Here is a 144179-nt window from a genome sequence, read left to right as displayed (position 1 = left end):
CTGGAAGTAGCGGAAGCGGATGTCGATTTAAAGGATTTAGACCGACTTCAGGCTTCAATTAGAGAGCATATAATTACTTTCTTTTCGCCATTTGCTGCACTCCAAAAAGCCCAATCGGTTTTGATGGCGAACATTGCTAGCTCGTTAGCAGAATTAAATTTGTCCAGAAGCGCGATTGCGAGACCGAAGAAGAATAAAGCACCCTGTAAGAAGAAGAATAAGAAATTAGAAACGGAACCTGAAAATACGGATAACGAAAGTGTCGTAGATCGAGAAACTGAAATGGATAGTTCGGAGGAAGAAGGAGCGATTGGTTTTAGCCTCGGGGGCGAAAAATCGTCTGCTCCACCGCGAATTTTAAAATCCGTTAGTAATCAGCCGCGAATTCCAAAACCCGTCAGAAACTCGTCGCGGAAACGGATGTCGGATTCTGAGGAAAACGAACGATTCGTTAATCGAGTATCACTTAGGACCAAAACCAAACACCTACCTTCTCTTCTCGACAGTTCAGATTTTCGCGACTCGAATTCAGAATCTGATGCTGATTCTAGACCGGTACAAGCTCGACGACGCGAAGATAGGTCACCGCAGCAGTTTTACCGTTCGCGTAGAGGCCGGCCAGTTTCCGATTGGAACCTCTGGTACGACGGCAAGGATAACGGCCAAGGTTTGATGGTTTTCTTGCGCGAAGTAGAGTTTACCGCGGATTCCGAGAACGTTTCTCGTCAAGAACTTTTTCGCTCAGCTATCAACCTCTTTCGTGGCCCCGCAAAAACGTGGTTTATGTCCGGGATCGAAAATGAAGAGTTTACTTCTTGGAAGCAATTGGTCCGCGAAATCAAAAACGAGTTCCTTTCTCCCGATCATGATCACGCGAGTGAAATGCGCGCAATTGCTAGAAAGCAAGGTCCGAAAGAAAAATTTCAGAACTACCTTACCGAAATGCTCAAAATTTTCAACGGATTTACGAAACGTCTTACCGAGAAACGGAAATTCCAAATAATATTTCGAAACATGCGATCCGACTATCGAGGGTATGCTATCGCGTCCAAGATTGACAATCTTGCTGATCTCAAAACGTTCGGTCGACAGTTAGACGCGACATTTTGGTATAAATTTCAAACCGGCGAGGAAAATCTGCGAACGCGAAATCAGGTTAACGAAATTTGTACCGGTACAAAACCTAAAACGCGAATCGATTCGGATAAATACCAAAAACCTCGATATTTTTACGGTAATTCAAAATTTGATTCCGGAAATGAAGATAGAAAGCACAAAAAAGGTTATAAAGATTCAATCAAGCCATCTCAAGAACACTCCTCGAAGAAAGTTGCCACCCCTGATGGTCTGGAACTACTGCTTTCTCAATATTCACCCCTACCTGAGGGTATCTGCTACAATTGTAGGCTCAAGGGCCATCACCATAAGAATTGTAACAGACCTTCTCACGTCTTTTGCCACCGATGTGGTTTTATGAACTTCGAAACAGATAATTGCCCATTTTGTACAAAAAATTTTCACAAAACTGCTTGAAAGGGCAAGCAGTTTCTCAAAATCCACAAAAACCCTTAGAAACCCCCGACCACTCAATTGATTTGGTTCAATTGGGATACCAAATGGTCGATCCAACCGATTATGTCCACTCAAACGAAGCAGAAGTCAACGAATTGCTTTTAAATCTTAAGAAAGATGGTCGCCCTTTTGCCAAATTGTCAATACTTGGCTTGCCTATTATCGGACTCCTCGATAGTGGAGCTAACAGAAGCGTGCTAGGCTTAGGAGCGGAAAAAGTTCTCAAAAAATGTCGTCTTCAAGTCCACAAGACCTCCCTAGACGTTGCTACGGCAAACGGACAATGCTTAGAAGTCTCAGGCTATGTGAATGCTCCTGTGACATTCAACGGTTTAACTAAGATGGTGAGCTTGTTGGTCATTCCCTCGTTGAAACAAAATTTGGTGCTTGGTTCCGATTTTTGGGACATATTTGGGATTGTACCCTCACTGCTCACCACCTCAGTTGAAGAAGTTGATTGTTCACAGGGCGCACCACAGTTGTCCCGAGACCAACAAGCAGAATTGGAACAGGTGAAACAACTTTTTAAAATTGCCGTTGACGACAAACTCGAAGCCACCCCCTTGATTTGTCATAGAATCGAACTGACTGAAGAAGCAAAAAAGAAACCACCGGTGAGAATTAATCCATTTCCGGTATCCCCAAAGCGACAAACGCAGATCGATGCTGAGTTAAACAGGATGTTGGATTGCGGGATCATTGAAAAGTCTTACAGTGACTGGGCTTTAAGACTCGTCCCAGTTGACAAAGCTGACGGCACTGTAAGGCTCTGCATTGATGCCCGTAAACTCAACGAAGTAACAGTTAGGGATTCGTACCCACTACCGCATGCCGACAGAATCTTAAGTCGCTTAGGTCCTTGCGAGTTTATCTCGACAATCGACTTATCAAAAGCTTTTTTGCAAGTCCCTTTACATCCCAAATCAAAAAAATACACAGCTTTTTCCGTTTTAGGTCGCGGTTTCTTCCAATTTAGACGGATGCCGTACGGCTTAGTTAACAGCCCAGCGACGTTGGCTCGCTTAATGGACAGGATACTTGGTGGCAGTGAGTTGGAACCGTTTGTGTTCGTTTACCTCGATGACATCATCGTGGTAAGCAACACATTCGAGGAACATTTGGCTCGACTCCGCGAAGTAGCCTCGAGATTAAACGTAGCCAACTTGTCCATCAATATTACCAAGTCTAAGTTTTGTGTTTCCGAAGTTAGTTACTTGGGTTACATTCTTAGTAACCATGGATTGCGACCAAATCCTGATAGGGTCGAATCCATCGTTAACTACGAAAGACCCAAGTCACTTCGAGCTGTGAGAAGATTTTTAGGGATGTGCAACTATTACCGTAGATTCATTGCGAACTTCAGTGCAGTTGTACAGCCCCTAACAGATCTTCTCAAAGGGAAACCAAAACTCATCCAATGGAACGATCTGGCTGAGAAAGCGTTCGTTACTATAAAGGAGCTATTAATTAGTACCCCTATTTTAACGAACCCTGACTTTCACAGACCTTTTTGTATCCATTGTGATGCTAGTGACTTGGCAATAGCTGGAATGTTAACTCAGCTGTACGACGAAGGAGAAAAACCTATAGCGTTCTTTTCTCAAAAGTTAGGAACTACCCAGCAACGGTACTGCGCCACTGAAAAAGAGGCCCTTGCAGTACTTAAGTCTATTGAAAAATTTAGATGTTATGTCGAGGGATCGAAATTTACCGTTTACACGGACGCATCTGCACTCACCTACATTCTCAGAAGCAGTTGGAGGACCTCTTCGAGACTGTGCAGATGGAGCATCGAACTGCAGCGGTACGATTTGGAAATCAAGCACCGCCGTGGTTCCGACAACGTGGTGCCTGATGCTCTATCTCGTGCTATTGAAGAGCTCAATGCTTCACCTGGCCTGTCTAATTGGTACCTCACAATGGCTGCTAAAGTCGGAAAAGATCCTGAGAATAACAAAGACTACAGATTAGAAAACGGCATCTTGAAAAGACTCATATCTTCTCCAGAACCCCACACAGACTATCAATTTTCTTGGAAAATTTGTGTTCCACCCGACATGCAAGAACAGATCCTAGTAGAACACCACGACGATGCTCTACATTTGGGTAGTGATAAAACTCTCGCCAGAATTAGAAAACTTTACTATTGGCCTAAAATGGCACAATACGTGAAATCCTACATTGCTAAATGTTCTATTTGCAAGGAATGCAAACCCCCTAATCGTTCACAACAAGCCCCAATGGGGAACCAAAGGGTTGCTTATAAGCCTTTTCAAATTGTAGCCATAGATTTTATTCAATCCCTTCCGAGAAGCAAACTAGGTAATTCGCATCTGTTTGTTATTATGGATATTTTCTCCAAATTGTGTCTCCTTTTTCCCGTAAAAAAGATAGCCACTTCTCAGGTGTGCAAGTTGCTTGAGGAAAATTGGTTTCTTCGATATTCCACCCCCGAATGTTTAATCTCTGATAATGCATCAACGTTTCTATCTAGGGACTTCAAAAGCTTCCTCGACAGGTATAAGATTCGTCACTGGACGAATCCGCGTCATCATAGTCAATCCAACCCGGTGGAAAGACTCAACCGCACTATTAACGCGTGTATCAGAACCTACGTGAGGTCTGATCAAACGCAATGGGACACGCGAATGTCTCAAATAGAACATGCGTTGAACAGCACTCCGCACAGTGCCACAGGATTCTCTCCGTTTAGAATCATATTCGGTCATGAAATTGTAAACTCAGGGGAAGAACATCGTATCGATAGAGACGTTAAAGGAATTTCGGATGTCGAAAGACAAGATCAGCAATTGCGTACTAATCAATTTATTCGCGATTTAGTAACGAAAAATATCAAAAGGAACTACGAAAAGAATAGGAAAATTTATAACTTACGATCCAAAACTACTGCTCCGGTTTACGAGGTTGGCCAACAGGTCTATAAGCGAAACTTTCGTCAATCCTCCTTTCCTGCCAGGTATAACGCGAAGCTGGGTCCAGTTTACCTTCCCTGCACGGTGTTAGCAAGAGTAGGAACCAACTCCTACGAGTTGGCTGATTCAGCTGGAAAATCCATCGGTGTTTTCTCCACAAACGACTTGAAGCCTAGTAACTGAAAAGAAAAAGAAAACAACAACAAAGTAACTGCCAACTAATTTATTCGATACATAAAACTTACCTGAAACAATTTCCTGTGCTGATTCCCTTCCATTCTAGGCACCGCGGGCCCTCGAGATGTGAAGATCGGAAAAAGCCACATGAATTAATTAACACTCGCGATAACCTGCTGTTTCGAACCGTTTCGGATGTGTAGAAAAACTCTGGACATAATGAACGTTGCTCACGTTCTTGTTGAGAAGTTTCGGGCCTTTCCCGGACTTATCCTCCTGCAGTTTTAGCTGAAAACAGAAAAGAGATAGATTAACATTGATATTTACCTAAAATCTGCCAATAATTAGCGCTTTGAGGACTTGTACCGTGAATAATTACCGAAACCTTTTCCATGAACTGATCCGCCTCTGCTCCAGTGTTTACATTTTGATAATTTTACTCTTCTTGGATTCGTGTTCTCGAGTTGACGTTTGTCGTGAGTGACTGAAAAAAATCTCAAACATTTGACGTTCGTCATGAGTGACCGTCAGAAATAATTGCAACAACAGTAATGCACTGAAATAAACGATGCTATTCTAATCATGTGATGATTATTAAATAGGCAGCTCGTTAAAATTGCAACAATAGAACAAAAATCTTATTTTGTTTCAAGCAAAATAAAAGAAAAACAATTAGGCTGTTATATTCATCTCCCTCATTACAAAATGAATGAAATTTCATTCATTTTGAGAAGGGACGATGGGGTAATGTAACCGCATGTTACATATTTTTGTGCGTGGCTCCGCCACAAAATCCAGTCATCCCTGTCCTTTAGGAAAAATACCACAACAGTAGCTCAGTAATAGAACGGCTAACATCCCACCTATCTGTCATCTCACAGCCACTCTCTTTCTGGGTTATCCATAGGCGTCGTGCTCAACCACTGGCGTGACGGGGAAGTGTTACCACCCGGAGAGCGGCGCCCTTTTCTCAATTCTCGCAATCTTTGCCGACGTCTTGATACATATCGGCATTGCAGAGTTGGTTCTTTCTGTTCGTGACCGTTTTAGATGTCGGAAGTGCGCGCGTTTTAGAGTACGTTAATTTTGGTGAAAACATGTGGTGTAAAAGTTTCAATTTATTATTTCTACTATTTACAGGCTAGTTAGCATAATCAACAAAGCTAGTTGAACAGAAACATAATAAAAGTTAAAAGTGTGCGATTTGTAAAATAAAAATAAATATAGTACGGTTAGTATAGTACAAAAAGTAAAACATGTGAATATTGTTAAAACTTATTCTATTTATAAATAACAGCTAAAACAGTGGTTAAAATTACAAACACAATTATAAGAAATAAGCCGATACAAACAAAAACTGTAAAAAAAGGTAAAATTTAATGGAAAAATGTAAATGTTAAAAACCACGTGCAAATCCTATGACGTCACAAGTATTATAACCTCTTGCGCAGGTCCAAGAGGGCCTTTTTTTTGTATGTTTGTTTTACAACACAGCTCTCGACGCGCCTAACCTAAAAACGGACAGAAAGGGTTAATCGGACCACCAAAACTTCCGATTTAACCACGATTTGGAACACATCAACATCCGATCAACATCGAATCGGAACACAACAACATCCGATCGACACCGGATCGGAACCCCAAAAACATCCGATCGAACGACGAGGTTTACCGACGCAGTATCCACCGTTGGCAACCGGACGACGAGGTTGGAGACCGACATTCGCTGGTCGTGGGCTCTTCCGGGACGCCGGAATTGAGCCTGTGACACTCCAGAAGCTCATCGAGTCGTCCCTCGTGTCATCGTTCGTCGCATCACCACACCCCGAACATTAAAAACAACGGAATGTCCATCTGCCTGTTAAGTGCCCGTAGCAAATCGCAAGTATAAACAAACCATGTGACGTCTTCAGGGAAATATTTGTCAATAAACCCCAAAAATGTACAAATTGAATCCATTGGTACCCTTAATGTAGCTAGTAGAATAATCTCGATCCTTTTACACTACTTTTGCTCGTGATTCCGTTTGTGGCTGAAAGCCCCCCTTTACTCTTCTCTCTAAATCGGTCCGTTCTGGGAATTATCGACTCCGCCCACTTTGATCCTAAAATTCAGTTGCAACGGTTGGTGACATGAGAGGTACCCACCCGTCTACGCCTTTGGTTGTCTTGGCCCCGAGGGTTTCCCTAAGGTGAGTTCCTCCGAAGGAGAGTGCTGTGTTATCCCGACCCTGAGTTCCCTTGTTTACCTCTAATTACATCCACCCACCCACCAAACCACCCACCCACCAAACCACCCACTGAGCTTTCTCCGAGTTATACCAGGATCCATCGGAGAACTAATAGTCTTAGCTTCTTCCATCCCAAACTTCACTATCATCTGGTCGATATACGGTAGCAAACGAATTTTGAAAGTTTTCTTCTCTTGTTGCACTTCCATGCCTAGAAAATGTCTAACTTTTCCCAAGCATGTCAACTCAAATTCGTCCTTGAGTTTGTCCAAGACACTTATCACTTCACGATCGTTTGCTGATGCTACAAGCATATCGTCAACGTACACTAGTAGTACCACTTTGCTACTCTTATTCTGTTTCACAAACAAACACTGATCTGCGTTGCACCGAACGAAACCCAACTTCGAGAGTACTTCGTTCAACTTCTTACTCCAACACCTCGCCGACTGTCGCAGGCCATAAATACTGCGCCGCAAGCGGCACACCAGCTCCTCCTTTCCCGGTGCTGCGTAGCCAGGAGGTTGCTGCATGAAGAGCTCTTCGTCTAGGTCCCCATTCAAATAGGCCGTCTTGACGTCGACGTGTCGAACGGTGAGACCTTGCTTCGCAGCCACTGCTAGAAATGCACGGAAGGTTGCCTGCTGAGATACTGGAGCAAACACTTGGTCAAAGTCAACTCCGAGCTGCTGGGTAAAACCCTGCGCCACTACTCTGGCCTTACACTTCACTACATGGCCTAGCTCGTTCTTTTTAACTTTATACACCCACTTTGACCCAATCACTTTTCTTCCTTCCGGCAGTGGAACCAGGTCCCACGTCCCGTTCCGTTGATGCGATTGGAGCTCCTCCTCCATTGCGTCGCACCATTCCTTCTTCCGTCGCGCTTCGTGAACATCAGTGGGCTCCTCTACAGCACATGCCGCAACACCAGCAGCGAAATCCAAAACAAAATCATCAAGACGTTTTGGAGCTACACCCTGAGTTCTACGAAACGAACGACGTGGTTGCACTGTTTCATTCTCACTTGCTGATTCATAGTCAGCTTCACTTGTATTGTTTTCGCTGTCTTCAGCAGCCAATGGATCACTTTCACTCACTAAATCGTCTTCTTCTTCTTTCTTTTGTACACTCACTTTTTCAATTTGACGATTTTCTGCTTCCACTGGAACCTCCTCCACGGACGACGATCCATTCTCGAGCTCGATAAACCGAGCGTCTCGGCTAACCGTGATGTATCCCGTTGCTCGATCCACAAACCGGTACGCCTTGTGCTCCATCGAGTATCCGACGAGCGTCAACTTCTTGGCCTTGCTCTCCATCTTGCTTCTCTTGGAGGCCGGCACGTGAACATAGGCTTCACTGCCAAACACCCGCAGGTGTCCCAAATCCGGTTTTCGCTCCCACCAGAGCTCGTATGGGGTTTTCTCTAGCGATCTCGATGGCAAACGGTTTTGAAGATACGTTGCCGTTAACGTCGCTTCGCCCCAGTACCGCTTTTCCATTCTTGCGTCGAGCAACATACACGTAGCCATTTCGATAATTGAACGGTTTTTCCGTTCCGCTACACCGTTCGATTGCGGGGAATAAGGCGTCGTAAACTGTGGCTTAATTCCTTGCTCCTTGTAGAATTTTCGCAACTCGGTATTATCAAATTCGCCGCCACCGTCGGAACGCACGACGGCGGGCTTCCGTCCGAAAATATTGTGGACCCACCGCACATAATCCTTGAGGCACTCGGCAGCCTCGGATTTCAACTTGAGCAAGTACGTTACAGTAAAGCGACTGTAATCATCGATTATGTGCATAATATACCGATTGCCACTAGGAGTTGCCACGCTCATTGGGCCGCACAAATCTGTGTGCACAATATCGAGAACTCTGGATGACTTCCGATCGAGTACAGGGGGAAACGGGGCACGGGCAGACTTGCCCTCTAAACAACATTCGCAAACAATTTTCAACCCACATGAACTCACCTTCATCCCAGTTGCAAGGTTCTCCTTCTCGATACGCTCCAATGCCTTCCAATCGCGGTGGCCTAGACGCCTGTGCCACTGGTGCTGGCAGTTCTCCAGATGCTGTCCGATCGTCGCTCTCATTGATGGATATCCTTGTCGCAGCTCGTACAATCCACCATTGCGACAGCCCGTTGCCAGTACGGTTCCATCACGATCGATAATTTTACAGCCATCACTGCCAAAATTCACTTTCAAATTCATCATGGCTAATCGTCCAACCGAAACAAGATTGGTAGCCAAACCAGGCACAAATTTCACTCCGCTTACATCGATTCGAATAACTTTTTCTTTGCCGTTAACACAATACAAAACACCGCTACCTTCACCCTGGATTTTGATCTTGTTGCCATCGGCAAGGGTAATAAATCCACCCTCACTCTCCACCAATGACGTAAAAAACGACCGATCGTTGGTCATATGTGCAGTTGCACCACTATCAATGATCCAGGAGGATCCACTACAACCCGTGACGAAAGCAGAAGCTCTCTCATCACTGCTAGCCACTTTGGCATTTACACTTTTCTTCGGATCAAACTCTTCTTCTTTGGTAGCATATTTCTTCACTCGGCAATTTCGAATCAGATGGCCATTTTTGCCACATCGGAAACACTTTTTCGAACTTGACTTGCTCTCAGAAGAGCGCATAGCATTTTCCTGCTTTCCACTTGCACCATCACGCTCGAGCCGTCGATTGTGCTCATCCATGAGCTTCGACTTTACCACATCCATGGTAACTTCCTCTTCCGACCGACTATCCAGGGCCGAAACGAGGGCATCATACGACGGAGGCAGGCTTCTTAACAACAAACACACTTTTGTGTCAGCCCTCAACTCCGTACCCGCTGCTTCGAGGCGATCGAAAAGTTCGTCAACTTCACTCAGGTGCCTCTCAAGTTCACCGTGTTCCGGAAGATTCTTCGCGCACAGTTTCTTCAATAAAGAAACGCGCACCGATCGACTGCTCTTCTGGTGATAATCCTTCAAGGCATTAAAGGCATCACTCGCAAAAACACTTCGCTTTACTAGCGGTAACTGGCTATCTTCCAGCAACAGAATGAGCGTAGCTTTAGCTCTCCTGTCATCAGCCAACCAATCGGCAGAACGATCTTTTTCTTCTGGCAGGGGATTTTCGATTGTATGCCACAAATCTTCCCGGCATAACAATGCCTCCAGACGCAATTTCCACGTCTGCCAGTTTTGCCCATTCAATTTCGGAATGGCAAACTTCCCCTCTGCCATTTTCACACACTTTCCGTTTGTCCAAACACTCGAAAACGGACAGTTCTTTTCTTCGCTATCTCCCGAAAGCGGAACACGCAAACCACGCGGAAAACTTAACCTCAATCGGTTACTCCCGGACACTTTCCGAGAACGAAACAACTTTTCACGAGTCTATCTGCTGGGCCCATAACCTGATGGGCGGAACGACTAGCAGAGCGCACGCACATCAACTATCAGCGGGATAAGTTGGTGAAAAAGGATATTCCGGATTAATACGGGGAAAACACTCGCGTTAGTTTAATATAAAAGAACTTTATTATAAAGACGCAAAACGATGGCGACTTGTCGTGTGAAAAACGCGGTAAGAAAAGATACACACTAGGTGTGTTCAACGAAACTCAATCGAAATCAATTGAAATGGATTGACAGTTGATCAGCTGTTTTTCCAATTGACTTCGATCGATTTCTATCAGGCTGTTGAATGAACAGCCACCCACTAATACTAACGCACTGTGTTTGTTGTCATTTTTTGTTCAGATGTGCACTTTTCATAATCATAATCGTAGCAAGGTGAAGTTTACCTGAATTGAGCTCAATGAAAGGTACATTCATGGTGCGGTTTTTTTTCTTTACTTCAGTTGCCTACGTTGCAAGCAAGATTTGATCTGCAGCTGGAATTGTGGTCAGCACGGATACTTTTGGTCACTTCCATTATAATTTTTCCGGAGGATGTAACCGAGACCAAGAGGAAATACGGTATTATCGAGACGCATCGTCAAAAGGAAATTTGACCAGAGATAGAATGATCCGATAGAAATTCCAGCGAAAAAAACGGTGATCATCCAGCTGCATCATAACGAAAAGTTTCCCTTGCCCTGGGAAAGGAAGGTTGCGCTTAAAATCGGGTTCATGTTTTGGAAGTCTTCGCTGTTGCTGCGAGGATACTATTTATTTTCTTTTGAGGTAAGTTATTCAAATTAATATTCTGAAATGATTCCTACACGTCGTAGTTTCCTACCCAGGATTGCCTTCGGCTAATTTTTTTGTAGAAGCTTGAGGCATACTGCTCGTCATTCAAATATTTTTAAAGCGCGGACATAATTTTAACTTTGGTTGTGAATAGCGTAGCTTGTTTCTAAACATTTTTTTTCTTCTACTTCTAGACTTAAAAGTGACAGAATTGATTTGAGCCAGGCATGGTTGGAGCGGGCTGATTTTGATATTTGGATGAGAAAACGGCAATGATTAAGGATGGTGACAGCAGCTCGGAGATAAGAAGATGTTATGTAACAACAACAGAAGGGAGGCATTGGCAAATTTGACTCGGACGATCTCGAAATGAAGAAACTGCAGTCCAAGCTGAAGAGACAATTGTGGCCGATGAACCACATTTCAAGTGATCCGATGAGGCCGGTTCCTTCAAAAGGTTTCGTCTTTTTCGGCATCCCGGAAGCAACACATCGTATTTGACCAATTTTACTTCTTTTACTTAATTTAGCTGTTTGATGTCCAGAATTTGTACCGACAAGTTTTGATTTATGAAGCAAACTTATATAGATAAAAACAATAATAATTTCAACAATAAGCTTATTAAACTATTAAACACGATTATTTGAAGTATGAATGAATAAAAATCAGTATTTGCATGAATTAAGTATTTTTATTTATGATTTGATATTATTCCATTGATAGAACTAAGCAAACATTAAATATGTCCATTTTTACTACACGCAGAAAAATATATTTTAAAAATAATAAGATTTGGACCGAAAATAATAAAAATTTTGATTGGGAAAAAGCACAAATATATTTTTGGTAACCCTGATTACAAATATCGATTTGATTTAAATTTATCGTTTGATTGGAAATAAAATACACCCTTTTTAAAAGTGATCCATAGTTGTTTTCAAAATAATAAAAATAATTTGGGTAAAACGTAACTGAATGCTGATGGTTTCAAATTAGCAAAACTACTTTGGTCAAAAATTAAAAAAAATTATGGGTTTTATTTTAATTGGTTTATAATTTGAAAATCCTTAGTGTATTGGATTGATTTCAGATATTTTTTTTTATTTTTTAAATCGAACATACACGATTCAATAATGAATTTTACAATAAATATACTTTCAATTCTTTAAATATAAAATTATATAGATTTCTCCTAAACGGGGCAGCATTTTCAGCACCGGGAATACCATAATCTCGGACAGGCACAAAATATAATTTTGCATGATCAGTAGCCGGAATCATGATTACACGGGCCCGTATGATGTACGTGTTCGAGTTCTCGATGTTTCCAGATCGGCCGGACTCAGGCTACGTATATGGTAGTGCCTCTTGCTGTCGGGACATTTGGATTTTTCTTCCTGGAGGATTAAAAAAAATTGTTTTACAAAGTACAAATAAATTGAAACAAACTCACCATCATAGTCGCTGGCATTCGGAAACATTCTATCCTCCAGATGGCGAATACCGGTTTAGTTTCCGCTTCCTCTAGCACTTTGGCTCTTCCTGATCCAAACCGCTTGCGCATGTTAAAGGTGACAATGAAGAATTGATGGTCCTGTTCCAGTATGGCCTTCCGACTAAGATCTTCGGCCTGAGTTGAGGCCGCCTTTTCATAATAATTGCATTTGTCGCCTTTACTTCCTTCACTCCGCTGCTGCTGATCATTCCTTTGTGTTGATTTCAGACTCGTTCTCGGTGGAAATTCCAGGAAAATAGTTTAATTAGGTGGCCACATTTTGGGCCGTTTGTAGTTTAGTTTTTTTTTACTGTTGATGTTCGGATGATGCTTTTTTTCTTATTCTTCTTTTTTCATTCTTCAACTTCTCGTTTTAAAGTCACACGTTTATAAAAATACACTAGTTATAGGTTTTGAAACAAATCAAATTTTCATTTCCAGTAATAAAGGATGAGCGTGTAAAAATAACAAAATTTTGTAATTATTTCCAATCGTTATTTTCATCAAAACAAATTAAAAATAAGCATCTAAAAGACAAAATAAAATAACAAAACGTTTTGTTGAACTAACTCCCCGTCTTTTTTCTGCGTGTAGGTGAATTGAAAAAAGGTAAAATTAACTTTTTTGCTAAATAAATGAAAAAAGGTTAAATTTACCTCGAAAGAGGGGTGGAAAAAATTTACTCCAGTTACTCGGTAAATTTTACCTTTTTTATACTCCAGCACTACTGCTGGCACTGCAACACAGACTCAGCATGACTGGCACAGCACCACAGACCCAGCACCACCGACCAGCACGACTGGCACAGCACCATCGACTCAAAATACCTGGCACAGCGATACCGATTCATCATGACTGGCACAGCACCACCGACCCAGCACCACCGACCAGCACCACTGACTCCGCACGACTAGCACTGCACCACCGCCTCTGCACACGACAGAAAACACCGCACCGAATGACACCGCTTTCTAATAATTTTTTCACAAAAAACCAAATCAGCTCCCGCATAATCAAATATCATACACCTTATCGTTGATATTATTCTGTTCTGATTACATGAATGGTGACTATTCGAGTAATCGTCCTAAAATCTTATAATTTTTGACTAATTTTTCCATTTTTCATGTGTCTTCGCTTGAAATGATACAAAAATATTTTTGAAAGATACCAGTAATAATCCTTTAAACAAAATTCAAAATGTATCAGAGTGTGTCTTCACTGTCAACAAAGCAAATAAAAATGGCGCGTGTTTTGGTTTTGCTAAAGCGGACGGCGGAATCTCTGTTTTATTTAGGAAATCCCCAGCTAATATGTAAGTTTCAAGCAATATTGTTTTACATTAACTAGTTTTTAATCGTTCCAATTATTTTTTTCAGTAATACCAACCCTACAATCCTGAGGTGCACAGTTTGATGGTCCGGAAGAGGAATTTGTCGGTCGAGACGGTCGAGACATTCGTGGCAACAGCAGCACCAAATGCAGCATTAGACTTCCGCCGAAAGCTTTCCCTTGCATCACTACCCGCTTTGCGGTGGAAGGGCCATCAACATGTAACGTTTACATAGAAACAAATTAAATGCGGAATCAATCGCTTCATCCACGGGAGCTCTGAATCTTCACAGGATCCCAGAAAACGAATCACTTTTTCGACGAGAATTCCCCGACGTGTAACCCGAATCTTAAGAATCGTGTCGGATAGAACAGGCTCCGAAAGCTGTAAATAAAATTGGTAAGAGTTTCAATTTTTATATTATGATTTGTGCTTATTTTGTTTTATTTAAGGAAAAGGTGTTGCTGAATCGACGAAATATATCCGAAGCTTGCTACCGCTGCTGGAATCCGGAGATCCCATCTGGTACGGCTAATGGAGAAATCAATGATTGGCGAAAAATGGCCAGGGGAGAGGGGTGGCAATCGAAGCATTCGATAGCTACTACCACCTACTACTCCGATAGCGAGGCCCCTGGATGGTTAAAGATAGTGATCTGCTCCACTTACCGATTGCGTCAGCCGAGGCGCCCAGTGTCATACATCCTACTCCATACGTCATACATCCGGCTAAGGCCAATAACAGTCATCACCTTAAACACAAGCTGAGAAACCGGATGCAGTCGTACTGGGCAAAGGATCTGGGTAAAAATGCTTTTTGTTTAGTTATATTTTCAACTGAAAATAACGTCATTTTTGTTTTCCAGGAAACGCTCGGTGACCAAGCATATTTCTACCAGAAGCGGTGGTGTCATTGAGGATGGAAAAGACTACGGTACAATTTTCGTCGCAAGTAGCCTGCATGCGGGAGCCAAGAAGCTTTAGAATCGGAAATGTGATGAAGATTGTAGCGTTCAATCCACCGTCCTCATCGAAGGTGTCGAATCTGATTGGGTCTGTGACTCAAGATTATTTCAATTTTCTATCCAATGTCAAGAGTAGTACAACGAAGGTTAGACGTCTTGCCAGACTCTGCTGGCACCGATCTCCGGAAGCCAGCATTCGAGCATAATCCACCCGATCCACCAAAATACGGTTATCACAGCATAAAATTGCAGGGCGAAGGACAACTTCAGTTCAACACAGGGTATCGCAAAAGTTGATCTACGGTGTCGTTAAAGAATCATTCAATAAGTGAAATCTGGGACAGATAGAAGAGAATGATAAATGATGATACACAATTTTAAATTGGCATTGATTTATTTATTTGGTTTTAAGTGTAGGTACTTTAACTTTACGTTAGTTTAACACTCCGTTGTTCAAGCCGCTTGAGTAGGTCCATAACTTTATAGATCAACCAGCAAATATCAATTATTTCTTGGAACCAAGATGAAAACAAATTGGTTATTTGAACCAAAAAAAAAAACAGAATTGAACTTGTGTGTTTACAATTGTTTGCTTAGTTTTAGATCATCACTTTTTGAAGAGAACAGGATATAGATAGGGAAATATGAACACAAATAGAATTACTACAGCCAAAGATCAAAAGCTTTAAGGAAAAGTTATACAACATGTACTGCCCCTACTTTCATAACAGTCCCATATGCAAAAACGAGCAAGCGAGAAAATCAGCTTTTTCTGTTTTATAATACATTTTTAAATTGAGACCACAGCTTTCAGCATAAACAAAAATAGTTTAATAGAATATGTTCTAGGTTGTCATAATAAATCGCAGGATCTGAATTTTTCGAAATTTGGCAACTGGTAAGGTCTGGAGCATCATTTTTGTTTGTTATGGGACTGTTATGCGAGCATATTCGAGACCTTTGTCAAATCTACTCGCATAACAGTCCCATACAGAATATGGTTTGCTCACCATGCTACCTTCTAAGACTTAAATTTGATCATTTCTGAACTTGTTAATGTAGTTCGTGAATTCCACATTTTAAGTTGAATCTTATCATGGTTTTTAGTTGTTTCTGATAATTTTTCTCATAGGAAGACCATCCTTATCTTAGGCTTCTTATCTTTATCTTAGGCTGCCTTTCAAAAACTGTAGTTAAATTTTCTGTGTAGCGTGCATAATTCGACATCAAGTGAATTGATGGTTTTATTGAAGGAATCTCGATTCCTTGCCTTTTCGCAACACATATCTCGCCTTACTTCCATGAACAATAAATTACATTGTTGGATCTTCTTAAAAAAAAAATTAAGAAAAAAAAACATCCCCACAGTTTGAGAGAAGATGGAATTTCAGCGTGTTTGTTTTTGCTTGTTGGTAAAATGACTTAAAGCAATAAATCAAAAACCATTTCACCGAAAAAACCTTGTAAGGTAACTACATCCGTGGTATTTCACATATGGGACTGTTATGCGAGTATATATACTATTTCAGTAATATATTTCAGTAGTAGTTCAGTAGGGGCAGTGTAGTCCAAGTCCATCACAGCTAACACATCTCTCACTAGAATATTATATTTATTTTATGTAAAACTTATCGAACACATATTATGTTCAATAATCATTTACAAATCTTGTAATCAAATCTGTAATGCAATAATATAATAATCGAATGTCATACATTAGGAAATAAAATTATCTAAAATAAATTATTACACATTTTCTTTTATTTTGAGAATCGTAAAAAGATCTTTTAAAGATACGTAGTATCGTCATAAAAACATTAAAAAATGATAAGATAACGATTACATCTATCGTTCAGGTGCTCTCAGCTTAAATTCAATTTAGAAAAAAGCAAAAAAAAATGAATGGTTACTCTACTTAACGACCCGTTTGCTGTATCGTAAAGTGCGTCCAAACGATTCCATTCCATGAAAAAAAGATTAGTTTAATCGTACTTTAATAATCCAAAACTATAAAGATAATCTTTCGTGTGTCTTGGGAAGAAGATAATGGAAATCGTTATTATATAATACCGATCTATGCGGGCTGTTTTTGACAGAAAACAACTGCATTTGTGTTAGTGTAATAGAAATCGATAGAAACGAATCCTGCCTCCGAGCTTGATCGTTTTCGATTGGTTTCGATCGATTTCGATTGGCTTCAATGAACGTCAATTGGATTAGTTTCGACCAAAACATTGGCTGAGTGAACAACCATTTACCAATCGAAATCGATTGAAACCGATTTCAATTGGCTATTGAACGGGCTTACTCTTAATGTATTCTAGTCACTTTACAGCGAGGGATAAACCACCAGCTGGACTAACGTATGCGAAGGGCGTAATCATTGTACTTCGACATTGGGGACTCTTACAAATAAAACCTGAATTTCATCGAATGTATATAACCGCAGACACCATATACCCAGACTGATCAGTGGCGGTTGAGCCCATACAACTACAAATCGCCCAGAACCATACGCCATCTATCGGGGCATCGTGAAACCATTGTGCTTCATCAAGAAAAAAAAATGCACTTGATAATTAACAAGCCAAATGAAAACTTGTTTGATTGAATCACCTATGAGTATTTGAAATTCTTTTTAGAATATTTTCAATTTGGTTTTTGTCTTCAATGTTGAACTGTTTACTCTAATTTACTGTATCATGATAAGAAATGAATGTTGTACACACCATGCCCGTTGATCGATTTAGATGAAAAAATACAAAACTTACGTTGTATCGGTCCTTAGTTTAGAGCCAATTATTTTGGTATTCAGCTTTGATTTAGAAATTTATCCTGCTGAGTGACAGTTTGAAATTTATAATGTCCGCATTAAATAATTCATTGAGTTCTGAATTGTTCATCTTATTCTTTTTATTTATAGTTTACTACGACAAAAAAAAAACAAACTTCATAATATGATTTATTATATCCTTGAAAAACTTGAATTCCAATCAATCTTAGCTGTTTTGGCTAATATCTAGATTGGTTTGAGGAGTGAAATACATTATCGTTGGAATGATTAGAACTTGTTTAGACAATTTGCAAAAAAAATTAAGTAGAATAATAAATATGACGAATGTATTGGCCTGCGCTTTAATCATATTTACTTTTTGTTTTTGTTTCAATTATAGTCGTTTTACAATCTTAATAGCATTCGCGACTTTATCAACGTTACAATTGGCGGATTGTTATTGAAAAACTATCCGGTACAACTGTGTTCGATGTTTACTCTTGGGCTCGAACTCGCGGACATCGGTTCAGGAGGCAACAGACTTGCCAACTGAGCTATATCACAAGCCTCAACCATATTTACTGCTGGTAGTGTTCGTGATATAATGCTGGTTGTTTCAATAAAACTTATATTTCGATTTAGAAATATAACCTCAGAAACTTTTTTAGCCTTATTTTGGACTAGGGGAAAATTAGCCTAAAAAGCCTTATTTTTTAGACAATTTTTCCATCTTTTTCCGTTCAACTTTTTCTCTAAGAAATTTTTGGAAAACAAGGTCAAATATCCACTGAATTTGAGACATTTAAAAATGTCTGTTTCAAATCCATTTCTCCTTGTTTATAAAAAACTTTCACGGTTGAAATTTAACCAAATGTTTTAATTCAAAGTTATGTTTAAATCATAGTCTTTAAGTAATTAGTATACAAAATGAATCCATTCTTCAAAAAATTATAATTTTGAATGAAGTTTATTTCATGTGAATAAGCAATAATTTCACTGTATTATTTATCGAATTCAATACTTTTCCACACAGCCGAAACGAATTTTGAATGGTAAAAGAACATTACTCTCTTGATGCAAACGAAGATGATTTTTATTTTCTTGTCGTTGCATGAAATGTCAAATAGCGTATGCCTGTGTGAGTGAATTCGTTTTATGTTTTGATTTTGATGTGACGAACTCACGTTTCTTTTTTTATACCCATTGATAGCATCGATTACACGTGCGATATTCAATAAATGGTTCGAAATTTGACCAACAAAAATAATGAAAACGGGTAAAACACTTTGTCAGTGTTATTTATCTTCGAGAAATATACCGGCCGGAAAACTCGATCGCTAAGATCCAACGATTGAAGGATAAGGCTGAGGCCAAGGCCGCTGGCAAGGAAGAACCTCCGGCAAAGAAAACCAACCCCTGCGGCAGGGCGCCAACACCGTCGTCAAACTAGTCGAGCAGAAGAAGGCTCAGCTGGTGATGATCGTTCACGATGCTGACTCCATTGAGCTGGTCATCTACCTACCGGCTCTGTGCCGAAAGATGGGTATTCAGTTCTGCATCATCAAGGACAAGTTCCGACTGGGAACGTTGGTGTTCCATCAAGATCTGCACCTGTGTTGCTCTGACCCAAGTGGACAACTCCGACCGTGCCAATCTGTCCAATTAAACCATCTATACCAATTTCAACGATCTCTACGAGGAGATCCGCAAGCACTGGGTAGGTGGTCTGCTCGGGCCGAAGAGTATAGCCTGCATCGCCAAGCGGATCAGATTATAAACACATGAAGATTATTGCACCTGTCGGTTGGTTGTCTGTACCTTTATCTAACAGCTTAGAATTTCGAAGCTTCCAATTCGATACCTTCCTTAGAATCAATTGTCGTTGAATAGTTGACCTCAAACAAATTTAAAACTTTAATAATTCATTAAGGATAAATTTAAAGAAAACTCACTAAAAATCCTTCACGATATTTAGAATTTCCCGCTTTAATTTTCTCCCTCGTTTTTGTTGTTTTTAACTAAATCAAAATTAAAGAATTGATTCATTAATTTTTGCACGAATCTGTTGTCTTTTGATTTCAAAAACAGTAAATGAATTCAATATTTGTAAATATCAACTTGATATAATTTTCTTTCATTTTGATAGAAATAAATTTAAACCAAAAAATAAGGTTTAGATAAAAAAAAACTAGAACATTGATTTAAAAAAGTATTTCTTTTGTTTCAATGACAATCGATTTCTCTGCGTGAAACAATAAAGTGTAAGCTTAATTAGTTTTATTGGTATCTTCAACTTATCAACAGAACATGAAAAGCTAAGCTATTATCACTAAACTCGGATGGGTGAGACTGTTTGTCAAGAATCATCATTTTGTCAACCAACTCACTTGATTAGAAATTGTTCTAAATTTGCGAGAAAATGTTTACAAATGCATCATCTCGAGGTCCAAAATATTGTTTCGAAAACCGCTGGGCTGTAAAAGGGCTCGTTTCGTATCCAAGTTTAAATAGATATTTGGAAAAGCAGACATTTTTCGAGTGTAACACAATTTTTTCAGAGAAAGGAAAATTTTAGAATTTATTGGAGAAAAAAAGTGAATAAAAACCTGACATCGGTTTTTTGTTGTAGATGAAGACTTGATGGTATATTTCGTTGTTGCGATTTTCATTCATTTCAAATTTTGTAAATATAGCCCCTACTTTTGTTTTATTCAGTTTTTGCAAACATCTGCATATGCGACGTTTCGGCTAGGAGAAGGTTTTAAGAAACTTTAGATTAAACAGTTTATTCATCAAAACTTTGTAGTTTAAGTTTATTATTCGAAACTACGGTAGCCTCAAAGTTACATATAATCTCGTCCATTCTTCTGATTTAAGAGTTCTAAACCAGTAACATAATTTAAAGCCATATTCAATGTACTGCCGTTTTGCAATATACAATCGGGGGAATTTTTTTACAATGTCATTTGACTTTTTTCTCAACATTTCCTAGATCGTTATATGTACCGAACTTTTTACAAATAATTGTGTCGTTCGCTACAATATCTTTATACTCGGGAAACTTGAACTTACCCTTGACGGAGGTTCCGGGGGTTAACGAAATCTTGCAGTTGAAAGTGATCTTCACAAATGAAGCTATTGTTAGACAGCTCTTCATTTCCGCAGAACTTTTTCCAGGCGATGGTATCCCTAAAAATAAAACTTATATACCTGATCCTTGAATGACTTTTTTTACATTAACTGTATTTCTTGTGAATTCACAGTGTGTGGTTTTCAACCTGGACCACAATGGATTTGTCAGAAAATGGTTGGTTTTCAACCACAACGCAATAATGCTTAATTCATTTTTTGATCTCATGGATTCTTCTTGTGAATTCACAGTGTGTGGTTTTCAACCTGGACCACAATGGAGTTGTCAGAAAATGGTTGTTTTTCAACCACAACGCAATAAGGCTTAATTCATTTTTTGATCTCATGGATTCTTCTTGTGAATTCACAGTGTGTGGTTTTCAACCTGGACCACAATGGAGTTGTCAGAAAATGGTTGTTTTTCAACCACAACGCAATAAGGCATAATTCATTTTTTGATCTCATGGATTCTTCTTGTGAATTCACAGTGTGTGGTTTTCAACCAGGACCACACTGGAGTTGTCAGAAAATGGTTGTTTTTCAACCACAACTCAATAAGGAAGTGGAGCGAAAAATCTCAAGTTTTCATTCGCTCAAAAATAAAATTGGTTTGATTAAATCATCGACTAGTAAGTCAACCAGGGACTGAAAACAGCATGAACACAGTGTTGCAGGATATGTACTGTGGTGTGTTTGAGATATGAGTTTCTTCACACATCGTTCTAAGTGAGTTTCCTAATGTCAAACATACCACCAATGTAACATAAATTATGAAAGTAATTGTAACGTTGTAACGCTAAAGTAAATAAATGTCAAATTACAAATGTTGTTGAAGTCGATGTATTTTTTATAAGCTTTATGGTTGAATTTTAACCACATTCGGTTAATGCGCTCTAATTCGAAAATGGTTTTTAGTGGTTTTTTAACCATACCGTGTTTTTTTTTTTAATCAAAAGTAGGTAATCAAAAACAACCGTGTTCATCTCTAGATTAAAAAAAACAAATAGCACAATGCAAATGTGTGCGTGATATATTAATAGCGTTTCAATATATACACAATAATAGTTATGTTTGTGTAAAAAAAAATCCTTTTGTGTAAGTGGCCGTTAGTTTCACGATAACCCGTAGATAGCGCTGCGGAAAACGCGCCAAAATCAGCCTTCAGTGGTCAGTCTGGGTATATGGTGTCTGCGCTTATACTTACACAGAATTTCACGGTGGTTCCATACACCTGGCCTTTTCGGAAGGCATTACTAGCTACCATCAGGCAATTTTGATTGGTCTGATTCCCTGTAGGAAGGTTCCTGCTTCCGAACAACTTCTGATGCTAAATGAATATGCTAAGAAAATATCCGAAATACAATCAGCTGTTTATATTTACTGTCAGCGGTACCTGCTGAGATTATCGAATGTTATGCAATGTTATATCGCAGACACCATATACCCAGACTGACCACTGAAGGCTGATTTTGGCGCGTTTTCCGCAGCGCTATCTACGGGTTATCGTGAAACTAACGGCCACTTACACAAAAGGATTTTTTTTTACACAAACATAACTATTATTGTGTATATATTGAAACGCTATTAATATATCACGCACACATTTGCATTGTGCTATTTGTTTTTTTTAATCTAGAGATGAACACGGTTGTTTTTGATTACCTACTTTTGATTAAAAAAAAAAACACGGTATGGTTAAAAAACCACTAAAAACCATTTTCGAATTAGAGCGCATTAACCGAATGTGGTTAAAATTCAACCATAAAGCTTATAAAAAATACATCGACTTCAACAACATTTGTAATTTGACATTTATTTACTTTAGCGTTACAACGTTACAATTACTTTCATAATTTATGTTACATTGGTGGTATGTTTGACATTAGGAAACTCACTTAGAACGATGTGTGAAGAAACTCATATCTCAAACACACCACAGTACATATCCTGCAACACTGTGTTCATGCTGTTTTCAGTCCCTGGTTGACTTACTAGTCGATGATTTAATCAAACCAATTTTATTTTTGAGCGAATGAAAACTTGAGATTTTTCGCTCCACTTCCTTATTGAGTTGTGGTTGAAAAACAACCATTTTCTGACAACTCCAGTGTGGTCCTGGTTGAAAACCACACACTGTGAATTCACAAGAAGAATCCATGAGATCAAAAAATGAATTATGCCTTATTGCGTTGTGGTTGAAAAACAACCATTTTCTGACAACTCCATTGTGGTCCAGGTTGAAAACCACACACTGTGAATTCACAAGAAGAATCCATGAGATCAAAAAATGAATTAAGCCTTATTGCGTTGTGGTTGAAAAACAACCATTTTCTGACAACTCCATTGTGGTCCAGGTTGAAAACCACACACTGTGAATTCACAAGAAGAATCCATGAGATCAAAAAATGAATTAAGCATTATTGCGTTGTGGTTGAAAACCAACCATTTTCTGACAAATCCATTGTGGTCCAGGTTGAAAACCACACACTGTGAATTCACAAGAAATACAGTTAATGTAAAAAAAGTCATTCAAGGATCAGGTATATAAGTTTTATTTTTAGGGATACCATCGCCTGGAAAAAGTTCTGCGGAAATGAAGAGCTGTCTAACAATAGCTTCATTTGTGAAGATCACTTTCAACTGCAAGATTTCGTTAACCCCCGGAACCTCCGTCAAGGGTAAGTTCAAGTTTCCCGAGTATAAAGATATTGTAGCGAACGACACAATTATTTGTAAAAAGTTCGGTACATATAACGATCTAGGAAATGTTGAGAAAAAAGTCAAATGACATTGTAAAAAAATTCCCCCGATTGTATATTGCAAAACGGCAGTACATTGAATATGGCTTTAAATTATGTTACTGGTTTAGAACTCTTAAATCAGAAGAATGGACGAGATTATATGTAACTTTGAGGCTACCGTAGTTTCGAATAATAAACTTAAACTACAAAGTTTTGATGAATAAACTGTTTAATCTAAAGTTTCTTAAAACCTTCTCCTAGCCGAAACGTCGCATATGCAGATGTTTGCAAAAACTGAATAAAACAAAAGTAGGGGCTATATTTACAAAATTTGAAATGAATGAAAATCGCAACAACGAAATATACCATCAAGTCTTCATCTACAACAAAAAACCGATGTCAGGTTTTTATTCACTTTTTTTCTCCAATAAATTCTAAAATTTTCCTTTCTCTGAAAAAATTGTGTTACACTCGAAAAATGTCTGCTTTTCCAAATATCTATTTAAACTTGGATACGAAACGAGCCCTTTTACAGCCCAGCGGTTTTCGAAACAATATTTTGGACCTCGAGATGATGCATTTGTAAACATTTTCTCGCAAATTTAGAACAATTTCTAATCAAGTGAGTTGGTTGACAAAATGATGATTCTTGACAAACAGTCTCACCCATCCGAGTTTAGTGATAATAGCTTAGCTTTTCATGTTCTGTTGATAAGTTGAAGATACCAATAAAACTAATTAAGCTTACACTTTATTGTTTCACGCAGAGAAATCGATTGTCATTGAAACAAAAGAAATACTTTTTTAAATCAATGTTCTAGTTTTTTTTTATCTAAACCTTATTTTTTGGTTTAAATTTATTTCTATCAAAATGAAAGAAAATTATATCAAGTTGATATTTACAAATATTGAATTCATTTACTGTTTTTGAAATCAAAAGACAACAGATTCGTGCAAAAATTAATGAATCAATTCTTTAATTTTGATTTAGTTAAAAACAACAAAAACGAGGGAGAAAATTAAAGCGGGAAATTCTAAATATCGTGAAGGATTTTTAGTGAGTTTTCTTTAAATTTATCCTTAATGAATTATTAAAGTTTTAAATTTGTTTGAGGTCAACTATTCAACGACAATTGATTCTAAGGAAGGTATCGAATTGGAAGCTTCGAAATTCTAAGCTGTTAGATAAAGGTACAGACAACCAACCGACAGGTGCAATAATCTTCATGTGTTTATAATCTGATCCGCTTGGCGATGCAGGCTATACTCTTCGGCCCGAGCAGACCACCTACCCAGTGCTTGCGGATCTCCTCGTAGAGATCGTTGAAATTGGTATAGATGGTTTAATTGGACAGATTGGCACGGTCGGAGTTGTCCACTTGGGTCAGAGCAACACAGGTGCAGATCTTGATGGAACACCAACGTTCCCAGTCGGAACTTGTCCTTGATGATGCAGAACTGAATACCCATCTTTCGGCACAGAGCCGGTAGGTAGATGACCAGCTCAATGGAGTCAGCATCGTGAACGATCATCACCAGCTGAGCCTTCTTCTGCTCGACTAGTTTGACGACGGTGTTGGCGCCCTGCCGCAGGGGTTGGTTTTCTTTGCCGGAGGTTCTTCCTTGCCAGCGGCCTTGGCCTCAGCCTTATCCTTCAATCGTTGGATCTTAGCGATCGAGTTTTCCGGCCGGTATATTTCTCGAAGATAAATAACACTGACAAAGTGTTTTACCCGTTTTCATTATTTTTGTTGGTCAAATTTCGAACCATTTATTGAATATCGCACGTGTAATCGATGCTATCAATGGGTATAAAAAAAGAAACGTGAGTTCGTCACATCAAAATCAAAACATAAAACGAATTCACTCACACAGGCATACGCTATTTGACATTTCATGCAACGACAAGAAAATAAAAATCATCTTCGTTTGCATCAAGAGAGTAATGTTCTTTTACCATTCAAAATTCGTTTCGGCTGTGTGGAAAAGTATTGAATTCGATAAATAATACAGTGAAATTATTGCTTATTCACATGAAATAAACTTCATTCAAAATTATAATTTTTTGAAGAATGGATTCATTTTGTATACTAATTACTTAAAGACTATGATTTAAACATAACTTTGAATTAAAACATTTGGTTAAATTTCAACCGTGAAAGTTTTTTATAAACAAGGAGAAATGGATTTGAAACAGACATTTTTAAATGTCTCAAATTCAGTGGATATTTGACCTTGTTTTCCAAAAATTTCTTAGAGAAAAAGTTGAACGGAAAAAGATGGAAAAATTGTCTAAAAAATAAGGCTTTTTAGGCTAATTTTCCCCTAGTCCAAAATAAGGCTAAAAAAGTTTCTGAGGTTATATTTCTAAATCGAAATATAAGTTTTATTGAAACAACCAGCATTATATCACGAACACTACCAGCAGTAAATATGGTTGAGGCTTGTGATATAGCTCAGTTGGCAAGTCTGTTGCCTCCTGAACCGATGTCCGCGAGTTCGAGCCCAAGAGTAAACATCGAACACAGTTGTACCGGATAGTTTTTCAATAACAATCCGCCAATTGTAACGTTGATAAAGTCGCGAATGCTATTAAGATTGTAAAACGACTATAATTGAAACAAAAACAAAAAGTAAATATGATTAAAGCGCAGGCCAATACATTCGTCATATTTATTATTCTACTTAATTTTTTTTGCAAATTGTCTAAACAAGTTCTAATCATTCCAACGATAATGTATTTCACTCCTCAAACCAATCTAGATATTAGCCAAAACAGCTAAGATTGATTGGAATTCAAGTTTTTCAAGGATATAATAAATCATATTATGAAGTTTGTTTTTTTTTTGTCGTAGTAAACTATAAATAAAAAGAATAAGATGAACAATTCAGAACTCAATGAATTATTTAATGCGGACATTATAAATTTCAAACTGTCACTCAGCAGGATAAATTTCTAAATCAAAGCTGAATACCAAAATAATTGGCTCTAAACTAAGGACCGATACAACGTAAGTTTTGTATTTTTTCATCTAAATCGATCAACGGGCATGGTGTGTACAACATTCATTTCTTATCATGATACAGTAAATTAGAGTAAACAGTTCAACATTGAAGACAAAAACCAAATTGAAAATATTCTAAAAAGAATTTCAAATACTCATAGGTGATTCAATCAAACAAGTTTTCATTTGGCTTGTTAATTATCAAGTGCATTTTTTTTTCTTGATGAAGCACAATGGTTTCACGATGCCCCGATAGATGGCGTATGGTTCTGGGCGATTTGTAGTTGTATGGGCTCAACCGCCACTGATCAGTCTGGGTATATGGTGTCTGCGGTATAAGGAAGCTAATTGGGAAAGATATTGTCGCACGATAGTTGAGATGGCCTGATTATAGCTAGTAATTGTTATGGTTCTTTATTGGTTTTACGTCAGCCCATCGAATATAATCCATTCTTTGGAAGATTGAATCTTTTCTTCCAAATAGAAAGCGTTAAGCATTTATAGATAGATATATCTAATTATTTTATTATGAAATCTAAAATATGTATCTTAAAAATTTATTATGAAATCTGAATCTTAAATCTAAACTATGAGTTTTGAATCAAATCGAAATATAAAATTCTAGGTTCTGAGAAAAGTGTCATTCGAAAAGCCAAATAATATTTCTGCTTTCAAGAAACAAACTTGGTTATTTGCTAACGTTTTCAATTTATTGGAATTTTTCGCGAATTTTAGATTTATCAATTCGATTAAATAAATCGTGATAGATCTCCATTTCCTTTCTCTTATATTCACAGTGATTCCTTTCAGCCAGAGGTGTTGGGGCGACCTGGTCTGAGGTTTAAATGATGGAGCTGGCCCAGAGTCCATGCTAGCGTTGATCCAGTACATGGACCCGTACATATATCCTGAACAAAAAGTACGGCAACAAAGTCATCAACTACATTATCTTTTGCTGATCTGTGCCACATGTGCTTTAATTTGTTATCATTCCTGCGGTAAGATACACGCAGCGAAAAGATTTTTTATTTCAAAGGAAAGTGCCGCAAAAACAAAGGATTTTTTCCTTTGATTTTGGGATAAATAAAAATTCCTTTGATTCAAAGGCATTTTCCTTTGTTTCAAAGAATTTTTCTTTTGAAAAATCTTTGAATCAAAATATTAATGCTTTGAAACAAAAAACAGTTTCATTTGATGCAAAGTTGTTCTCGTTTGCTACAATGTAATTTAGATTTAGATTTAAAAGGATTGGTTCATTGAACCATTTTCCTTTTATTCCAATTGGAAGAAATATTTTCTGTTGTCCCGAAGTTCCTATTAGAAATTTTGAATAATAAAAAGAAAGAATTTACATTTTAAATTCATTTTTATTCACAAAATTAACACTAACACTGGTTCACTATAATTTTGATCCTAATTTTTGCCTGAGGGCATACTTCTTGGGCCGCTCAAAGACTTCCGGAAGCAGCTCCGGTTGCTAGCTTTAGTGGTCATCCAACTGGTGATTACCGCTGAAGATCGGGCCGAAGATAATCAGACCGCTGGATTTGGGGCGGAATCTGCCGTGGTCCTGTAATGCAAGAGTTTATATAAAATCTTAAACATTCACTTTTTGATTAATGGATTAACACACACTTACCATTCTTCATCCTGAATCTTCCTAAAGCTATCTCTGATTCACTAGTTTTGATTTTTAACACAACTGGACAAACTTTATTTGAAATTCGGTTCTTGCTCAATCCAAAATATCTTCTAAGTTTAAAATTTTAATTTAAAGAAATTATTCCTTTCTGTTGAAAACAATTTTCTTTGGTTGAAAGAAAATTTACTTTGTTTTTAACGAAATGTGCAATTGAACAAATTTCTTTTGAATCAAAGAATTTGTTTAAAATCAAAGTCCAAAATTATTCAGTTCAACAAATTAATTCTTTCTTTCAAAAATTATTCATTTGAATCAGAACGATAATTCATTGATTCAAAGAAAACAGGAGTTTGATTCAAAAAACTGAATGTTTTGAATCAAAGTCAGTTTTGTTTTGTATCAAAATCCAAGTTTTCTCTGCGTGTACAAGTTATTGTTGTTGAGGATCAACTTTAATATTTTTTTTGTTTTTTTTTGCAAATTATGTTCCAGAACAACGTTAAAACCAAAATTATTGATAGCTTCCGGAACGACATTTCTAAGAACTGAAAATTACGAAAGAATGAGAACAGGGAGGTTTGGAGTACCAGAGACAGCAGCTGATACAGGAACGCCAGCATTCCATTTGGAGCAACTCAAACCGGCCGAATTATGCGCCCGGTAACAAGCTCGTCAATGTTTCTAACTGTAACAAGGACAATGGCAGAAACCCCCCGGTGGGCCAGGGCCAGGAGCCATGCACGGATTCAGTGAGTCTGATTTTTAAAGTCTTTTTATCTTTCAGATATCGTTCAAATTATAACACTCTCATCCAAATTTCTTTTAGATTCTCAACCGCAGCATGTGATGCCATCTACAGGTGGTCCACCTGGGGCTCCTAACAGCAGCACCGCTCCCAGCAGCAATGGCAATTTTTCAGCTCCCCCTACGACGATTCCATCCGAAGTTTTTATGCAAAATAACGCTGTGTCTTCGTGAGCACCTGTTCAGCCTGCACAGGTTCCTGTTCCTGGTGCAACTGCACCAATCGGTGCCACCATACTCAGCGGCAGTGGCTGGCATTCTTGGTGAACCTCCTGTACCTCAGCACGCACATCCTGTTCTCTAAAGATCACTTTTCCCCCAACCAAAGGTGCGTCCGTGACAAAACCAGGCCCAGGAATCGCACCGTTGTTCGAACCGGTTTTGACTGACGTCCCAAAATAATTACAGCAATTGGTACTGATAATTTAGACATATTTATTGCATAAATAAACGAGATTAACCACATATCAAGTTCTGCATCATTCCATTGAAAACATGTCTTAATTTTATTTTCCGAAATGAAATTTACGCATCGGCGAGAAAACAAGGAAAAACTTTCTGTTGAGTAAAATGCACTAAACTTTACGATGAGTTAAATACGCTTAACTTTAGGTTGAGTTTAATGCATTAAACTTAACGTTGAGTCCCTGCACTTTTTGTCCGAGATGCGTACAAAAAAGTGGCGGTTGAGTTTATTATTTTTTGCGTGTGGCCCGCTTAAAGTGCTCGTCCAGCCCCAAGGCGGGTAAAGCTAGGTGTGTTCTTATACCAATGCACGGAATCGTCCATCTTGTGACCCTTGTGACAGGCAATCGTAATCGTAGGCATGGTAGGCGAACAATTCGCTGTCAAAAAGCGCACCGTCTCCACCCCCCACCAATGAGAAACTTTTAGTACCCCTTGCCTACTTTTCCTCAGTATGCACCCACCCTACTGGAGGCACTCTGTCCAGCCCTTACGTCCAGGGGTGTCAGGTGTCCTGATTTATCAGGATTTGTCCTGATTTTCGAGAGACCGTCCTGATTTTTGAAAAACGCTTGAATTGTCCTGATTTTTAAAAAATTGCCCTTAAAATGTCCTGATTTGTCCTGATTTCTAAAAAATATCCAAATCATAACTAAATTTATTGTTAAAGGATCATCTCACAAATCTTAAATAAAATAGTTTAACCAGTTGAACCAATGAGATTCTTTGATTCAAATGACATTTAAATGAGGTTTTTCGATGTTAACTGCAGGCCAACCAAGGTTATTCTCGCTTCAGTTGCATAATTCGAGGCGTCTTCAGCACCTATATTTCGCCTTTAGTTATGCAATCTAAGCAGAACTGCATTTTGTTCCACCAATTCGGTGGTGTCCTGAAAAATCCTGATTTTTTCTTCGCGGTATCCTGATTTTTGACAAAACGACCTGGCACCTCTGCTTACGTCCCCTACCCCTACAAAGATAGTTTAGGGCACTCAACTTAACTCCCCAGTCAGGAAAAATCGCCCGAAATCGGCCCGATTTTTGTCCGTACATCTGCTCGATCGGTCCGAAATCGTATAAGAAATCGGGCCGAGTTTAGTAGAAAATCGTGCGAAAATGAAACACTTTTTCGGACGACGATAAGTTTTTTCAACCAGTTCGAGCAGATCAAATGTCAAAACAAGCGGACCGTTTTCCAACCGAATCTGAACGGTTTTCGAACCGTTTCTGGGCCGATTGCCATCGTCCCTCCTAAATAAAAGACCGATTTCGGACCGAATCCGAACGATTTTTCGAGCCGTTTCTGGGCCGATTGCCATAGCGTCTATCCGAAAAAAAGAACCGATTTCGGACCGAATCCGAACGATTTTTCGAACCGTTTCTGGGCCGATTGCCATAGTATCCATTCGAAAAAAGGACCGATTTCGGACCGAATCCGAACGAATTTTCGGATCGTTTCAGGGTCGATTGGCAGGGATGCCAATAATTCAGGTTTTTCTTGTTTATTTTCGAACACGAATTTTTATTTCTTTTATTTAATGCATGTAATTCGCGTACACAGTCAATTAGAAACTATCCTTAATCATAATTATACCAACATAAACAATATAATAATGGATACTAATTACTAAAAATCAATCATCCGATGAATCATAAAATTAATTATCACTATCCTAAATCATAATTGTTTCAATATAAATAATCAAATAATAAGTAACATTTACAAAAATCCACCATCGAATTTTTCTTCTGATGTTTCTTGACTTTAAGTAAGACTTAATAATATCTAATTTGTCTTGATATGTTTTTTTGTGTTGTTCCAAAATAAAGCTCCAACGCAGTTTGATAAAAAAAACCTAACTTAAACACAAACCAAATAACTAAATAACCATGACTATGGCTATTGAGTATTCATAGCTAACATAAGTTATTGAAAATTTATCTTATCTTTTAATTTACGTAGAATTATGAATAGTTTCCCTGGCAGGCACTTAAATTGCCATTTTCTACTACCTTTGATATATGAGACGAGTCTTACTTTGCGCGAATCCAAATCATTTTTCGAATAGCTTTCATGTAATATAAACTGATGTCCATAATAAGTTTAAAAAAAATACTTATGGTATTAAATATTTGCTGAAATCTAAAGTTAATGCTAACAATTTTTTTAAATGAATAAATCTTTGAGATTCCTGTTATCGTTGTGATACAATTTGTGGTTTCGGATAGTATGTTCCAGTTTTTTCGCACCTTTGGTGTCAGATACCTATCGACATTGAGGCCGAGTTCCTAATGGCTGCAATCACTGCTCTGCTGTTTGACTTCCGGTTAGGATATCATCTATTCTTTTACTCCTGTCCAGATTTAAATCCATCAGTCTTGATTCTTGATCGAACTCTGCTGCATCGCGATAAATCAGATTAGATTGTTCCGTTCGTCGTTGTTCGGAAGGAAACTTCTGTAAATCTGAAAATAATGGAAACATTGTATGAAAATTGTTTATTGAGATATAATATTCAAATTTAGATCAAAATTTAAAAAAAAAATCTTATTTTACAAATGAATGTGAAAAAATTGAAAATTTGCGATAGACATTGATTACTTATTCGAAATATTCCTTTTCCTAAAAGCTATTGATCTTCGTCTATAATTCTTTTCCTCTTTATATTTCCCTATCTATTTCCTGTTTTCTTCGAAAAGTGTCTAAACGAGTTTGGCTTTTTAAAGCTTCAAGGTATGAGCCGTTTCAGTCATAAGAATTCTACGTTACATGAGACAAACATTATTTTATTTATTAATAATTTAAGTTTATCAGTTCAATTATTCATATCGCATGGCCAGTGCCATGTTTCTAATTGTAATACCTTTCAGGTTCTTCAAACTTTCAGCAATGCTATTCAATATCAATGAAATCAATCCGCAACCCGCCTGTCATATAACCAGAATAAGGAATGGCTTTTTACCTACATACATATTCTTTCGTCAAAAAAAATTCTTTTTGATTTCTATCTCAATATTTCAATATTAAGTTGTCGAGTGGTCAGTGAGTAATCCTGATCCTATAACAAAATGAAAAAGGTATAGAGAAAATTTGTATAGTAAGAAATACGTTCGTATGACTTGGCCTTCTATTCATTTGGCCTTATTTTGATTGATTCCTCGCGGCTTCACTGTTATTTGATAACTCAACTACCTAGGATATTATAAAAACAAAAACTAAAAAAATCTCCTAATTGATCAAACAATGAACTTTAAGCTTAAATAGCTTGATTGCTATGTCAACCAAACAACAGAACCGGAAACGTGCCATACTGCTATTGGCGTTGCTGTTCACTAACTGTAATTTTAATAGAGAAACTATATCTACTATATCTACCCGATCAAATTCTACTTTCTAGCTTCTACTTCCATATATAAATTTCAGACCTAACCGAAAAATATGTAGACGAACTGAAGATAAATTCCTTAAAACTTCACAATTGCCGACAATATATTACCTAAACACTTCTTGCTTTTCCGATCTATCGGGGCCCTTCCGGTGCAAACTTGTGTGCGCCATCTATAGTAATGCCGCTCTACCATCTCTTCAACAATGATTCCGTTGTTAGGCCGTTGGGTTGGGTTGTTGGAATATTTCCTAATACAACGCTGTGTTTGATGTTTTGTGTAGGAACGGTAACGCTGTAGGTGGCTAGCCGTGGAAATGTTCGACGAAATCAGTTATTGGAATCGAATAATGAGAGAGGGCTTCTTCCGTTTCCTGGCACTGCTTCTTAAATTTATCTCCTTTATCCTCCGCTTCTACTTCTGGCCTTGATGATTTCCTCACCGGACTTGGCATACTCGGCGTGGAATGTTATTTAAAGGGAAGGGTCTGAAATGAAAATGATAAATATTAATAATGTATTATAAAGATACTGATTAATTGTAGGAGTTTATCGAATTTCCATTGCTTAGCACATACTAAAACTTAACTGCATCAGCGTTCGGGCCTAAAGTTGTGTAGGGACGATCGAACAGGCAAAGGTTCCTTCGGTAGTATCGGTCACCTCGCCCAATGATGTTCATCGATGAGCGTCTGCTCTCGGAAAACATTAAAAAAGCACCTATGGGACTCTACCGACGACTCCTGTCGATTGCAGTTAGCAAGTACTGGTAAAATGAGAAAAATAACGCTATGAAAACAAATGCTTAGAGTAAAAAAACAAAAGATAAAAAACAAAAATAAGAACTACACACTATTAAATTTTTGGTGTAAATTTATGTCAAATTGGATGCATAAAACAGAAGCATCACATTTGACATAAATTTAAAGCATAGAAATAGCAGTCGTGTAAAATTTTCAAAACAGAAACGCTTCGACATCTAAATTTCGACTCATTAGAATGTAAATTTATGTCAAATTAGATGCACAAAACTGAAGCATCACAATTAACACACCTAAAATTAAATTAGCAAGAATGTAATTTTGTGTCATATTGTATGCACAAAACCAGAGCATCCTTTCTGATAAATAATTATGTCGTTTCCAAATAACCATTCGTAAGCATGCCTCGATCTCAAATCTGGAGTTCATCATCTTTGAATACTCATTCGCAAGGTGAATTAAAACATTTTCTCAGAAAAGCCCGTGAGAATTTATTTTTCGATTTTACGATACGATTCAAATTTTTCACGGACGTTTCTGAAAAAAAAAATTCGCCTTACGAATGAAAATTCAAAAATAAACTCCATATTTGTGATCGATGCACACCTACGAGAATTTATAAAATAAAATTGTGTTACGATCTACTTTATCTACATTTTATCTTGCTTATGTTTAACACGGTTTAAGCTTTGTTAATTTGTAATGTAATGTTAACTATAAATCCATATTATAATTTATTCATAAAATTCATAATTTATTCAAATTCCTCAACATGTTGCTTATTTATTGTTTGTTATAATAATTATTTCGATTGACATGTTGCTTTTGATCTTCGTCATTTATTCGACAAGGTAAAAAGTTTTCTTCTTGTGTTTATATTCCCAACGAGTTTTTACATAATGGTTTTTGGATTTTTCAAGCATACCTTGGCTGAAGCCTTTTTTATTATTGTATTTTCTAAAACTAAAAGTTTGTAATTTATGCTGTCCGAAAACATTATTTTCTGATAGTTAAGGACTTGGTCCTTGGTGTAAATCAAACAAAAAATAAAATAGATAAAATTAACAAAGCTTAATTCGTAACACATTAGTTTTTTAAATTATTGGTTGAACAATATCTACAAGATTTTTCTTTCATACGCTATTTGTTCTGCTGGTAAAATAAATTCCAGATGCTTTGAGAAATTGAAAAAGGTGTTCCAAAAATGATCGACCAGATCCATAAAACAATGTGTGCCTACAGCAGTACAGATAATCTTTTTAGTCCTGTTCAAACACAAGGAGTTACTTAAAAATACTTAACGCATTATGTATGGATACTACCAATCCTGGAACATTCCTACATTTGTTAGATGCATTGTCCTGCACCGAGCATCGTATGATGGAACAGGCTTCCGGTAAGCTTAAATAACTCAGGGTCGAGGTCCTGATGATATCCTTCGAGAAATTTTTAGTGAACTGTCGATATCCGGGGTCCAGTCCTTTCGACGTGGGGCAGAACTATGGACATCTGCGGTAGCTCTTCGAGCACGTACTGCTTCCAGCAAGAGTTGTTTGACATCGCAAATATTGTCGGCACTAGCATGGCTGGCGATCTTCACCTAGAAAACATTCCACAACAGCTTGACTGATAACTTCCTTTCCCTAAAAATATGTAACACTTAATTAAACGTTCAATTTTAATTTTAACAAGTTTTTAGGATGAGTTTGATATTTCATTGTTCATTGGAATGTGCATTGGGAAAGAGTGAATTTCGAATGATTGAAACAAGAAATATATCTGGTGTCGATTTTTGAAAAGGGCAAATGCGTCAAATTTGATATAATGAAGTTATAAGCTGAATGAAATAGTACATTTGAAGGCCTGTTTATTTATTGTAAACTGTTATCAGAACCATATTTGTACCTATTCAAAATATTAAGATAAAAAGAATATTATGGCTTGTGGAGCTGTCAAACTTTAAAAGCGTTTTTCTCGAAACAGCGATGTTTACGTAATCGTAAATAAAATCGAAACATAGTTCAAAGTATAAGTAGCTCTGCTCTCAAGCAAAATTGTCCAAACAAAGTCGATTAAGGATGATTGAAATAAATTAAAATATATTTAAATGTTATCTTGAGTTATTCAAAGAAGTGAATAATTTAACGTAATGAATTATTCATTTTTAAAACTAGTCTAATATAGTTACCTTTAAGCATCACGTTATCAATAGCCCTGGTTTTGGAACCGAATACCCGACACAAAATCAGTTTCGAAAAAATACATCGCCGGGCCAAGAGGATGTCGTAATTTTCCGTTTAGGTTCTTCACCGGAAGAATTTTTCTGCGTGGTAGGTCCGTGGTACCAAGAAGGTATTTTGATGCTGGTTTAAGCAACTTCTACTGTATAGTGTTACGTCCGAATTGAATTTAATCGTTAAGTTGTCGCCAAGCTGATTCTGATCCACTAACGACATCGTTTTCCGTTATAAAAAAAAGCGACGAGTCAGTTTTCTCCAGCGGATGTAAGTTTGGTTGCGAGGCAGCAGCAGCAATATCAGAGAGGAATATGTCGAGTTGAACATCCAAACTGCGTCCAAATTGGATGGTTCGTTTTTCGTGAACAGATAGTGTCAGATAATAGATGGTTCTGCTGTTGAGGCAACCTGTTGGATCGAATCAATTTGACAAAAAAATACAAACAAAATAACAAAAAATACCTCTGCTTTTGTAGTGGATGTTGAGTTTGTAGAATATCATGTCGGGAAACGACCACTGAGCGGAGATTTGAAAGGTGTGAGGAACTGAGTAATCAGGTCCGGAACTGTCCGTCGTTCGGTAGCGGCTGGCTGGCCACTCGAGCCGCATACACCCGGGGCAATGAAAAACTATCCCACCTCGTTCGCTCGCTAGCCGCGCTTGCTGAAGCACAGGCACAGTTAGACGTGTAAGGTTGCTCATTTCCGCCGAAAATGTCTCGTGAGATACCGAAACCGGGGTGGAAGAAAAATCCAGTCCAGCCGACTAATCCTGACAACTCAATTATTGCGAATAAATTTTCGAGTTCTTTCACAATTACTACAAAGAACACTCGGATGTAGTGTCTGAAAATGCAAATTAGAATAAATATTTATTGCTGTAAGAAGCACTAACTTACATTCGCCACCAACATTTTGAATCCGTCACTTACTTCCGCACTTTTACAGCTTGGCTCAAATTTTCCCTGACCGACGCCAACGTTGCATAGGTCTCCGGTACTGCTGGATTAGCCGCTGGATTAGCTAAACTTCCGACTCTTCCCACTTCAGCTTACCACGAATTCGACCAGACCACTATCAGCACGATAACACATAACTGGTTCTGTTTTTGTTTACATACTATCAACATATTATATAATTATTGAGAAAAATGCACTCAGAATTCGAATTAAGAAAACTGAATTCAATTTAATTTAGTTTTATTTTTTGTGTATTTTGAATGTTGTGTAAATTTGTCTGTGAAATCGTGATTTGTGTCGTGTAATATTAATGCAGTTCAATTTCAATGCTGTTTTGTATCAAAGTCATAACATTTTAGTTCTGTTGAGAAATCAGATTTTTTCGTTAAATTACATCACATATGATGTAAATAAAAAGAAGCATTATAAAATCACGGAATTTTACAATCGTGTTCTGTGTCATGTATGGGTTTTCTTTTTCAAGCTTTTAAGGCTTCAGATTTTTGGCTGTGTAGATTGGATGAAAAAGATCAGTTAAATAAGTAAATAGTAAATAATTGTGACTATGGTACTAACCATACTTTCCACTTTGAAATATAACACCGAAAACTGATTAAAAGTAATCAAGTGAAGCCGCCACCTCTAGGCGTGTCCGGGATCCGGATCCGGATACGATGTCCTGGATGACATTCCATAGAGCCCGTACCGTGTGGACATTTCCTTGGAAACTTTGTTTGCATGGGTCGATTTTTTCTATGGGGGACGATAATGGGTTAGAAAATAATATAATAAACTTGGATTATTTAGAATTTAAGCAATCAAACATACCTTGCTTTTCATCAAATTATCGCTGGACAATGGCTTCTTCTACTTATAAAGCGCTCAAAGCATTTCTGAATTTAGGAACAGTGGAAATATACAAACTAAAATAACTGCGACAAATTCCACAACAATCACGCGCCAAAACGAAACACGCCACCGGATTGCTGCGCTGCGATTGAAAACTGCTCGTGTTTCGTTTTGTTCGTCGCAGCACTGCAAAAAATATCGTCTGTTTTCGAGCAATCGAGCAGGTAGGCGAAAATCGAACCGAAAACGGATCGAATTTTAACCGCTAGAATTCGAGTGCTGGCATCTCTGTTTTGCAATCGGCCCGATTGAGCAAACCTTCCTGACAGGGTCGCTTTAAGTTACAAAATTACATAACAAAAAAAAGATGCGTACACCGAAAAAACTTTTCACATGAACGCTACGTGAAAATGTACATGGATTTTTGCCACCATGAGAATCACGTGGAACCTACGTGAATTTCAAGTAGCAAACAGAGCTCGCACAGCAAGCAGAATTCACGTACAGCGGATGTAGAAAGGTATTCGTTCAGCTACATGCGATTCACGTAGATTTTATTGAAATATGAAGGTAGTGAGTTTCTTTTCAGTATAAAAATTTTTGTTTCGAATTAGCAGAGGCATTTTGTTATTTCGATAAATTTAAAAACATAACACACTAACTTTTTAAAAATCACACAGCACTACATTTCACTTATTTTCATTAACATCAATATCGCCGGGAGATTTCCTTTTGATGTCTCTTGTTAGCCTTGCCTTTGCGTCCAAGCTGCTCAATTCCAAATCCTGTTTAAAAATGAAAAGATGTTTAAAACAACCACACAACAAAATTTTAATTACTTACGAAAAATCAGCTTCTCCATCACCACGTAATTCCTGTAACAGCAATCACAAACGATTGGATGGAGGCAATATTGAGTACTGTATCCTTTCGCTTAGATCTACGTGAATAAGCTATTCACAGCTACGTGAACGTCACATAGAATGCACCAAACCCTTTTGTACTTGGTGGATCACTGGATTTTCACGTGAATCAAATGTGACCTTGGTTGTGACAGCAAACGGTTATGTGAATTTCACGTAAGGATCATGCGAGTTTGTATTAGCTTGTAAGTGATTCACGTAAGTCGAGCAAAAATTCACGTAATGAGCGCCTACGTGAAAATCCAAGTGAATTTAACGTTTTCTTTTTGGATGAGTGTATAAATGCGTATCACACGATCAGAGGTGTCAGGTGTCCTGATTTATCAGGATTTGTCCTGATTTTGAGAGACCGTCCTGATTTTTCAAAAACGTTCGAGTTGTCCTGATTTTTGAAAGTTTGTCCCTAAAATGTCCTGATTTGTCCTGATTTTCTTAAAAAATTCTTAAATATGATCGAATTTGTAGTTATACTATGATAAAATCCAAAAAATAGGTTATAAAATAGATAAACCCATTTAACAGATGGTAACCTTCGATTCAGATGATATTTGAATGGTGTTTTTCGATATGAACTACATGCCAGCAAACAAGCTGCATACTGTTGTTGCATAAATCAAGGCGTTTACAGCACCTGTATTGCGCCTTTGTTTATGCAATTTAAGCAGAAATCCTAATTATTTTCATGAGTCAAGAGGTGTCCTGAAAAATTCTGATTTTTAACTTCGCGTTGTCCTGATTTTTGACGAAACCACCTGGCACCCTTGCACACGATCACTCTTACGAAAGGTACTTCAAATAAGGCTTATACACGGCATGATTTTAAACTTCAAATCGAAACTTTTTTGGCAGTTTTACGTGTTTTACTCCGTTTCACCTTGCATTACTTCTACTCAAATTGCGAAACAGCAGATTAGAGTGTGTATCGAGACGAATCAGAAGAGTCAGACAGAAGCTCAGTTTTTAGCTGCTGCAGGTTAAAAATTGAATTTTCTAAGTCACCGTTTGCCAAAACTTTAAGTTTCAAATTTCTTAGTAGTTTTACCATAAAAACTATACATTTTCTAAATTTGTGCTTTGAGTGAAGTGCGATTGTGCTATTTTACCGGTTTCGCTAGAACGCGTGAAAAAAAATTCAAGATGGCTTTCAATCAGAAAAATCCTCCATGGCAGCGTAATACCGGGCAAAATATTGCAGGAATGCAGACCATAGTTAGTTTTCCGCAAGGTCAACCGGTGTTCAATCAAAATTTAGGTAAGTTGGAAATCATGCTGAAAAATTGCGTACATATAAAAAAATTGATTTCGTTTCTAGCAGAATGAAAGACTGCCGGTGTGAATGCGAATGTCGGGTAAACTTTTTTCGCGTTGAAGTTCTTTTTAGATAACCTAGCATAAGTTTCACGTTTTGTTTAACTCTGGGTTATTTGTTATTTATTTCTGATCAACGGATCACATGTTGATCCAAATGATTACTTAACATAACCATTTTTAGATTTGAAATCTCATCTCGCCCCTTTATATGTACGTCATTAAACATTTGAACTGGAAAGAAGTTCATTCCGAAGTCGGAACATCCAACACGAAATACCAGTTGAACTTAATATTTAGGTTGATGTCATACTGGGGCAGGGTTGTCAGATGGTTTTTTTTTAATCTGTATCGCCCTCATAAAAAAATCTGTATTTATCTGTATTTCAACTTCAACGACCAAAAACTTCTATTATTGTTTTCTATATAAGCTTATCGTTTAATATGCAATTTGGAAATCAGTTTTAATGGTTTTAACGTATTCATTATTCAAAAATTGACAATTTATGTAACGAACGTTTTTGTCCCGATACCATCAACAACTTAAAGCGCCACTCCCGGAACCCGAGAGGCTGTTGACGTGTGTTTTGCGTCCCGGCTAAAGACTCAAATCAGGGCGGGCTAATAGTTCCAACGTCGTATCTCATTCAACGTCCCCAACCAACTACCGGAATGCGACCCTAATCTCTAAAATAGGTATAAAGTGGAATGCACAACCCACAACTCTGCGACACAATAAAAAATCTCAACCCACGCAACCCAAATCAACAGCAAACGTCAACGCTTCCAATCATAACCCAATCAGGCGGAACATAAGTTGTGTAATTTTACAGCTGTATTCATAGTTTTTGTTCCTAACACCCTAAGTGACGTCACCCAAAATTATTCTCTTAATGTACAATACAATAGGCTTACATCTAGGCTAACCTGCGCAGCTTCGTTTCCGTTTCCAATCGGCCGAACGTACTTACGACTCATGCATGCTCAATACCAACGGTTGTATGTTGAGGTTCGTGTCTTGGCTCAGGTGCAACGGTAAATACCATTTGCAGGGTTGCACCGAGCACCACGTGACTTTACCAACTCACTCCTACAGACTCGGAGAGTGGTCCGTTTAGTTTCGACGGTCTCTGTGGAACCACCGGGAGAGCGGCGGAATTCTGTCCACCGTTTGACGGGCTCTCCAAGTACTGGCAGCAATACCTCGGTTGAAACGTGTTCCACAAAAGAAAAACCTCGCTTGTGATGCCTGATATGACAGCGGAAGCACCACACGAAACCGGCTTTCTGTCCCCAGCAAACTCCCACGTTGAACTGTGGGATTCCTGTGTTCAACGTTGCAAAACAAAAGACAAAATATGCACTCTCAGTCGACACACCTAGTACGAACAACCATCATGAATCTTACCTGCTGGTAGTTTTTAACGATCGCACCGTTCGATCGGCGAATCGTTCCTTAGTTTTCCGTAAACTATTACAGCAAGTAACTGAGCAAAAACTAACCATAGGTACTTATTAAACCTCAATTCTAATCACCATTGACGATCAGTGTTATACTCACTGGTGTATATGCCCTGGCACGTGCAAAAGTTTCTAAACGACACTCGAAACTTGCTTAATTCGTTTCACAAATCACGATATCTGTAACGACAAATAATCTATTAATCTACCAACTGTTACTTTTAGATTTCTGAAGCCCTACCTGCACGTTATTGCACTTAATAAATGTGCTTAACTTTTTCGTGATCAGATTAAGACCTTGTTCGCCGAACGTTCACTGCCAAATTGAATTGCGACAGTCATCTAAGACCTGCTATCACCAAAAATAATATATTCCAAGATACCTAGCTCTTAAAATATTTCATATAAACGCCAACGGACAATCTTTTAACAAACCTTAACACCATCTACTGACAGAAAAGGTCAACATTTCTCGATAATTGAATTTATCACTTGTGTCCCTCGTTCCGGGGGTTTCAAATGCACTCTAATATGCTTTTGTTCAAATTTGGAATACATTTGCAAAATGTACTCTGACATACTTTCGCCAATTTTTGGAGAAATGCTATGCCACTGACTCAATTTAATTGAGAACCTGACTCGTTTTTGCGCATTCAGATTCCTCAATTAAAAATAATAATCTTCAATTTAAACAGATAACTTATTTGTATTGCATATCTGGTTGAGCCGAATCATTGATTCCAAATTCCACGGAACAGTGCTGAGGATATTGCGATTAAGGGTTTTGATGACTTGACCAAGTATTTATTTTGATTGGGATCCTGATTTATGTTATAACACGATATATAATACAGATTGTTTTACCAAGGTATTAATTTAATTTAATTCATTCAGATGAAGATAAATTTTATCTAGTTTTTTTAAGATGTTTAATTCAAAATCTTAAAATTGCAAAGTTTTCCAGTTTAAGTTTAAACATTTAGTAGCCACTTGAAAGCAAGTGATAAATAACATAATTAAGAAATTTAAAATTTTACAATTATTTCATATCAGGAAATTCTATTTCGCTTTTTTTTCAAAACCACCCATTTCTATAACCAAAAAGCAGAAAGTAGTGTTTTCTTAATGTCAAATGAGATTTAGAAAAAAAAAATTCAAACCTGAACTGCAAAAAATCTACACTTCGGATTTATGTTTCCCCCACACATAAGTCTTCCGAATTGTTCTACACTTCGATTTCATATGCTTTATATGATAATCATGAGCCACACATAAAATTTACATTCAAAACATGAAATGTATATGTTATTGACACATAAATTCTATGATTTTCGTCTTTGAAAATTTTCACGCGTTCGCAATAGCCACCATGGAGTGTGCCGTTCCAGTTCCAACTAAAACACAATGATTAGGTGAGTAATACTCAATCAAGAAAATAACAATGCATTTATATAGATCTTTTCTAATCTCCCGTAGGAAGCTTACTGCTGCATGACAAGGAAATCTAAGGAGCAGATGTCGTGAGAAGAAGGTAAGATAATCAATTAATGATTTCTAGCATGCATGAAAATAGTTTTTTTTTATTTTGCAGAACCAGGAGTCTGGTGTCCGCCGAAGCTGTAATCCCGTGTTCCAGCCGAATATATTGGACATAGTGAAGCAAACGGGCCGCCTGATCTGAAAGATCTGTAGTCTTTGACGTCGTTATGATGTGGAATTAAAAATAAATATTTTCAAAATGTATCAATAACTGAAACCATTTAATTTCGTTTTTCGTCCGAAAAACTTTCGAACAAAAAAAAAATCGCCTTTGAGTAGGCAAGTACAAAAACGCCTCAAAGTAGGCAAGCGTTTGAGTAGAATGCAGGCTTATAATATTTAAGTGTGGGATTTCATAACTCTTATGTGACGCATATAAAAGTTATAAGCTTGAATTCTATATTTGTGGGCTCGTATTTTCCAAATGGAAATCACATTGCAAAAATCTATAAGGCTAACACATATTCCTGATGTGTGGATTTTTTGCAGTGTGTCCACGTGGACATCCGAGGACGGGTTTAGGGTTTGCCAAACTTCCACGCTTATCCACGCAGAGGAAGGAGGGGGTCTAAAATCGCATTTTTCTATCCACGTGGTATCTGAACGGCCCCAAGTAAAAAAAGCTTTGAATAGCGACGACTCTGATACCGAAAAATCGTGCTAATTTTGGAAAGCCAAGACCTCGTAGAGAAAGATCTCAGTGTGTTTGTTGTGCAAATGAACCTTCAAAATGCTAGTTATTTCCGACCGTGTAATATAAATTGTTTTTTTTCCTTAGCGTGTTTTACTGAATAGTTGCATTTCTGCCGCAGCATTTGATGATGGTGCTTTTGCATTTTGTCCGTCGATTTCTGCAAGAGTTCCGAATCTTGTAATGGATAATTTTTGCTATCACCCCCAAAGTTAAGTCGCGCCAAATGATGGCTAAGCCACCAGCAGTTGTGTGCGTTGCATTGCGCTTCATACTCCCTAGCTCGTGGTGCTTTGTCCACCTCTCAAGGACTGTCAAGTGATACGCATTAGATTTTTTTTTATCACAGCCTCTTTTTGCATCCCAAATAGCTAGCCGAGAAAATTAAATGAGATCACTTGTGGAACTCAAATAATCAGGGAAAGGTAGAGCCTAGCTATTGCCTCTAGCGACCGGGAGATGTCGCGTTAAGCGGTTGATAGCAACTGTCGGGTGTCGGAACTGAGTTAAGACGCAGACACCAGATACCCAGACTGATCAGTGGCGCTTGAATCCATACAACTACAAGTCGCCCAGAATCATATGCCATCTGTCGGGGCATCGTGAAACTACTGTGCTTCATCAAGAAAAAAAATTACACTTGATAATTAACAAGCCAAATGAAAACCGTCTTTATTGAATCACCTATCAGTATTTGAAATTCTATCTCAAATATTTTCATTATCGTATTTGTCTTCAATGTAATTAACATTTGATTTACTTTAATTCAGTTTACTTTAATTTACTGTATCATAATAAGAGATGAATGTTATACAAACAATGACTGTTGATCGATTGAGATGGAAAAAAAACAAACGCAACGTTATAGCGGTCCTTAGTCCAATCAATTTTTCTATTCAGTTTTGATTTCAAAATTAATTCATCTGGCTGAGTAACAGTATGAAAATTATAATGTCTGTTATAAATAATTCATTGAGTTCGGAATTGTTCGTCTTAATATAAAAAGTTGACTGCGACCAAAAAGACAAACTATACATAACTCCTTGAAAAACTTGAATTCTAATTTGTCTTAACTGTTTTTTGGCTCGTACCTAGATAGGTTTGAGGAGTCGTAGGGAAGAATGCCACGATGTGGTAAATTCCTGGCAAAAAAAGGTTTGAGGAGTGAAATAAGTTATTGACATATATTGAATAATATTTAAATGTGATGAATGTATTGATAAGATCTTTTATCCTAATTGCCGCTGAAAGTGTTCGTGATATAATGCTGGTAGTTCACCAAAATTTATAATTTTTGAAAAAATAACCCCAGAAACGACCGTGTTTGTCGACCGGGTATTTTTCCCTGCTCAAATGTGCGTGACAAATGTCAAAAAACAACTGTAATGACCATCTCGCGTGAGCTTTCTTTACGCCGTATGAAACATCTTGATAATTCACCGAAAATTGCTTCAAAAGTTATCAAAACAACATTAAAATTTGTATTTCACATATAGAATATGTTATCCAGGCTACAAATATTCTAAATGGAAAGAAGTTGCTACTAATTTAAGTCAATTTTTGTTTTTTTTTTCGTTATAAAACTGTTTGTTTACATTTTGTTTCATACGACGTAATGAAAGCTCATGCGATATTTTGTCATAATTCTGTACTGGACTGGAAAATTAACCTTAAAAGCCATCATGCTTTTAGACTTTTTTCCCCATCTTCTATTCGAAAAAAAATTGTTGAAAAACTGCATTGAATTTGGAATATTTCAAAATGTATGTTTCAAATTCATTTCTCTTTGCTTCCGAAATGTTTTCAACTTTGACATTCAACCAAATTCTTTGATTCAAAGTTTTGTTAAAACCATATTTCGAAAGTAATTAGTTTACTAAATGAAACCATTCTTCAAAAAACTATAATTTTGAATAAGGGTCATTTTAATGTTCCTTAACCGATGCCCAGTAAATAAGAAATAACTTCGCTGTAACTAAACTTAGATATCGATTTCAATGCTTTTCCACACCACCAAAACGAATTTTGAATGGTAAAAGAACAGTGCTATCTTGATGCAAACGAAAGTCATTTTTATTTTCTTGTCGTTTTATGGAATGTCAAATATCGTATGGCTGTGTGAGTGAATTCATTTAATGTTTTGATTTTTATGTGACGAGTTCACGTTTGTTTTATTTTACCCATGGATAGAATCAATTACTCGTACGATATTCAAAAAATGGTTCGAAATTTAACTAAAAACATAATAATAAAAAATAACTTAACAACAGAACAGGAAAAGCTAAGCTATTCTTACTAAATAGACTCGGATAATTGAGATTGTTTGTCAGGAATCACCATCATGTCAACCAACGCACTTTGTTAGAAATTGTACTAAATTTGCGAAAAAGGCATCATCTCGAAGCCAAAAATATTTTTTCCACAACTGCCTCTTCCAGTGGGCGGTACAAGGGCTAGTACGATATCCAAGTTTAGTTAGATATTTTGAAAAGAAGACATTTCTTGAATGTGACTAAATTTTTCATAGAAAGGGAAGTTTTAGGATTAATTGGAGAAAAAAGTAAATAAAAATCTGACACCGGTTTTTGTTGTAGCTGGTGACTTAATGGTATATTTCGTTGTTGCGATTTTCATTAAGCTTCTTCTGTTAACAAAACATTGCTTTACAAATTTTGTAAATATCACCTCTACTTTTGTTTTATTCAGTTTTTGTAAACCTCTATAAATGCGGCATTTCGGCCAGGTAAGGTTTTGTAAGAATCTCGTACATTCAACTGACTTAACAGTTCTAAACAGTAATATAATTTATAGCCACATTCAATATACTGTAGTTTTGCAATATACAAACAGTAGAATGTTTTACGATGTCATTTGTCGTTTTCTCAACAAGTCCTAGATCGTTTTATAACTATTTACAAATAATTGGGTTTGTCACTTTATTTTTCTACTCGGGAAACTTGAACTTACCCTTGACGGAAGTTTTGGGGTTAACGAAATCTTGCGGTTGAAAGTGATCTTCACAAATGAAGCCAAAGATGTCATAAAATGGCTATTTTTTCAACCACAACGCAATAAGGAAGTGGAGCAGAAAATCTCAAGTTTTCATTCAATTTTCATTTCTGTCGAAGTCGATGTATTTTTTATAAGCTTTATGGTTGAATTCTAACCACATTTGGTTAATGCGCTCCAATTCAAAAACGGTTCTTTAGTGGTTTTCGAAATATATTGTGTTATTTTTTTTTTCTATCAAAAGTAGGTAATCAAAGACGACCGTATTCATCGCTAGATGTAGAAAAACAAATAGCACAATGCAAATGTGTGGGTGATATATCGAGATTTTTCCTTTTGTGTATGTGGCCGTTAGTTTCACGATAACCCGTAGATAGCGCTGCGGAACAAGCGCCAAAATCAGCCTTCAGTGGTCAGTCTGGGTATCTGGTGTCTGCGGTTAAGAGCTTTAGCTTCTTGTTTTATGGCAAGATTTACAGGAGTGGTCTATCATTACTCGATAGGGCATAATCAAATATATTACATTTATTTCATTAATTGAATTTAATCTAGAGCAAGGGCGAGCAACCTTTTGAACCAACGGGCCAGTTTTATTTCAAAATATTCTCGGCAGGCCGCATTAATATAAAATATCACTCGTCATTTATTCGTCGAACTCTGTAGATAATAACAAAAAGATTTGCTAGGTAAAAAAAGTTATATCGTAATAATTATAAATTTTTAGCGATTTTTTTTAAAGATAAATGTTATTTATTTCAAATCTTTGAAAAAATATTTTTTCAATTAACTTTAACTTCTTCGCAAACATTCGTTCTTCCAAACATATAAATCATTTGCATCACATTTTTCCCTTGAAACGTACGATGCACAAACACGTTTAACGTGTTTCCATATAATAATCATTTTTATCTAAACTGGCGGTAGCTACTCATTACTTTCATTTAAAAGGTTTCTGGAGCTATGTATCTATATCACAGCAATAACTTAAAAACGAGAGATATATTTTTTTATTTTTGTGATTCAAATTCACTGATCTAATTTTCGGTTTTCTGTACGTATTTCCAAAAAAAAAGCACAGTTTAAATTGGCCCTACGAAGCCCTGATTTTTTTTCTGCAACTCGCGAAAAATATTTTTAATATTAACATGCAATCAAATTTGCTGAAATACTGGGAATAACAAAAGTTTCACAGATTCCCAAGCAAATTTTAGGAGAGTTTACATTCAGTATTGCTTTTTCTAACATTTTTAAACAGATTTTATAAATTAAATTTTAGTGCTACTGGGAAAGATTTAGAAGGCCTGTTTAAGAAAATATCTTTACGTTTTGAATATGAATTCTTATTTACCAAGTGGAAAGACTGAATTTATCAATGTTTGGTATAACATCAGAGAACATTTCCACAGATTTTTGAATCAAACACAAAATTATAATAAGGGGTTTTTTCTTGGACGTAAATTTTTTTTCGGCAATTTTTATGCTAAGTTTTAATTCAATCACCAACAAAATTAGCATTTTTTCCAATTTGATATAATTATGTTTTCAAAAAAAAAAAAAATGATCTGCTGAGTAAAATTTATCATACAATTTTATCTTTGACAAAAATATGGAAATCATCATTATGTGCACATCGATATCCTTCCGATTTTTTTAAATTTCGTTTTGTTGACTCTCCATTGAATTTGAAAACGTTCAAGAAAGATGAGGAAAATTTGATTTTAAATAAGAAAAAACTCCAATATTTTGTTTCTGACAATGCTATTGCACTTATCCCTTTGAAAAACACATTGAATGTTACATTTCTAAAAAAAAAGTCCCCAATATGAATGATTGAGGGATAAATCAAAACAGAAACACGTAAATTACATAGTTGAACAAGTCATCGCCATATCAACTCTTTCAGGTTTATTAGCTGGTATTTTATGATATCTAATGATCTTTCGCAAGAAAAAAAATTGAGAAAATAATTCAATTCGGGAAGGCTTCGCGGGTCGCTCATTGGAGTCTCGAGAGCCGCGAATTGCTCATCTCTGATCTAGAGTGGTGAAATGTTTGTCGCAACCATGTGTTATACCGTTTTTTCGCACTGGGTCGCGCCGCACCAACACACTCAACCACAGCGACGGTAGGTACCTCTGTATCACACCTTGTCCGCACGAAACGTCAGTGATAGCGGATAGAGAAAGAGTGAACTGAAGACTATCGACTGAGGAAACGTGTTCGCCCGAGAATTTGATAATTATTACTACTTATAATATAATAAAGCTAATAGTACGTTCTAGTTTGCAATAAGTGAAGCCTATTGCGGTTATTGTGAATCTTACATCTAATAGTACGGTGGTAATCCTTACAAACTAATAGTACGGATAGTAAGCGTAGGTTAGTAAATACATGCAATGCTTGATATATGCAATCACAGTTTAGACTAGATAAGATTAAAATTTGATATTTGTGCTACAGCTGCTGTTCTGGAAACAGAAAGAAAAGAGTGCCTTAAGCGTCTAATATAAAAAATAAGTACCAAACACACAAGAAACAGGTAACAAAGGTGAAGTACAAAAAGTGTTAACCTAAAAACTTGTTACAGTATTCCCACATCCGATCCTGTAACGATACACTGAAGGGACACTAAACGTAAGTCTATCATATCTACAGTTAAAATAATCAATATTTACAAAAAAAATTCATGTAAAAAACAACAACAATATGCACAACAAAAAATAACGAAATACTTATATCATTTTATAATTATAATTTCTCTCGATAGGAATTTTTTAACGCTAGTTGTAATACACGTTATAAAATCGGAAAACCGTCTATCTTTTCGTTGCATCTTGCAACAATGTTAGTTATAAGTTTTTTTTTTGTTAGATATGAATATTATTACTAAAGGCTAATTCACTCACACCAGATGAAAACATGCAATTTTGTTGGCCGCAACCTTACAACTTAAGTTGAACTAACAGTTGAGTAGCCGCGACGATTACGGCCCCCCTCTTACTAACCCAAAGTTAGGAAAAATACCCTCGGCACATAAAAACTTTATAAGTAAAATGCCTTAATAAAACCATTTGTAAATAATAATAATAACCTTACAACCTTAGGACCAAATTTTAAAAATTTGTCTAATTTGAGCTGCATTTTGTTGAGCATCTTTTTATTTTAATACATAAATAAAACTATTAAACTATTTTTGTAATTGTCTAAATCGGAAGGCGAAAGGAGTCAACGACAGGAAAAGGACGTGTTTTTTCCAGGTCCAAATTTTCTTCAGTGAATTTGATAGGAAACAAAAACTGATAGAAATAGAGTGCTTTTCATTGTTATTATGCCGATAATGGGATTGAAGTGGAGCAATGTGTGGAAGGATTTACAATACAGGCCACGGTCATAAGCTAGGAGTGTCAACGACGGCCAATCCGACAGGCGGTCAGCAATTGCGAGCGAGCTAATCAAGAGGCGGAAAGTTGCTCCCAAGTTAAGTATTCAAAATCTACTTTCACATCTTACCTATTGAAAAGAATTTCTTTGTTGATAAGACGTGAATTTTTTCTTAGTTAGAATTCAACTTATTTTTTAATGTTTTATTTTACAAAATGAAATGGTTTTTATTGACTGGAAAGGTTGCCTCAACATTTGTTGCAATTTTTCTTCTATGTTGAATATTCTTTTCAAAACAGAAAAATTATTATTGGAACATCAAAGATTTTGTTGAAAACTTATTTTATTCATCTTTTTGTCTAATCTTTTTTTGAGATTGTAAAATATGTTATTTTTTACTGATGAGTAAGAATAAATGATATAATTGAGGCTAGTTAGAAGTGCTACTATAAATTTTGAAAGATATATATTCGTTACAATTTTGTTTAAGTACATTTTAAAGAATCTGATTCGTAATAAATATGTATGAGAAAATAATACTTAGTTCGAAATTTTTTAAGTATATCAGGGAATAGTATATCAGGGAAAAGATTTCGATACATTTAGCGTTACATTTAGCGTTACAATTTTGTTTAAGTACATTTTAAAGAATCTGATTCGTAATAAATATGTATGAGAAAATAATACTTAGTTCGAAATTTTTTAAGTATATCAGGGAATAGTATATCAGGGAAAAGATTTCGATACATTTAGCTATTTTTCGTTTTTTTTTCTCGAAGGTTTCATCAATGTTTTCTTACTTTATATCAATTAAAATACTGATTCGTTTTACAAAATTTATCAATAATTTATATTCAATTCTCGAGATTGTTGTCAATAAGCCTCACTATCAGTCAACTCACTGCATCACTGTCAGAAAACTTTAAAAGTATAGGAGGATCAATCAGAAATGGGTCCTTTTTTAATTTTGTTTAAAAAAAGTCTTCATTTTTTATTTAATTATGTTTTCTCAAGTTTTAGCGCTGATGTGGTCTAGTTAATAGGCTGGCGCGAGTCTGGTAACCCAGGCGTACTGGGTTCGATTCCCGGTATCGGCAAAAAAATTTTTGGGTTTGAATCCCATAAGTTGCCGACAGGTAAGATGTGTTTAATTGTATAAATAACTAAATGCACTAAATATTTCAGAGGGAATGCATCTGAGGTTAATCTGAAGAGACTATTGCAAGCGGAGTGGATTGCCAACCATTGTAGGTCTCTGAAGATTGGATGCCTTCCTTCGTCGAACCATCGGCCGTGGAAGCCTGAGAAGCAATTCGAAGGCCAAGCCACACAGACATAGGCTGGACCTTGCTACCGATGGGGGAACCATACATACATACATACATACATACAATTATGTTTTCTCAAGTTTTCACCATTTTAAATTTTCAAACTTTTTGTATTGAAGCCTCATTAGAGCTAGGAGTTTTAGCAGGAAAATTTAGGAGCATAGGAGGTGTAGGACAAATTCATTACCCGTAATGCTGGCCTAGCATCTCCCAGGGTTTACCTTCCCCCCTTTCTTAAACTTCCCCACGTTTATGGGTGGATCGTAGAGATCTCTGCATCTACCGTTTAAGTAAACGTGAGTCACTTAAAGCGACTAAGATACCCTTCCCTCTCCCTTCACAGTCCGCAGGGTTCGGCCAGGGCACCTTCAACATTCTGTGGGAGCAAGTTTTTCAGTTTAAGAGATTCTACAGTCTGAGGCAACGAATTGGAAGACTTTGCTTCTTTTGAAATTACAAGTCAGGAAGTGTAACATCTTCCAGAAAAGAAGATGGTGCAATTCAATAGACTTTTATTTCATAAAACGGATAGTTGACGAGTAGCGCCAACCGAAGTTTTAGGCGACTGTTTATGCGAATGCGAATGTGAATTAGAATTTTCTGGACGATTTAATATGCATTTTTTTTTCTTACATACAAATTTCCATAAAAAATTGAAACGCGTTGCGCTTATTATGGAATCAACCAAATAAACTCAAATTTTGCACTGATACTTGGTGGCCAAAAAGACATCTAATGGTTATATTTTAACTTCACTTCCAGAAATGCATACTTACTTACTTACTTAATGATCCCGCGCCGATCCTCCGGTGCATAGGGCCGTGGTAAAAGACCTCCACTGTTGACGATCCGGAGCCAGCGTCTTCACCTGGTCCCAGTCAAGATTCTCGTCGACAGTTCGGATTTCAGCGGCTAGGCTTCGCCGCCACGAATTTCTGGGTCTGCCTCTTCTTCGATGACCTTCTGGATTCCAATCTAGCGCCTCTCTGCAAATCTCGTTTTCATCTCTTCGCAGCGTGTGCCCAATCCATCTCCACTTACGTTCCCGAATCTCGATTTCTAGCGCCTTTTGATGACACCGGCGATGTAGTTCCTCATTCGAGATCCAGTTGCCAGGCCACCAAGCGCGGATGATATTCCGCAGGCAGCGGTTTACAAATACTTGCAGTTTTCGCGTCGTTACCGCATATGTGCACCAAGTTTCGCACCCGTACAGCAATACGGATTTGACGTTTGAGTTGAAGATTCGGATTTTTGTTCGTAGAGAGATCTGGCGTGACCGCCAGATGTTTCGGAGACTCGCAAACGCAAATCGGGCCTTTCTGATCCGTGTTTCGATGTCTTTTCTGGTACCACCATCAGGCGTAATCTGGCTACCAAGATACTGGAAGCACTCCACTTTCTCAACTTGTTGCCCAGCTACCATGAAACTGGAGGGATTTCCTGTGTTGATCTCCATCGACTTGGTCTTTCCGACATTGACTTTGAGACCTGCTGCCTTGGAACTTTCGGTGAGGTCGTCGAGTTTGCTCTGCATATCTGGTTGTGTTTGGGCGAGCAAAACAATATCGTCAGCCAGGTCAAGGTCGTTCAGTTGCTCCATTGTTGAAGGATCCCACGGCAATCCTCGGTTCGGTGCACAGTCAATCGATCCAATCAGAATCTCATCCATTACGATTAGAAAAAGTAGCGGTGATAGAATACATCCTTGTCTCACTCCAGCAGTTACCGGGATTGGTTCGGACAAGACACCGTCGTGCAAGACCTTGCACGAAAATGCCTCATACTGTGCTTCGATGAGATGGACTAGTTTCTCTGGGACCCCTCGTCGCCTTAGAGCCGCCCAGATGTTTTCATGGTTAAGTCGGTCGAATGCTTTTTCGAAATCAACGAACACCAGCAGAAGAGAGTCCTGGAATTCGTTGATTTGTTCCAGTATGATTCGTAGCGTTGTGATGTGGTCCACACATGATCGTCGAGATCGGAATCCAGCTTGTTGCCGTCGGAGTGTAGCGTCTATTTTCTCCTGGATCCTGTTCAGAATCACTTTGCAGAGTACTTTGAGGGTTGTACAGATCAACGTTATGCCTCGCCAGTTACCGCACTCTGTCAGGTCTCCTTTCTTCGGGACCTTTACGAGGATACCCTGCATCCAGTCGGCCGGGAATGTTGCAGTATCCCAGATGTCAGCGAAAAGACGGTGCAACATTTGTGCTGATAGGGCAGGGTCGGCTTTCAGTATTTCAGCAGGGATGCAATCGATCCCAGGTGCTTTGTTGGATTTCATGTTTTTGATTGCCGCTTCTATTTCAGCCAGCGAGGGCGCTTCCGAGTTGACGCCATTTATGCGGCTTACTGTTGGCGCTTCAAGCTGCGGGTTCTGTTGGCCATCGCTATTCGTGACTCGGAAGAGTTGTTCGAAGTGCTCAGTCCATCGTTTGAGCTGATTTGTTCGATCGGTCAATAACTGACCTGCTCGGTCTTTTAGCGGCATTTTTGCATTAGTCCTTGCACCACTGAGGCGGCGAGAAATGTCATAAAGTAATCGGATATCTCCATTGGCGGCGGCTCTTTCTCCCTCTTCGGCTAGGGAGTTTGTCCAGGCTCTCTTGTCTCGTCTACAAGCTCGTTTAACTGCCTTTTCCAGCTCCGCATATCGTAAGCGGGCGGCTGCTTTGGCTGACCCGGTACATGCCTGCTCAATTCCGACTTTCGCCTTTCTCCGATCATCGACCATCCTCCAAGTTTCATCCGACATCCATTCACTCCTTCTTCCACAAACTTTACCGAGAGTACCATGGCTCGTCGTGATAAAGGCATTCTTGATTCCACACCACTGTTCTTCGATTGTTCCGTCTGTCGGCAGCTCCGAGGCTCGGGATTCTAGCTGTTCAACGTACGCCCTTTTCACCTCTGGATTCTCCAACCGGCGGACGTCGTATCGACACCCGACTTTCTCCTCGCGCCGTTGGACACGTGCAACTCTCAGTCGTATCTCGCCAAGGACGAGGTGATGGTCAGATGCAATGTCTGCGCTTCGCTTGTTGCGGACATCAAGAAGGCTCCTTCTCCATTTTCGGCTGATGCAGATATGGTCAATTTGATTTTCTGTTCGGCCATCTCGGGATACCCAAGTGACCTTATGTGCTGGTCGATGGGGGAAGAGCGATCCACCGATCACCATGTTGTTGTTGCCACAAAATTCTACAAACAGTTCTCCGTTTTCGCTCATCTGTCCTAGGCCATGGCGCCCCATGATGCGCTCAAGGTCCTGATTGTCGGAGCCAATCTTTGCGTTGAAGTCGCCCAGATGGATTTGAATGTCACCCTTCGGAATTCTCTCAACCACGCTGTTCAGTTGACTGTAAAACTGCTCTTTCTCCTGCAAGTCGGCAACGTCAGTTGGCGCATAACACTGGACCATTGTAAGGTTTCTAACCCGTGTTCTAAATCTGGCTACGATTATTCTTTCGTTTATCGGTTCCCATCTAATGAGGGCCGCGTAGGCCTGCGGGCTTAACAGGAAACCAACTCCTCGTTCCCGAGTAGCATGTTCTCCTCGTATGCCAGAGTAAAGCAGGACTTGCCCGGATTGTGTCTTGTGTTCTCCAGTATTAGGCCAACGGACTTCGCTCAGTCCCAGAATTTCAAGCTTGAGGCGGCTAGCCTCTCTAGTAAGTTGTTCCAGTTTGCCTTGTTGGGCAAGGGTTAAAACATTCCAAGTTCCAATTCGTGTCCGTGTTTTCATGCTAAAATTCGTCGCCAAAGTTCCAGGTCGGTCATTTCTTTCGGATTCCGTAACAATTTCAAATCGGGAGCAGTAGGTTGTTAGCCTAAAGTCCCTATCCCGCGATGGGGCTGCCATCTTGGACTTAGCTGGCGGGAGCCGCATTTCATAAATTCAGCCGCTTGCTGCAAGACAGACGCTGTTTGAGCCGCCCCTGACCTGGAGAACAGACGCTCGGTTGTTGTTGCACGCCGCCCCTAACCTGGGGAACAGACGCGTGCGGCCACCTTCTCAGTCTGCATGCGACCAAAGCATCCACCGGGGTTGGGTACCCGATCTCCGCTTAGGTTACTCGCACCCCAACCGGCACCGCGGGGAAGAAGAAATGCATCATCAAGACATAATGCTTTAAAAGTTTTGAATGTCCGATTACTAAGAAATGAGCTATCAGCATCTCATTTCTAAAAGAACTAAGCTTTAGTTTATGCAAAGAATGATCATGTTTAAAATTATCAAATTGCTTGTTCTAGAGTGGCTTTAATTACTTCAGCATTTTTTCCAAATGTGATGCAAACTTTCCACCCAACCGAACCAACACATTCCATACGCTTTACCTTGTTGGTTGGTAGGGGATAGCAGCACGAGCCACGACCGGAGGGAAAAATTGAGAGCGAAAAATGTCCTATACCTTGGCAGAATCGCAGTCCCGCTTCCATTCGTTCAAATTCTCTGTTTGCAACCTTCGGTATGAATGAGGAGCGATGGAATGAAGGACTAAAAAAATCATCTCTCGTAAAGCTGCGGCAGCGTATACCATACATGCGCGGATCTACGGGGGGGGGGGGGGGGGGGGGGGTGATGGGGGTGATCACCCCCCCCCCCCCCCCCCCCAAGCGGAAAAAAATCACCATTAAAATCATCACAAATTTATTAACTCAATCTAGATGAAAAATAACTTTTCCATGTGTCAAAATATCTTAACATAGACATTATAATTTTTACGCGTGCATAAGAATTCAATAGCTGCTTAAAAATATCCTTGAATTAATGCGTATGCGCATGTATAACTGTTGGCTTCGGGCGTGCGAAAAGGATAAAGCTTGAACCTCACTCTTTTAGGAATTTTCTTAAGCATGACAGCAGATTGGTTTTCTTTATTAACCGACTAGCTGATCCCGTACGAACTTCGTTTCTCTTTAAACTTCAAAGCTGATGAAAAAATTGCGTAAAGTACTAAAAAAGAATTTGCAAGCGACCTATTTGCTTGTCTACCAAACGGAAAATTTAAAATAATAAATTGATTGACCGTCGAAAAGAACACCTGTGTGTCGTATCCTGTCGTTCTGAGTTTCATTTTTCGTGTCGGGATATACCACTGACCACGACTGTTTTCGGCAAAAGTCGTTAATAGAATGACATCTTCTCGTACTTCGTCCAATCTTCTCAATTTCCTATAACCTATCTCTTTTCTTCTAAAGAGTTTTCTACTGTTTATAGTTCTACTCTACCTCACTGGTGGAGTTAATTAATTAAATATTAATTTGTTTTAGATGGTTTTTTGATTCACGTCTTTAAATTGATATTTTAATGGAACTTCAAGAGAAAAATATGTAAAATTATTGAATAAATACATTGACGGGTTTCAATAAGTAATGGAGCAAATACGGTTTAAAATTGGAACTCTAAAGAAAAAATATTTAGATTAAATATAATTGAAACTTGTGTAAATGGCTTTTTTACCCGAATATTGTAGTTGATTAAAAATAAATAAAACATAGTTTTAACCATACAACCAGAGATGCTCATTTGACTAAGTTGAAATCATACCAACAGATTTATTTTTGACTGAAAATAAATTAAGTACGAATTTTAAAACTAAATTGCTTATGGATTTCTAATCTAATAAAAATCAACAAATGGTCATTCCATATCCCCAACAAGATAAATAAATGTAAATTCAGCTTCATACCAGTGAAAAAAAAACATTTGTCTGCGTTTTGACTAAGACTAAGCCAGCCACAAACAGATGTACAGAATTCATTGGACTTTTTTGTTAAATTGTCATATTCACATTATTTACATGCTGCTGAATTCTCTTCATCTTTATCATCAAAATTTTTCCTGTCACAGTTTTTAGTTATTCCAATCACTCAAAAAATTTTGGCCATATTTTTTGAAAATTTATTAAATCACCCCCCCTAAGAGCAATCTCTAGATCCGCGCCTGATACCATACAAGCAGTCAAGAAACGGCAGAATGACTGCGACCGTTTCGCATTCAACTGAATGCTTCCCGGTCAATAAAAAGCATAGTAGGACCACTAGAAAGATTAGTAGGAATTCTACTTGCCGCCTACTAGCCGTCCCATTGTTTTCTAGTGGAAAATGGCCCAACCGATACAGTAGAAATGACATTCTGGGTTCAGAACGACAGCTTTCGTTGACGTTTGTTATGTTTGATTGTATTGGTATGGTAAACAAATGCGTATGTGTGGGTGCATACACGAGGATGTGTGGGTGTATGTGTGCGTTCCAAATCGAAAATGTACTCCATGGAAATTTTCGGAAAACAAATTAAATGAAAAAAAATGATTCTTTGTTTATTTTATTTACAATTCTGTTTTCTAATGCACTATATAAATTAAACAATCCGCTTCGCTTCCTTAATTAAAAAAATCACTTCATATCACTTTCATGAACTGCATGCTGCAATCGCCTCGATTCAGTCGGTCCTCTTCTATCTGACCTCAGGTGCTCATCCTGGTCGTTCTTGTGGCGTTCGGGGCACTTACAGTTGCCACGACGTGAAACCATGGTGCGATTAGAAAGCTGCAGTATAACCATTAGGTACACTCGTGTTGGCAGTCAAGGGAAAAGATTGATTGAATTCTCCTGCAATAAAACATGCAAAAAATAAGATACTGGAATGTAAAATAAATGAAAAATTATACCTGAAAAAGTTCTCCTGATGGCAGTTCTCTGTGACTAAGCTGTTTGCGGTCGATTCCTTCCACTTCTGCTTAAGTTGGATAGGCCGTGTTGCTGCGTTGCGATTTCGTTGTAATCTGACTGGCGGTGACTTGAAGCATGATGATGAACATCCTATCTCTAACACCACCATGTAAAAAGTCGTTAGATTTTAAACCAGTAATGTACTGGAGTATATGTGACATCTCATTTGTGTATAATATGCATAAAAAATATAAATTGACAATGTGTGTGTGACATTTTTCGGTTGAAGGGTTGAAAACACACCAATACTTAGAATTTTGACACTTTTAACTGTCAATCAACTGTCAGGTAACTGACAGTTACACGAATAATCAAAAACATTTATACAAGTACACTTGGAATTTCTCCAGCTACATGGATCGACAGAGATTGGGTTATTGCTTATGACTGTGAAAGTCAATCGGCGCACATTCGTTCGTTCACGCAGTCACAGGCTGATGTCATGCTGAAGCAACTAGCAACGCAACGCGTTCACACGACAAACCAGCTCTCATTTGATCTCCATCACGCAGAAAAATAAAAACTAGTTTCAAAGGAAAGTGCCGCAAAAACAAAGGATTTTTTCCTTTGATTTTGGGACAAATAAAAATGTCTTTGATTCAAATGCATTTTCTTCTGTTTCGAAGAAATGCTTTCCTTTGAATCAAAACTTTTTCTTTGTTCCAAAAAACAAAATGCTTTTGATTCAAAAACCTTTTCGTTTGATTTTATGTAATTTTCCTTTAATTCAACGGCATTTGGATTTCAATTTAAAAAAAATCGTTCTTCATTTCTATTTTTTGTTCGCAAAAATTCTAGTACTACTTATTAATTTTCGTCCTATTGGAAATAAAAAGAAATCAATTATGCTTTAAAATATTTTATTTCTCTGTAAGTTTTTTTTTCTCTGTAAGTAGATGTTCTACCTTTCACCACTTCACATAATCGATCTTCCCTTGTTTGAATTTTTGAACCGGTTCATCTGTAAATAAAGAGTAGAACATAATACAAATTATGACAAAAATGCTAAAAAGCTCACAAAAAACGACATTAAGCTAAATAATTCTAACAATTAAAAAAAAATTTTACATACATAACATGGAAATAGTACTTACTGAACGATATTTGTTGGTGGACAGTTGTTTCGACCAAAGGGTTTCGGCGCCAGCCGTCGTGTCTCCTTAGACCGGATCGGAACCGATTGCAACCGCTTAGCCGGAGGACTGGAACAGTCAGTACAGTTACCTCTTCAAATTGGTTGGATGAAAGATTGCCCTAAAAAAGTTTGTTATGTTGTTATTTAAAATTAAATTGATTTTGAAAGACCTACCTTGTGACCGTTCACTATGTTACGGCCACGCTAGCAAAGGGGCACCCTGGGGAGCTGACCAAATCATTTATTTTGTTAGGAGTATAGGGTAGTTTTAAGGAAATTTCACAGCATATATACAAATTAAAACCGTAAGTAAAAATTCTATAAATAATTAAATAAATAAAAAAAGTGAAATTTCAAGAGAGTAGCTACAAACTTAGTAGGAGAACGGCACAATTAAAAAAAAAACACAATACACTGAACAGGAATTGTTAACAGCCTTTTACAACACAACACTTACAAAACACACCCCTGAAAACTCCAGGAGTCGTCTAAAAGCAATTTAGACGAGTCGGGAGGAAAATCCAGGAGGAGGGAAAATTGCGTTGAGCAACTTCCTCTTCCACTTGGATCGAGACCTCGAGGCAGCTAAGACCCAAATATCTGAGCTGCAGTGCAAAAAGTACAACTTTTAAAAGTGTCTCGCGCGGTTAAACGGGACGTCTTTACCCGTCGCGATAATCCGAGTGTCGAGAGGCTGAAACCACGATAGCGCCAATTACTATCGGGCTCAGCCGGAAAAACTACCCAAATTGACCGAATTCGGGTTGAGTGACCTGTTCCCCGTGTTGGCTATTCCACGAGGTTGAGACTGGGACCGCGATAGCGCCAAGGTCTATCGGGTTCAGGAACGGAATCAGAAGGGACTGGAGACTAGGAACCGGGAATCCTTCTATCGGGCAGAATCGAGCTGGTAAACCGAGTCGACTGTCACAGGACCAAGGCCGTTGGAGGATCCATGAGGTGCCGTGGTTGTGGAATCGGTGCACACATATCCCTCTGAAGTCTGGAGTTTGGCACCGAGGTACCGGATTCCCCAGCAGAGTGGGTGGTCTTACCCGCGGTGACCACGGACGGTGGTACTAGACCAAGCAGCGGAGAGCCAAGGCAAGCAGCAGCGCGCATCGACGGGCCCTCACACGACACACCACACACTAAACCGTAAGTCGATTGTAATTTGAGAAGTAGGGAACTTAGGCCAGATTAGGGAATCAGGGAAAGTGCCAACAAGAGAGTTCAGGAAATAAAATGATTTGGTTCTGGCACTCTAACTCTGAGTTTTCACTTGGGCTAGTGAGCCGACCCTGGGTGTCCTATTGAAGAGTCCTTGTGACTGAGCGGGCTGTAACATAAGGGATTGTTACAACCTTGGAGTCCACTATCGTTTGCCCTTTCATAGCTGTCGAAACTTTCCTACGCCGGATCTCACCGTGCTGTCTGGGGTTGCCCGGCAGGAAGATTCCGCTGAAATAAATAGGTCTGACTGGTTGTTGCAAAAACTTTTCCGCCAAACAGAAGCTGTGTCGACTACATGACGAAAAAATACTTAGATTCAAAAAAAAAATCATCTAAATCAATGAATTTTTACATTGATACTGCGTCAAAAAATAAATTCTTTGAATTCAAATTTAATATTTTGATTTTAAAACTTGGAACTTTGCTTTAAACGAAAAATAGTTCGGTTCAATATAAAATTTACTCAAATCAAGGAAATTGGATTTTGTTTCAATGTACACAAGGTTTTTGAATCAAAGATGTGTATTTTTAATTTCAATGGTACTACTTTTCGCTGCGTGATGGAGAAAGCGCAGACCTGCACCGAAAATAATTTTCACTTAAAATATAAGTGACATCTGGAGTGAATTTTCGCCATACGTAAATTCATTTGAATTTTAAGTGACCGTTAAGTGAAAATTTTCTTAAGTGAGCGGTCAAGTGAATTGAAAGTGATCGAGCATGTGGATTGTAAGTGTAAGCTCAGGTCATCCAAATTTTTCTGTAAAAGTCATTTTTCTGTGATATTTTTTGTATTCGAGACAATAACAATGATTTTTTTTTAAAGGATGTATTTATTTAAATCAATTTTAACCAATCAGACATTCATAATTATACTTTAATTTATTTGTTTTGTCCAACAGTTCCTTAGCAGAAAAAATGTTCCGATTCCGAGAAGCAATAATCGTCGCGAAAAGCTCCTCCGGCCCCTATTTTGTATCCGAATCTGAAAAATACAAGAAAAATGAATAATAAAAGATACAACCTTGAGCTTGAGCTTGAGCTTGAGCTTGCTATCAACTACGGTCCACCTGCGGCCCCATGGCCAATGGCATAATGGTTGCACTCCGTGATTGGTTCGAGATAATCAATGTTGCACAATGAACCAAATGAAAGGTGCTGGGAACAAGCATCACAATCTCACTGCACACTTTTGAGGATCTCCTACTTTAAAATGAACCAATAACGACGCCGGCCAAGTCCATGTAGTCGATAGGAGGAAGGGAAGTGCAGCACATGTGATGATTTGTTTTGCGGAGACCGACTGTACGCCATCCCTCCACAAATCTCACGCTGAGTGTTTGGGGGTCAAGGTAATGTGGCATGGACTGTCACCTTGGTAAGCGACGTAGCCACTAAAGCCTACGCTCCTATGCTCCTCAAATTCCTAAGTTTCCTATTGAAACTCCTATTTTCTCCTATTGAGGCGAATTTTGTAAACGATGAGATTTTTATTTTCAGAGAGTGTCAGTTAATTCAATCAAATTTGGAAATCTTACTAAGGTTATTTTTTCTAACAACGAAAAATTGTGTAGCTTATCCCTATACTTATTGAAACCAACTCCAAATAGTGCTTAATTTGTAAGAGCATTTTTATTATTGGATTAAAAATTTTAATACCATGCAAACCTCCTTTTAGTAACAGATATAGGAAAGTTAAAAACGATTAATAAATACAACGTTGATAAGATAACACTTTAATGCAATTTATTTTATTGATTTGTATCAATTTAGAATCCTATGGAGCTATAATTTATCATTATAATCCACACATCTTTCTTTGGAACAATTACGGTCTAATCCATTAAATGCCACCTAATTTATAACAATAAAAAAAGGGTATTTCAAAAACCATCTTTTTTTGATCTACATCCAAGACCGAAAAAGCCAAAATTAAATTATTATAAAAAAAAACACTAAATCAGAGGAAACGAATTCAAAATTCATAAAGTTCAATATACAAAATCAATAGTCTGGTTATCTTGAAAAATGAATTTAAATGCAATGTATTCTTTCTTTTACAATTCAAGGAAAGAATAATATTTCATAAATCAATCTTAATCAGAACCATATCCAAATACTGATTCATTATTCATTTACCATGCTCAAAATAATTCATTAGTTTTACGATTATTTTATTGGAATTGGTTTGCAATATGCTGTTCTAACTAATCTTGGCCTCGTTTAAAAGAAATATCAAAAGATATTAAAATTGTCAAAAAATTTCAATGTGACGTATGATAAAAAGTGTTCCTAACAAAAAACTGAAGAGACTATAGAATGTCTATTTTTAAAAATCATTTGTAAAATTTTAATTAAAAAGATTTTTCATTAAATTACAATATTCCAAGTCGTCCTTTGGAGAAGGGCAATTTGAGCCGTGTTTTTCGGGAGAGCGATTTCGCATTTGATATCTTCATCTCTTGTAAAGCAGCAGGATGAATAAAAAAGGCTATCGGTTAGCAAGATCAATAACAAACAGTTTATTTTGTTTTAAACGTATGTGATTGTGGCAACATTTTCATGAACTAATAGAGGATTTCAACTGCTGGATCTGAAAGCCTAATCTAATTTTAGCTTAGCTTAGCTTGATTGACTACTCACATCCACCTTAAATCAAAATGCAACAATGTTCAAAAACAATTATTATTCTAAAACAAAGTAGTCAAACTTTTTTTTAAAGCTTTATACCTCAATTATGGGATTAATAACATGCATTTAAAATTCCTTGATTGCTGGCGTGGCTCAGTAGAAAGAATTCTACATCGCCAATGGTTACTACTCCGTGAATCTGAAAGCCTAATCTAATTTTATCGAATAACTACTTTTTCTTATTCTTGGACAAAATTGCCGAAATACCTTATTAACCTTTCAAGTCCAATTGAGAAATTTGCGTATAGTGTAAATAATTCTAACGATAAGCATGAATTTGAATTTTTGTAAAAAAAATAGAGGGAATTTTCGTTTCTGGTAAGTTAACTTGGTATCTGGATAGGTGTTGATTTTAAATGTTGCTTTTTTTCTCTTATTATTATTAGAGAATAATTAAAAATAGTCAAATCATTGATCACGAATTAGGCCGGAACAAATTTCAAATCCTTCTTTTGTCACTCGGATTTGGAACATTGGGGGGGGGGACGATTAAAAATAATGCGAAAAACAAATAAATTGGAATAAATTGCATGAAATCTTGTATGCAACAAAATTGAATACTATATCATTGCACAAAACCTATAAATCAAGTAATTTTTTATCGAATAACTAAAAAAATCAAAAATCCAAAAGGTGAAAAAACTTCCATTTTCAAAAAATTGTATTTTGGTCTTGTAATCTTTTGGATATCTAATTTTCTTCTCGAAATTTACATAAGAAACTTCACACTTTATTTATTCATTCCCCCCTTCAGGGTTTTTTGGAAATTTCGAAGGGGGGGTCGACAAAAGAAGAAATTGACATTTGTTTCAGCTCAATCACTTGGAACTTTCATTGTTACATGCTTTTTCACGTTTTGGATTCTTCACACATCGAAATGAAAGTCTTGTGATGTAATAAGTTTACGAAATTATCAAACGTATTATTTAAATTTCCTAAGTTTAGAAAAAGCAAAAATAAAATAAGCTTTTCACCCAGAACCAATAATTCAATTAAAAAAAAAAAATTAAAAAAAAAACCTTTCCCGGCGTAACAGTAAGAACTAGACAGCAATCAAAGTAGCCGCTGAACGATTTCGCAGAAAGCTAGCCCACACCACACATACAGGTTTTTTCATTCGAAACATAGGTACTTTCCTCCCGCTTTACGATGAAACCTACTGACAGAATCGTGCCTTAAGAATAAATAGATTATAAAGATCATAAGTTGAGAGAAAAAGTTGATATACAAAATTAACTTAGCTGTGGTGCTGTTGTTCATGGTTTTGCGGCATGCTAGTAGGCCTCCATGGTTTGCATTCAGCGTTTTTCTTGTTGAATCTCCTCCTGGAGCATATCAAACTCACATCTGGCCGCCGCTACTTATTCAATTCCACCCACACTCTTCCCCCCTCCGCCCAGCACCAAAAATGAACAAATTGAACTAACCATTCAATATAAACACTTTTTAAACTGCAGGTTGCTTAATCGATTCTAAATATCAAATTTTGATTTGCGTTACACCATAATGATCAGCAAGAATGAACAAATTTACACCCGTTCTACCAAACATCCATTTTTTCACTTTCCATTTTGCGTCCATTTTTTGCACTTTCAACTTTCCGTTTCTGCATTTCACATTATATCATATCCAACTCCATCTCCATTTAAAGGCATTTTTCACAACTTAACAATGAGCATCGTGGAAAAAATGCATATTATAGACGAACGCCGTTCTCGAGAAACCTCTTATTTCAGGAAAGGAAAAAAAATCGTGGAATAACGAAGCAAAACGCGACCGTCGAAAACAAACGCGACTGCACTCGAGCAAGGCCTACTTAGCTCCATAACCTAAGACTGTTTTTCTGAATAATAAAAGATACAACCTGTGATTAATTTATTATAATAAATACAATACACCGTTAATCGCCACATTGATTGATGATTTCTCATAAAAATTAACTTTTTTTTCTATCACCAATTCTAATTGCTTTTTTTGGTGAATCGCTGTAAGCTCCAAGCGACATTGTCAGCAAGCTCTGAAAAAAAATATTATTGCTTTGAATCCAATAAATTAGTGTGTAATGCTGAGCGCATTGGAAAGCGCGACAAACCTGATGCCAGGGTGTTTTGTAGCGCGACAAGTAGGAAATCCAATGGGAATATTGTTTTTTCTCGTTTCAAAACAGTGATTTCGGGTTTTAACCACAATAATTCGAAGATCCGTCCAAATTTGTGATAATAAACTAAATAATATCAGAATCGACAAGAAAATTTTCATAAATTCTTGGTTCCCGCAAAAAAAAACAAGGAATTTTGTTGGTTCAAATTTCGGCATTCTTGCAATCCGAGCATGATCTGATAAATTTTTGACGGTTCCCGAAAGAAAGGAGACGATTCAAAGCATTATCAGATGTAAAGAAGTGATGATTTGTAGGGAATTTTAAAGCGACATGTCGCGCCAGCATGACATCCCAATGCGATGCAACGCTTTCTTATTGGAACGCGTTGCGTTGCTAGTTGCTTCAGCATGACATCAGCCACAGTCAGAATGTGATCCCTTACCAAGCCCTGGTCACGCATTCCCCTATGCGTGATTGTCGAATGAAATTTCGTGTCATGGTACACGAGAACGATGATTTGATGGTCAAACGACCAAAATTCCCGACAGTTTATGACGTCGCCTGTCCCTTTCACGCAGCAGAAAGTATAGGCTCAATAAACGAAGGTAATCCTTTCTGTTCACTCTCTCCTGCGTAAAAAATATCCGCTGCTGAACAGGGCCGGGCGTGTTTGGATGTGTTGGTCGAACAATGTGGAATGATTGATTTGCAACGCATAGAATGATAGTCAAATGACTAACCACTACACTCCCGTTGGACGCATAATTGTCACATGTGACATTTCGACGTTTTTGACTTTTTGATGCCAATCGTGATAATTTGATATGTTTTAATGAAATTCTTTGTCGAAACATAAAGTTTGTTCTAGAAATTTCGAGAAAAATTCAAAGTCAATTTGTCACACTGGGACAAATGGACGCATAACTGTCACACTGAGACGATTGGACGCATATTTGTCACACTCTATAAATGAATGTATTATAACTTCGGAACGTCTAAAAAGATTTTCCCCAAACTTGGCATAGGGGAGATGAGGGCATAATGAGCACCCGAGGCATAATGAGAACTACGCTTTTCTACGAAAGTGCGTATTTTCTTAAATAAATTTTCATGAGGATTTGTTTCGTACTTCCTATAGTATTAATTTTTCACAAAAAAAGGAATCTCCTTATCATCTTTACAGAGATATTTAAAAAAAAACTAGCTTGGTTCTCAAGTTACGAAAATATTATAATTTTTGAGCACCACGAAATAAGCTCTTATGATCTTAAAATAACCTGGATCTATAATGTACGCACTGCAACATGATGTACACATTGTTTCTCAATTTTTACCATCATAAAATTTTTGATTTTTCACTTTTATCAATTTTAAAACACGTTTTTACTTAAATTTGTTGACTAGGGGCATATAGAGCACCATATTATCGAGGCATAATGAGCATTTTCTGCCGTAGAATCTAGCAGCGAATTAAAATTGATTTATAGCGCCACACCTTGACTAATTTTCATCCGACAATTTAGCCTATTGGTAAGGTGTCGGAGAGGTAATCAAAAGACTAGAGTTAGATTTCTGTTCGAGGTGATTTTTTTCCATTCACAATTCATGATCGATTTTTTTATTGTTACATTATACGGCTAGTAGCATCATCCTCCGAACAAAGCACTTAATGTAAGAGCGTGCGTGAATTGTTTGTATTCTACAAACAGACCTAGATTATTTTGTTATTGCTTTGTTTGATGAATCTACGACTCACCTGACTTCATCGAATTGAATTCGCTGCTAGATTCCCCGGCAAAAACGCACATCTTACTCTGATTAATGGTGCCCATACTGCCTCAGGGGGGGGTTCTCATTATGCCTCCACAGTGGCTGGTTTTCAGCTTTTGGCAAAATTTTTTAAAATGCATTTTTTAACGTTTTCATCTAGTTTTTCACGTTCCAGCCCGTTAGGGAATAGGCTTTTCAAGTGTCTGAACACGAAACAATAATGTAACCTCCATATTATAGCTATTTTCTATGGTTAAATAACCGTTTTCCTTAAGGTGGCCATTATGCCCCCATCTCCCCTACGTGTCCTTGATAGTCGCGAGGGGATCATGGAAATATAAAGAGGGGGAAGGGTCACTGTTTTCGCGACATCCCAGTATGTGCAAGAAAAACTCTGCAAACTGCTTCGGGTTCGTTGCTGGCGCTTGGAAGAGTGCATGTAAACGAAACCCACTTCACAACATTAGTCAAATATTACTCTTCCGGCGCCGTAGAACTGTAATCCAAAATTGTCCAGGATGGCCATAAGTGATTTTCGGTGGTTTTAGCAGACCATTTCTTCTTTGGTTTTGCTTTGACTTTTTATTTGGAAACATCTCGCAAAATACCGGAGATGTATGTTTTTTAATGTTTACGAAGTATGCCGCCAGAGTTACTTCATCCGGAACTTGTTCCAGGACCGTATTCACTTCAAACGGATTGATTGTTCTCTTCTGGTATCGTTACTCTCGCGGTTGCGACATTTTCAGCGCGGCAGCTTACAGTTTGTTGAAGAAATGTTGCTTCCTGTATAGTGAGTGAGCTGCCGCAAATGGCTCCCCGTGCCGTTTTATTGATCGAACGCGTTAAAAACTTCATGTTTGTCACCAAATAATGTACGCTTTCGAATAATCCGATTCAGACCTGATTTTTTTCAATTTAAGCTTCCATTTACGAATAAAACACAAGAGCCACGCACGAAATTCCAAACCAAACAACTACTGAGAAAATGTTCGTGGTGTGACAAATATGCGTCCATTTTTCGACTATTCATAGAATTTCGCGGCATAAATGTCACACAAGGGTTTTCATTGAAAAAAACAGTTCATTTTCGAAAAATTTGATCGAGGCTCATATGGTAATAGTATACTTTAGAGATCTACGGCATTGAAGTCAACCAAAGTTGCGAAACTATGCGATAACAGCAAAATGTTTTAGTGAAACTTTAATTGCGTTTTTCTCGCTTTGCCTTTTTGTGACAATTATGCTTCCAACGGCAGTACAAATATCCGAAATATCATTTGACATTTTTTGCTCTCCGATCAAACGATAGCGCATTCCATGATAATCAAGAGAGATGTGTTGTGACCGTCTCCGAAAAATTTCAAACGATGGTGACCGCTTACAAGACTCAGGGTGTCGACTACCTGGAAAAACCTGGAAAATCATGGAATTCAATTTGCATCAGGGAACATCAGGGAATTTTGCCACCAATCAGGGAAAAAATAATGATCCTGATTTTATTTGACGAAATTGAAACGTCATAGTTTATTATCTGCTTAAAAATTTACTTCAGTGTACGTTGCTCACTATATATACACTCATCCGAAAAGAAAACGTTAAATTCACCTGGATTTTCACGTAGGCGCTCATTACGTGAATTTTTGCTCGACTTACGTGAATCACTTACAAGCTAATACAAACTCGCATGATCCTTACGTGAAATTCACATAACCGTTTGCTGTCACAACCAAGGTCACATTTGATTCACGTGAAAATCCAGTGATCCACCAAGTACAAAAGGGTTTGGTGCATTCTATGTGACGTTCACGTAGCTGTGAATAGCTTATTCACGTAGATCTAAGCGAAAGGATACAGTACTCAATATGGCCTCCATCCAATCGTTTGTGATTGCTGTTACAGGAATTACGTGGTGATGGAGAAGCTGATTTTTCGTAAGTAATTAAAATTTTGTTGTGTGGTTGTTTTAAACATCTTTTCATTTTTAAACAGGATTTGGAATTGAGCAGCTTGGACGCAAAGGCAAGGCTAAGAAGAGACATCAAAAGGAAATCTCCCGGCGATATTGATGTTAATGAAAATAAGTGAAATGTAGTGCTGTGTGATTTTTAAAAAGTTAGTGTGTTATGTTTTTAAATTTATCGAAATAATAAAATGCCTCTGCTAATTCGAAACAAAAATTTTTATACTGAAAAGAAACTCACTACCTTCATATTTCAATAAAATCTACGTGAATCGCATGTAGCTGAACGAATACCTTTCTACATCCGCTGTACGTTATTTTCACATACAACTCATATGAAAATTACGTGAATTCTGCTTGCTGTGCGAGCTCTGTTTGCTACTTGAAATTCACGTAGGTTCCACGTGATTCTCATGGTGGCAAAAATCCATGTACATTTTCACGTAGCGTTCATGTGAAAAGTTTTTTCGGTGTATAGATAAACAGTATTCTAAAAATAACGTGTTTCCGTTAAAGTTTTGCGCTCACCGTTGGTTAGAGAACGTGAGCGTTGCTCAGCGAGCAATATAGTAATCACTCCACACAGAAAAAGTTTGTTGAAGGTGTTCAAAATGACAAGATAGAGTCGACATCCGATTCATATCGAGACGTTGTTGCATGCCTCAAGGATCCGCTTCTTCGGGTCAAATTGGCTTTCTGTACAATTCGTGGAGTCAAATGGTTCGAGGGATAATGGAAAGATTTATGAAGGTTGAGTAGCTGAAGAATATTAACCAGGTTCGTTTAACATATATTTTTATTTTTTCTGTAATACCGTATTCCGAGGTGAGATTTTTCTACATGTTTGACATTAAAACAAGTTTGGCCTTACCTAAACATTCAAATGGAATAGAAGCAGCATTCTAAGCATATTTTGAAAAATGTTGACCAATCTTACCTCAGTTTCCAGCGATGATGGAACAACTCAAACTTAAACTTTTTTTGTTTAATTTAAGTTTCAGTGGATGAAGTGAATGAAATAAAAAATGATCTACCATCGAAAGACATTGTTCTCGGATATGACACTAAGAATGCTATGAAAAAATGTCCTAAGCTCAGCGAAAAGCAAGTTCTGCAATTTCGTATCGAATGCAAAGGAATGCTGAAGGCAATTGTACTTGAGTTAATGAAGCGATCGCCATTAACTAATCCAGTTATCAGTTATCAGCAGCGATACCAAATTGGCCAAAAACCGATTTGAGAAGACTTTGACTATATTGATAGATACTGGACGCGTTAGTGGATCCTCGGCAGATTTAGCAGTACGGCAGTATTGCCAGAGGCGATAATTTTGATAATTATGACCGTAGCAAAAAAAAGCTGGATCATTTTTGGAGTGGAGTGCTAGCAAATGCCAAGTGTCCAGAATTCTTCAACATCGTCAAAATGATCTGCTGTCTTTCACATGGCAACGCGAATGTGGAACCTGGTTATTCAGTGAATTCCGAATGTCTCTTCGAAAATATGCGTGAAGAATCAGTGGTAGCTAAACGACAAATCTATGATGCTGTTTTTTTATGCTGGAGGAATAAAATCAGTCCAAATTTCCAACAAACTTATTCAGAGATTTCGAAATTCACATGCTCTATATTTGGAAGACAAAGATCGCCGCAAAAAGGAAGCTCTTGAATCAGATCAAACAAAGCTGATGAAGCGCCATCGAGAAGCGGAAGAAAAATCGCTTGAGGTGAAACGGAGGAAAATTTTGGGAGACGCACAGAAGAAGGCTGATATCTTGCAGGAGAAAATTGTTATGTTGAAATCATAAGAATTTCTTCAAGTGGATCCGAACTGGTTGACTTATCTTAAAATGTTTAGTATCACAAATAATACTTCCATTAAAACTAGCGTAATAAATTAGTATTCTCGTTTCAAAGCTTTCTGTGCGTTTATTTCCGGGGGAACTATATTTTTTATACTGGGCAGGTAAAAGGTTACACACAAAATTTCTTAGGCCGGAATTTAGCAAAATTTTGCTCAAATTTGACCAGCTAGAAATTCAGCAATCAATTTAGCAATTTTTTTCTACTTAAAAATTAGCAAACAAGGAAAAATTTAGCCGCCGAAATATTTCGCTAAAATTTTAGCAAAAACCGGAGAAAAAGACTGGGAAAAATGTCAATTTACAAAATTTATTATTTTTTCTCAGGAAACGCAAGGAGGTTATGAGAGGGTGGTATAAAATACACGAATTATATTTCACCTTACAAATTTTATTGCACTTTTATTTGGACTTTCACTTCATTTCAAAACACTTATACCGTATTTGTTTATGCCGAGTGTTGCACTAGTGTTGCACTGGTGCACCACTAGGTGCTGTCAAACTGTTTGTTTATTCGGACGGTGTTGCACTGGTTTTGACCTGTCGGAGTTCTGCTTACGGACGGTGGCCCACCGATAATTTTGCCAGTGTTGCGAGAGAGCGTGTGAGTGAGTGAAATAGCAATACACTGGCGACGATTTGTGTTTGTTTTTATCGGGTACGGTGGAACACTCCACGAGTGGAGAAAACAAATACAGTATTATTCTTACTTTGAATATGACAATTTTCTTCCGGCGCCTGAACTGGGATGTTCCGGATGACGGTAAATAGAATTAGTACTGCTGGTTTTCGGATGTTTCCTTTGTCGGCCAACAGAAACCATTGAAAGTTTTTATTCTGCCTAGACTTCGCATCTTCCCCGTCCATTCTCTGACATTGATGACTTTCCTCCACTTGCAGCGGAAACCTGATAAAAAGAAGAATTTAACACATCAAAATCAGAAAATGTGTCTGCTTCCACATTTGTTCTTACCTGTATGCTCCCAGTTGCAATTCTGCCAACATTTCGTCGTCCACTTGGTCCACAAAGACACGGCTGACATCAAATTTCATTCACATTGTTTTTCTTTTTTGCGGCGGCAAATTCGGCTACCGCCAAAAAAATTTGGCGGCCAACAAGCTTCGTTTTTACTAAAATTAAGCAAAATACGCTTTCTGCTATCGTGTCAGTAAAACGAGCCTAATTGCTAATCGAAAGTAACCGACTATTTTTGCTAAGTTCCGGCCCAGAAATTTTGTGTGTACCATCAAGTAGCCAAAGTCATGCGATATTGATATATTCGGAGGTGTCACTGTCATGCAACACATGTATCGTATCACCGTCACATATGATAGGATATCGCGACATTTTGAAATGAGTGACATCTGAGCCAACGTGATGGTTATAATATTATGCTCTCTTTAATCCTTTAATGTACAAAATGCTAATTTCAGAAAATAAGTGTAAATTTTTGCTCTGAATGGAAAGACGGCTAGCAAATTCTCTCGTTAACACATGGTTGGCTTCACTTGCTGCAAATTTTTCGGAGGGGAACTATCAAAAGGATGGAACTTTAACAAAAATGTACTAAGTAAGAGTTTCGGACGTGTTAATAAAACAATGACGCAAACATTTTGAATAATATATTATGGGTAAAATTTTAGAGGTCAGAAATAATAGGAATTTGGAACTTTTTTACTGGAATTGTTTGCCGACGAACTATGATGTGACCTGGAGCTGGTCAATAAACATGAATGTAGACCAGCTGCCTCATCATCACGGTAGTTATTGCCCCTCTAAATTTTAAACATAGGAGAAAAGAATAAAAATGATAATCACAACACAAGTTTCACATTTGAATTTTATTGATACAAACCTTCAAGCATATGGATACAAAATTTTACTCGGAGTTTTTAGGCACGCTCCCTTAACTGTGTTCAGTGCAAATTTCAGGCAATTGAGGTCCAGACGCTCCCGGAGAAAGCATTTTAATTTTGAGAAACCGAGCGAAAATGACACACAAAACACAAAATTACAAACAACGAAAAAAATCTGTAAAATCGCATCACATGTGATGTAAATAAAAAGAAGCATCATATATGACGGAGTTTTCAGTGCTAGTTGGAAATTACACGCCAGTGAAATGTTGCAACGTGTAAAATAAAAAATGATGTAAAATATGGCAACATGTAAAATAAAAATGATGTAAATTATAAAACCACTGAATATTGGAGGAAAAACTTTCCAATTGGAATCTGTTTTGTTTTATTTATTGGTATTTATGATTCAATAATGGAATTATCTCATGTCATAATAAAAATAAAACCTTTTTGTTATTAATTTAGCTTATTTCATTTGGTGACAATGATTTTTTTAGTCTCACAATTTTTTATATTAGGAGTCACATTCACACTTATATTTTTTCTCGAAGACCGGATCCAAAGTTGAATAACTTGGAGCTGCTTCCAACACCGCTTCCTGCTTCACGAAGATCTCTGGGAACTTTAATCGCGGGAAAACTGCTTAAAAAATACTTTTTGGTGCACGACTTTGACTTGACACTTTGTTTAAATTTGTCTGATCCTATTAAATTGAAATTCAATGTCCTCATCACATTCCATGTCGTGTAATTTTAATAAATTTCTATTTCCATTACATCACATATGATGTAACGAAAACGAAGCATCACATATGATGGGATTTTCAGTGCGAGTTGAATATTCCACGTCTGTAAACTTCAAAAGACGTGTAAAATTTAAAGACATGTAAAATATTAAAGACGTGTAATATTTAATTCGCACTGAAAATTCCGTCGTATGTGATGCTTCTTTCTATTTACATCATATGTGATGTAAATTTACATCAAATAATCGCGTTCCGTGTCAAGTAATATTTGTGTCATATGAATTCAGTGCTGTTAAGGATTCAACTTTTTTTAATTTGTAAATTTACATCAATAAATCGAGTTCCACGTCATGTAATGATACAGGTTTTCAATTTCAGTGTTGTTAAGGATTCAGATTTTTTTTCTGTGTAGCAAACGCGCAAATCAAATAATATGTATCGCGGACGAATGTCATGCAACAAAAATTTCTGTCAGCAACAGTATGACAGAAAAAATGAATGCTATGACCGTTTCGTTGGTGACAGGAGTGTAATAGAGATGAAATTGACATAGGCTACCATGTTAAAGTCAGACGATAGTGATCGATATTTATCAGCACTGTTTATAACTTTAAGTTACTTCCTCAGGTTGTTTTTCAAACCTGGAATTTTCTAGAAAAACGACTGGAAAATCAGGGAAAATCAGGGAATTTCATTACCAGATATGAGTCGACACCCTGAAGACTGTTTGCAAGTCAAGTCAAGTTCATTGTTTATAGTGTGTACTTACTGTGCTCTGTTTTTACTGTTTTTTTATCGTGAACTCTTTGGTTTTATCCGTTCCGTCCGTGTCCTGTGCAACATTCTCGTGATGGTAGTGCCGCGTATAGTGGAATATTTACCGATCTGCCCTCTCCGTGCCGTGAATCCCTCGCCGAAAGTTCGGTTTCTACACGGCAAAAATAATAAACTCAACCGTCACTTTTTTGTACGCATCTTTTTCTTCTTTTCTTTTTATGGCGAGTTCGTGTGTTTATGTTGGGCCTTTTCGCCTCTTTTATGTTACTATCCCGAAAGTTGTCAAATTTTTCAGACTTGAATTGGCAGTTGCATATTTATTTAAATTTTAGATATTTAGTGGTATGAATAAGGTTCAGCAATTGCTTCGGTAGCTTTTACTTAGCTCGAAATCAATCAAAGCAAAAGTCCAAAGCATTTGCTTAGTTTGGTATGAATAAACATTTGCTTAGCGGATGTGTACTAAAATCTTAGAACATAGCTTTTGCTTCGAAAAATAGAGCTATCCAACCAGCAGAATCTGAAGTTTTCCAAAGTAAAATGAAAGAAGACGATCAGAATTGAAAAGTACGGCTAAAGGAGCCTTGAAGTCGACGAATCGGGTGGTGGGTGTAAGAACGACCGGATTTTTTTGGTTAATTTGTGCTCGTAAGTTGATGTTTAAAGAAAAATATTTAAATATTGTCAAACAAAAAATGGCCTAACTTTAATATTTATCATAAGTTCTCCCCCACCCCCATCCCATTGTATAAAAAATAGGCAATAGGCGCGCATTTTAATTTAGATATTTTTTCTTAAATCTTAGAGTTATATAAAAATGAGAGATCTGTATAATTTTTTAAATTATTACAATTTATTGCTTACTTTGAGCCAATTGGGACTTCGTCCACTATAGCCGGATTTTTTTTTTAATTTGACATATTTACTAATTGATTTGTTTAATTTCATCTTAGACGAATGATTTTATACAACGACAAGAATATGAAAAAAGTTGGGTTATCACTTCGACTTTTCTTTATCCATGTTGAAAATGCCTTTTTGAATTGTTTTGAAGTGAAAAATTGCTAATTTGATTAATTCATAACGTTATTGAAGATTTTTTTTATTGGAAAAGTCTGCTACCGAGCATGCTTAGAAAATAGAGCAATTGCTTGGAGATTTGCCGAGCAATTGCTTTAGATTCGAGCTTTATTCATACCAAACTAGCTTGTTCTAAAAGTAAAAGCTCCTGACTGAGAAAACAGCTGTCAAAAAAACTTTATTCATAACAACCGAAGCAATTGCTTTAAGCGACTGCTCGACTGCTCGATTTAGTTTAGCAAAAGCAATTACTAGGTTTTTTTCATACCACCCATTGGATCCATATCAGATAGAGTGACTCAGAGCGAAATGTTGTTGAGCATAACAAATCTGGCTACTTCATTGTAAGTTTTCTTGTTAGCGTTGGTTAGAAGGGTAATTAGGTCGTCGTTTAGAATGAGACTGGGAAAGTTGTTTCTAGAAAGTGTATATTTGTAACACCTGAATAATATATGTTCAGTGTTTCTGTCGTGTTGCAAATTTCGCATTTGTCGGTGTCTGTTAATTTCCATAGGAAAAGCCTTTGTTTGTCTAGTGTGTGGAAAGTTCTAAGTCTTCCAATTATTGTTATTTGTTGTGTTCCCAGATCAATATTTGAAAACCAGGGTTTAAGTGTTGGAATTTGTAGTATCTTAAAATGTTGTTTGCCTTTGTTTAATGATAAATATGAGTATTCTTCTTGCCATTCTTGTAAGGTTTCGTATTTTGCTAAATTTAGCGCGTCTTTAATGGGAATTTTTGTATTTATCATTTGCTGCGAAATACATCCTTGTTTTGAAAGGTGATCCGCGATTTCATTTCCGTTAATGTTCGAGTGTCCAGGGACCCACTGAAGTTTTATAACTTTATCGGAGTTAGATAATTTATTTAGCATCTCGTCAATGATAAAATTATCTTTGATTTTTGACTTTTTTAGTGATTGTAGTCCTGATTTCGAATCCGTACATATTAAGAAATTATTACCTGATTTGTTCATTATCATATCTATAGCTATATTACCGTGACCGGCCCTAATTCTGCGCACTCCCAAACTCTGCGCATTTTTCATATTCAAACAGAAATATTTCAAGATGTGATGAACAAAATATCCATGAAACAAGCTGAAACTCTTCAGTTACTGCTTATCTTCAAAATGCTTCCAAATATTTTGAAATCTGATGAATTGTTCGCGAGAAATGGAAAAAATCAAAATAAATGTAGGAAGCAAACGTTGAAAAATGGCCGCCGTTAGCAGCCCAGCTTAAGTGTTAGGAAAACAAAAAGATCAAATGAAACAGTGTTATACAGAATTTTCTCATTGGAAATGCCTCTACGGGGAAGATAAAATCATTCTGAACATGACTACTAAAAAATTCGAGAAAAAAAAATGGTTTTTCGAATCAAAACAATGATTTTGCAGAATTTGACACCATTTGTTTTACTTATGTTTCTAATACGCAGAATGAAAAGCACCGGAGTGAACTGATGTTAAAGCTGCAAGGAATTGGATGCAGGGAGTTAGGGGACTTTCAATTACAGTTCTCTAATAAGTTTTATGAAGATTGTGTATTCGTAAAGTTGTTGGGAGTTTCTTAGGAATCCCTTCGAAACTATATCTTTTGTTGACAAAAAAAAGAAAATCTTGATTTGCGTTCTGTTGGACAGGGAGCACTTTCGGAGTGGAAAGGAGAGAAACGACTTGTTTGAAGGTCAATACTGGAATGACTTTATTTTTAACTTTAACTTCTATTTATACTAATTGGTTCCCTAGAGATTCATAGGGAACCATAGTTACAATAATTTGTTAATAATGACACCAACATGCGTGTGTTGTTATTCATCTCATCGATTACTTCGATGAGACGAATCTCAACACTCCTCCTCAACACACGCTGTTCTCAGTTATCCAACTGCAAGCTATTCGGTGGCTCCTCCTGAAGTGGCTACTCCTCCTGGACACACACCGAACCTTATCGCCTTCAGCACGACGAGGTTTCGCTTGACAACCTTCCACCGGTTTCGCCCGACGACCATTTCCTGGCTCACTCGACGACAACCTGCCTTCGGTTCGCTCGACGACAACCTCCCGTCAGCTTGACGCTCCTTGCAGTTCGTAGCCTCAAGGCTTTTCGCCTTCCCAGCGGCTCGCAACCCTCTTCGGATTCCCGGCTCGATAACCTTCCATCGGATTTCAGTATCGACACCTCCGGACAGAATTCCGGTTCGACTGTCTTTCAATTTGATACCAGGCTAAACCACCTTCCAATTTGATCCCTGGCTCGACACCTCCGACCGGCTCCAGGTTCGACGCCTCCACATGGATTCCCTGCTCGAAGCCACCACATGGATTCCCGGCTTGGTTTTCCGTTTCGACGCCACCGAAAGGATTCCCAGGTCGATCACCTCCGAACGGATTCCAGGCACGACCACCTTCCATCGGATTCCAGGCATATCACCTCCAAATGGATTCCCAGGTCGCCCTCCTGCCGCTGCCTGCCTGCCACTCCTCGACACTCCTCCTGAGGCCTGACGCCTCCCAGTGGCACCAGCCCAACGACCATCACTTTGTTTTTCGGTCCGACACCCTTCCATGGCACCGGCTTGACGACCTTCCGTAGTTCCCGGCTCGTAAGTCCACCAGAGGTTCCTGGTGCGACGACCACCACCTGGCCTATAACTCGACGACCTTTCACGGCACCGGCCCGCCAACCTTCCATGGCTTCCGGCACGACGAACCGCCAGTGATTCTGGTCCGCTCTCAATGGCTCCGAACCAACGACCCTCCAAAGCACCTGCCCGACGACCTCCCTCCCGAGTCTCCTGGCTTGCCGACCTCCAGCTGGCTTCCCGGTCCGACGACCTACCAGGCTCCTGGTCCGACAACCTCACACGGTTCTGGCTCGACGACGTTCCTTTGGATTCCCGGCGCTGGCTCGTCCTCCCATTGGCTTCTTGCTGGCTGGATACCGATTCCACTGTTGATTCCACTCCTCCTTTCCACTAGTGCTGAGCCCATAACCTGTTGGACAGGGAGCACTTTCGGAGTGGAAAGGAGAGAACAAACTTGTTTGAAGGTCAATACTGGAATGACTTTATTTTTAACTTTAACTTCTATTTATACTAATTGGTTCCCTAGAGATTCATAGGGAACCATAGTTACAATAATTTGTTAATAATAACACCAACATGCGTGTGTTGTTATTCATCTCATCGATTACTTCGATGAGACGAATCTCAACACTCCACGATTGCGGTCGTCGGGCCAGAGCAACTGGTAGGTCGTCGTACCGAAAGCCATGGAGGGTTGGCGGGCCGGTATCATGGAACGTCAAGTCAGGAACCAGGTGGTGGTCGTAGGACCAGGAGCCACTGGAGGACTTGCGAGTGGGATACCACGGAAGGATTGCCGAGCCGGTGCCATGGAAGGTGATCGGACCGTAAAGCCACGTGGAAGTCGTCGGGCTGGAACCACTGTAAGGTGCAGGCCTCAGGAAAGGTGTCGAGATGGAAGAGAAGCTTCGAGCCACATGATGAGCGCTGAGACCAGAGCCATGGAAGGTCGTCGGGCCAGAGCCATTGGGAGGTCGTCGTGCCAGATCCCGGTGGAGGTCGTCGAACTGGAGTCATGGAAGGTCATCGAGTTGCAACACGGGCGACAGCGTGTTCCGGTGCGTGCGTTGAAGAGAAGTAGCCCCATCTTCAGGAGGAGCCGCCGGATGCAGATAAAAGACTGCGAATGTGTATGTTGAGGAGGAGTGTTGAGATTTGTCCAGTCGAAGCAATCGATGGGACAAATAACAACATACACATAATGAATAAACAATTAGATATGTAACCATAGGGATGGTTTTCCTATAAATAGGATGTTAGGATAGTAAATAAAGTATTCCAGTTTCTACCCTCAAGTAGTAAAGTCTCTCCTTTCCACTGCCCAAGTGCTGCAACAACACGTTCTCTATCGTGTTCGCGTGTTAATCGTTCAGTCCCAACTGTACAGACTGTTCCGACGTATAGAAGCAGTTCCGCAAGCCACAAAATCGCCCCAGTCGGGGGAACTACGCGAAGCTTCTCTCGGTTCACCCGCTCACTCGCACTCGTTGATTAACTGATACTGAATGATATTAAACCAAATGAAGCAGCGCGTAGTTCCCCCAGCTGGGGCGATTTTGTGGCCCGCCGGAACTTCTTCTGTATGTCGGAATAGTGTGCACTGCACACCAACGAAACAAGTTAATTTGACCAGATCCGACGAAGAACGTGATCGGTCAACAAATATTGGGTAAGCGAGCTGCAGGAAAAAGCATCTGCAAGTAACATATAGCAAGTGAAGTAAGAAATAGTGAAAGAAAGTGTCACATAAGGTTCAAAGATCCAAGGCTTGAATTGGCCCATTTTCATAACTTGCAATACTTTATTAAGCGTAAAACATGTTTTTAAGACTTTTTAATTGAATTCAATGTTTGTCTTACAAGAACGGAATGGTATATTGGTTTTATTTGGGTGCGCAGAATATGGGACATATGCGCAGAATTAGGAACAAATAGAAAATAGTGCGCAGAATAAGAGCCACTTGCATTTTTTCCAAATGTTGTAAATAATCCACATTTTTGCTCCGAAATTGAGCTCTCATTATTTTTGCCGTTAAATTTGTTAGTTAACCCAACTGTACATGAAATTTTGAGGAAATTCATTGAAAGGTAAATTTTTTATAACTTAAAACATTTGAAAAATCCTTAACTGCGCAGAATAAGGGCCGTTCACGGTAATTGCGATTAATTCTATGTTCATACACTGAACAAAATCCGGCTATAAGGTTTATTGGGAATTTTAGTGTTTTCGCACTAAAGGAAAATCCAATACATTTTACCAGTAGGGGATAGATTGATTTTATAAGAATTTCCAATGATTTCTAACTCGAGCCATAATAATAAAATTTATTATTCAGGGTAGTGAAATGAATCAATGCAATGTTATATGCTCGTATTTTATTTTCTTTAGTTATTGTTTTTTTCAATTTTTCAAGTTGTTTTGTTTATAACAGCTTGTTGGCGAATGTGATAAGATCAGTGGGGCAATATAAGCTTTAAAATTAAATTTAAATTTTCTGTATTTTAAGATGCAATACAAAAACTCCTTGAAAATCGTTCGTACGTAGGGCGTAGTTTGTTTCGGTCTCGGGACTCTTTCTGCCCTAGCTTCATCACAGCTATCTATGTACATTCCCGGGGGAACAAATTCTGAGCCAGCTGTACGGTAGCTTAGGTCCAAAGGAATCCTTTTCAATCTGAAAAAGCAAAGCATTTGTGAGAACTATTTATCTAACTCTAGCCAGAAATTTCTTATTCACCTCCAGTTCCGTTTCAGCTTAAATTTTTCAATCTAGAATTGCTGGAATCGGAAGAGCTTCGATCTCTGCCTCATCTTTTTTCGAGATCGGTCGTTCGTGTGCTTTCTGTTAGGGGATGATCGATGATGTCTGAAATCATTTTTTTTCACAAAAATGCACAAGTTAATTTATTTAAAAAAATTACCTTTAGTAAATTGCAGCACAGATAAAATGGTATGAAGACTTTTTCGGACAGGATAATCCAACTGTCGCCCAAGTGTCCCAACAATAAATGATGAAGGTGGTTTTCCAAATTCTTGCACCTAGTCTCCCAGCGGGGAGCAGTTTTTTAAACAATTCTTGATGTTCCATCTGTCCAACAGAAGACGTATTATATCCTAAACATGAATTTCAAAGAATTTTAATCATTTGAATGAGGTACTAAATATTTAACTTACCGATTGAATAGCACACAAACTGAAAAATAACGACCTTATAGAACACTGAATTGATGAATATCCATCCTGTGAGATGTACTTCAAAATAGTAAAATTTATTAGACATTTTTGTATTTGATACTTATTATAACCCGCTGCTGAGATTCATTGGAATTTATTTTATTTTATACTGTATTTATCAGTAGCTCCTATTACATATTGAACTTTGAGTTATATTGGATTGACCCTTTAAATTTTATTGGCAGATTTTGTTCAGAATTTATAGGAACTTCTTGTATTAGATACTGGTTATAACAAGCTGCTGAGATTCATTGGAATTTCCTATAATTTTTAATGGATATATCAATAGCTCCTATTGCACACTGTACTTAAAGATTTATTAGGTTGACCCTTTAAACTTTATTGCCAGATTTGGTTCAGTGTAATTGAATTTTGTACGCATCTCGGACAAAAAGTGCAGGGACTCAATGTTAAGTTTAATGCATCAAACTCAACTTCAAGTTTCGGGTGTTTAACTCAACGTTAAGTTTAATGCACTTTACTCAACAGAAAGTTTTTCCTTGTTTTCTCGCCGGTGCGTAGAATCGTAAGATCCTAAAAATGAGCGATTTCAATCGAATCAAAAATGAAAAAATGGATGGGAGTTAATTTTAATTTCTTTATTTGTGGGTTCATTATAAATTTATTGCTTCCGGACCACATTATTTACTCTAGCCTGACGTTGCAAGCGGCACTGAGCACTGGCCTATTGGAGACTGTTTGGCTATATCATGACCGGCCGTCGAAATTCGAATTCTCCCACAACGCTGAACACTTCACCCAGGATGAAAAGCGCGTCTAGGTGGAGATTTTCCATGGTCGGCGATTCGTATCCGGTCAAGAATCCCTACTTTCGGGATAGCTTCAGAATTTGCTTCCGATCGTTGCGGGTGGAAACTTCGATTACCTAAAAACGGATTATGAAAACATCATTCATTATTTGTTTGGAAGGATTTTTTCAAATTGATCGTAATGATCTTAAGCCAAATTAAAATTAGTCTCAAATACAATTAATTACCTTAATTAATTCAATGAATAAAATTAACTCACCATCATATAATCGTCCATAAATGGTTTCGAGTAAAATTGCGTGGCCCGATCGATCAACATAATCTGCCCGTGCATGGTAAAGTTGGAACAGTTGGGATTCATTTGCAAGCAGCGGAAGGTTCAGCTTGGAGGACACAAAAATAATATTTTCGAGCAACTTCCATATGCTGTTCGTATGAACCATTTTTTCCGAAAATTAGAAGTTCCTGGTAAACAAAGAAAATTGTTACAATTAAATTAGTTTGAATTGTTATTACTTACCTGATCCGGAAGCGGGGTCTTTTTCTTTGATAAGCTATTTCTGGGCGGTGCAGAATTTTTCCGGCCCATTGCAAACCATCGGTGAGGAATCAGACGTACATCATAGATCATAGTCCGATTTCCCCTCTATATGCAGCACATCCTGCGGGGAAGATTAAATTTAATAGTAGTCCCTCAAATCTTTTAATCACCTTTCTACTTACTTGATATGGTTTCCTCCAGAGGTGTTCCAAAACCGTTCGGTCTGGAGAAAGAAATCGTCTTCCGGGGGAGCCGATGAATATCGAGACACGGAAATAACCAAAGTCGACCAGCGCTGACTTACTAGATCTCGTTTAAAGGGCGAAAATTCACGATATGACTTGCCGGATTGTGCTTCCGGATAAAATTATTCGCAAATCTTTACAAAACGCGGCATCAACAACGCTCTTTAAAAACAAAATGGCAATGGCAAGTGCAAAATTACTCACTTGAAAGTTTAATGGGATAAACTTTTGAGTTTCATACAAAACAACAAACGAAAACTATGCAAACAAAAGAAAATGCCAAAAAACTTTCTGTTGCGTAGAAATAACTTACTCGGTAAGTTTTTGAAAGTTTCCGTGTACACTCCGCTATTCTTGTTGTTTATTTTGTTTTGCTTTGCACTGAACAAAATCGGGCTGTTCGATAAGTTACCGTGAATAGAGTTGTTTTTGACATTTCTTACGCACACTTGCTGAGCGTGTACAGATGAGACGGGACAATTAACCTCAAAAACTCACGGTACAAAAAACGGGCAGCCGGCCGACGCACATGGTCGTTTTTGAGGTTGATTGTCCCAAAACTTAAAAGTGTTGGTGAAACAACCAGCATAATATCACGAACACTACCAGCGGCAAATAGGACTATTGGATATCATTTTCGTTTTGTTACGTCCATGTCATCAAACGAAATGGCCTGCACGCTAACTTTTGGCTACCCCTTAAAGGCGTAAAATTGACCCGTTATTGAGAACCTCCACTATCTGTCAAATGAAGGGTCATTTTAACGGATCAATATTACCCCTTATTTCGAAAAGCTCGAGTCCGCTTCAAAGGGGTAGTTCTAGATGTAACATTGAAAGCGTTATTATTTATTCGGTGAATTGTGATTGATGCGAAAGATTGTAAGTATTTTATGATATATTTATTTTGTTCCTTTTGCTCGATTTCAATTATTCATGTTATTTTTTCAGAACTGCACAGTTCCGGATGAGGGCGGTGAAAAATTTTAAGCCGATGGACGAAACCGGAACCGCAGTGGATTAACACAATGGTAAAAAAAAAATGGTGGATAAATTTTGCTATTGTCATATTTCAATAAACCAAATCAAAAATGATATTTTGTTGTCGTTAATTTCCCAGCAAACATATTTCCCATAAGCAGCTCCTGAAATTTCCACCATATGAAAGCGTCTCAAATAAGGGGTAATTTTCATCCGGTATGAGCGTTTGGAATAAAAGGTAATTTTGACCCGCTACAAGCGTTATGAAGCTGAGTACCCCTTAAGGGGTACAGCGACTGTATCCTTAAAAAGGAGTTCTCCCAGTCTTATTGAATAACGGGTCAAAAGTATTCGTTAAGGGGTAGCCAAAAGTTAGCGTGTGTGATAAGTGCGCTAAGCCAACAAGCAACACGGATAGCATCATTTGCCAAGGCCTATGCAGTTAAGCTTTCCACTTGAAATGCGCTGGGTTGCTTTCATCGCACCTAAAATCTAAGGCCGACAACAGAAATTTGCTTTAGGTCTGCGACGAGTGTTGCGAACTACTGAAGCACTCTTCCTTTCGTCGCTCTTTGGCTTGCTACGAGTTACTGATTGCAGACCTTCGAAAAAGTCAAGCTTCCTTGGTATCGGAGCTGAAATTGGAATTAGCCGCGACGAATTCAAAGCTGGATAAATGTTTGAAAGCGCAGACCAACAACAACCCTGCCCCCCGTATCTCTTCCCCTTGGCCCAGCGTTCCAACTCCAACGAATAAGAGACGACAAGTCGAGAATCTGACTCTGGCACCTTGTGTGGGTACAAAAAGGTCACCGTGAAAACTATTGCAACGGTGGCTCCTCCCGAAAAAAAATTCTGGGTTTATCTGGCGAGACTACAAAACAATGTCACAGCTAAAGACATCGAAGAGCTTGCTATGGAATGTCTTCAATGCGAATCTGCCGAGGTTCATCTCCTGGTTCGCAAGGATGTTAACGTCTCGACGCTTAGGTCCATTTCATTCAAAGTTGGTGTGGATCCTAAGGTCAAGGACGCTGCACTTTCCCCGAGGACTTGGCCAGCAGGGGTTCTATTCCGGGAATTCGAGGATATGGGAACAAAAAACTCGATAACGCTAGCTGTCACGCTGCCACTCAGATCGTCGATAAAGAACAGCACTAATATTTTCCTGTTCCGTTGATAAGTTGACAATACCAATAATGCTATTTAAGCTTACAGTTCATTGTTTGATGAGTTTAAGAGACACCTTTTCTAGATTCTGTTTTAATGGTATCCTAGTTGAGGTATCGAATAACCGTGTAGTCGCGTAGAATCAATCACTTGAATACATCTTTTACTTAGCGAATCTATGATTATTTTTAAATCAAGCTGGCAAGAATCCAAATTTATGGAAACGAGTAAGGTTAGGTGACAGGAAGGGAAAATTCAACTACGGTAAGATAGTGAACCCTTCTGACAACGATAACAAGGCGTTAGCATATGATACCATATTATTTGATACCATACTGCTATTGCTCGGTTCTATTTCCTTTCCGGGTTAGCCAGGCGCTCATAAATCCATAAACAAAAAAAATATTCAAGAACTTTTGAAATCATTTAGGGTCTCCGAAGAAATTTTTGTTTTTGAAGCTTCTGAAAAAAGTTACAAGCCTTCAAACTTGCAATAGTGTCAAAATGACACTCTAATGCGGATGAAGGTGAATAAACCCTTTTTTCTTTTATGAACAATCTTATTCGTTCAACTTTTTCGACTCGAGTGACATACACACAAAACTTTCAAGGCTCCACTTACCAAAAATACTGTGTTACTTTCGATTAGCAAAAAGAGTTGTTTTACTAACGCGATAGCAAAGTTATTATTTTGCTTGATTTTGGTAAAAAAGCAGCCTACACACAAAATTTCTCGGCCTCAACTTAGCAAAAAGTGACCATTACTTTCCGTTAGCAAAATAATTTTTTTACTGTTGAGTTAGCACTTTCCTAAATTGTCATGACTTTTGTTCAATTTGAGTAAAAACAACTCATTTCCTACTTATTTTAGTATTTAAAGTAGCATAGACTCCAACTTTAACGGCGCGTTCGTAAATTGATTTTTTTGGGTGATGCATCAGTCGATTGATTTATTTGGTAGATGTCAAATCACTTTCCATATGCTTTTGCATACGTTTGTTAGGAATTTACGAACGCCAGCATCGATAAAAAAAATCACTTCGATAGAAAAAATCAATTTACGAACACGCCGTAAGTCTATACACGAACCGCGGTGAACGTTTTGTTTTGGCAGCCATTCAATTTTGTTTTCTTTTCGGGGCGATTTGTGAATGTTTCGATTACATTTGAAATTTCTATCGAGTTAACTTTAGTTTCAGGCTTTCAGGTGTTTGCTTTCCGTTTTCGGAGAATCCCCTGTGATTAACATGATACTCCAGAACCCAAGTGCCGGTCTACGTCAATAAAGTGACCGAATCGGAATCGTCCGGCCCGGATGCATGTAAGTTGCTTCGGCAAATAATATCGCTTCGGTTGTGTTCATCTAGGCATCGAATTATACCCGCTGAGAGGTTTACCCTTCAAACGATTTTCGATGGTACTGGAGAAAGGAACTATCAAAACGTTTAATCCGATTCCCCTACTCTTTAGCAGATTGGTAAGTGAGTTTCAAGATGGAATTTGAGCTTGAAAGAAAAATAATTTGGCTATGTTTTTCAGGCTTCGTCATTTCCGGGGTCATTAAAAAAAAAGAGGACGAAAAAAATGGCAAAGGTCCTATCCAAATGGCTTGCCAACAACAAGACCCGCAGCATCTGTCGGATCTCTGTAGAGGCAAGAGGTTACTGCTTGCTACTCGGGAACAAATATCCAGTTGTCTGGGGGGAAATTTTTTGCCCAATAACCCGTATCCGGAAAACCACTGGCATCATCCGGAGCTGTCGTCTCTGACTAACACTCACCGTCTGGAAAACTTCGGATCGCCAGGAAAAAAGTGAAAATTAAATGATTTTTTTGAGGTAAGTCATCGAAACTTAGTTGATTAGAAATTGAAACCTAAGGAACGTGAAATCATCTAGTACAACACCAAACAAGAAATTCCGGAAACAAAAAATGAAGCTATACTTCAAAAATTTTACATTCAGGCATAACAATAACACAAAGGTTTCTAAACTATTTTCTTTTCAATTAGTCATCATTTTCCTTTTAGAATCATATGCCAGAACATAATATAGATTAATTATTCATTATTAAAATATGTTTGATAAGTTGATTGAAATTTAAGAATTATTATCTGATCTGATTTTTTATTTGATCTAAATTTGATATAAAATTAATATTGTTGTGCTAGATAAATGTTATCAATTGTTATTCAGTTTAGTTTCAAACACTCTCATGAATTGATGTTTCCAGTTTTTCTAAATATTATTTGGTATTTTTGTATGCTGTTCAAACTTTAAAAGTTTTGAGTTTTGATAATTTTCTCTTTATTTAAAGGTACACATAACCTGTTACGACCGGACAAGGCACCAAAGATGAGCTGGTAGAAGACTGTCAGTCCTGGCCAATTCTACACAACCGATAGCCCGTTTTTTCATCTTTGTTACAAATAATGCCGTACTGCTAATGTAAGTTTTTTTTTTGTCAACAAAAAAGTTTATTATAATAATTTTGTATTTGTGTCTTCCACAGATTCACATGGGTATTCCAAATTACATTGTTCATCAAAGAATCGTTTGTTGTACCTAACGGATTCAATGTTCCCTATTCTCGGAGATGCAAAACATTTGCACTTTAGCAGTTTCCTGAAAAAAAGACATGACAAGGAGATAGTGTTATTACATAAGAAAATGACATTAAATGTAAAAACAAAATTGGAAAATATACTATCTATTCATTTTGAACAGGTATAAAATCCATATTATTGTGAATCTCAGAATCCTAAATTTAACTAATTTAGCAGTAAAAACGAAAAAAAAAATTGCTGAAAATGCAGCAAAAAAGAATTTTTGTTTGCTGAAAAATTAGTAAAAATTTAGTCCGGACACTTTTGGGTATTTTGCTAAAATTTTAGTAAAAAAAAATTGCTAAATTGATTGCTAAGTTTTTAGCTGGTCAAATTTGAGCAAAATTTTGCTAATTTTCGGCCTCGGAAATTTTGTGTGTACACACAAAACTTTCGAGGCCGGAAATTAGCAAAATTTTGCTCAAATTTGACCAGCTAAAATCTTAGCAATTTTTTCGAACTAAAATTTTAGCAAACGAGAGAAAAATTTAGCCGCCGCTATTTTTGCTCACTTTTTTAGCAAAAACCGGAGAAAAAGATCGCCCGGACCTGAAATTTTAAAATTTATGGTTTTTCTGTGGAGATTTAGGGGGAATGTTTGATTCTTAAATACAATACTCAAATTTCATTCACTTTTAATTTATTTTTCACATTTTTCTTAAAAATTTTGACACTTTGTAGAACAGAAGTTCCGATCCTGGGGACGCACCTTCCGGCGAGCGGATTGCAATGCCATTCTTACCAACGAATGCACTAAGTTGTGTGTCGGATGGAGCTCGTTGAATTTTCAGTCTCGGCCCTTTCCATTTCCAAACTGTTGAGGATTTCTTTTTGAAGTTGTAACCTGGTAGAAAAATAATAAACAATTAAAAAGTTGGAAAATCTTTATAATTTATAATTGACCCTACCTGTACGCTTCCGGCGTCGATTAGGCTAGTATATTGTAGTTGACTTAGCCACCTTTAGGAGCGCCAGAATCAATCTTTCGGAACCGCGCTCAATCGTGTCAGTTTGTTTTTTTCCTCCCAACACGCGGCGGCTGCTGTCTGTACACAAAGCGGCTAAAAAACTTTTGTTTTACTAAAATCGAGCAAGATAAACTTTAAAATTACTAAAATCAAGTAAATTTAGCTTTTTGCTAACTCGACGGTAAAAAAATATATTTGCTAACGGAAAGTAACAGCGAAATTTTGCTAAGTGGAGCCCCGAAAGTTTTGTGTGTAGCTAGCCGCTTCGTTCAGACAGCAGCCGCCGGTTTCGAGAAAAAAATAGTTCGACGCGAATCAGTGCGGTTGAGAAAATTAGATGCTGGCAGAACCTGCGGAGACTAGGCTGACAACGACGGAATGGAAGCCAGGTCAACTTGCTGCATGTGATGGAGATGGTGAATAAATTCACACCGGGAACGGACAGGTAATAGCAGATTTGGCCAATGGAAATCCGGTTTTAAATTTCAAAAATTCTTTGTTTTTTTCTACAGGTTGCGGCTGCCGGCGACAACAGGCATCATTGCCATCAGGATGATCGACAAAAAGGAAACTGATCTGGCCGCATCGGTTTTCCGCTTGGCGGATGGTCAGTTACCGCGGACAAGTGCGGTTTTGTTTTTCAAGTGCAGGAAGTGTTAATTGAAATTTGAAAAAAAGTGTCAAATAAATTATGTGAAAAAAATTTTGTATTCTATTGTATAAGCAGATATTGCCCCCAAATTTCCTGGAAAAAGAATAAATCTAGAGTTTGTTTTGATTAGGTCGTATGAACCAATATAAACAAAACTGAGTTATTGGCTGCAAACGATTGAGAATCATGCGTTCTGTGTTTGATAAAAATTTGGCTGTGTTTGATCAATGAATAACTTTTACGAAATGATTTGAATTTAAGACGTATCCGTACTTTTTTATTTTCGAGTGCATATTGGTTTTTGCGACTTTTTGCATCACCGCTTTTAGCCGTGCATGCAAAAAGGACGCTTCGTCGAGTTGGTTTTTGCGTCGTTTGTGCACCGTCACGAAAATTGCTTTGGCAATTGATAAAACTTTACGGTTTTAAACCAAAAATTTAAAGAAAACTGCCTGCAGGAGTGATTTCAGATGTATCTCATCGGAATGGACGGCTTAATTTATTGTTGGGTATAAAGTATACAAAACTTAACTTTTGAAAGTGCAAAAAGCCATTGTTCTGTTTCCTTTCCAGATACAACCAAAACAATTTGAAGCAATGGATAACTTTCGCTTTCTTCGAACCGTCATCGGCGTTACAGGTAGTGGCCTGAAATTTCCTATAGTGAATCCCCAAACAGATAATCCTAGGAAGCAACAATTCCGGATGCCCTTTGGCAGCAACTTTCGTGCCTTAATTGAGTGGATTACAGTTACTAAGGCTCTTAGAATCAATTTTGCATTACCTAGCAAAGCATTAGGCGAATGGAATCTGTTTCGGGAATGAAAACTGTTGATCGGCAAAATGTCGTTGGCACCAAACAAGAAATGCAATAGTACGTAAGTACAATTTCACATATAAGCACTGTACTGACACTCTTTTCCAGTACATCTGAATGTTCTCTTGCAATTTTAACTATAATTTTCAAATTTCGGAACGAATTCTAGCAGAATTCATAAAATGGGAATTAAAAATGCGATTCAAAATTTTAACAGCGATTTTCTCAGAACTAGTCAAGTGGCTCATACGACCTAATCAAAACAAACTCTAGAAATATTGAATTTCAAATCCAATAGGATCTTTTCTACCGGTTTTTTGCTAAAAGAAGTGAGCAAAATCTGCGGCGGCTAAATTTTTCTCTCGTTTGCTAAAATTTTAGTTCGAAAAATTTGCTAAAATGATTGCTAAGTTTCTAGCTGGTCAAATTTGAGCAAAATTTTGCTAATTTTCGGCCTCGAAAATTTTGTGTGTACACACAAAACTTTCGAGGCCGAAATTTAGCAAAATTTTGCTCAAATTTGACCAGCTAGAAATTAAGCAATCAATTTAGCAATTTTTTTCTGCTCAAATTTTAGCAAATATGAGAAAAATGAGCCGCCGGCATGTTTTACTTAAATTTTAGCAAAAACCGGGGGAAAAAATCCCGCAGAATCTGAAATTTATTTTTTTTTTTATGTTTTCATTTGCAAATTTCGAGGGAATGTTTGATTATTAAATAGAATGCACGGATAACATCACTTTGAATTTATTTATTACTTTTTCAAAACACTTCATAAAATGCAAAGTAATAAGTTTGGATTCTGGGAACGCATCTTCCGGCTAATGACCGATCGTCATTCATGCATCGATGATTGAGCCAGACGCAGCGCATTGAAACTTTAGTTGTCCACTTCCGGACTGTTCCGAAAAACCCGTCAATACCTCCGGAAATTGTAACCTGGTAGAAAAATAAAACAAACAATTTTGCATTTCGAAAATCGGGAAACCTAAACTTCTCATGATCGCGGCCGCGGCCCTTACCTGTACGCATTGATCCGGTATTGATCTGGCCACCACAAGAACCACCAGCATCGCGCTTTGAAAACCGCACTTAATCGCGTCAGTTTGTTATTTTTCTCCCAACTGGCGGCGGCTGCTGTCTGCAAACAAAGCGGCTAGAAAACTTTCGTTTTACTAAAATTAAGTAAAACTGCCTTTTCAATTACTAAAATGAAGCAAAATTAGCTTTTTGCTATCGCGTTAGTAAAATAACCCATTTTGCTAATCGAAAGTAACAGCGAAATTTTGCTAAGTGGAGCCTCGAAAATTTTGTGTGTAGTTTTAAAAATGAAAAAAAAAATCTGCGTATAAATCTTATGATTTGTTGTTTAATCGGTAAAAAAAACTGAAAAAAACGATTGAAAGATCATTTACCACTAAAAGAAAATTTTATCGATTTTCGTTTATATGGTTTCAAAAATAAATATTCGGAATTTTAGCGCTGATGTGGTCTAGTGGATAGGCTGGCGCGAGTCTGGTAACCCAGGCGTACTGGGTTCGATTCCCGGTATCGGCAAGAAAAACTTTTGGGGTTCGAATGCCATAAGTTGCCGACAGGTGAGATGCTTGGAGAGTAAGTAGAGGCCAGTCTCGAAACCACCCTTGTCCTTCCTCCAACTGGTATCAGAAGGGGTTGGTTTATTATCTTGAACTGCATTCTGTCCATATCTAGCCGGGAATGGATATAATGAAGTGCATGATGGTCTAACCATGATGGTCTCATGATCGCTTACTATTCTACGCTGCCTACTCTAAACTTTAAAATTTGCTTCTCCATACTATCTCTAATTTTCATTTTCAGCGTCAGCTCCCCGAGCTATTTAAATGCCAAAAAAATCGGTAATTTCGTGAGAACATGCGGGAAATCAAAAATTGATTTTGAGTGGCCACCCTGTATGTGCTTTTAACGGATCCAGTCCTTAAAATTTTCCACACAATTCCAAAATTGTCTGCCTGTTCATAAGTAATTTAGCTATGTTTTTTTTTTAACAGGAATACAGCAACAGCTCTTACCTCAGATGGGCCTACAACAGCAACAAATTTATTCAACAGCGGTTCAATATCCCACCTCAAGGCAGATCAATACAATGCCTTTCCAAACGCAGCAACAGTCTGCTCAAGTCAGTGGTTCATCAAAATTTAACCCGAACCAACGAGTCTTTAGTGGAACTGGACATGTAACGAAGACTCAGAATGACTTTGGATTTATCGACGAGGAAGTTTTTTTCCACAAAAACGTATGTAAGGGTTCTTTCCCTAAGATCGGAGATCGTGTACTTGTCGAAGCTTCGTACAACCAGAACATGCCGTTTAAATGGAACGCAACCAGAGTGCAGGTGCTACAATCAGCTTCTTCGAGCTCAACAAGTAGCTCTCGTCATGTATCGAGCTACTCTTCTGGTCAAAATTCCGGTAGTCGTAATCGTTATTCTCCCTCAAGAAAGTCTCCTGAACGACATGGCCATCGCTCTTCCAATCACGATTCCCGCTCTCGTGATGATGTGTGTATTGCAACATCTATTTGTTCTGAACATTTGTAATAACTACATTTTTTTCATTTTTTCCTTGCATGCAGGATGAAGATCGACGGCGACGCCGTGATGATAGCGACCGCTATCGTGAAAAGCAAAGGGATAGAACACCAGACCGCGATCGTCGCGATAGAGAACGCAGTCCGCTTCGAAAACTATCTCCGAAGCGTAGAAAAGTTCGACCAATTCCACGATATATGGTCCAGATGCCAAAACAAATTCTTACGCAGTAATATTCTACTTTTTTTTTAAAAACATGCAATGATTAAAGTTATTTATGTTTCTAGAAAAAACGTAGACATTCTCGAGATACGGCGTCGCTATCACACAATGTATATTCCATCGGACTTTTTTACGGCTGATATCCGTTGGGTTGATGCATTTCCACCCAATGAACCCTTTACAATTCGCAAGCCATGCGCTTTCCATGTTATGCATAAGGAAGTAGAGCCTCTGCATTCAAATGATCTTGATCTAGAACCTGCCGATGCAGATTACTTGTACAGCGCTAAAGTTATGTTGATGGGTACACCGCCCATGATAGATTTTTACGACAGATGCTTCTCAACTGCAGAGGACCGCGACCGCTATGAAGATGAACGTGATTATGTACATCCAACGAGGTTGATTAATTTCCTTGTTGGAATACGTGGCAAAAACGAAACTATGGCTATCGGCGGACCGTGGTCACCGTCTCTAGATGGAGATAATCCCCATTCAAATCCAAATGTATTGATCAAAACAGCTATACGAACATGTCTTGGATTGACCGGAATCGATCTCTCGAAATGCACTCGCTGGTAAGTTGAAGTATCTCTAGAGAGGGTAATGAACAAATGTTTCTTCGTTCAAGTTTGAACCTATTATTTCTATTTATTTTTTATATTGTTTCTATTTCGAGTTCTAATGTTATGAACATATTTTTTTTATTTGTTCAGATTTCCAAAACTAGTTCATAACATTAGAAATCGTTGAAATTTTTATGTTTAAATTTTGTTTTTGTTTTCATAACCAGCGTAAGTATATAAGCTAATGATATTCATTATGGATACAGTGTCTATAAATAAATATTTTATGGCAAAACGAGGCATTAAATGGAATAATAATCTAAGAGTCGTTACGATTTTAGTTAAAAGCTGTTACCATCAATCGGATATATTCCTTTTTGATTTTTATCAAAGTTTTTAAAGCTATGACAATCTAAGAAAAAAAAATGACAACTCGACATTTTGTTATCACACTACCTCCCACTCTCATCTGTTTATAGTTGAAGTTTAATCTGAAATCAACCTACTACTATATACCGATACAGGTACCGTTTCGTGGAGCTCTATTATCGTCGTTCAGAAACCTACCACAAGGGTCGTTTGATTCCAGCGCGTATCGAAACGGTGGTTATCTTTGTGCCCGATGTACGTTCCTGTCAGCCGACAGCCGCAGAGTGGACCGATCTTCACCTTAGTTACAAAGCACACCTGGATCGCATAATCAACAGTGATCCTGAAAATTCCGATAGTTTGGTTCCAGTTGTCCCTGATGGAGCAAATTCAACGATTGGGTCGGATGAAAAAACTAAATCCCCTACGGCAGTTTGTGATCCAGCTTCACCTGAAGTCGTCGTTGTTACCGATGCTGTTGATAAGAAATGTCCATCGCCTGTTCCGGAGAAAGACATCAGTACCAGCAAGGAAGAAGCATCTTCAACTAGCAAGGACGTTCCACAAACAGCAGCTGCTGACACGAATGAAAAGGCACATTCTCATTAATTTCTTAGTCCATTCATTTTGATAGGTTTTGTTCAAGTCTCTAAAACAACTTTATCCATTAATAACAATGCGTCAGATCTTCTATACAGTTCTGTTGGCATGATTACAAAATATTTTAAGGTCACTTCCAGATTATGTATGCTTGAATGCGTGAAAGGTAGATTGTGAGAAAGCTTGATGCGTTTTTGTGTGATTTTGTGACACAAGTGATAAGCAAATCTTAGAACTGCGATATCACTCTTTGGATAGGCTTTTATCAGTTCAGCCTGACTTTGTTACTAACGGTCACTGTTATGGTTTGTTCGTTTATTGTTTGCGTTTTCAGGATAAAAAGGAAGAGGATGAAGTTATTACTATCGACAGTCCTGCTGAATCACCTGGCGTTCCAACAAATTTTGCGTTGCTTGATGTGAAAAAAATGAAGGTAGTCGATTTGAAGGCTGAATTAGAGGCCCGCAAACTTTCTACTGAAGGTATGTTCAATTTCATTTGATTTAATCCAATCAAAATGGGGAAGAATAATAGAAATGAGTATGATATATTGTTTCAGGTGTCAAAAACATCTTGATTGCGCGACTTACTAAAGCGTTAGACGAAGAAAAATCTTCAGCTGAAGCTGCAAACGTAGAAGATGAGCCGGAACCTTCAAAGCCCGAATCTATAGAAGAACATAAGCCTAAAAAAGATTTGAGCGAAAAACAAGCTGACAAAGCAGGGACAGAGGAAGAGTTCGAAACAATGGAGAATGTCGATATGTCTGAAGTAACGGTAATCGATGAGTACGACTCAACTAAATCAGAAGAAAAATCTAATGATGAACCATCTAAAAAAGTTGAGATCCCAAAATTAACAGAAAAAGAACGGCTTCTTCTGGAAAAACGATATTCACTTCCAGATCAACCGCATATTATTGTTCATCCTTCGCGAACAGCAAAATCTGGAAAATTTGACTGCGCCGTAATGTCACTGTCTGTGTTGTTAGACTACCGCCCAGAGGACTCCAAGGAACATTCATTTGAAATTTCTTTATTTGCTGAACTTTTCAACGAAATGTTGACCCGAGACTTTGGATTTAATATTTTTAAAGCCCTTCACAATTTGCCTGGTAAAAAGGATGATGATTCTAAAAAGGCATCTATTAGTAAAGACACCAAGGACGTCGAAGATGAAAAAAAGACTAATGGTGATGGGGCTACAGATAAAGACTCAGACGATGAAGTAAAGATTGTGAATGATGATAAAGATGATAAAGAAAGGGCTAAAGAACGCGAACGTAAACGTTCGCGTTTCAATGATGGAGATGAAGATGATCAGCGGCGGAAGGAGAAAGAAAAAGTCAGAACTAAATATTTTACAGCTGACCGCGATTTATTGCTTTCCTTTGTGTATTTTGACGTTAGCCATTGCGGCTATATATTCGACAAAGATGTAGAAGATTTGTTTTATACAATTGGATTGAATTTATCCAGATCACAAATCCGTAGAATGGTATCGAAAGCTGTTACCAGAGACTCATTATATTATCGTAAACTTACTGACAAACCCATTGAACAAAATATGGAAGAAACAAAAGAAGAATCGAAAACCTCAGAAGCTTCCGACAGTAATGTGAAAACTGAAAACAAAGAAATTGGAGAAGAAACTGAGATGGCTAAGAGTTTAGCTATTGGTAATTGCAATTACGTCGAGCAACTTAAAGATAATCTCGAGCTTGTCTTGAAAAAAGATTTATCAAACGAAGAGGATGCTCCAATGGCTAAGAAGATCAAATTAGAACCAGCAGAAGATAAAATTCCGGAAACACAAAGCGGTAAAACAATGGTAACCATGAAAAAAAAAAAAAAATCATACTTTTTTTTATTGATTAGGTTTGGTTGTACACAAGGGAGCTGTTATCGATATTTCCAAACTACTTGAGCAGATGCGGCAATCAGAAAAAAGTCGTGAGGACACAAGTATTTTGCTTACCGATATTCGCCGTCAAAATGCCGATCTTCAAAAGAATGCCGGACGTGCAAACGAAAAGATCAAAGATCAATCATCAGACATCAAAACTTTAACAAAAAAATTGATTGAGGCTGAACAAAATTTGAGAGATGTAACGGTAACGTATTTTTTTCTGATTGGGATGAACAAATAAACAATTTAGTTTTTACAGAAAAAATCGAATGAATACTTTTCAACTCTGTCCAATGTATACGATCGTGTTAGTGTTATTGTTCACCGCCCGGAGAGAAAGCGCTCTACATCTATATCTTCCTCTAGGCGTGGAAAGTAAGCGATTTCAAATTAACTGCTATCAAAAAATACTTAATATTGTTTTTCAGTTCACGTGATCGTAATAGTCGCAAAGATAGTAAACATGATAAGGATCAAGAGTCACAGAAAGATATTACTGTTGAAGCAACAAAATCAGAAGAATCAATATCAACCATGGACATCACTCCATCAACTGTTGTTAGCGGCGATTCCAAAGAATGCATTCCTAATAAAAATTCTGAGGAAGATTCTAATGGAAGCGAAACAGCCGTTGTGCCAGATCCCAAAAAGGTACAGGAGCAGAAGAAAGAATAAATCATTGAAACACTCAATTTAATTTTTCATCATCTTTTATGTATTATGATACATACTAATTCAAATAAATATTCTTCGTAATTCAATTCCTCATGCTTTTATAAACCAAAGAAATTCCTCAAAATCGTTGATTGTTTAGAAAATAAAATTCAACATGTTATTTAAGTAACTTAAAACATTGGTGAAAAACTCATCGCGCAATCCATAAATGAAAACGTCAAATTCATTGTTCAACAGTTCGAAGGTAAACAATTTCTGACCATCTTTTGTCGTCAGCTGACTGTCCTCTGTCTTTATACTATACTTCAAGCCCAAAGCTTTTGGAATTTGCATACATTTATCGCACGTATCCATCATTTCGTCAAAAGCAATTCGACGGGCTGACTCGATTTTAGTATTGTCAAGCTCTTCAAAATACCTGTGTCGATCAACTATTTTGACACCTAATTTTTTTTTAATATCAGAATTTTTATATTCCCGATAGGTACGAATGAGATGCTCGTCTTCTTCAAACGTCTGATCAGCTGCCTGATCCAAAGTTTGAATTTGCATTTCGTCATCTTCCACCGGCATCTGTAAAGAAAAGACAGAATTGTTTTCTTTTTTTGTAATTATTGCCATAAGGGAGCTTCCACACTTACTGCCTGTAGAGTCTTAATCATAGCGTCACATGCTGCCTGTTTTGCTCCTTTCTTCGTCTTGTGAATACCACGGCGGACAATCGTTGTTATACGGCATTCATATTCAAATATGGGGGCATGGGAAGGTCCTGATTGTCGAACACACTCGAATGATGGCTCAGGGAAGTTCCGTTGTACGCAGATGTCTCTTAGCTCCGTAACTTTATCAGTGGAAAGTACTGCTAAGAAGTGGGAATCATCTGACTCGTCATCGCAATTTCCTGCAGATTGCAAGATTCGGAGCAATCTGAAGGCGGCATCGTGTTTCGAATCCTTTTTTGATCGCCCTCTACCTACACAGCTTGACCCGAGCGCTGTTACTTTGGTAGTAAAATATTTAGAATTCAGGGATTCTATTATTTCATCACCAAAACAATAAATAGGATTTGGTTGCTTACGCGCGACGCACAATTCTTGTAATTCTGTTATAGGAGTTTTGGCATTCTCGTTCGCCATTGCTAGTCTTCTTCTTCTTCTTCTTTTTTTGGTAGTTATCACGCTGTTATTTGATTAACCATTTTCGGTTGAAAAACAACCATTTTCGACCTTTTCCTGCACGCTAGAAACTATTGAACCATTTAAGATTCAAAAATAACCATTTTAGACCTTTTCCCGGGAAATGCCATTTTATGAGTTCTCCATGAGAACTCATAAAATGACTTTTCGGGGAGAAGTTGAAATATGGTTATTTTTTAACCGTATTTTATTTGGCGAAGAAGTTGGAAAATGGTTATTTTTTAATTGAAATTTAAGAAGCATTTTTCCTCTGATGAAAATTGCAGCTATGAAAGTCAGAAAAAAAAATAAATTTTGAAATGTTTTGTTTATTGTCAAAAGTATGTTTACTCGCTAACTTTCAGCTACTCAGTTCAGAGTGACGGCTACTCAGTTTTCGCCAAAACCGCACCTACTCAGTTCTGACTAAACGACTTTTACTCAGAACTGACTAACAGCCCTTTTCGCGACAACTGAGCCATGGTTACTCAGAATGCGCGAATTATTCTGAAGCGGTTTTTGGCCGCTTTTTCCATGCTAGAATATTTAAAACCTATATTATTTTTCAGACAAATGATGGATTTGTTGATTTGTTGAATAAAAAAAGTCCAAATGTTGTGCCTACACATTTTATTTAAAAAAAATGATTTTTTTTTCGCCCGTCGGGTTTCGGCTCCCGGGACCCATTATGCTGTAATATTATGCCGTTATGCCAATTGTATTTCGACCACCTTCGTCACTGAACCCTGTAATAAAAAGAATATCGGATTAATAGCTAGAAATTACCTTCAGAATGAATATTCACAATGTACATTTTTTAGTTTTTGCTGCATGAAAACAACCAAGTCCGACCGCCTCGCACAAACTGATCATCATTTACTCAGTTGTCGCCTTCCAGCACTCGAGTTCTCTGAGTGCCGAATTTTCTGACGTCTGAGTAAATTTTCCGCTGATATTTGAGTTCATTAAGATCAGCCGTCGGCTGCTTCATACATGTGGCGACGTCTGAGTAAAAGGTAGCCGGGCTCTGAGTATTTCAAATTTAGCGAGTATCAATGGTATTTTTATATTTATCTCGATGTTTCGAATCACCCGTGTTAAGAGCAGGACTTGAGACGAGGAATTCACTTTCCGGCGTAGAAGCCCGGGACGGAAGTTGCCGTCACTCATCGGCGCCAATTTATACATACAGACTTTTGCCGTGCAGTCCGGCCAGTATTTTCGCGAACTCGTCGAACCCGTGGCAATCTTCCAAATCAAGCAGGGTAATTCGTTTCAACCATGCCGGATTCTTTGGAGCCCTCGGACTAGGCTGCAAACGTGAACATGTCCTTGCCTTGATCGCTCTTATCGAATCTGAAGCTAAGCCAAGCGGCTAACCTTTCCCAACGATTTACGACCCGCTCCGATGCCTTGGGTTCCAAGATAAGTCGGGGGAGATTTTGGCCATTTGGGATCATCCAAGTTTTTGGTGCTGCTAAGCTATTGACATTCGATGGCCATCAGTTCTGGTTCCGGGGAGGATTCCTTCGATTTGGACTGATTTTCATGAATAAAAGATGTGTTCAGTTCGGAGTGCGGATATGTGAACGACATCTATGTGTTGAGGTCTGTCGTTTGATTCCAATCCGGCAGATCGCTGTCTCGCCAATATTCGTGCCGGATTCCAAATCCGACACTTGATTTTCCGGGCAGCCATGGGGTCAAAATTATCGGGGAAATATTCCAGCAGGAGGTTCAAAATTTCTTGCTTTCGCTGTTTGGTTGCCATAGCGGTGGAGTTCGTTACAGAGCTGGAACTTCTTCCGTTTATCCACGGATAAGAAAAATTTGGTATGATTATCCGGTCCCTGCAAAAATAAAAAAATCACTAATATTAAATAAAATTAATGTTAGAAAATGATAACTTACCGTGCGTCAATAATTGCACCAGTTTACGCTTGGAATTAAAAGAAATTCTACAGCAAATAATTATTCTCTTCAAGAACGATCCCTCGAACGATTACGAAAATGCTCCATGTTTTTTTCTCTTTTACGATTGAGGTTAAATTTTCATCCTTTTTTTGGTTAATACCCGAAAACTAGGAATATGGTTAAAATTGTACCTTAAAATATTGATGAAAAATAACCATATTGGCAGTTCTGCAGGAAAACCCAGAAAATGGTTATTTTTCATTCGAAAATGGTTATATGAAAACGAGCGTGTGCGTTGTTTTTTTTTACTTCTCCATACACGGTAACCAAAGTTACTCTAATCTGTATAAAAATCCATACAGTTTCTACAAAATTGTGTCTCCACATATGTTTAAAATTACATCTTTTTGCAATTACACTCAAGAAAAAATAGATCACTCGTTTTTTAGATTCCGTGTACTTTTAGAAATTTTTTGCTGTGTAGAAATGTATAAAAGCTCTTTAGACACGTTCTGTATAAAACGCTCAAACATAAAAGCAAAAATAATATAAATAATAAATAAATAATGCTATTTATTATTTATATTATTTTTGCTTTTATGTTTGAGCGTTTTATACAGAACGTGTCTAAAGAGCTTTTATACATTTCTACACAGCAAAAAATTTCTAAAAGTACACGGAATCTAAAAAACGAGTGATCTATTTTTTCTTGAGTGTAATTGCAAAAAGATGTAATTTTAAACTCCTTTTGATGTAATATCAGACTTTTTTCAAAAATAGGATAGAAATAAACTATTTTGATGTAATTTTACATTGCGTCATGCAAAAATCAACCGGTCAATGAAATTTATTTCACAAACAGTGTAAAATTAGATCTGTTTGATTTAAAATTGAATGCAAATATTTAACTTCTGCCTTTTTATATTTCGTTAGTTTGCACAGAAAGTAAACAAGTCGAAAAATTATTCGGAAACGGGTCGATCAAAGGCGTAGCTACCGACAGCAGCACTTCTAGAGTCTTTTAAAGTCATAGGTATACGTGAAATGAAGAAGAAATGCGGTTGAAACTGACAAGTTTTTTCTCCATTACAGCAAGGTCAGATTTTTGCGCAGAGGCTGATATCCGGGCAGTTATTATCCGGAGAAACTTTTGTTATTGAAGTGTCCAAGTGCTGACCGAAAGATCATGATGTTCCGGAACCATTTGAAGATACTGACGCTGATCTGTAAAAACATCCCCGTGCTGGGAATCATCGGATGCAACAACAATTCCAGCTTGACGCTTTCCGTAATGGTGTTTTAATTTTCAGTTTTGTAAATAAATGTGAATTAAAAATAATATATGTGGGCGTATTCATTCAAAGACAAAAGCAAAAACCTGAAAATTTAGCAAAAATATCAATATTTACGATAATAAATTTAAAAATTTACATCCCTGTGTATTTTTACACGACGGCTTTTGTAATCCGATCTCGTGCATTGATTTCAATCTAAATTTACACGCCGCAAAAATTAAATCCTTGAAAAAAATAAACCGTGATAGAATTTTACATCAAAATCGATGTTCCGTTTTCGTGCATCGTTTTCGATCTAAATTTACACGAATTTTTCTTGCATTTAAAAAGGGCAAAACTGCCAAATGTAAACAAATCGAGTTAACGGTCATTCCGGATTTACGCAGTTGCACTTTACCTAATAAACGCGGTTTCATCTTAAAATCGCTTAAAACTTTCAAAAAATTGATAAAATTAAAATGGGCGAAACTTCATGTTGATGCATTTTCGTTGGAACGTGAAGTTACGCCTATTCAAAATGGGGTTAATTTTTCTATTCGTGTAGGGCCAATAGAGTACCCTGTCAGGAACGTTTGCTCAATCGGGCCGATTGCAAAACAGAGTTGGCGCCACTCGAATTCTAGCGGTTAGAATTCGATCCGTTTTCGGTTCGATTTCCATCCCCCTGCTCGATTGCTCGAAAACAGACGATATTTTTCGCATTGCTGCGATGAACTAAACGAAACACGAGCAGTTTTCGATCGCAGCAATCCGGGTGCGTGTTTTGTTTTGGTGCATGCGTGATTGTTGTGAAATTGTGTTTTTCTACATTTTTTGATTCTCAGCGAGTCGGGTACCGCTACGCCTTCAAATCTTCCATCATGTTCCGGTGTTGCTTTGGATAAGGAGGAAATGGAACAAAATTTTCCTGCTCCAATGACGCTGCATGGTGAGAAACAAATTAGCCAGAAGGCCCGGGATGTCACCCCATAGTGCTTGCCCTTGCTGTTCCTAGCCTAACGGTGTGATGTCGTGAACGCAGAAATCTGACTTAAGCACACCAACAATGTGACCAGGCAGATGGTTGGATTTTGGAGCAAGCAGGGTTCGTTCCGGTGTTGCCACACCGGAAGCTTCCAGAACAGATGTGTCGAATGTTGCTCAAATTCAAAGCGGATCTACACCCCGTCCCGTTGATAATCCGGTTGGTGTGGAGTTGATTTCATGCCGCCAGAAGAAAAAAAGGTCCCCTTTTGTAATCCGTCACCACTACGGAACTGCCTAGTTTAGTGTTACGAGGGTAAGTCATTTACGGTTCCTTAAAGTTACTTAATCATATTAAACGAAACTCTGTTTATTTTTCAGAATCCAAAGGTAGAATAGAAATAACTTCCGATTGTACGATCTTGATTCGGTCGCGCAGTACACCAGATTTTGGTACAATTGCCCCCAAGTATTTTTGGAAGTGCTTTCCGACGACGAAGCCGCAGTTGGGGGTGGACGAATTCAGCATGTACCAAACATTGCAGCGTTCCAGATAGCCTAGCTTATGCCATTCGAGGTAAGAATTTAAGGAAATGAAGAACTTAAAACGTTTTCTTTGACGAAATCTAAATTGTTGTTATATTAGGCCAAATCTGATATCTGAATTTTAATATGGAATCAGAAATAAATCTGTATTGAGAATCTGAACTGAACAGAATTTTTTTTTTACAGAGTCAACTTTTTTGGAGTCTGAAATCTTGTTTCATCTGTCTATTTATTTTTCAGGGTCATGCGGGGTAGCATGAAATATTACCAGATCGTGGAAAATACATATACCCCGAGTTTCATAAAGGCGGACCCATTCACAAAAATCTGACAACATTAAAAAAAACCGAGCTCATGAAGGCAGTTATGCCTCCTAGGACCCGTCACATTAGCATCAGCAAAAATCGTTAATGTTGGCCGTGATCGATTGGATTAGGTGAGGTGAGTTGATGGAAAATATTACAATACTATCTCACATGAGGTAAGTGCAAACAAAATCGTTTTCATACATCTAAAATATCATATAAAAAAGCTTCTCAATTATTTCTGATGCCGGATGTTGATTTTTTGGATGTTTTTTTTTATGAAGCATCAGTTTTTTTTTATGAAGCATCAGTTTTTTTTATGAAGCATCAGTAGAATAATGGCCAAGTGTACGTAGGTGATCGGATTTTGGCCCTATACATTAATCTCGGAGATATCTTGGAACGAGCAATGTCCAGCATTGAAATACTAAAAACAGTCAACTTTTTAAACAGAAATGTAATTTCTGATTCTGCCGATGATCAGCTGACCGGTGATACAGGTAAACATTCACATTCTCCTAGACATCAGCAGGAGAGAAGCTGGATCAAGGCCATCAGTTTATAAGGCCAGCACAATCATAACTGTCGCAATTTAGGGACGAATGCCGCATGTGTTAAAATCCTTTATGAAGAAAAATGTCGTTATTAGAATGTTGGTTGAGATCGGTCAACATATGGGAGTGTTAACTGTTGTGGCAATAAATCATCGTCATTTCGTTACATCTCAAATAATTTAATGAGGCGTTAATTGCAACATTGATTAATCTGCTACTCTACAACACTGTGGAGGAGTTCAGCTACCATCAAAACGAACTTCTAAAAGTAGGACCAACAAACGGTTATGCATGTGTGATCCCGCGGCATGTGAAACTGTTCAAAGTTATAATTTTACTAAGCAATTATTTATTTATTATACAAATAAATACTGTCGTTCTATTTAAGATTAATAGATTGTTACCATAAAATTGAAAATGAATGTTTTATTATTTGCTATCTTCCAGCAGATGTTTTTTGACCCACCGGGCAACAACGAACGGATTTACCTAACCAAGGAAATTTAATACCGGAATCATCATGTTCAAAAAATGTTTATCCGGTCGTCGAATGACACGATTAGTGACACCGTACTAAAGACGCTGTGCGCAATATACTGTCTGGTTGCAGAATTGATTATTTTTTCTATTTAATACTAATGTTTGGATGAAAATCTAAAATTGGTTATGCTTGCAAGTCAAACAGATCATCATGACAAAGCGTACCTTTTTTAGCATCTGATTAGCTATGAAGGGATGAAAGCTGCTTCAAACTACGAAGGTAAGTTGCGTTTTTGTTTTATTTAAATGTAGTGTATGCTTGCTAAACATAAAATTTTAATAGATTTGTAATCTATTCATCTATTTATTTTATCTTATTCTACGTTTTGTTAATTGGGTGTGTCGAATTGTGTTTATATAGTCAAAATAATCCTAATCAAATGAAATCTTGAAACTGCAAATTTCAATATAAATTTGAACATTCTTTAGATGGTATATTTTTATTCCTATATTCTACATATTCTGGATTCCGACTAATAATCAGATTTTTAATAAAATAAAAGCTATTTACCTATATCTGAAATAATAATTAGTTTTTTTTCTCTTCCAGCTTGGTAGGAAACGAAAAAGCCGAACTACGTTCTCGTGACTAATAACGTTTTGGATGAATCATTTTTCGGAGATGCTTCTCGGTTAAATTTCGGCATACCGGGACATTCGGCCACGGACTGTCGTACCGGTTCCACCGTTTCATTCATACGATTTAAGGTTAATGAAACCTTCCATGAAATTGCACTACCTAGAGAAACACGACGGGTGTGTCGATAGATCGAACATTGCCGCAGACACAGCTGGTCAATGGACCCTATGATCTCGATATCAGCCCTTAGAACTGGCAGAAAAACAAACAAGTTAAAGTTATGGCGGCTTCATCTGCTTCAACAAGTACTACATTGTACTATATACAATATAGCAAAATTTCATCCAGCTCAACTAGGAGATGCAACATCTATCTGGCTTTCCCCTAGGTGAAGTCATCAAGTAATAAGTCTTCTAATGGTGCTAACAGTTAACTGTTATACCGGTGGTGAACATGAACATTAGGAAAATTCGTTACGATGATGTTTTTGCCTGCTGGAAATAAGGTTAGGATTTTTGAATTGAACATAAAAACGTTCCTTCGTTTATATTAAACTATAAGTGAGGTTTGAGTAGTGAGAATATTACAGTCAGTTATTCATAAGGTATCGAATTAACATGTTTCTGAATTTGTGAACAGGCCTCCATTGGAAAATCTCTTATACACTAATTCGCAGGAACATTCAATCACCATATTGGATTTTTTTATTAAACAATACGTGAATAAGAAGTTTCCTAGTTTTGGAAATTCTTCAATATTTTCAATTTCATTATTCAATATTTCGTAATACGTAATTCTCATTTACTAGTTACAAAAAAATCAATGGATTAAATATTTATTTTTTCCTTATCTAAATATTGTCAGGCATTGACTTAAAATGATATTTCTAAAAGTTTTATTCCTACTTTAAAGTTTCTTCATTGGTCTAGCCCTAGCTATTTAGATTATTTCTGTGATTTCCGTGAGTAAAATAATAAAATCACCATTTGTCAATTACATTGATTGAAACACTAATTTATTGAAATTTGATAAAATTCCCTCTAAAAGAGTTTTAACAATTTCGATGACCACTGATCCATTGATAAAATAAAATAAAAAGAGAAAAATATTTCAAACTTATCTTTTTAGGTTGGCAAAAGGCGCATCTTGGCCCGTCGAGAATCGTCGAGGGAAAACTTATAATCTGCCATCTTCCGTGGCTTCCTGGTGGAAGAAAACAAATGTGGCAAAGAGGTTAATCAACCGATAAAACTTCGGAAAAGCAATTAATTGTTGTGTGGAGCCCCGAGACAATTGCTAAGCAATGACAAATTGCAACTTAACATAAAATATTTTCTGGCTAGGAAAAATGTACATTCTACAATAATAAGGCAGGAAGTGCATTTTCGTGTACTTATATTTTAGGCACCATTAAATTTGTAGGATTCAAGAATCGCGAAGAAGAACAGCACGGCTAAGCATTTCAATCGAGACTAATATATTCAGGCAGAAGGACAAAGATTCAAGATTTCTCAACAGCAATTCTTTATTACCAAACAAATGATTTGAATTACTTCTTTAAATATTGGTATACTACTTACAACTGAGTTATAATGGATTGTATTCGTAAATTGTATGTAAATAAAAAAAAATTGGAAAATAAAATAAATTCTAAAATACTGTCAACCATGGTAATCGGTCCAAAAACAATTCGAAAATCCGTTCGGTTTCAGCCCGAAAACGAACCGTTTGTTTTGGTATTTGAAATGCTCGATCCGTACAATCGGCCCGAAAATCTCTCGAAAATGCGTTCGGTTTCGGTTCGGATTCGGCCCGTTTGTTTTGACATTTGAAAGGCTCGATCCGTACGAGCTGTTCCAAATAAGGGGTAATATTGATCCGATAAAATGACCCGTTATTTGACAGATCATGGGGGTTCTCAATAACGGGTCAATTTTACGCCTTTAAGGGGTAGCCAAAAGTTAGCGTGTTCCCCAGGCTACACTGAAAATCGAAAATACCCAAACTTGAGAACTGCCACCCGCCAAACCTTAGTTCAAGATTGACAACTCAAGTTTGTGAAAAAATCACAGCTTGCCAATACGCCAAACTTGTCCTTTAAGCGGAGAACTCTTTTTTTGGGGGGTTTTGTTGTTATAGCGAAATTGATTCTGCTACCTCCATCGTGGCAGATTTAGGTTTGGGGGGTAAGTTCAAAGCGAGGAACTGTTTTTTTTGGGGGATAACTTTTGTTCCCGCTTCATCCGCAAAAGGTCTCGCATATACGATGATGTAGCTGCCTCTCTCAACAACTCTCCGGTGGTCGAGCGGTTAGCATTCTGAGATGGTGATCGCAGAGCCATTGCAGGTATGGGTGTGATTCCCGTACCTGCAGTATTTTTTTTTTATTTTGATTTCCATTTTATTGCGGTATCAGATTTTGGGGGGTGAGTTCTTCATTAAAAGCTTAACTTTGAGCTATGCCACCAATAGTCAAACCTGTAGGGAGGGAGTTTCATTCGGGTTGGCGGGGAAAGTTCTCAAGTTTGGGTATTTTCGAGGTTCAGTGTAGCCTGGGGAACACGCTAACTTTTGGCTACCCCTTAAAGGCGTAAAATTGACCCGTTATTGAGAACCCCCATGATCTGTCAAATAACGGGTCATTTTATCGGATCAATATTACCCCTTATTTGGAACAGCTCGATTCCCTTCAAAAAGGGCAGTTTCTGATGCGTTACATTAACATCGTTGTTATTCGTCCTCCAAATTGGTTATAAGCAAGATTATGGTAAGTGTTTTATTTAAAATTAAAATAGTATTCCTGCAGAATTTAATTCAATTATTTTATTTTTCAGAAGAATAATGTTCCGGAGAAGCCAAACACGGACAAATGCAATTCAAATGCCAAATCGGATTCAAGTATCCAAGCGGGGAAACGGAGGATTGCATTTTATTGTTATGTGAAAAAGTAATTCTACAAAAAATCAACCTTAAATAAATGACTATAAACGAAATGACACATAACATTTGGTTTAAATTTATTTCAAGAATCAAATTTTCCTTAATAGAACCTAAAACCAGCATACGCATGCGTTTGAAATAAGGGGTAATTTTCATCCGCTACGAGCGTTTCAAATAAGGGGTAATTTTCATCCGCTAGAAGCGTTATCAAGCTGAGTACCCCTTAAAGGGTACAGCGGCTTTATCCTTAAAAAGGAGTTCTCCCAGTCTTATTGAATAACGGGTCAAAAGTATTCGTTAAGGGGTAGCCAAAAGTTAGCGTGAAGGAAGACTGAATAAAAAAAGAAAAAAATCTTTCAAACGTCAAATTTCTCTCATCAATCTACCGACCAGTGCGGAGGTTCAAAATTTTACTTTCTTATTAAGTGATTTTAAATAGAACTTGTTTGATGCTGAAAAGCACTTGTTTTGCATAAAACAATGATTTAATGAGGTTTTGTTTTGCTCTGGAAAATTCTTGTATAATATGGCGTATTGAGTCGCTCAAATTTCGTCAAAGTTTTGAAGCTGATAAATAAAAATGGTTTGATTAATTGTTGTTCTAAACATTTAGCTAAATCTTAATTTAGCACCCAAACAACTGAGTTACATGACTCGCAACACGAAACTGATCACTGAACTTTAACTGAAGTTAAAATTTGAACGATTACAAATCTTTTCAACAATTCCTGGCTTTTTGCCGAACAGTGAAAAAACGATGCAGAAAACGATGCAGAAAATTTCAGTCTTCCTCCCCCAGGTGCACGCTAACTTTTGGCTACCCCTTAAAGGCGTAAAATTGACCCGTTATTGAGAACCTCCACTATCTGTCAAATAAAGGGTCATTTTAACGGATCAATATTACCCCTTATTTCGGAAGGCTTGATTCCCTTCAAAAAGGGTAGTTTTAAATCTTGTCATATTTCAAACGTTTCATTTGCGGTCGTGAATCGTGGTAAGTGTTTTATTATTATATAATGTAGACATTATTCATGAACATTAAGATATTAATTTGAATAATTCCCGCTATAGATGATCTTGGACCTCTGTATAATACTGATTTATGCGGGTAGGAAATGAATGTTTTATCACCTAATTTGCAGCACATAGACGGCTTCGTATCTGCACTTCAACCCAGCCGATGTTGTCGGATTCTAACGTAAGCTTTTTCCCTCAAATTTATTAAGCAATTTTCATATTACAAAAAGTTTAATTTCCTTTCAGTTTTCGTCATCTCGATACCGCTACCGCTAGGAAAACGTCCAAGGCAAACGATGGGAACTCCGGACAAAAAAAATCGCAACGGAGGACCGGCATTTTAAAACTTCCTGAAATTATTAATGAACAATCTTATTCCAAACAATACATGATGTTTTTAAAAATAGTAATTCAGTTTTATTTTGATTAGACATTTCATTGCATATTTTTTTCCATTCAACAAGCCACTGCTCACATCTCTATCCAGCGCAAGCGTTTCAAATAAGGGGTAATTTTGACCCGCTAAGGCGTTATCATGCTGAGTACCCCTTAATGGGTAAAGGGGTTTTATCCGAAAAAAGGAGTTCTCCCAGTCTTATTCAATAACGGGTCAAAAGTATTCGTTAAGGGGTAGCCAAAAGTTAGCGTGTGGTAGCGCAATGAGGTACATAGAGAGGTGGTGAGACAGGTCCTGTGCAAACGTAGTGGTAAAGTTTTTTTTAAGTAAACAAAGTTACCATGACTATGGGTGACGTCACTACTGACCCAACAAAACGTCGTAGTCGGCTGTTTGCTGGTAGTTACCAAACAAACATTCAACAAGTAAGTAATGGTTATTTTTTCCATTAGATTCGGTTCCGAAAAGTCTAGAAATTTATACGGGTTGATTGAAGTGGTGATCTAACCGGTGTCAGTGCAAATTTGCAAGGAGTTTGGCGTTTTCTAAGTCAGATTGTAAGCTGGGATTGAAAACTACATTAGGCATTTGTGTAGCCCCGGAAAGTCCCGCGATGTCCATATCGAATCCAGTTATGATGAACTGGCTAGATTTTAGCATCGGCAGTGGACTTGACGTCATCGTGATACTGCTCAGCTGCTGTGTGGATGGACTTTTGACCGGAACAAAGATTATCTTTCCATGCCTGCGAGAAGGAATTCACCAGAGGAGCTCTCATTGCTTGCTTCCATTTTCACATTGAGCAGGTAAGACTCTATCTACATTTTTTAAATATAAACCCTAAATTAATTATAAAAAAATGTTTTCCCGAACAGACAATCGAAATACTGGGTCAAGGTGCGGAACAATGTAATGGGGGCTGATTGTGGTCGGTGCCACATAAATAAACAATTCAAAATCTGAGCTAAATTTTCTATTTTGGCAACATTTATAAACCCCCTTTTCCCAGCTAGAACATGTGTGTCATTAGGCTTTCACTTACGCTTCGTTGGGGTTATCACCCGGGACCTGTCGCTCGTCTCGCAGCGTCGCCTCATGCTTGCGCGATCCTCCACTAGTGCTGCTCTTCCGTAGGAGGCGGAGGCCGCCACACGCGACCCTGTCGCGCCTCGTCGGAGCGCAACCGAAATGGCTGAGCCCAGCGTTCGATGGTGTTGATTCCGATGGTGCCTCTTCTGACACTGTTTCGCCTCACGCGACTCTGTCGGGTCTTGCTCGAGTGCAAGCGAAGCTGCTGGCCCCCACACTTGATCCTGAAGCGCGCCTTGTTGCTGATAGCGCCTCTTCCGGACGCTTCGTCGCCTCTCACCTGAGAGTAGCTGGTGCTGCCGGTCGCAGCGCACAATTTTGGCGCACCTGTCGTGCTGCTGGCGCCTCTTCCGGACAATGCCTTGCCTCAGGCAACCGCCGCGTCTGCTTGCCGAGCGTAATCGGCGCTGCCGAGCACCACGCTCGATTTTGGCGCACCTGTTGTGCTGCTGGCTCCTCTTCCGGACAATGCCTCGCCTCCGGCAACCTTGTCGCGTCTGCTTGCCGAGCGTAACCGATCCTACCGGTTGCCACGTTCGATTTTGGCGCACCTCTCGCACCGCTAGCGCCTCTTTCGGATGATATTTTCTGCTTTCCGCGACCCTGTCGCGTCTCACGCCGATGCTGCTGGTCGCCACACTCCTTTTCGGAGCACCTGCTATGCCGACGGCACCTCTGCCGGACAATAGTTTGCCTCCCGCGACCCCGTCGCGTTTCTCGTCGAGCGTAACCGGTGCTGCCGGTCACCACGCTCGTTCTTAGAGCACCTGCCGTGCCGATGGCGCCTCTGCCGGACGATATTTAGCCTCCCGCGACCCTGTCGCGTCTCTCGTTGAGCGTAGCCGGGGGTGCCGATCACCACGCTTGTTTTTAGAGCACCTGCCGTGCCGATGGAGCCTCTGCTGGGCGATATTTTGCCTCTCGCGACCCTGTCGCGTCTCTCGCCGATGCTGCCGGTTACCACACTCCTTTTCGGAACACCTGTTGCGCTGCTAGCGCCTTCCCGGACACCGTGTTGGCTCACGCGACTCCGTCGCGTCTCGCTGGCCGTAGCTGGTACTGTCGGTCGTCGCACTTGTTGATGAAAGGCCTGTGGTGCTGATGGTGCCAGCACAGATAGCGGAAGAAAAAAGGGCCGCAACGCGACCCTTGGTTTATCTATTGTTTCCTTCCGCCCGTTCTAGTGTTCTTCCGGCTGAAGTTGCCTGCGCTACTTGGTGGCTTTGCTGCTTCCTTCCAGGGGCAGGCTTTTCTTTTTTTTTTCCGGCCGTTCCTTCTGGTGGCTTCCGGTTGAAGTGCTCTGTGGCTCCACGTTTCTTCCGAGGTCGCTTGTGCGCGGTTTTTCCCGATTCCTCGACTGGAGTTGGCCTCTCTGCCCTTGAGTTGTTCCGTCTGAACTTAACCTCGCTGTCTCGGATCCTTCCTGACGCTGTCCGGATTTTATCGGGAGTCGCGACGCCGCACTCGTTTTCCGAACGAAATCCCTGTTCGGATACGGCGGAAGTTCGTTGCCCCGGATCGTCGAACCGTCTTGCCGGATTTGTCACGATTTTGGTGGAAATCTTTTTACCGCACTCGCGCACTTCACGTGGTGTTTTCCACTCGGCCTTTTCTTTTCCTTTTCCCTCCTGCCACGCGGGAATTCTCGTTGACAGTTCTTCCCATACACGCTTACTATTTTCCATCCATCAGTGGCATTTTTTCTACCCATTTCCGCTAAATATTTTCTGCATGGGTCTGTTTTTTTTTTTGCGTAAGCCTGTTCAATGTTCTGATGTTGCTCTGGTGTGGGATGGGTTATTTTAAAAAACTTGTTGCCTTATGCTCATCGTATCATTTTCATTTCAGGACAAAAATTTAACGTAGTGAAAAAATTCATATGCAACACAACATTGCTGCTTTGGTAGAATTTTTCATGGATCATGACAAGGATCCATGAAAAATTCATAATCACGCCACTAGGAATTCGAAGGAGATATTAAAATCGACGGCTGTGTCGAGAAAACCTCGTACTGATGTCACCCTGCAGTGGTGAGTATCTTCAAAACTAAAGACAATAAACTATATCTCTACGCCAACGAATCTTGGCAGAATCCAACAAAATTTAGGCCAACAAGTTATGGCAAATGTGTCGATCATTACCAGTATATCTGGCAGAAAGAAACTCCTTCGAATCCTTATAACAATCCACTTAATAACATCCACCTCAGCAGCATACGAAAATCCAAAATCAAATGGTTATTGATAGAGATAATAACCTAGATTTTACAAATAGAACTTAACAAACGAAATTTAGGTGGGAACTTAACTGGTTTATACTAAAAGCAACAGAAGTCTAAGGAAAAGAGGGATTTAATCCTCTTAATTACCAAGGGCCCGGAATAGAGGTTATACCGCGCCTCCAGATCGCGTTCCTTTTGATATTTCCTTGGCAACCCCGTTGACAACTGTGCATGATCCATTATGTATCATTATGTGAGGTTGGTGATTTGTGGTCAAGTCTGAATCGGACAGTTGAACTGTCGACACCATTTCAGGCGAGGGTAATTTGTGGTTCCGCTGCGCGTATTTTGGGGTGTGGACCGTGGTAGATGGTGATCTCATAGCTTGTGGTTTTGACAAAGTTGGGAGATAGCTTTTGAGAATTTCGTTTAGATCGGGAAGTCGTAATCGGAAGTTGACATGGTTGGTTGAAGATGTTCTTGATCGGGAAGTCTTAATCGGGAGTTGACATGGTTGGTTGAAGATAGTCTTGATCGGGAAGTCTTAATCGGGAGTTGTCATGGTTGATTGAAGATGGTCTTGATCTGGTAGTCTTGATCGGGTAGTCTTGATGGGTAGTCTTAATCGGGTAGTCTTGATCGGGTAGTCTTAATCGGGAGGTCTTAATCGGGAGTTCCTTGTGGATGAACTTGTTCGGTTTTCTTATTTCTGGGAAGCCTGGTCAGCTATGGTCCTCCGGACTAGGAGAAAGTCAGCAGGAATCTTGCAACCTCTTTCAAGCTACCCTGGGTGTTGTCCTGATTCGTCCTGTTGATACTGTGCTGAATAAGCAGGGTTCGTGTTAGCGGGACAAAATCGGATATTGCTGCTGCTGCTGCGAATGAGCTCCCTCAGACGGGCCCTTCTTCCGGAGTCGTCGAGCAAAGCAGATGGTTGTGGTGCTGACGATGAACGTGTTTTTTCGCATCGGCGATGCTTTTGTTGGCAACCTTGGGTAGCGGACATAGCTAGACTTGTTACTGTACTCGCGAGGAGGTAGATAAGAGATATTGCTCACTGCGTTTTCCAGATGCACGATTTTTCCCGATCGGCCTAACGGTATTTCCTGCTCTGTTGCGCTTGGTTGACAGGCTTTGGCTGTGGTCATAGCTGAGGGTTTTTGTATTTATTCGGAGATTTTTGGGGTTGGTGGATGATCTCCTGTTTGTGGTAGTAACGACTGGCGTGTTTTGACCTCGAGAGGCTCTTGTTGACTACCTTGGGTAGCGGTCATAGCTCGATTATTATGTGCGTGTGGCTTTTGACAGTTAGCGAGAGAGAGTCGATATGGTAGTAGCGGCCGTCATGATGTCTACTCCTCACAACTTCTTCGCATAACTGAGTTCTATGGTGCTGAATCCTCTTCTTGATGTCCTGACAATCCTTTCAATTGCAGCGACGTGGTGTTTGGAGCTGCTGTACTTGACTTTCCGAACATTCCAATATCCCGAACCTGGATGGGTTCTCTGCGATGGTGTGTAGCGCCTGGCTACGGTGGCTCACCAGTGCTACTATCCCCAGCGCTGCTACGCTGCTTCAAGATGACAGGATTGCATTCTGGACAATGAGTGGCGGTAATCCCACGCAAGGTTGCCAGCCCTCTCCAAATTCTGACGAACTTCCTGGCAGAGTTCTCAGAGTCCATTCAGCCGACGCTGGTCCTACGCAAGGCCGTTGTCTCCTTCATAAGCCTACTTCGTCGTGTTCGTCGTTGTCGTAGCGACGAATTAGCATCAGCTGTGCTCCGTTGAGTTGTTCGAATGGAAGATTTCTGCATAATTTACTCCGAGTTGTTGGGGGCGAGGTTTCAAAGATGATGTTGGTCCTTCAGCCTTCTCCATTTCGTGTTTTGTGCTCCGAGTGAGCTTGTGGTCAGCGTTGTTGCTTACATAGCTTGAATAACTTAGTCTGGTTTGATGTCCTTCACGTGGTAGCGACCTCGCTTTCCGGTGACGACATCCTCCAGAGTGTAGAGATTGGCTCCCAGCTTTTCTTTAACGATAGCTGGAATAAATTTGGGGTCCAGTTTCTTGTTGATATGGTCCGCCTTCGAAGAAAGAACAAACGAGCGGCGCCATACTAGCTCGCCCGGTTGAAAGGACACAGTCCGCTTTTGTAGATCGTAGCGCTTCTTTGTCTTCTCGTGGGTCTTCTTGATCCGCTGTTGGATGAATTTGTGAATCCTGTTGATCGTGGATAGCCGCATCTCCTGCGCGACCTTTGGATCGTCCGACACGTTTAAGTCCTGCAGAGTGTAGAGGTCCGTGTGCAACAGAAGTTCCCTGCCGAAGTTGGCGAAGTGCGGGCTGACTCCGGTTGATTCGTGCTTCGCACTGTTGATAGCTGCGGTGATGGCGGCCAGGTTCTTGTCCCACTCTCGATGATCTTCCTCCAACAACGATCGAACACAAGTGATAAGAACTCTGTTCACTCGCTCGGCGTTGTTGACCTGCGGTGCGTAGAAAGCGGTCTTCATGTGGATGATGTTGTGACGGCTTAGCAGCGCTCGAAACACCTGCGACTCGAACTGCTTGCCGTTATCTGATAAAATAATCCTTGGTCTGGAGAACTTGAGGAACACCTTTTCTTCCAAAAACTCGACCATCTTGCTCGAATCGGCGGCTCGCATCGGGTGAGCGATGACGTATTTCGTGATCCAATCGACGATGACCAGAAGAACTGTGTTGCCCTTCTTAGATCTGGTGAGCGGCCCGACGAAGTCAATGGATATTAACTCCCACGGTACCTTTGCTGGCTTGAGCTTCCCCATCTGCGGCATCATTCTTATATTGGGCGCTTTACTAGCCTTGCACGTAGTGCATGCTTTGACGTAACGGGCGACGTTGTCCTGCATCTTCGGCCAGTAATAGTGCTGCTGTAGTTTGTGCCATGTCTTCTGGAAGCCTAGATGCGCTGCTGATGGTGCGTCGTGATATCGACGAATGAGTTCTGCTCGGTGGTTTTCCGGAACAATTTTCTTCCATCGATGCGTGATTAAACCAGCCTCATCCTTACAATGACAATTTTTGTAGAGCTCGTTGTTCGCGATACGGAAATCGGGATATTTGTCGCCATTCCTTTCTACCTGTTCGGACGAGGAAATAAAAAAACCGCTTTTGAAGCAACTTCGATTGTAGCAGTAGTAGCAGTAGCAGCAGAGCATATAAGTAGCTCAAACTAAAACGAGTTAATTTATTAGTTAGAGGAAAGTTTTTAGAGATTGTACAACTTACAACAAATGGTTTTCTTCCTCGGATTTTTTCCGAACAATTTGGCTCGATTGGCCTTCTACTAGGCTCGCCTAAAGATATAAAATTCCTTATAAAGAAAGGGTGATTTAACAAAGGTTATATTAACTTACGGTTTAGATCGACTTCCGGATCTATAAAACCGGGTTTTATAAGGTTTCTTCCTTAGCTTTCTGCCAAACAATGTGGCACAGTTCGCCTTCTGCTAGGCTCGCCTAAATGCAATGTTGATTATTAAAAAAAATGGTACAGATCGCAACAAGTCGTTTTACTTACGATGCAGTAGTGAAATTAACACTGATTCTCACACGAAAACCTAACTTATTCGCGACAAATTAATGCTAATTTTAGATTAGCGCTTCGGGATAACAATTTACTGTTGGCTTACTTCGACTAGTGAAAAAACGATGCTCTATATCAACCGTCGATTCTGTCACTTTGACAGATGCGGCAAAACTTCGCCGCGCTCACTGGTAACGCGGCGTCGCTGCTCGGTCCAAGGGTGCCAGCGGTGCCAACATCGCCCCCGCCCGTAACTCTAGTGCAGGGTCCTTCACCTGACTGGATTTACGACCAATCTCCAACACCGCAAGCTTGTTCACAGGACGACGCAGCTCCTTCCCATTCGCCAAACGCACCACAGCTCTGCGAATCACTCCGTCTCGTCCAGGGATGATCTGCTGGACCACGCCTCGCATCCAGGTCTTCCGGCTGTTACCATCGGCTATGTACACCAGGTCTCCTTCGGCTACCGGTTGGCTGTCGGCGTGCCACTTCGTTGGTTGATCGATACAGGGCACGTATTCTTTGACCCAACGTTGCCACAGGATGTCCGCTAGCTGAAGTGCTCGTTTATACTGGTCCCGCAAAGCTTCAGCAGGATTGGCCGTTTCCTCCACCTGATGATGTTCCCCGGACGGAAAACCTCGGAGGAAGTGATTTGGCGTCAAAGCTTCCACCTCCGATGACTCTTGGGGAATGTACGTCAGCGGTCTACAGTTGATCATTTCCGCAGCTTTGGCCAACACGGTCAGCAACACTTCGTCGGTTAGTCGTCGGCCGTCGTCCAGAGCCTTCATCGCCTCCTTGGTTGATCTCACGAGCCTCTCCCAGATCCCTCCCATAGGAGGGGCTGAGGGAGTGTTGAATTTCCAGCGTGTTCGAGCTCTAGTGAACCTATCAGCACAATCGGTACCGATTTGCAGTCCCAGTTGTCGCTTGGTAGGACGTTGACTGCCGTCCATGAACGACTCCAGATCAGTGCGGAGTTTTATTGAAAACCGGAAGACATCTTCGACTGGATCCCAGAACACACCAAGAATGCGCTCCATGTTCGTTGTCTTGTTGGCGCTGAAATGGACTACTTGGCGCTCCGTCGGCTCCTCCAATTTCTCCAGGACTTCGGTACTATTTGAGACCCAGTTTCGAATTCGGAACCCACCTGCCGAGTGGATCTTCTTCACCTGCTGTGCTCGCGTGACCGCCTCTTCCACTGAATCTGCGCTATCGAGGTAATCGTCAACGTAAGTATTGTCGACAATCGCCGCTGCTGCATCCGGATATTCGTCTGCAAAGTCCTTTGCGTTCCGGTTCTTTATATACTGGGCGGAACACGGTGAGCACGTAGAGCCAAAGGTCGCCACGTCCATGACGAAGATCTCCGGCTGATCAGTCGGCTCATCCCGGTACAGAAAACGTTGGGCCTGCTTGTCGCTCCGTCGTATACCAATTTGGTGGTACATTTCCATTATGTCACCCCCAAAGGCGATGGGTCGCTCTCGGAAGTGAAACAAAACTCCAGGCAGATCGGTCAGCATATCGGGCCCCTTCAAAAGAGCCGAGTTGAGCGAAATTCCGTTGACTGCGGCCGCCGCGTCCCAAACAAGGCGGACCTTGCTTGGCTTTCTTGGATTGAGGACCACGTTTAAGGGGAGGTACCAGACCTTGGCACCAGCAGCAGCGTCAGCGTAATCTTGGGCAGTCGCTTTATGGGCGTACCCCTTTTCTTGGTACTCGGCGATTTGTTTAGATACCTTCTCCTTCAGCTCCGGATTTCTCGACAACTTTCGTTCTAAAGCTTTCAGCCGCTTCACGGCCATCGGGTAACTGTCGGGCAATTGAGGGTTGTCATCCCTCCACAGCAGCCCTGTCTCGAAGCGTTGGCCAATTCGCACGGTGGTTTTTTCTAACAGGTCACGAGCACGACGATCTTCCGACGATTCAGGCAAAATTGAAACTGCGATTCCGGCTTCTTCCAGCATGTATTGACTACGTAGCAGCTCATGCAGCTCGCGATCTGCCGGGCTCATGTCGTGGTGACCAGAAAACATTTCGGAGGTATCTGCTGAATTTTGTGGCCCGTACACTGTCCAACCAAGATGAGTTCGAACTGCAATCGGTTCACCAGGGGCCCCAATCCGTGATTCCAACGGGGCGTAGACGTGCAGATGCTTGAGTCCAATTAGAATTCGTGGAGTTTCGCAGCGGTAGTCGCAGACAGGTAGCCCTTCCAGATGCTGGTACTTCCTTGCGACATCTGCGAAGAGTAGTTTCTGCTCGGGTAGTTTCAATTTCTCAACGGTGTGCACATTCTTCAGCACGAACTGCTCCGACGAATCAATAGCGGAAATCGATAGGTGCACCCGCTTTGAGTCGCGCTCCATGCGCGTCATACCCGCCGTCCACTTGACGATAAGTGGTTGTGGTTCTCCTCCCAGCTGAATCTGATCGGCAACCTCACGTTCCACCAAAGAGCAGGATGCGCCTTCATCCAGGAATGCGATTACGTTCACCGAGTGGTTGCCGTTACTTAGTCGGACAGGTACCATTCGATAAATCACTGGTTGTTGAAAGTCGACACTGTGAGCGTTGCAATCAGTTGTGACCACAGGATTGTTGTTGTTCGTTGGGTGAAGTAGTGGGTGGTGCATTTCATGACAGTTTCCGATGTTGCACTTGCGCTTGAAACGACAGTTCGAATCGCCATGTTCGTTGAGGCAAAGTTTGCACAGCTTCCATTTGGCCACTTCCTTCACGCGACCTTCCCAGGACAGCTTAGCAAAGTCGTCACAAAACCGTGTGCGATGATCGGTGCGATTGCAAATGTGGCATGGCACCCGGGTCTGCTGCTGTTGTACGGACTTAGATGAGGAAGAGGAGGGGGCAGACTGCTCTCTTTTTATGCTTGCCCGCTTGTCCTCGAACTCTCCGATGTGGGTATGCAGGTAACCCTCAGCACTTTTCTCCTTCACTTTCTTGTCGGCTCTCGGTTTCTCTGGCTTCGGCCTCTCCTTGCTGCAACCGTGCATCCGGTTGATGTGTTCCAGTTCTAGGGCATCGGCTCCGATGGCGGTGATGAAATCGGAAAAGGTTTTCAGAGTGGAAAAACCTTGCTGACGTCTGTAGCGGATCCATTCAATCTGCGTCTGACCAGGAAGCTTGGCCACAAGGATCTCGATTAGATGTGGATTCACCAAGTGATCCCGGAGACCGGACGCAATCAGGTGATCGGTGAGTTGCTGCACGATGATGCCGAAATCCGAAAAAGTTACCGGATTTTCCAGACATGGTGGCTTCGCATTCTGCGCCTTGCGCACAAGCGCAGAAATTATTTGTTCCGGGCGTCCATAAAGCCTCCGGAGTGTTTCGATGGCTTCGGGTACCGTTTCAGGCAGCATCAAATGGTGGCGCACTTTAGCGCGCGCTGGATTTTGAATCGCCTCCTGCAGTCTCCCAAGATTGTCTAAGTTCGACCAGTTGCACGCCAAGTTTCCATTGATGTAGCTGCTGTAAAACAGCGGCCATTCCTCGGGATCTCCGCTGAAGGTCGGCAATTTGCAGAACGGTCCTTTTCGAGCAGCGATCTGTGCCCTGGTCAACTCCGCTACTGGTGGCAAAGCAATTTGCGGCCATTGTGCATCCGAATGGGGAGGCGGATTGGGCGGATCGCATGGACCCACTGGGCCCCCTAGATGTAGCCGATGCATGGCCGAATGCGGGAATTGGTTGGGAGAATTTTGATTCACTGGTTCCTCTGGTACTAACGGCAGACCGCGATTTGGCAGCGGATTGTGCCTCACCGGTGGATTCACTGGAACGTTCGAAAGATTGCGCCCATCTATTTGGTTCGGAACTTGCGGAGGCGCCGACAGGTGAGAAGGCAAAGGATGATTAACGATCGGTGCATTCGAGTTGCTTGGAATAACTCTGGCTGGATACACCCCGGGATTGCGCAACGGTGTCGTCGGTACTTGAGCGGAATTGCTTCCGGATAGCGGAGTAGAATACACCGGATACACATTCGAATCAAATGTAACTTTTCTTTGTTCCGCGCCGCCAACAAAATGCTGCGGAATGTCATTTGCATCGGGATAGTTGAGTGATTGTTGATTGAGCCCGTAGGTACTCCACAGTTGGCTCCTCTTGATCTGATATTCCTTATCAGCTTTCCGCCTCATCTCCAGCATTTCACGTTCCAACTCGAGCTGTGCCAAGCGCTTTTGCTCCTCGCGCTGCAGCTGTCGCTGGAAATTCCGACGCTGCATCTCTCTCATCATCATCAAATCACGTTCGTGCTGCTCGTCGGCAGCTTTCTGCTGCTCTTCATTTTGCTTCCAGCGTGCATCCTTTCCGGCACCAAGATCCAGAAACTGCAGGGCGGAAATGTCCTCCTGAGAACCGCCACACGCATTTTCGACAACTGTTTCGGTTGAACAAGTGGGGCAGCTCCATGGTTCGTCGACAATTTCCTCCGTAACACCGGCGCAGGAGTAATGAAACCAGCCCGGACAGGTGTCACATTGGACCATATGGTGGTCAGCATGATTCGGCTCCTCACACAGAGCACAATCATATGCGGTGTTCTCGGCGTTAGACTGCTGCTGGAGGTTTTGATCCATAACCTCAATCTGCTCCAGGCTTCTAGCCGAACTCATTTGTTTTTGAGTTTTGTTCGGACGAGGAAATAAAAAAACCGCTTTTGAAGCAACTTCGATTGTAGCAGTAGTAGCAGTAGCAGCAGAGCATATAAGTAGCTCAAACTAAAACGAGTTAATTTATTAGTTAGAGGAAAGTTTTTAGAGATTGTACAACTTACAACAAATGGTTTTCTTCCTCGGATTTTTTCCGAACAATTTGGCTCGATTGACCTTCTACTAGGCTCGCCTAAAGATATAAAATTCCTTATAAAGAAAGGGTGATTTAACAAAGGTTATATTAACTTACGGTTTAGATCGACTTCCGGATCTATAAAACCGGGTTTTATAAGGTTTCTTCCTTAGCTTTCTGCCAAACAATGTGGCACAGTTCGCCTTCTGCTAGGCTCGCCTAAATGCAATGTTGATTATTAAAAAAAATGGTACAGATCGCAACAAGTCGTTTTACTTACGATGCAGTAGTGAAATTAACACTGATTCTCACACGAAAACCTAACTTATTCGCGACAAATTAATGCTAATTTTAGATTAGCGCTTCGGGATAACAATTTACTGTTGGCTTACTTCGACTAGTGAAAAAACGATGCTCTATATCAACCGTCGATTCTGTCACTTTGACAGATGCGGCAAAACTTCGCCGCGCTCACTGGTAACGCGGCGTCGCTGCTCGGTCCAAGGGTGCCAGCGGTGCCAACACTACCTGCTTGACGATGTTCTTGTACCATGGATCATTCTCCTCGGAAATCGAAAACACTAGCGAACAGACTACTCTGGATAGCGCATCTGGTACGGTGTTGCAGCTGCCCTTCCGGTACCTGATTTCGAAGTCGAACGCGTTGAGTCTCAAGAGCCATCTGCTCATCAAGGCTGTGGGGTTTTTCAAAGTTTTCAGATAGCTGAGGGCGGAATGGTCACAGTAGACGACGAAACGTACCCCTTCTATATAACCACGAAACTTTTCTATCGCACGAATGACTGCTAAGCACTCTTTTTCTGTAACTGTGTACTTTCGCTCCGACGAAGATAGCTTCTGGGAAAAATAACTGATCGGGTGTTCTTCTCCCTCGATGTCCTGCGTCAATACAGCACCAATCGCGACATCGCTAGCGTCGCATGCTATCGAGAACGGTTTTGTATAGTCCGGCATCGCAAGTACTGGCGCGGTAACTAAAGCTGACTTGAGTTTGAGAAAAGCTTCTTCTGCTGCTGTAGTCCATCGAAATTTGATCTTGGCTTTCGTGAGCTCCGTGATTGGTGCAGCAATTCGTGAGAACTCCGGAATGAAGCGTCGATACCATCCGCATAAGCCTAGGAATCTTTGAACCTCCTTTCGTGTATTTGGAACTGGAAATTTGACGATGCTCTCCACCTTTTCCTCGTCGACCCTCCATCCTCCTTCACTGAGAACGTAGCCCAAATATTTTATGCGTTGGCGACAGAACTTGGATTTTTCCGGAGAAATGGTGAGATTCGCCTGACCTAATCTGGTTGCCACTTCCTGAAGAACTGCTACGTGTTCGTCAAACGTTTTGGAGCAGATAATAATGTCGTCCAAATAGTGAAAGACAAATGGCTCCATGTCCGCGAAGAGATGTGTCATTAGTCTTGCGAGTCCTTGACTTGCCGTACAGATACCAAAAGGAACAACCTTAAATTGGTAGTGACCACGGGATGGTACGGTGAAAGCTGTTAAGGGTCGTGACTTTTGTTGGAGCGGCATCTGCCAGAAGGCATCCTTCAAGTCAATTGATGATATGTACGAGCATCCTCCGAGGTTATTAATGATTGCGGAGATCTGCGGTATCGGATAACCTTCGTTCACCATGATTGAGTTCAGGTGTCTTGCGTCTAAACATACCCGGTATCTGCCATCTTTCTTCTTCACCGCTACCAGTGGATTGTTCCACGGTGAGAACACTGCTTCTTCGATCACGTCCAGGGATAGCATCCGGTCGACTTCCTTGTTGACTTCCGCTAGGACGTACTGCGACATTGGGTAGTACCGTTGTTTCCTTGGCGGCGCATTTCCGACGTCGATTTGATGTTCGTAGATCTGCGTCCTGCCAAGCTTACCATCTTCTGCCTTCGGAAAAGTGTGTACCACTTGGTCTAGTCGCTTTCGCTGTTCTGGTGAAAGCTCCTTCATCGGTTCTGCATCTTCTTCTAGTTCACTGCTCATCATCGAGAAGCACACTGCCTTGACGCCAAACGTTTGCCAGAAGTTCATGCCCATGATAGCGCAATCTGGCAGGCTAGGCACGAGTAGAACCGGCAAAATTTCGCTTCGGTTGTTGTACGATATTGGCAGACGTGTGAAGTGATTGATCTGGTGTGGCGTTCCGTCCGCTGTCTTGATCCCACCGCTCAGTGCTTCTTTTCGTAGTCCAAGCTCTTCTACAATCTGTGCTTTACTGCCACCTAACAAAGAACAGTTTGCACCACTGTCCAACAAAGCTGTAACTTTCTTTCCAAGAACGTCCAGAACGGCGTGCGGACGATTGTCATGTCCCGGATTGATAATGATAGAGTTGATGTCTTGTAAATCGGGAGGTATTGAAGGTTGATAGCTGTGTTGCCAAGAATCTGGCCCTTCATCTACCACCTCCTCGCTGCGGCGTTTTCCGCTTCACTGTTACAAACAAGACAGCTGCGTAACGTGTAACCTTTTCGACCGCATCTGTAGCAAAAGAGAATTGCTTGTGCCTTTGTGCAATCCGGAAACCTATGCCCCTCCTCATCGCAGTTCCAGCAAAGCGCTGGACGGTACGCTGCATGCTGAACAGGATCTAGATCGTACATATTGCTGCCTGCTTGCTGAAGCTGCTGGTTCTGGAGCTGTGGTTGATAGTGCTGTTGGAATTGCCGTTGAGGCTGCTGTTGTTGAAGCTGCTGCTGTTGAGGCTGCTGTTCAGGCTGCTGCTGTTGTTGAAGCTGCTGCCGCGGCGCCCATTTAGCTTGCTGTTGCAACGGATGTTGTATTCGATAGTTCTCCGCTTGACTGCCTTGCCGATTCACCAAATTGCTCTGACCTGCCGAAGTTGTAGGCGGTTGTTGACGCTGTTCCGGTCGTTGTACAGAGTGGTGCTGCTGTAGTCCTGTATTGAAACGATTCGATCTGCGCTCCAGTTGAAGCTTCATGGCACAAACTTGCTCGTACAGCTGGTTAAAGTCCCCTTGCAAACCGTTTGCTTCTTCTGGATCCACTAGATCTGCTTCAGTTTGGATAGCTGACGTTGAAGCCGCACCTTGCTGGCTCTCGTTCTCCACCGTATAAACTCTGTTGAGGCGTGGCTGTTGTATTGGAAGCCTATGCGATGGTGCTGAGCATGAGGTGGCTCCGTACAACTGCTCGTCCGCCTCTACTGCTTGCAATCTCCCGAACCGCTGCTGCTGGTGTTGCTGAGGTCGACTTGTTGTTGCTGGTGTTGCGAAGTTTGGTTCTAGTAAGTGGTTGTGCGGAATTGGAATTCTGCGCTGCTGGTTCAGTAAGAGCCTTGTTTCGTCGAAGTTGCTGCAGACGTTGACCAGGTCCATCAGTGTCTTTGGCTGAGCGGCTGTTACTATTGTTGCATAATCCATGTTCATATTTTTCTTGACTATGAACAACTTCTCCTCTTCCGTAAGTGGTGGATCGATGAAGCGGAATAGTGTAGAGGAATAGTGTCGCGGAAGAACTTATCGAACGTTTCGTTGGCACCTTGAAAACGGAAGCTGGCTTCCAACCTCAGGATCTGAGCATACCCGCTAGGCAGGAATTCCCGTCGAATTTCTTGCTTGAATGCTTGCCAGGAATACAGGCGACGTTGGGCAAGTGCTCTTGAGTACCAGTCGAGGGCGTCTTCAAGCAACAGGTGCTTGATAGAAGCCAGAAGTGTCTGATCGTCGATTCCCTCTGATCTGGCAAACGTCTCCACCCGGTCCAAGAAAATGTTGAGGGACGTGGTGTCCTTTTCGCCTCGGAACTTGAAAGGCCAATTGTGAATCGCCTTCTGCATCCGCCTGTCGTAGTTGCTACCACTTCGGTTTGTAAAGCTGTCGTTCAACTGCTGCTGCCTCCTTTGTCGTTGTTGAATGTCGAACCGCAGTTCGTCCAGAACGTTCACAGCAGCTAGACCAGCCGAACTACCCGACCTCCGGATGATTACTTCCTCCGAGTCCCTCTGTCCTTGTCTGCCTCCTTGGAACGGAAGAGAAGACGGCTCAACATCCACCTCTTGCATCCGTGCTCGTGCTCCTTCATCATTTCCGGCTGCTTGTGGCCTCGGTGGAATCGTCAACGCATCGCAGGCATCCCTACTGCTACTGTTCTCTGCCTGGATGGTTGGGACACTAGTTGAAAGGCTAGTGTTTTCTGTTTCACTTAGCACCATATTGACTGCACTGTTCACGCACTCTATCTGAGCTAGCAGCGTCTCTACAAGCTCGCACACGACCCTACGCGTTTCCTCTAAACTCGCGACCACTGGAATCAGTGATAATCTTTGCCGGTAATGAAGCAATCTCGATTTCGCGCAAGCCATTTGATCGGCGTTTCTATTCTGCGTGGCTAAATCAACATGATTCCTCAATTCTACAACTGCCCTCTGGCAGACCTCGATGTTCAACTCCGGCGACATTACGTGTTCTGAATTAACATAAATGGTGTCTCTAAGGGTGTCCTCTTGGACAAGGGCTTTTAACTTGACCACCCTAGCTCTTCTAGAGCATGGGGCTAGATTCGTAACATGGCGCAAGGCCAATTCATATTCCATCTCCTCATCATTCAGATGATACAATTCAATTTGTTTATTCATCATTTATTTGGATCAAAACCAGATATTTTCAGTGGACTTACAGATTTAAAAAAAAAACTTGATACGATATCAAAACTTGAGCAAAAATCAAAATAAGTCTAACAGTTTCTTTTACAAATCAACTGTTTTAATAATCATCACAATATCATCATTTCATCAACATTTAATGATATTTATTAAGTTAAACGAACAAAACAATACGGTTCGTTTTTAGTTGGGCGCCATTTGTAATGGGGGCTGATTGTGGTCGGTGCCACATAAATAAACAATTCAAAATCTGAGCTAAATTTTCTATTTTGGCAACATTTATAAACCCCCTTTTCCCAGCTAGAACATGTGTGTCATTAGGCTTTCACTTACGCTTCGTTGGGGTTATCACCCGGGACCTGTCGCTCGTCTCGCAGCGTCGCCTCATGCTTGCGCGATCCTCCACTAGTGCTGCTCTTCCGTAGGAGGCGGAGGCCGCCACACGCGACCCTGTCGCGCCTCGTCGGAGCGCAACCGAAATGGCTGAGCCCAGCGTTCGATGGTGTTGATTCCGATGGTGCCTCTTCTGACACTGTTTCGCCTCACGCGACTCTGTCGGGTCTTGCTCGAGTGCAAGCGAAGCTGCTGGCCCCCACACTTGATCCTGAAGCGCGCCTTGTTGCTGATAGCGCCTCTTCCGGACGCTTCGTCGCCTCTCACCTGAGAGTAGCTGGTGCTGCCGGTCGCAGCGCACAATTTTGGCGCACCTGTCGTGCTGCTGGCGCCTCTTCCGGACAATGCCTTGCCTCAGGCAACCGCCGCGTCTGCTTGCCGAGCGTAATCGGCGCTGCCGAGCACCACGCTCGATTTTGGCGCACCTGTTGTGCTGCTGGCTCCTCTTCCGGACAATGCCTCGCCTCCGGCAACCTTGTCGCGTCTGCTTGCCGAGCGTAACCGATCCTACCGGTTGCCACGTTCGATTTTGGCGCACCTCTCGCACCGCTAGCGCCTCTTTCGGATGATATTTTCTGCTTTCCGCGACCCTGTCGCGTCTCACGCCGATGCTGCTGGTCGCCACACTCCTTTTCGGAGCACCTGCTATGCCGACGGCACCTCTGCCGGACAATAGTTTGCCTCCCGCGACCCCGTCGCGTTTCTCGTCGAGCGTAACCGGTGCTGCCGGTCACCACGCTCGTTCTTAGAGCACCTGCCGTGCCGATGGCGCCTCTGCCGGACGATATTTAGCCTCCCGCGACCCTGTCGCGTCTCTCGTTGAGCGTAGCCGGGGGTGCCGATCACCACGCTTGTTTTTAGAGCACCTGCCGTGCCGATGGAGCCTCTGCTGGGCGATATTTTGCCTCTCGCGACCCTGTCGCGTCTCTCGCCGATGCTGCCGGTTGCCACACTCCTTTTCGGAACACCTGTTGCGCTGCTAGCGCCTTCCCGGACACCGTGTTGGCTCACGCGACTCCGTCGCGTCTCGCTGGCCGTAGCTGGTACTGTCGGTCGTCGCACTTGTTGATGAAAGGCCTGTGGTGCTGATGGTGCCAGCACAGATAGCGGAAGAAAAAAGGGCCGCAACGCGACCCTTGGTTTATCTATTGTTTCCTTCCGCCCGTTCTAGTGTTCTTCCGGCTGAAGTTGCCTGCGCTACTTGGTGGCTTTGCTGCTTCCTTCCAGGGGCAGGCTTTTCTTTTTTTTTTCCGGCCGTTCCTTCTGGTGGCTTCCGGTTGAAGTGCTCTGTGGCTCCACGTTTCTTCCGAGGTCGCTTGTGCGCGGTTTTTCCCGATTCCTCGACTGGAGTTGGCCTCTCTGCCCTTGAGTTGTTCCGTCTGAACTTAACCTCGCTGTCTCGGATCCTTCCTGACGCTGTCCGGATTTTATCGGGAGTCGCGACGCCGCACTCGTTTTCCGAACGAAATCCCTGTTCGGATACGGCGGAAGTTCGTTGCCCCGGATCGTCGAACCGTCTTGCCGGATTTGTCACGATTTTGGTGGAAATCTTTTTACCGCACTCGCGCACTTCACGTGGTGTTTTCCACTCGGCCTTTTCTTTTCCTTTTCCCTCCTGCCACGCGGGAATTCTCGTTGACAGTTCTTCCCATACACGCTTACTATTTTCCATCCATCAGTGGCATTTTTTCTACCCATTTCCGCTAAATATTTTCTGCATGGGTCTGTTTTTTTTTTGCGTAAGCCTGTTCAATGTTCTGATGTTGCTTTGGTGTGGGATGGGTTATTTTAAAAAACTTGTTGCCTTATGCTCATCGTATCATTTTCATTTCAGGACAAAAATTTAACGTAGTGAAAAAATTCATATGCAACAACAAACGTCCGACCCAAGTTCACTACTGCAGCCATCGCATTGTCCGGGTTCAGCGCAGAGCGAACTGGGCTCTGGCGCAAACAGTGTGGAGCAGCCCGCACCCATATCGATGACCCGTACCTAAGGTGCATGTTCTCGTTCCTAGCGCATGAAGAAGATGGGTTCGAAACCGTTACCAATAAAACGAAAATCTCCCTTTGCGATCGGATGGCCTTTGCTTGCAACTTCCTCTCCGGCTTGAAGCTCTCCAAATACATTAAAAGGATGGTGACCAACTGCATCGAAATGGGCGACCTCAACGGTCTACTACTAACCAGATCCACCGACGGTATCAAGCTGCTCTTAAGTAGCCCGGACAGAACCGAAGACGTTCAAAATGTAGCACTGATAGCGGCCAGATTTTACACGACCGAAAATTAAGAATACATGTTTTAAAGTGAAACAAAGAATGGAATTGTTTGAGTTTCTTCAGGGTGACCACAGAACCGGGAAAATACCGGGAATTGAAAATCGTACCGTATTTCCATCCAGGCAAAAACGGTAATTAGAATCCAAAACCTGGAAAAATACACAAGGAAGTCAAAATTATTTTTTCGATTCCAAGATCAGAGATTCAATCCAAAATTCGGAATTCAGAACTGTAATTTAATTTTCCGAGTCAGAATAGTTTTGAAATTCAAAACTAATCTGATTTGCTTCAATTATTTACCAGAACTCAGAATTCAAAACCGTCCCTAAAAAGGGAATTAAAATTCAAAAAGTCACTTTAAATTTGTCCATGTATCGCATGTTATAAGAAATATTTAAAAAAAATCAATCAATTAAATGAACACAAGTGAATCAAAGTTAAATTTTGAACTTAGAACTCTTTATTGCATACTTAGAAATGTAGAAAAGCCTCTATTATAATTTTCCAGTGGTGTTTAGTTGAAAAGGACAATGAAACAATGAGAAATTAATCTAAAATCATCTTGACGTACGACACTGTCTTTTTTGTAGCTTCGAAACAACAAATAGGAAACCTTCTATCATCAAACAAACTGTTTCATCATTCATCAGAGGGTCTGGAATTATTTTGAGCTTTCGAAATTCACTTATTTTATTCAAATTTGTTGACTCCATTCATACAGAAAATTCCGAATTACAATTTTCAAATACAAATTTCTTTAAAAACTAAGGAAAATTTAGAATTTACTAGAGCTTTGTTAAAAGGGTGTGTTTTTGTGTAAATTGAAAGGAATGCATAGTTTAAATCTTAAAAATGTTGCAATTATTCAACAATGCATTGTATCTCCCTCACAATATATATTCCAAATGAAATTAAATCAAACAAATGCGTGAAATAAGTTTATTTTCCGTCGCAATTTTTCGACGAATTTGATGAGCGGCAACCAGCATTTTCTGTTGTTCGACGAGTAGCAGTCTGTTGTCTGCCAACAGACGAATTTTCCAATTCGATCCTGGAGGGTGTCCGGTGTGATCTGCTGGTCAGCCAGGACTTCCATTGATTCTATTACCGAAAACCTACGCCGGTGGAATTCACCTAACAAATTGAAGAGCGTTTATGTCCAAAGAATGCCTTCCGCACAAGAACAGGAGTTTGAGACCGATTAAAGTTCTAGCCACTTTACCATTCATTCCTTAAAAATTTTAGAAAATATAAATGAATTTTGTCATCTGTGATGTACGAAAAGATCCTTACCTGAGAGAAATCGTTGAAAATTAAAAAGATTCCGTTAGTTTAGCTTTTCGGAAAGTTATCCCACATCCGAAAACTAAGCACGACGACATGATTTGATGTTGAATATTTTCATAATATAAACATGCCAACTGTTGCCTAGGACAAATAAACACCGTCAGTAGTGACGTAGGCTTTGTTTATGTTTTCATGGCGATCTGCGCCACCTTAGTAAAAATTTATACAGGTTGGTGGTAGCGTAGCTTTTTGTTTTTGTTTTGAAAAATGTAAACACCAACTGGTCGCCATTTTGATCTTTGATGATAAGCACTGTTCAATGCTTTCTTTTAAAAACTTCTTTAATCCTCATCCGCATTAGAGTGTCATTTTGACACTATTTCAAGTTTGAATGCTTGTAACTTTTTTCAGAAGCATCAAAAAACAAAAATTTCTTCGGGGACCCTAAATGAATTCAAAAGTTCTTTGATTTTGCATCTTTACTTTATTTATGGACGAACCCTGCACTCAGAAAAATCCTACACGGAAAAAAATTGCATGGGTTTTCCAAATACAGGGTCATGATAATTTTACTATGTCCACGATCTAGTGTTTTCTACCACGATTTAGTATTTTCTACCAGGAATCTGGTTTAAAGTACTACAACATAGTATTTTTACTATGCGAACTTTGACAGCTCGTAGTAATTATCCCGTGTCTAAATTACCATGCGCATGATATTTAGATATTGCTCGATTTGTGTTCTTGCAATTACTATGCGCATGGTAATCCACTTTTGTGAAGTCGGAAATACTATATCCATGGTAAATTCTTCATTGTGCGCTTCGTTTGAATGTGTTTTGTTTTCTTTTCGGTCGTTCGTCGCGATTTAGGAACGCGAACAAGCTGTCCGGTGCGGGTAAAATTGTAAGTGTTTAGTTTAACAATCAAATCTGATCAAAAAGCTGGCCTCCCACCCGGCCAACTCTCGGTCCCGGCTCAAATCGTAAAAAAAATCTTCTGGAAGTGCTGGAGCCGGAAGCCGAATTTTATTCATTGGCACTTCGATTTCAAGAGGCACTTGCTCAAGTCCCAGACCCCCACCCCGGAAGTTTATCATCGATGGCCAAAAGGAGTTCCGAAACATCCCAAATCGCTATGGAAAAAAAATCGAGATTCAGCGGTTTAAGCGTAAGTTGAAACAATTAATATCAATTGACCCACTAATTGATTTTTATAAATTTGTTTTCAGAATATTCCAATTAATCATCAGATGTGATTCGGTCCGGCGTACTGTGCTTCACACGAAAAAAAAGTTATGTAAGTGAAACACTTCTTATGAAATAAAAAAGTAATATGAAAAAATTGCATTTTCAATTAAAGGGCTCAAAATATCACAATAATTAGTAAAATCGATTATGCTACGAGATATTCATACCATGCTTCATGGTAATTTTACTATTTGGATCATGTTAATATGCTTGTTTCTATCATAACACATACTATTTTCAAAATTGAACATATTTATTTTACCATGCATGATGTAAAAAATACTCATGATTTTATTGACAATTTTACTATGAACGTAGTCGAAATTACTATGCGCAGCCAAAATTAACACAAAGTAAAATTACTATGTGCATGGTAATATCAAGAACAAAACATTATTGACTCAAAAATATGGTTGCGTGTTGTTCGTTTAAACCACGGATCTAGTAATTTTACTATGCTTTTTTTTGTGTGTATTATGTAGGCACACTGACAAATCATTTCACACATTAGTGTGTCAAATTTCACACATTATCGAAATAAGTAGACCAACACATTAAATGTGTGAAGGTACCGCTGCACATTAATGGGAAATACCGCTTAAGGAAACGAAATGTGTGCGTTTCACACATTATGCAAAAAGCGTTTAAAACGAGAAAATGTGTGAAAATATCACTATGTTTAAATTCAGGAAGGCTAGTTTAACTCATTTTCAATTGTTTGGAAATAAAAACATCCAGATATGCAACTTAATTGGTTTTTATTGAAGCAAATAATATTATGTACGCATAGTTAAACGGAAATTGTTGAGCTAAGGGAAAAATGTATGTACAAAATCCTAGTACTCGATGTGCTGTAGGGGGGGCAATTTCGTGAACTTTTTCTCCCAGCAAGAGGAGGCAGGATCTGAAATATAAATTGAGGCGTTAGTCGATTTGGTTTTTAAATTCAAATACTATCGACTACTTACCATTATTTTTCCATACATTGCATGAGACAGCAATTTAGCATGAGAATTTGCACGATGGGGTTGGTTTCTACTTCGGATCACACAAAGGTAAAGACAAATCTTACGCACAACGACTTGACTTTTCACACATTTTTTCCTTGATTCGCTAATTCGGATAATGTGTAAATTTGGAATTTGCATGGTGTGTAAAAACCTCACATCAGCTTGACAGCTCCATATATTTGCCGATAATGTGTGAAGCTATTTTGTAAAATGTGTGAAACGATTTATCAGTGTACACCCAAAATAATTTTGAAATTATTTCTACGGTATTTTTCACGTAAACTAAGATTTCGATGCATCATATCGATTCTACGTGAATTTTGTATTAACCCCAGTGTAGCAAAGACGCCCCGGTAGCAACTACTTTACTTCAACGTAATTGCCTCATGAATTTCACGTAAAATCTAAGTGGATGCTTTAAATTGGTTTCGACTATTTTTTTTCTCAAATTCTTATAGGAAAAGGTCCTGCAGCAGACTTTGTTCGTTCTGGAAAAAAGCAGTTGGAAAAGTTATGGCCCTTATTCTGCGCCGCGCGTGACGTGATGGTTGTCACCTCACCTCGGAGTCACCGTGAGATTTGTCACCTTATTCCCGGAGTCGATCCGGTTAAAGTGACAGAGGTTCATTCTAGGTGAGCGACCGAATGAACTCATGTGTCAAATTTGCTCGGTTTGTTTTTATTTCGTTCGCGATTCCAAATGTTAAAATTAAATTTAAAATCAAAATGTACAAATTTCGGTACGCAAACGGTCACTAACGGATTGCAAGGTTTAAGCAAGCAGCTGGAATAACTTTTGGAGCTGCGAATAAAGCGAATCGGACAGAATTTGGTCTAATATGTTTGGTTCCTGGAGCGGCTTGGAAAAAAACATCCAACAAAATAGCGGAAATCGACGGATGCTGCCCCAATATACTGGTCCTTTGCATACAGATCAACACATGGGATACGACACCTCGACGTCGATAAACAATGGTTCAGTACAGGACTTCAAAGCTGAAACATTAATTTGTTCGAAAACAACATTACCGGGTGAAAGTGAAAAATCCCCCCGCGACGGGAATTGGATAAGATGAAGTGAAGTGCAAAAAATGTGTTATTTTAAACTCGTTGCATGTAAATAAAGTTATATAAAATGAAATTATAACCTTTTTCAATTTTATATGTTTCAATTTATTTTCAACTTCTACCTAGTAATTTTTTGTTGTTGCACAAATGATTGAAAAAATCAAAAATTGGAGTGATTTTTGTTATGATTGGTTCTTAAACTATCACACTTTAGTGTAATTAAACGTTTAGAGCCTAATTATTCCGTTTTGCATAAATTTTCCTTTCAATTTTTATCCCGTCACCACCTGAAAAGGTACCGACAATTGTCACCTAAAATTGTCACCCGAATGCGACGATTCTCACCCACGGTGACTACGAGAATAGGGTAAGAACTCACAAAGTTCATCCGAAGTGACAATCCTCACCTAAACCGACTACTGGAATAGAGTGACTTGGGTGACTCTACTATCGTCACGTCACTCGAGGCGCAGAATAAGGGCCTATGTCTAGTTTTCGCTAGTATTACACCGAAGACCGCTACTTCTGCCAGTTGTCTCAGGATTATTTATAAGGTGAGTCGACACAATATTCGGGATTCGTGGCCAAATAGATTTACCGTTGATTCGGACATGGTGAAATTGAAATTTCTCTCCAACGAAATTATTTAATTTTTCAGACCTCGAAACATCGGAAGGTTGGCGTTAGGTTTGCGGATCAAGTAAATCCGGGTGTCTTCCAGGAATTATAAAAGAACGAATCCTCGACTGATCCGGTAAAGCAAACTTATTTACTATTCAAGATATTCCTTTTTATTTATTCAATTTTTTATTTTATTCTACAGGAAACCCCAACCGAACCAGGCACGGAACACGGGTTGTTGCTGATTTTTTTTGTGATTAAGTGTTGGAGTAAAATTCAAATGTAAAATGAAATTTAGAATAAAATTCTTAGTAAAGAAACTTCTGGTTTTTTAAATAAAAATGAAAAGAAAAACAAAACAAAAGCAACGAGCAAATCAACCATAATTTCAATACTAAACGAATTTCACAAATCATTCATTATCACATCATGTTGTACTCACTAAAAATTCACGTAAATTTTATTTGATCTTCATTATGCACCGATTCTTATAGCGACGCGTTTAAATTTTTATACCGTAGCATCTACACACTTAATCTTTTCTCCTGTGGTCGGGACGATTTTGTCCTGTATTTTCAACAGCTGAAATTACAGGACAAATCTCGGGACAGAAAAAGTGCTCAGGAAAACAACTGTCAAATTGGCCTGTATGCTCGAATCCGTGTTCTTCTGTAATTTGCAGGACTTTTGAAGTTTTTCTGTGCGTTCGAAACGGCTTTCCCCTGGGATTTTCTGTGAATTTAGGCATCCTCCCCCTGCTTCTTATTTCTTTATATAATTAAAAAAAAACACAATTGTCACAAAAAATGAAGTTTATTTTTAAATATTTTCATCAACGCATTACACATTTTTACGTTCCGAATTAAAAAAAAAAATGCGACACATAAACAACCGCAACAGAACACACAGGCGGGACACTTTCTCTGTGAAAAAAAAAATATTTTCATGTAATATTCACTAAACTTCATCTGTGACTAAACGCCTGTTGACAGTGAAACCTACCGATGGCCGTGAAAACCTGGAATTCAAGATCTTGCGTTCCGGGGCCATTGTGAGCAAGCCGATCAACCAAAATACCAAAACGGAGGAAGGAATCTTGGGCCCGAGTTGAACTAGCCTCGTTCGAATAGCGCTCCTGTTGATTATCCATAGCTGCATCAATCATTTTCCCGGTCCCGGTTGCCCATAAGCACCATACTAATTAGGTTGTGCTGTTCACCGATTTTACTTTCTTCCAAGAAATTATAACTATACACGCGAGTACCGGCCACCCGATTGAAATAAAAACGGTAGATGCAAGAAAAAACGTTCCGCGATTTTCACAGGTGTGAAAGAGAAGAAACCGAACCAACCGCAAAAAAAAGCGCGAAAGAAAACGGTTGACAGCTGAAATTTCCCCGTGCTACAGGACGATTGTTCGAGTACCTGTGCATTCATGGAATTTTTGTCCCAGATTTCAGGAAAAGTCGAGCGTCTCGAGATTCGGGAGGGTTCCCTTTCGAAGCTCGTATGAATTAACCAGTTTCCCTGTGGTTCGGAGAGTCATTATCCCGAGGAGAGAAATTGCATTCTTAGTGTGTACACGGAGAAAAAAGACGACAGTTGTTCCAATTATTTCAGCTTGTTATACCAATAATCGAAATGCAGTTGATTTTTTCGCATTCAACTACTTATATAATAGATTCAACTACAAACTTCTTATTGTCCTTACGCAATCAACTATCAATATAATGCATTCAATTGTATGATTTATTTTATGCATTCAACTGTAAATACAATAGATTCAACTACAGACTGCTGATTGACCTTATGCAATCAACTATGAATATAATAGATTCAATTGTAATGGTATAATTGATTCAATTGTAATGGTATAATAGATTCAACTGTAGATATAATAGATTCAACCACAATTGTATTATTGATTTTAGGCATTCAACTATAAATATAATAGATTCAACTGTAGTGGTATAATTGATTCAACTCTAAATATGATAGATTCAACTGTAGTGGTATAATTGATTTAATTGTCAATATGATAGATTCAACTACAATTGTATCATTGATTTTGGGCATTCAACTATAAATATTATATTTATCTATTATATGTATTGTTGAAATTTTAATAATTATAGTTGGCCGAGAAGCAATCAGATATTATGCATGCAGAAAAAATCCAAAATATGAGCGCTAATAATCATAGCAGCTTTGCCTACTAGCGACACGTCGCATACGTCGCGACGTTGAAAATAACAACGACGCAGCGCGAGTTTCCTAGGAGACTTGAAGCATGCGAATGATGGCCTAAGGAAAATGTACAGTAAATAACATAAACAATGTTCGAGTACTGCATCGAAATCGCCTACTGGACTGAAAAAAGAAAAACAAACCTGCGAATGACAGGAATCTCGCTAGTAAAAAAGCGTCGCTAGTCCTACTGTCGCTATTCGGTTTGGTGCTATACACATAATATATGATTGAATATAAGTGGATTATTTTTGGAAATACTATACTTTTTTCTCAGTGATTCTAACGAACATTTGACAACCGTACTTATGCGTGTGTGTGCATTTAGAAATTAAAAAAAAACGGCAAAAGAATCAGCGATTTCGTCGAGGGAAAAAAGTAATTCCTGATTACGGTTTTCGGTAGCGATCGTTGATTTGTAGCTGGTATTTGGCCAGCAGTACAGCAGTGGTAAAAAAAACTCACGGTTACCCTCAAAACGGTTCCTGGAGACGGTCAATTGTCAAAGTGCTCTGTGTGCTCAAGTTCCGCAAGAAGTTCCTGGAATCGCACCGGTCAATGCGCTTCCCAGCAAACCAAAAAGCCGTTTCCTGTACGTGTTCCTGTCTGCGGTCGTAGTGCTGATGCTCGGCCAAAAGTTCCTGGCTTCGTTCGTAGCCGCTATTCGGCTGCCCGCAAAACTGTCCCCGGCATCGAAATCGACAAGTGCCTCGATGGGGGAACGCAAGTCTACTATGTTTTCCTCAATAACAGGGGCTTCAGTGCTTGTCGTGGCCAGCAGTTCCTGGCAAATTCATTTTCATCGGAGAAATCGACGAAGGCCCGATAGGAAAACGCTACTCACCGGCCGAGCATTTCACATGCTAAGAGATCTCTTAAAAAACTCAAAAGGATTTGTAAGTTTTTCTTGTCATTTTTATAAGCATCTTGTTTCTAAATAAGAAATTTTTGCTTTAAGCATAAAAAAACTAAAAATTTATGTATTGTGTGTTTTTTTCTTCCAGGGAATGTCCAAAGTGTCACATAGCTAAATCTACAACAGCGGAAGGCTATGCTTGCTGCTGGGTAGGAAAATCAGATTAGCGGCCGGAAGAACCTGTCCTTTTACGAAATGGTAAGTTTCACAAATAATTTAACTTCAAATTAAGATTATAAATATGTATGTTTCGTTTGATTAGATGTTATAGGCTATAAATTTCATTTTCTGACCTTCCCTCCCAGGTCAATTCTCGGCGGATGCAGCAGCTTATCTACGTTTTAAATGGACCACACTGACTCTTCAGGACAGCTTTTAAAACCAGTCAACAGCTTCCCGGCACGGTATCAGTTAAGAGAAGCTTCAGAGGAGAATAGTTTTTTAGGCAGACCGGGTGAGCAAAATTTCTAATTTCAAGATCGTGACGGCTCCAAAAGATCACACAGGCTGAAACGAAACCGATGGCCATCTTTGAGCTGCTGGACGAAAATAAATAATAACTCAAAATAGCGAATGTATTGGAATTGGTTGTGAGAACGTGATTTTTATTAATAAACTTTAAGAATGAAACGAAATGAAAAAAAAATATATATTTTGTTATTCATATATATGAATAAAATCAAATAAAGTTAACTTTTAATTCTATAATACACAATAATTGAATCGACTACAAATATAATTGAATCAACTGTTTTTGTATAATTGAATTAACTATATATACAATTGAATCTATCATATTTATGGTAGAATGATGAAATTCAATCATACATATGTAGTAAAATCTATGATATTTATAGTTGAGTGCCCAAAATCAATCATATCGGTTTAATTGAATCTATTATATGCATTGTTGAACGCACAAAAACAATCCGATAATCTATTGTAAATATCATTGAAAGTTTGATATTTATAGTTAGCCGAGAAATAATCAGAAATATGATAGAATAAAAGTGGATTATTGTTAAAAATACTATACTTTTTTCTCCGTGTACGTGAAAATCAATTGGATAAAAACTATGTAGTTTCTCACGTAGCCGCTACGTGCAGATTATTTTGGGTGTAAGATTCTCTTATGAAGTGGCGCCATAAGAAAAAACACGCAGAAAAATTTATTTTAGAAACAATAAGTTTTCGAACGAAAATAATAAAATTTTTGGTTGGGAAAAAGCACAAATATATTTCTGGTCACACTGATTAAAAATATCGATTTGATTTAAACTTATCGTTTGATTCAAAATAAAATACACCCTTTTTGAAAATGATCCATGATTCTTATCAAAATAAAAATTTTTTGGGTAAAACGCATAAAAATTAATTGATTTGAAAGTAAAAATAAAATGTGGTTCAAAATTCCAACAACAACTAGGTTTGAAGCAATTTAGTTCTTCCAATTAAAATTAAATCCAGTTATATTTCATTTAAATTTATTTTTATCATGGAATTCGGAATTTGTGAATTGATTCGCACTATTATTTTTAAAATTCATTTTATTTCGGAATTGGTTCCGATTTGTTGCCACTTTCAAAGCAGCAGGACCTCCAATATGTACGGCACCTCCATAAACCACTTCGATAGGGACCAAGCGATGTTTTCGTTGAAATCGTCCAGCGATCTGCGGAAGTTTGTTTTGCGTTAAAAGAAGTAGGTACGGCGTTTTCAATTAACCTACCTTCAATGAAAACTGACGTCAAAATTTTAGAGCGGCTAGAGCCAGGTTGTCATGGAGGTACAACGATAATTTCTCTGGTTGGCCGTGGCATCTGAAAAATAAAAAAAAAAAAACAGTTGTTGGAAAAATTAATTTTACTTGTCGGTAGAATATTTTTGTTCTCCCGGGCGGGTTGAGGTAATAGTTTTCTAGCTATTTGAAAACTTCGAAACCTACTGTTACATTTAATTATTATTCTTCTATGATACGGTATAGAGCATTCTCGCAAACAATTTTCTTTTTACCCATTCTCTCATTTAGTATAACAAGCGTGTTGAAACGAAAGCGAACACATAAACCGCTATCAGATATTCGTCAGCAAAGACACTGAAGCAAACAAAACCCGTACGCAAAATGAATAGTCAAGCAGAAAACGGGCAAACATTTGACTGAACTCATGGCAACATTGGCCGCAACGCAGAACGCGGAAGAGTTCGGCGATCGACTGTCATTGATGACAAACAAAATTTTGATTTGGCAATATTGGCAACATTGAAGCTGTCATTCGAGCGGGCTTCCGTAAGAAAAAAGACACTAATCGTTTGGAAGTCGTGGTGAGTGCGTGCTCGCCGTCAGTCGGCATTTATTCCCGAGGAGTTGGAGCAAAATAGCACCCGGAGGGTAAGCCAAACCATACCTTGCGCGTCAGCAAGAAACTAACACCCGTTTCTAATAGGTTTCGCTTCACGGCTACGGCCAATTAAACACGGCCGAGGAAGAAACAAAGCGGGAAACGCTTTCAGAAACGGGACCTAAAAAGAAATGCTGCCATAAGGGTCTATCACGTAAGTCAAGCCAATCAAAATTAAAATTGCCGCATCTAACGGGAAATCCCGACGTCTGCAGGACCTTTTTTTTGGTACCCTTTTAATACCGCTGCGGAAAAGCAAAAATAGGCCGACGAAGCAAAAATCTTCCGGTGTTGTTCCATTTTTTCACCAACGGGAATCCGGTGTCGGAACGGCCAGGTCCACCGAAAGTCATCTTCCGGACGGGGCGTTCATCGAGCTTGGCGAAAGGAAGCGGGTCGACGATTCAGGGTGCACGTGGTAGTCCTGAAAGCACCAAATCGGTTCCCGCGACGTTCGGACTTTCCCAAAAGATCCACGTGGTGCAGGAGGTCCAGCACTCAGACCGAGCGGTGGCATGGTAGCGCGGGGAGGTTTGTTCAACAGCAAACCAAACCGTGTTGCTCCAACGAGCAGTCGACGAAGGAGGAAACGTGGTGTAGGAACACCGCCAAAGTTCGAGCCGAATTGGTTCGGTGGTGCAAAACACCGCCGAGTAATGAGTCCCGCGGGTATGGTGGTGCAAAACTCCATTATGTCACGAATCGAGCCAATCAGGAGATGGATCCCGAATCGACGGCTAAAGCAGCCCAGGTCGATGGTTGATGCGGCGCGGGGAGGTCCATCCGAACCGTGGTGCTCAAAACGAAATCGAGCTAGTGCGTGGGCGATGCACAACAGTGTGCGTGAGCCTCATCCGTCATCAGTTTGCGCAAACATCACTCCCAGCCTGGAATGCGAAACAATCGAGAATCGCCTCCGTTGCCGCAAGGTCACGACAACTCGACGAAAGGTCTCCGGCCGAGCGCCTGAGCTAGACGGAAGAAGGAGCGGGCGAACCAGAAGCATGCCCAGAATGCGGTCTCCCCGGAATCTATCCAGCTCGCCCAGGACCAAACAGGAACACTAAGAGTGAGTCGATTTATTGATTGTTATATGCTTGGGAGGAATATAATGGGATGAATTTACAAATATGTGTTTGCGATTTGACTTTTGTTGTTGGCATCGTCCATACACTCCGCCACATCACAATGGGTAATTTGCCTTCAAATTTGGACGAAATAAAATATATGCCATTTCATTAGAGAAATAAATTTATCCATAAGAAATGGCGCCCAACAAAACGGACCTTTTTATTCTGTTTACGTTCGTTAATGTTATTGAAGTATTCACAATCATTATTATTTTGTGATTATGTTTTAGTGTTTAATATTTAAATATCGCTCTAGTTCAATATACCGTATCGAATTTGGTGAAGTATCTTGATATTATTTCACACCTTACTGGTTTTTAAATTGAGATCCGTTAAACAAACTATAATTGTACCTAGTATAAAAAAAAAAAAAAAAAAACAAAACGAGCTATGTCAACTATCTATGGTAGTGAACAACATCATCATACAAAACACGCATAGCGTTATCACCACAATCCACTGCGAGGCGAAGCGACTCCTGCAGAGCCGTCCAGGAGATACTCGTTAACCTCAGCAGCTCACATTCGAATCAAGACTGAACTCAAAAAGGATTTTTGACAACTTTGCCGATTGCGACTCACCCGATTTTGACATTACCACCTATTTCGACTAAATTAATCTAATCACGACAAAAACGGGGACTGCTGAGATCTAGCAACAAACACCTGTATACCGATTTTTCATCACCGATTCTGACGCTACTAATTTTGACACTACCGATTTTGAAAATCCCGATTGAGACCACATCGATTTTGACATCACCGAGCTTGACATTACCGATTGCGACCACTACCGAATACGACGAACCTTCCGGTTCAAAGCGCAGGACAAAAGGTTACCTGCGACGCATAGGTTGACATACAAACCGGATCATGCACAGTCGTTAAGGGGGTCACCAAGAAAATTCAAAAGGAACGCGATCTGGAGGCGCGGTAAAACCTCTATCTTGGACTCTTCGTGACTAAGAGGTCTAAATCCCTCTTTTCCCGAGACTTCTGATGCTTCGTTTTAACCAGTACCATCTAAATTTCGTTATGTTTAGTCCTATTTGTAAGATCTGGGTCATTATTCTTTCAATGGCTATTAGATCTAGGATTTTCGTTAAGCTGCTAAAGTAAGAGTAATATTGCTGTATTTAAATTATGATTCGATGGAAAATTTTGTCAGGTTTTCTGATACTTTTCGACACAATCTGCCATAATATGTTGGCTTTGAGTTATATTATATTTGTATATTTGCCATGACTCGATGGCTTTGAGTTTTGTTTATGTATTCGTTAGTTTATTGAGCTTAAGACACCTTTCTAGTGGGTGATTTTGCCTCCAAGCTTGCCTTGGAGTGTAGTCGAACTCTCCATCGAACCCTTTGTGACGTTTTTGAAATTTTCATGGATCCTTACCATGATCCATGAAAATTTCTGCCCAAGCAGCAATGTTGTGTTACATTTAATTATTATTCTTCTATGATACGGTATAGAGCATTCTCGCAAACAATTTTCTTTTTACCCATTCTCTCATTTAGTATAACAAGCGTGTTGAAACGAAAGCGAACACATAAACCGCTATCAGATATTCGTCAGCAAAGACACTGAAGCAAACAAAACCCGTACGCAAAATGAATAGTCAAGCAGAAAACGGGCAAACATTTGACTGAACTCATGGCAACATTGGCCGCAACGCAGAACGCGGAAGAGTTCGGCGATCGACTGTCATTGATGACAAACAAAATTTTGATTTGGCAATATTGGCAACATTGAAGCTGTCATTCGAGCGGGCTTCCGTAAGAAAAAAGACACTAATCGTTTGGAAGTCGTGGTGAGTGCGTGCTCGCCGTCAGTCGGCATTTATTCCCGAGGAGTTGGAGCAAAATAGCACCCGGAGGGTAAGCCAAACCATACCTTGCGCGTCAGCAAGAAACTAACACCCGTTTCTAATAGGTTTCGCTTCACGGCTACGGCCAATTAAACACGGCCGAGGAAGAAACAAAGCGGGAAACGCTTTCAGAAACGGGACCTAAAAAGAAATGCTGCCATAAGGGTCTATCACGTAAGTCAAGCCAATCAAAATTAAAATTGCCGCATCTAACGGGAAATCCCGACGTCTGCAGGACCTTTTTTTTTTGGTACCCTTTTAATACCGCTGCGGAAAAGCAAAAATAGGCCGACGAAGCAAAAATCTTCCGGTGTTGTTCCATTTTTTCACCAACGGGAATCCGGTGTCGGAACGGCCAGGTCCACCGAAAGTCATCTTCCGGACGGGGCGTTCATCGAGCTTGGCGAAAGGAAGCGGGTCGACGATTCAGGGTGCACGTGGTAGTCCTGAAAGCACCAAATCGGTTCCCGCGACGTTCGGACTTTCCCAAAAGATCCACGTGGTGCAGGAGGTCCAGCACTCAGACCGAGCGGTGGCATGGTAGCGCGGGGAGGTTTGTTCAACAGCAAACCAAACCGTGTTGCTCCAACGAGCAGTCGACGAAGGAGGAAACGTGGTGTAGGAACACCGCCAAAGTTCGAGCCGAATTGGTTCGGTGGTGCAAAACACCGCCGAGTAATGAGTCCCGCGGGTATGGTGGTGCAAAACTCCATTATGTCACGAATCGAGCCAATCAGGAGATGGATCCCGAATCGACGGCTAAAGCAGCCCAGGTCGATGGTTGATGCGGCGCGGGGAGGTCCATCCGAACCGTGGTGCTCAAAACGAAATCGAGCTAGTGCGTGGGCGATGCACAACAGTGTGCGTGAGCCTCATCCGTCATCAGTTTGCGCAAACATCACTCCCAGCCTGGAATGCGAAACAATCGAGAATCGCCTCCGTTGCCGCAAGGTCACGACAACTCGACGAAAGGTCTCCGGCCGAGCGCCTGAGCTAGACGGAAGAAGGAGCGTGCGAACCAGAAGCATGCCCAGAATGCGGTCTCCCCGGAATCTATCCAGCTCGCCCAGGACCAAACAGGAACACTAAGAGTGAGTCGATTTATTGATTGTTATATGCTTGGGAGGAATATAATGGGATGAATTTACAAATATGTGTTTGCGATTTGACTTTTGTTGTTGGCATCGTCCATACACTCCGCCACATCACAATGGGTAATTTGCCTTCAAATTTGGACGAAATAAAATATATGCCATTTCATTAGATAAATAAATTTATCCATAATACTACCTTGATAGCTGCTGGCCGATGGACATGCCATTCTAGTTTATATCGGTTTCGGATCATTATTTTAATCAATAAACAGGCCTGGACCAAGGCCAGGTGCACTCCGACGATTTGGTTTCCATTGTATGGTTCGATAAAACTCCTTTTTTTTCATCTTTTTTCCATTTTTTCACTTATCGTTTTTGAAGTTACACGTTCATTGAAATAAACCTATTTTAATTTAAAATTAAACCAAATTTTATTTTTAACTAATGAAAAATATGAGTGTACGAATAACAAAATTGTTTTACTAATTTCATTCGATTGTTTTATGAAAAGCATTGAAAATACATGCATTAGAAAAGTAAAATAAAACAACTAAACGTTTTGTTGAAACCATACCCCGTTCTTTTTCTGCGTGAACAATGAAATTCATAAGATTGTCTTATGATGGAATGAACTCAAAGGATGAACACCGGTTTCAATGAGGGTTTGTTGCTTTTCATAAGATACTCTTATGGGAAAAGAAATGTCGCATAAAATTAAAATAATTCAAGATTATTTTTCGTTTTATTTTATTTTCTGCTTCATTCGTATGAAAAAACATTATGGTATTATCACTGACCACACTGACTTGACTCTTAGAACAAAAATTCAACCATTTTCTGTCTAATTTTTTGTTGTCAGCTTTTGCAGGTTCGCAATACCGACGGCAGGTGGCGAACCTGAAAAATTTGACAAAAAATGCCCTGTAGGAAAAATGGTCCTGTTTAGCCCGATTTTATCGTAGAAATTGCGTGTTTTATTTTTAAAGTTGGGTGGCATTTCCTAACTGGGATAGCATTTCTTCAAATCGATCGATGCGCACTCTGGAATCGACATTGCGTACTGTTGGAAAAATGACTTTTTTTTGTTTTTTTTTTCTGGAAAAATTATCCAGAAAACGACATCGAGTGTCCAGTCAGTATGGTCAGTGGTATTATGGTGACAATCAGCTGCCTTTTAACACCCGGTTCCATAAAAAAGTTGTATTGCGCCTCGGACCTTCGACTTCGCGCTTTTTGTCGGTAACCAAGCTGAAAAGTAAATAAAACATAAAATTTTCCCATTTAGCT

The 144179-nt window shown here is 39.3% G+C and overlaps 3 protein-coding genes, 8 long non-coding RNA genes and 2 pseudogenes across 14 annotated transcripts; 6 read left to right on the top strand and 7 right to left on the bottom strand.

The window, feature by feature from the left end:
• Positions 1 to 18818: 18818 nt before the first annotated feature.
• LOC129737717 (60S ribosomal protein L7a-like) lies at positions 18819 to 19740 on the top strand (annotated as a pseudogene).
• Positions 19741 to 24515: 4775 nt separating this feature from the next.
• LOC129737716 (60S ribosomal protein L7a-like) lies at positions 24516 to 25437 on the bottom strand (annotated as a pseudogene).
• Positions 25438 to 31495: 6058 nt separating this feature from the next.
• On the bottom strand, positions 31496 to 33641 carry LOC129752080 (uncharacterized). Its single transcript, XR_008738848.1, has 3 exons — positions 33441 to 33641; positions 32974 to 33350; positions 31496 to 31942 (listed from the first exon to the last, which is right to left on the bottom strand). It is a non-coding gene; the product is annotated as an uncharacterized LOC129752080 (long non-coding RNA).
• A 2195-nt stretch (positions 33642 to 35836) lies between these two features.
• Positions 35837 to 36903, bottom strand: LOC129752109 (uncharacterized). Its single transcript, XR_008738852.1, has 3 exons — positions 36793 to 36903; positions 36323 to 36706; positions 35837 to 36268 (listed from the first exon to the last, which is right to left on the bottom strand). It is a non-coding gene; the product is annotated as an uncharacterized LOC129752109 (long non-coding RNA).
• A 2598-nt stretch (positions 36904 to 39501) lies between these two features.
• Positions 39502 to 96831, top strand: LOC129752017 (cell division cycle and apoptosis regulator protein 1-like). Its single transcript, XM_055747810.1, has 10 exons — positions 39502 to 39843; positions 91867 to 92375; positions 92450 to 92634; positions 92693 to 93205; positions 93718 to 94156; positions 94497 to 94644; positions 94722 to 95981; positions 96040 to 96275; positions 96330 to 96445; positions 96499 to 96831. Exons 1-10 carry the CDS (start codon positions 39729 to 39731, stop codon positions 96743 to 96745), a joined length of 3768 nt encoding a protein of 1255 aa, XP_055603785.1. The 5' UTR covers positions 39502 to 39728; the 3' UTR covers positions 96746 to 96831.
• LOC129752052 (uncharacterized) lies at positions 58730 to 60776 on the bottom strand. Of its 2 annotated transcripts, none has more exons than XR_008738844.1 (3): positions 60546 to 60776; positions 59141 to 59355; positions 58730 to 59007 (listed from the first exon to the last, which is right to left on the bottom strand). XR_008738844.1 is itself a non-coding variant. In XM_055747847.1 (3 exons), exons 1-3 carry the CDS (start codon positions 60744 to 60746, stop codon positions 58955 to 58957), a joined length of 414 nt encoding a protein of 137 aa, XP_055603822.1. In that variant the 5' UTR covers positions 60747 to 60776; the 3' UTR covers positions 58730 to 58954. The 2 variants fall into 2 exon arrangements, 1 of the variants encoding a protein (XP_055603822.1); XM_055747847.1 differs by having other exon boundaries at positions 59141 to 59300.
• On the bottom strand, positions 80380 to 81118 carry LOC129752087 (uncharacterized). The gene is made up of 3 exons (XR_008738849.1): positions 80773 to 81118; positions 80589 to 80717; positions 80380 to 80525 (listed from the first exon to the last, which is right to left on the bottom strand). It is a non-coding gene; the product is annotated as an uncharacterized LOC129752087 (long non-coding RNA).
• Positions 84955 to 87717, top strand: LOC129752103 (uncharacterized). The gene is made up of 3 exons (XR_008738851.1): positions 84955 to 86629; positions 87108 to 87238; positions 87303 to 87717. It is a non-coding gene; the product is annotated as an uncharacterized LOC129752103 (long non-coding RNA).
• Positions 96017 to 97957, bottom strand: LOC129752030 (interferon-inducible double-stranded RNA-dependent protein kinase activator A homolog). 2 transcript variants are annotated; one of them, XM_055747830.1, is made up of 3 exons: positions 97824 to 97957; positions 97387 to 97745; positions 96017 to 97318 (listed from the first exon to the last, which is right to left on the bottom strand). In XM_055747830.1, the coding sequence occupies exons 1-3, from the start codon at positions 97879 to 97881 to the stop codon at positions 96881 to 96883; spliced, it is 855 nt and encodes a 284-aa protein (XP_055603805.1). In that variant the 5' UTR covers positions 97882 to 97957; the 3' UTR covers positions 96017 to 96880. The 2 variants fall into 2 exon arrangements, with proteins under 2 accessions (XP_055603805.1, XP_055603798.1); XM_055747823.1 differs by having other exon boundaries at positions 97387 to 97923.
• A 3758-nt stretch (positions 97958 to 101715) lies between these two features.
• LOC129752071 (uncharacterized) lies at positions 101716 to 106225 on the top strand. Of its 2 annotated transcripts, none has more exons than XR_008738847.1 (6): positions 101716 to 102408; positions 102474 to 102669; positions 102879 to 103079; positions 103948 to 104257; positions 104588 to 105122; positions 105746 to 106225. It is a non-coding gene; the product is annotated as an uncharacterized LOC129752071 (long non-coding RNA). The 2 variants fall into 2 exon arrangements; XR_008738846.1 differs by having other exon boundaries at positions 103945 to 104257.
• A 26611-nt stretch (positions 106226 to 132836) lies between these two features.
• Positions 132837 to 133504, top strand: LOC129739994 (uncharacterized). The gene is made up of 3 exons (XR_008736060.1): positions 132837 to 133168; positions 133273 to 133368; positions 133438 to 133504. It is a non-coding gene; the product is annotated as an uncharacterized LOC129739994 (long non-coding RNA).
• Positions 133505 to 135716: 2212 nt separating this feature from the next.
• Positions 135717 to 137022, top strand: LOC129740202 (uncharacterized). The gene is made up of 3 exons (XR_008736146.1): positions 135717 to 136378; positions 136487 to 136596; positions 136704 to 137022. It is a non-coding gene; the product is annotated as an uncharacterized LOC129740202 (long non-coding RNA).
• Positions 137023 to 137925: 903 nt separating this feature from the next.
• Positions 137926 to 143272, bottom strand: LOC129739798 (uncharacterized). The gene is made up of 3 exons (XR_008735972.1): positions 143089 to 143272; positions 138128 to 138218; positions 137926 to 138070 (listed from the first exon to the last, which is right to left on the bottom strand). It is a non-coding gene; the product is annotated as an uncharacterized LOC129739798 (long non-coding RNA).
• Positions 143273 to 144179: the final 907 nt, after the last annotated feature.

The sequence above is a fragment of the Uranotaenia lowii genome, chromosome 1, assembly GCF_029784155.1.
Source record: "Uranotaenia lowii strain MFRU-FL chromosome 1, ASM2978415v1, whole genome shotgun sequence".
In the NCBI taxonomy this organism is placed as follows: domain Eukaryota; kingdom Metazoa; phylum Arthropoda; class Insecta; order Diptera; family Culicidae; genus Uranotaenia; species Uranotaenia lowii.
This window is presented reverse-complemented; position numbering and strand designations above follow the sequence as displayed.

Bases quoted from the DNA above. Each gene is read 5' to 3' on its own strand.
- LOC129752017 (XM_055747810.1), top strand. From the start codon at position 39,729: ATGGCTTTCAATCAGAAAAATCCTCCATGGCAGCGTAATACCGGGCAA. The intron at 92,376-92,449 runs GTGTGTATTGCA...CCTTGCATGCAG, and splicing joins ATTCCCGCTCTCGTGATGAT to GATGAAGATCGACGGCGACG. The intron at 94,645-94,721 runs GTATGTTCAATT...ATATTGTTTCAG, and splicing joins CCGCAAACTTTCTACTGAAG to GTGTCAAAAACATCTTGATT.
- LOC129752052 (XM_055747847.1), bottom strand. From the start codon at position 60,746: ATGATTTTTTTTTTGAATCTAAGTATTTTTTCGTCATGTAGTCGACAC. The intron at 59,301-60,545 runs GTTGTAACAATC...AAACTTTTTTAG, and splicing joins AAACGATAGTGGACTCCAAG to GGCAATCTTTCATCCAACCA. The intron at 59,008-59,140 runs GTAAGTACTATT...CTTTATTTACAG, and splicing joins CCACCAACAAATATCGTTCA to ATGAACCGGTTCAAAAATTC.
- LOC129752030 (XM_055747823.1), bottom strand. From the start codon at position 97,881: ATGGCGAACGAGAATGCCAAAACTCCTATAACAGAATTACAAGAATTG. The intron at 97,319-97,386 runs GTAAGTGTGGAA...TTTTCTTTACAG, and splicing joins TGATTAAGACTCTACAGGCA to ATGCCGGTGGAAGATGACGA.